At 43.3% G+C, this 113,604-nt stretch overlaps 1 protein-coding gene and 1 long non-coding RNA gene across 2 annotated transcripts; one reads left to right on the top strand and one right to left on the bottom strand.

The window, feature by feature from the left end:
* Window positions 1-19,100: 19,100 nt before the first annotated feature.
* LOC119538776 lies at window positions 19,101-30,818 on the bottom strand. Its single transcript, XR_005217647.1, has 4 exons — window positions 30,643-30,818; window positions 29,024-29,221; window positions 19,631-19,917; window positions 19,101-19,252 (listed from the first exon to the last, which is right to left on the bottom strand). It is a non-coding gene; the product is annotated as an uncharacterized LOC119538776 (long non-coding RNA).
* On the top strand, window positions 28,069-92,794 carry ETS1 (ETS proto-oncogene 1, transcription factor). The gene is made up of 8 exons (XM_037841935.1): window positions 28,069-28,573; window positions 59,393-59,512; window positions 61,119-61,319; window positions 64,094-64,171; window positions 65,071-65,319; window positions 69,619-69,879; window positions 87,932-88,050; window positions 88,998-92,794. Exons 1-8 carry the CDS (start codon window positions 28,492-28,494, stop codon window positions 89,211-89,213), a joined length of 1,326 nt encoding a protein of 441 aa, XP_037697863.1. The 5' UTR covers window positions 28,069-28,491; the 3' UTR covers window positions 89,214-92,794.
* Window positions 92,795-113,604: the final 20,810 nt, after the last annotated feature.

The raw sequence follows: 113,604 nt of genomic DNA, 5'->3' as shown, positions 1-113,604 counted from the left end.
TCAGAGCCAGGTTTGTTCTTTCAACCGACCATCTCAGATGGCTCTGTGGTTTTTAAAAAAACTGGGTTTTAAACTCTATCTGCTCCAAATATCTGTTCTTTCCCTTTTTCAGGAGCTGTTTCAGATTCTTTGCTCTTTGAAACGGTTCTGCTCCTGTGTTGTGTGTGTTTTGCAGATGTTGTCAGATGGACTCCTCACTTCTAGAGAGATTAGGTATTCGGAGTGAGGTGAATCGGGAACCCTGCTGGGATACCCCAATCTCCAGATTTTATTTTATTTCTCAATTTCCCAACTATTGAGTTTCACATTGAGAAATGATTTTAAATTTTCAAAACTGCTTAAAATTTTCAAAAGGTGCCGATATGCAAATACTGTATTATCACAAGACTGGGGGGGGAAAGTACAAACTCTTCTTTTAATAAGTAAAGTCTGGCCATCAAGGGAGGTGGGACCAACTCAACCTTCTCAGATTCTGACTTGATAGTTGTGGTGTTTGGGAAGGGGAAGCTGTAAGCCTGTCTCAGACTGTGACCTTTCACAGGAGGCTATGGACAAGCTGCCTGGAGAAGCTTCTCCCCAGGGACAGCTCTGAGAGATGCTTGATGGATGACCAGCCCTCCCTCCCATCCCATCTCGGAGAGGGCAGAGGTAGCCAGGCCATTGACTCTAAAGGAAAGACAGGGAGGGTCTCCCTTGCCCAAGTAGTATGTTAGGAGGGCAATCCATATCCCAAAAAAGTGGTGCTACCTGCTTGCTGTATCGTTTTATTCTTCTCCCAATGACTGGCAATATTCTCCATAAGTGAAAAGTCTTACTCTGGCCATGAACTGAATTTGCTCATATTTACCAACCTCACACTTCCTCCTCCTCTCTAGTCCCACCTCCCGCCCCCTCGATATCTTTCAAGTCTGTGCTATTTCGTGTTCGGATGGCAACAACTTTCTGTATGTGTTTTTGAGGATGAGCCGAAGGGTGTTGAGCCCAAGGAAAGGCCCAGGCATGGTTGGTGCCAGGAACAAGAACACACCTGGGGGCCCAGCAGCACCGTCAGGTACCAGGTTCTTGGCTCTGGTTAAGGCTCTGAGCTTTGGTCTCCCCGACTTTAGCAGATCAGACACTGGTACTTATTTCATAGAGCGATTGGGCCCATTAAACGAGGGTAATATACCTAATAGGTCTTGGCCTTTAGCAGGCCCTGCCGATAGGTTTGGGCATGAACTTAATGGTGTCAAAGATACCAGATGCCCACCCTTATGTCATCAGTCTTCCTGAGCTCATCTTGTCCAAGACTAATTTTCTGACATCTGCCAATTTTGCCCTTTATCGCACCTCATTTTACCAGTTGTCTTTGTTTCCAGTCTGCTCTAACAAATACCACATACAGGTTGGCTTAAACAACAGGGATTCATTGTCTCATGGTTTTGTAGGCTAGAAGTCCCAAACCACGGAGTTGGTGCTCTTTGCTTTCTACCGGTAATCTTCTCTCCTCACGTCTGCTCCTCTGGTTTCCGCTGACTTCTGGCTTCTGATGGCGTCCAAATTTCCTTTGCTTGGAAGGATTTCAGTCATATAGATTGGACCCACCCGAAATCAATTTGGCCTCATCTAAATAAGATCTTTGAGATCCTATTCACAAGTGGGTTCACACCTTAACTGATAATAACATCTTCCATGGTCCTGTTTACAGAGGGGCTCTCCTTCAGGAAGGCAGTTTAAGACTGGGGCATGCCTTTTGTGGAAATCAGGATTCAATCCCCAACACCAGTGAAAAGAATGGGAAGTCCTGTGAGGACCAGGAAGAGAAGCTGGGCCCGGTTAGGGACTGCAGATTTTCCAGAGTCTTCCCTGGGAGGTAAGGCTTGCAGAGGCCTTCACATACCTAAAGCACCTTGATGATCCCCTGGGAAAGGAGCGAACCTAGAGGAAGAAACTGCGGTCCTAGTGGCCCTGTTACTTAAGATTTGAATGGAAGTATTCTGTTGGCCCGACCTCCGATTGGTTGCTTCTCAAAAAGCCTAGGAGGCAACAGCCTTGCCCTGGAACTCCCAGGGGGCTGCGGAGGAGAGGGGGGCGGGGGGCGGGGGGAGACGTTCCCTTAATTTTTTCAAACCACAAATATTTAGTCCGAGTTGGGAAAAGGTCCCCGGGGCACCGAGTTCTTATTTGATTCAGGCAGTTTGACCCCTCTGGGTAACTCTTCTAAGAGGGGGGCTGGGGGTGGTGGATGCCGTTGCTGGCGTCAGCCCCCGCCTTGGCTCCAACTAGGCAGCCAGCGAGCTGGCAGCCGCCGCGCTCTGTGAATGGAAATCTTCGGGTGGGTGGAGGATGTGAACCGCGGAGTTCAGCGGCGAGAAGGGTGTGTGAGAGAGAGGAGGGGGCGGGGGACGGCTGCGCAGAGACAGCCTGTTTTTCTCAGTGTCTGGTCGCCGAGAGACTCTTTCTCTCTCTCCAGATGTTCACTGTGTTTATAGCTGTTGAAGCAGGAGACCCAACTCCCTCATTAATAAGTTTCTTTCTTGCACTGCTGCCAGGCAGGGGTCTCAGCCCTCAGCCTGCAGCTGGGAAAGGCTTGGTGGAGGCGGGGACGGGTAAGAGGGGTGGGGGGTGGGGGTGGGGGTGGAGGGGAAGGCGGCTCCCTCCCCTCCCCCTAACCTTCTGGGCTCTAACCCCTACCCCGCCTTCCTCCTCTGCAATCCTCCCAAAATACACGAGCACACAAAAAGAAAAACACCAGCAGATTTTTTATTTCAGAGAGTAAACACTTGGGCCACGGGGGTCTGGAGGTTATGGGAAAAGAGGAAACCATCAGGCTAATCAGGCAGGCACACACTTCCCCTGCTGAAATAAAACAGAAATCATTGCTCCGCTGGGCTGGCGGGTTAACCCCGGCGCTGCCAGCAGCCCCGGCGCAGGCAAAGCTCGCCAGGAGCGAAGGTGTCCGAGCACTGCAGAGGTTTCAAATCCAGATTCAGGCAGGGAGCGGAGAGAAGGGAGTTCTGAAACTGTGCCTGGTTGTCCTCTATTCAGCAGTAGGAGATCTGTCCCCAAGCTTGTCTTTACAAACAGACAGTTGGAACATGACAGATTCTGTACATAGATTTAGTTTTGCAAGAGTTTAAGGGGGGAGTTCGAGATAGGTTGGGGAGATGGAGAGATAGGTTAAGGGAGTGTAACTCTCTTCCCACAGCACAAATATGTGTTGTTACCTCTAAGAAATGAATAAGAGTTCAGTGGAAAGGGGACTGATATGGGCCCAAGTTTTAGCTTGGCCTCCCACTAGCTCTGCAGCCATGGACAAGAGACTGAGTCCCTCTGGGCCTCAGTTTCCCCATTTGATAACTCACTGCCTAATTCACAGAATTATGGTGAGGAAAAAAATGGTATTGAATGTGGAAATGGCAAGCCCCAGGCATGGCATAGAGAGGGCTCATAGTCCATGGTTTCACTGGCAAGGGAGGGTGGAGGGGTGGCTTTTTATATGTTGTATAGATTCCTGTAAATGGACCAGCTTCCTATCTTCCTTCTTTCTTCCCTCCCTCCTTTGTCTCCTTCCCTCCCTCCCTTCCTCCTTCCCTCTTTCCCTCCTTTCTTCCCTCTTCCTTCCCTCCTTCCTTCCCTCTTCCTTCCTTCCTTCCTTCCTTCCTTCCCTCCCTCCCTGTTAAGTGCTTTCAGCTTCCATCTTCCCTCATTTTCCCCCTTGCTGCCTGTCCGAAGAGCATAAATATCTCATGAGCCAGAAGTCATAGGTCAAACAGAGACCTAATTGCACTTTAAGAGAAATTACCTTTCCACTGATGTGTGGGGCAGCCTTTGATTCCTTCAGAACCTTCCAGTGTGAGCAGCCCCGGCCAGCTTTCAGCTCTCATCCTGCCCTGCCAGCCTGTTCTAGTCAGCTGACCATGACTTCCACACCATCACTATATATATTGTTAAATAGGGGTATGTTTCCTCCACTCCATTCCTGAACATCCCTGTTAGATTTGCTCATGATCTTTCTTTGAAAAATTGCTTCTTTTGGACTTTCTTGCTATTTAAAAAACCAGAACTTTTAGAATCTTCTGGCTCAGCATTGCAGATGGGATTTTAAAATCAACAAAAAAAGAAACTGCCACTTCCTGAAGTGATTTTACCAGTCTCTTCCATACCTCTCAGACTTGCTAGAGGGGTGATAGAGGACCAGAAACACCAGCTATTTAAATATCTACAGATCCAGGGTTTTAGATGACTTTTCAGTTGTCACTTGATGTCTCCTGTGCTTCATGCAATTTTTATCAACCCCAACAAATTTCTGCCAAGTAGTAGACCTGCAGATACTCATAGATCAGGGGTTCTTAACTGGACTGAGTTTCAGAAATGTGAGATTCTCTGAAATTGTGGGTGAAATTGTATGCATGCAAGAATTTTTCTAATAAAAGGTCTATAGCTTTCCTCTGATTCTCAAAGTGTTCTGACACCCCCAAAGAGCTTAAGAAGTACCACCCCAAGGGAGAAGTTCCCTTTGATCTTCCTGCAGCGCTTGGTATATTGTGTTTAGAAAGTCTGCCATAATTATTGTGTTGAACTGGATTGAATTCTTGGGTGTAAGTTTAAATATGGAATTTGTTTTCATACCATTGTCTTGGAAACAGAAATACTGAAGCCTTGTCCGAAGTGCAGCCACATCTCTCTTTTCCAGCATATCCTTTGATTTCATGTCCTTCAGGTTGATTTCTCCAAGCATCCCAGGGAGCAGTTATGGGCTCTTAGGTCTCTATAAAGTGAGATCGAGGTGGGCGAGGCAGACACTCTGGTCCACAGGAAAATCACACCATGATCTGCTTTTCATGGACTTTCCAGTGACAATAGCTTTTTCCCCAGCATCCCTATCTCACACCGGGGGAAAAAAAATCCTTGGTAGAGATCGTGCCTCTAAAGCAAGGCAGGAATCTATAGCTAATCTGCCATCTCTCCAACAATGAGAAACAACTATGGTGGATAAACCATGGGATCTTGCAGTCTCTCACAGGCAACTGCCTCCAACCCTGGGTTGGAGTCTTGACCCTCATTTAAGAGCTTTCACTTCTTGGAACCATCCACTGTTATAGTCACTGTCACAAACTAACTTAGACAAGTGGAGACCATTTTCAGACATCTCAGTTCTGGAGGGCAGTTACCCCATCCCCAGTCAGCTACTTTGAACAGCACAGTAATGCCTTAGCATTTTCCTCTTTGGTCAGCAAGTTTGGTAGACATTCTTGGCTGAGCAGAGCTTAGGGCTTGCATCCTGGTGAATGCTCATAGGTTGAATATTGGGTTTTGTGATGAACGTGGCTGGTTACTTCTAGAAGCCTAAATGTCTGTGGGCTATTCCTGAAGAACTGAGTAAAGACTAGAAATAATAAAAAGGTTGTCATGTGCATTCAACCTCATCTCAAATAGGCATCGTGCTTTGAAAATTCTGAGTTAAAAAATCCTGAACAATAATAAAAACCAACCTAACTCTCATAATGCAAAGTTTGCTTGACTTTTGGTTCATTCAGTTGTTTCAGTATGGTTTCAATCCCTCTGAATTCCTGGTTAGAGATCTGTGTAATCTCAATTTCTGTGTCACTTTTGTACTAATATAAAAAGCCATTCAGATTAAAAATACTCATATTCCCATTTTAAATAATTTTATTCCAGAAGAGCTCAAGGGAAGGCCTATCCTAGTAGAGCAACTTGTGAGGTTGAATAGTTACCACTAAAGGCTATACATACAATATCCCTATAGGAATGATATTATTCCCATTTTACAGATGAGATCAATAAGGCTCAAAGAGGTAAAGTTACCTCCGCGAAGAAGCCTAGCTGTAATTCTGGGAGGATGGGGAAGGGAGTTGGTAATTAAACTCTTATCTCACTCCAAAGCCCATCTTAACCCTTACACAAACTTTGCCCACCCAAACATTATTTTTAAGTCTTCATTGCTACCTCTGCCTTATGGGCTAATGTCCAGCATCTAGGATAAGGGAATTTAAGCATTCCTAGCTTCCCCCACATACTGGACACCCATGAAAATCTCACACAGAGGGAATAGAGAAAATGTACTACTGTTGCTTAATTTCCATTGGATCTTCTACCCGGTTTCTTTTGGTCCAACATTGGTTATTTAAGGGCAAAAAGGAGCATGCACTCTTGCAAGGCTGCTCCAGAGAATGGGTTTTCCTTTGTCATGCATTCAGTGAGGTTACCTCTTCGCCTAAGTCTTGCCCTCCCTCTGCCCCTTTACACCTCCTCCCCCAGCTAGTTCTGTGAGCGGAGAGTCAGTGAGTGAGAACTTTCTGAAAGGTTGCATCCTTGAAGCTCTCTACAGTGTACGCAGCACGTGCTGAAGTTTACATAGACTCCTCAGGCCTCTGAATAGAGAGACTAATTGTGGGGAAGCTGCTTTTCAGCACACAGGATGGGCTGTTCCCTGTGGGTTTTACTATCAAAAGGCTTTTAAAAGTGCAGTGTAGCCATTGTTGAATATTTCACAATGAATTAAATACCATTTCTCTCCTCGCAGCTGCTCCGTGTGAGCGAGCGTAGAGTACATTTTTTTTTTTTTCCTGGCAGAAGATGTCTGCTGTATAAACCTAAGCACTGGGGTAATGAGATTATTTGTGTGCGAATTCTTTAGGAAACGCTTTTCTTTATTTTAAACTCAATGTGATGCCGGGCTGCTGCTCTGGAGACAGGAAAAGAATGGAACTGAAATGTCTGTGAGCAGCACTGGGAGAAGGCAGGGTGAGGGGTGAGGGAATAAGCTTCCAGCCTCAGTATATTTATCTGCATTTCCCCAGGGCTGACTGCTTCACTCCGCCTTACTGATAGGGCTATGGAGGAGGGAAACTCCGTATTTTTTTAGTAAACAATTAATCACTTTTCCATCTGCCCTTTCCAAATTCCTTCCCGATCTCACAAGTTTTTAATGGAATCGAAAGAACACTTGTTCTGTTCCCCAGGTATTTTTATACTAAAAAAAAAACCTTTTAAAATGTTCAATTGTAAAACCCACTAGGAAAACAGCTTTCGTATCATGTTCAGGTCCACTATTTGGACATACTTGACCTTCACTGTGCTATATCTTTAAGTGCTGTTTCAATTATCCACCATCTTCCTTTGCTTGACTTATTTTTCCTCTTCAGATTTTTCATTGCCTTTCATAGAAACCAAGCTTCAGGTGAGCAGTGATTTGGAGCTAAGTATAAAATCAATTAAGATTATATGCTAGTGTAGACATAACTCTTCTAAAGGCATCATTAAGGATTACCAGCTGTTCTTTAGATCCATTGGAGACTAAGAAAAAGATGGGATTAAATGGGAAAAGAGAGATCTACATTAACTATCAGGAAATTTGGTTCTGAAATGCATCATTTAAGGGGTCCATGAATGACTTCTCCCCTCAAATATCTTTCAGGATATTTCAGAAGTAGTTGAAGGAATTTGTTATTATCCTTCTGGCTATATCACATAAGTCAAAAGTTTCAAGATTTTTAAAGGGAACTTGAAAGGAATGTTTTAGGAAACTCCCAAGTGGGAAAGAGTAGGTCAGATATGAAAGAAAAGCCATTGAGTTAGAGAATAATCTTTTAATTCTGCTTCTGTGAGAGAGAGGCAAAAAGGGGACTCAGGCTGGGCAGGCTGTTATATGAAGTCAACCAATAAGATTTGGGGGCTAAGGTTAAAAAGTAGGTGAAGCAGTTCTGCTCCTATCCCATTGTTGTTGACCACTTTTTATATTTCCCAAATTTCCCAGTTCTATGGCAAAGCGGGCAGCTGGAAATTAATCATTCTTCCCTAAAAGAAGTCTGCTGGAGAGGCAAGGGAGAATCTCTGATCATTTGGTTACTTAAAAATACATAATCTGTTCTTTCTTTCTGGCTGTGAATGAATATTTTGCCATGTGCATATACACTATCTTGGATTTATTTTTTGTATTAATCATTATAAAAATACTGCATCTCTTGAAAGAAAATTTGAAAATTTAACAATAGAAGAGGTAAAGCACATAGGTTCATCACCTAAGGGTTAACACTTTGAGGTGTCTCCATGAATTTTTTTTTTTTTTGAGTAGTTCACCTGGATATTGCACAGATATTGCAAATTCATGACCAAGTTCTGCACGTTCTCCTCTGCCTCTGTAACATAATTTTTGCTCTCTATCCTGGCTATGGGAATACATCATCATCTACCAATCACCAGGCTAGGAAACTGATAGTTAGGATTGACTCCGTCCTTTCTTCCTTAACCCTTGTGTTGATTAAGGCTCAAACTAGATTAAGGTTAAAAGGGAATTTATTGACTTACAGAATGGGAAGTCCAGTAGAAGGGTCTGCCTGTGGGACTTTAGGGATTCAAATTATCCTGTCAAGTCTCTCTTCTTCTCCATCTTCTACTTCACCTCCTCCTCTTTCCCTTCCTATTTCTCTGTACTAGCTCCTGTCCTTGCTTTGGTAGAAGGGAAGTCCATGGTTATAGTCATCACTGAGCAATCCCTCCCTCCTAAAGTTCCTACATAAAATTCCTGGGTTGTTGCCCATCCCCACGGTGACTATGGGTAATAGGGATAGGGCTGTCTAGTTGGCCATGTTGGGCTATTTACTCACCCTGGTAAACTGAAGACTGGGAGATACTGTAATCAGCAGCTCTCCCAGACCCACGTCATATACCAAAGACACAGCTCCCTAAAGAATAGTGTGTGGGGTCCTGTCCTGGAAGAAGAGGGGAAGGACTCCAGAGAGATCAAATCAGCAGGTATCTGCTCTGTCTGCAGAGTTAATTGATCACCAGGTCCTGTCAATTTTCTCTTCTAAATGTCTCTTGAATTCATCTCATCTTTTCTGTTATCATTGTCAATACCCAAGTTCAGTCCCCAAACATTTCTTGGACTGTCATAGCCTTCTGAATTGTCTCCCTGTTTCTATTCTTCACCTTCCAGACCAGTCTATGGAATTATCTTCCATCACGGCCGAGGACAACCTTTCTCTCCCGCCGCACAGAACTGTCTGAACACATAATGCTCCTCAGAAACATGCTACTCTCTTCGCCTAGAAGGCCCATCCTCTCCTTGTCTTCACACTAATCCTTTTAAGGATCAGCTCAAGTGTCTCCTCTGCCTAGGACACGGCTGCCCTCCCTGCCCTGGTTAGGTCGATGCCCTTCCTATGTTATTCCTATAGTGCCAGGGACACATGTCCTCTAGAGATGGTCACACTGCTCACAATCACAGAATTTCGTCTTCCTCATTAGACTATATGCATCTTGAGGGCAGGGCTTTCATCACTGTCCTGTTCCTAGGGTAGCATTGTCATGGGCACTCTTTTAAAAGCTGTTGAACAAACAAGCCAAGGATAGCTCAAAGTCATCTGTCAGGACGATCGTGATCCCTACCCAAGGTTTTAAAATCAGTTAAGAGGTTGCTCAATAAAGACAAAAACAAAACCAACCAACCAACCAAACAAAAACCCATCTTTTCATAATCGATACGGGCTTCAGAATGGAATCCAGAGATTGGTCCAGGAGGCTCTTGTGCTGTCACCTCCCTACTTCTTCAAGCTTGTCTTTCATCAGTTGCCCTTGGGTGTTCCGCCCTTCCACCATACCATACTATCGTCATGCATCTCCTTAAGCTCCTTGGTTTCCCTAACCTACAAATCTTTGTACATTCTGGTTACTTTTCCTCTCAGGCCAAAGCACTGCACCACTTATTTCTGTGTCCCCAGTCCTGGCCCAATACTTGCCACAGAGAAAGGGCCCAATAAATGTTTGTAACCTGGGTGTCCAAACTTATCATGGCTGGTGGAGGAGTGGGTGGTGTCCTCAACTGGATCAGAGGTCACTGGAGGTTTCTGACTGGGTTATGGTCTTGGTTGCATTGGAGCACCTCTATTTTGTCCCTTGTCCATCAGCTCATATTTACTGAACCTGATTTGATGAGATTTGGGGGCTACAAGTTAGAGTGCCACACTGGTCCTTAAGGAACCTCAACATAACCATGGCAAATGGACAGAAACCATGGTGGGCAGGGTGGGCCACACCTCAGGGGAATGGGAATGACAACGGGAGTATTTTTGCTGAGAGCTAGAGGTAAGGAGAGACCAAGTCAATGTGATTCCTCCTGCAGCCTCTTTCCAAATTACATGACAGTCAAGGTTGAGAGTTTTCTCCCAGGAGCCCTAATTTGTCCAAACTTGGTCAGCAAGGCGAGGACAGAGAGCTTGATTTGAAAAGGGGTTGTTTTACTGATGTTTAGAATAGTGGTCAGTCTGGCTCTGCTTTATGTATCTTAGTTCATTGTTATTCTTTCCTCCTCTGCCCGAGGTTGATCTTTGCCCCGATAGCCCTAAACCAGCCCCTCCCTGCCTCCCCTGCCAGTCATCAGAGACTGCCTCAGACTCCACTCGTGCCTCCCAACCTGAATGAAATGTTCCATTCGCTGGGTCTGCTGCGCCTCACTTCATTAGTGATCTTGATGTTTATAGAGCCAAGAGATAATATTTTTAGGTTCCATTTGGAGTTTCCCGGGCAGCCTCTCTTTAAGCCACTTAGGAAGTTTAGAAAAGGAGGTCAGGGAAATGTTAGACGTTTTTCCACTGAACTTTGGTTAAGCAAACGGTCTTGAGATGATTTTCCTAGACCCTACTGGGCACATTTTTCTGGATGATGGGGGATTCTTCCCTGTTTTATTTGTCTGGACTTCACCTCAGGGAAAGAAGAGTTTTCTTTTTTAAAAACAACTTTATTGAGATCGACTTTATTGAGATACAATTCACATATTATACAATCCACCCATTTAAAGTGTACAATTTAATGTTTTTAGTATGTGCACAGCATTGCACAACCATCACCACAATTTAATTTTAGAACATTTTTGCTCTCTCTAATGGAACTTGTACCCATTCATAGTCAGTCTTCATATTCCCCCCTCCCCACCCTTGTGCCATCAATAACCAGTCGTCTAATTTCTATCTCTATAAATTTGCCTCTTCTGGACTTTGCATATAAATGGAGTTAGACAATATGTGGCCCTTGGTGACTGGCATCTTTTACTTAGCAAATGGTTTCAAGGTGCATCCGAGTTGTTATATGTGTCAGCATATCATCCCTTTTGGGAGATGAATAATACACCACCATATGGCTATACCACATTTTATGTATCCATTTATCAGTGGATGGACATTTGGGTTGTTTCCAGTTTGGGGCTATTATGAATAAGGACATTATGAACATTCATGTATGAGGTTTTGTATGAACATGTTTTCATCTCCCCTGGGCAAATGTGTAGGAGTGGAATTGCTGGGTTATATGGTAATTCCGTTTTTAACTGTTTGAGGAACTACCAGACAGTTTCCACAGTGGCTACACCGTTTTACCTGCCAGCGACGTGTGAGGGTTCCAGTGTCCCCACATCCTCACCAATACCCGTTGTGTCTGTGTTTTTGCTTGTAGCCTTGATGGTGAGTGTGAAGTAGTTATCTCTTTGCGGTTTTGATTTGCATTTACTTAATGATTAATGGTGGTCAGCACTTTTTCATGTGCTTATTGGACATTTGTAGCTCTGCTTTGGAGAAATGTCTATTCAAATGCTTTGTCCACTTTTAATTGGATTATTTGTCTTTTTATTATTGAGTTGAAAAAGTTCTTTATATATTCTGGATACAAATCCCTTATCAGGTATATGATTTGCAAATATTTTCTCCCATTCTTTAGGTTGCCTTTTTACTCTATTAATGGTATCATTTGCAGCAAAAAAGTTTTTATTTTGATGTAGTTCAATTTCTTTTCTCTTGTTGCTTGTGCTTTTGTTGTCCTAGCAAGAACCCAGTGTGTAACCCAGTATCACTCCTGTGTTTTCTTGTGAGAGTTTTAGAGCTTTAGTTCTCATGTTTATAAGGCCTGTGATCCAGGTCCGTTCTTTTGTATTGGATATCTGATGGTCCCAACACTATCTGATTAAAAGACTATTACTTTCTCATTGTCTTGGCATCTTTGTGGACAGAGATTTTTAGGTATCTACATAGGGCATCCATATTCATGAACCGCCTTCTTAACTTGTGGCATAAGTAATCGTCTGTAGTAAGTGGTTCTTTAACATTGCTCATTGTGATGAGTGCTTTTTTGTAGTTTAGTGAACCTGTGGGTTGAGAATACCTGAGTTTAAAGACTCATTTCCCATGTGCTTTTTTTGGAATCTGGAAAAAACAAAAACAAAACAACCCTGCCATTTATTGTTTACCTTAAAGCTGGATGCTGCCAAACATTTTACATACATTCTCTTATTTAAATATTACCAAAACCCCATGAGTCATTAATTAACCCCAAACTTTACATAGGTGAGGTAGCTTGCCAAAAGTTACACCATTAGTGAGCGACAGATGCCAAATTTGAGCTCAGGTCACACTGACTCCACAGCCTAGCATTAAATGCTGTGCAGGGTTTGAGCAAATTATATGAAATAAAAGTAAAATAGAAAATAATATCATAAAGCAGCCACTATGTCTGCAATTTGGGAAGAATACAAAATCTGGAGATTTAAACTAAATGATTATCGACTTCCTCATCTCTAAATTAACATTAATACCTACCCCTTACTGCTTGAATTACAGTGGAAACAAAACAAACTTTTATTTTTAAGTTATTGTAACAGATCTGAACTCTGAGAAGAGTGAAAAAACTCAGCTGGCTTTTCTGGGACAATTTAATGAACAATTATATAAATCTCATTTTGTGCAAATTTGTCTGGGACATTAATATTGATATTTCTTTTTCACTTTTCTTGTCTTATCTTTGAGGATTTGTTTCAAAGGAAGTCACTAACAGTTGTCTGGCACACATCCTGAATCTATAGAGTTTTCCATATATGAGACTTCCAATAATATCCATGTATTCAGTTTGGGCATCTTGAGGGAATGAAAACTGTGACTCTAAGGACCACAGAAATTTCTTACTTTGGAGGTGCCAATACACCGGAAATCAACCCTCCAAATCCTCTTCCCATCCATGTCTTTGCTCTTGCCTGTGTCTTTTCTCCCTTCTTGCAGGTGCTGACTTGGCCTTTGGTGAAGAATTTGGGGTATGTGGCTTTAGAACATTGGAACATTGCCCAGAAAGTATTGTTTGTGCATTTGTAATGCCATGTCCTACTTGTCTTGAAGTCCCTATTGGGGCATGTTATTACCAAATCCCAATATAGATGTATAAATAGAAAAAGAAACAATTAAAAATACGTGTTTTGTGGCCAGCTGCTCTGTATTTCTTAATGCTTCCCAATGTTTTCCTGCTGCAGCTGCGAGGGAGATGTAGAACAGACACTGAAGCGTGTGAGTTCAGGAGTTTCCTTATGTCAGTTTCCCTCGCTCCTTAGTTCCCATCGGAATGGAGCTGAGTCCTTCCTCTCATTTTCCCTGATGTTCAACCCTGATTTCATCCCTCCTCTGGTTCATCCTTGAGCCCAGGACTTGGGAGTATTCTGGTTCCCGCCACCCCTCCCAAGGATGGCTCTGCTTATTCCCCTTCTAAGTGGAGATTGGGGAATCGTTCACTGTACCAGGCTGTTTCCTCCCTCTCCTTCAACACACACTTTCTCGGTGGGAAAATAATGACTCAGATGGTTTATGGTACCTAAGTGATAAAAGGTCTAATAAGAAATCAACAAAGGATGACAGAAGTCTTGGCAGGAGAAAACCACACATTTAAAGATCCTCAAGTGGTAGGTGAGAGTGATTTTGGACTCAGGGATAATTTGAAAGAGTTGAGCTAATGCAGCCTCTGGATTTTGCACAGCTGACTTGGATCAGAGTTGTGGAGAGCGACTCTCGACTCCGGACATACGGAGGGGCTGGGATGCTCCTCCCCTCCTCCCAGCCCTTTCTCATCTGCTGAGAGATGATGGTCGAAGTACTTGGTGACCTTCCATACAAGGTATTACTGTTATTTCAATCAGAGGAAACGAGGAATGCGAACTCACATTTATTTTTGAGGTCTAGCACCTAGGAGATTTGAAACAACTCCTGACTTCTATGAAGATAGGGGAAACGGGTGTCTTTTAAATCGCTCTTCCAAAGGATTCCATTTGCAGACTTATGTGGCCAGCTTACCCTGAAGTCATGGCTTAAATACCTGCTAACTGGAATGCATTGACGTGAACTGTCAGCAGTGTTGCTCCCTGTAGGCAATTCCCAACCCTTCTTCCTCCTAATGAGAGGTTTCTTGCGCATCTTGATTCGTCTACATGATGCCTTTTAGTATTGCTCAAAAACTCAACTGGATTTAGAAAGCAGCTATTTACTGTCTCACATAATACATGTCGCTTTATAAGACCAAATAATAAGTATTTTATTTACCTAATGTATTTAAGTCTCATACCCAATTTTTCCACAACATTTACCATACCTGTTTCTCATCTTATGTTCTTATCCTTTGATTACAGCTCATTGATTATGTGCAACTGACTTCTATTTGTGAATACTGACATTCACACTTACATTCATTTCCAATAATTCTTCTCTCCTTATCACGTTCTCTGCTTATCTTTGTTGTAACAGTTTGTTTTTGCCATGCAGTGTATTTGATCTGTCCATGATAAATTAACAGGTGTGGTTCTTTACATGCTCAATGGCTGCTTTGCCTTCATGCCAAGCTGTGTCTTGGGGGGCAAATCTTTATAAACGTGCAGATCTGTGTGTCTATTTATTGTCTCATTTTCTACATATCTTTGAGGTCTTGAATCAGTCTTCTTTAAGGCAAGATCTGACAGTGGAGGTAGACTGTGGTGAAGGAGAGTAATAAAGAGCTTATTGCCAACCAAAGTCTAATTTTAACAGCTTTCAATTCATTATGATCCTTGTAAAGTGGGCATTCCACTTCAGCAACCAGGAGGTTTGCCAGAACCGAGCAACTGCCAATGGAATAACAGCGTGTTATTCCTTAGTTATTTTTTTTTTAATTACAGAAGTTGTGGGTTTATAGAAAAATCATGCATAAAAGACAGAGTTCCCACATATCACCCTATTATTAACACCATGCATTAGTGTCATATGTTCATCACAATTCATGAAAGACCATTTTTATAACTGTACTATTAACTTAGTCCATTGTTTACAATAGTGGTCACTGTTTGGTCCTATGTTGTTGGTTTTTAAACACTTTTTTTTTCTGGTAACATATATATAATCTAAAATTTCCCCCTTTAACCACATTCACATATATAATATCAAGTGCTGATAATTATGTTCACAATGTTGTGTTACCATCACCACCATTCATTACCAAAACTTTACGATCAATCCAAATAGAAACTCTGTACAATTTAAGTATTAACTCCTCATGCCTTCCCTCTGCCTCTTTATGCCTTGATTTCTCTCTCTACATGAAAGATACCCTCAAGTAATAGAAATATACATCTTCAAAATTGAGATTGTGATGGTAAAATAACAATGAGATAACTGACCCCAAATGTCATCATGCACAGTGGTGAAGTTATACAAGAATCATCAGGTAGTGACTTTTGCTACAAGACTTTATGTTTGAGGGATGGGAATCATTCAGTGATGTTGACTGTTCTTAAATATTTGGGGATTTGGCAGACTTTGACATCTATTTTGCCAAGTGATTTAATTTTTCTTTCTCCTTTACTGTTAATTTCAAAGCCCAAGAACATTTCATGAGAAACTTAAATCATGTATGGGATTACTTTCGAATTTAATCATTTACATATTTGTATGCGATGTCCAAGAAGATTGGTGAATCTCTTCAAATACAGTTTGCAGAAAAGTTCTGTGTGGTCTAAAACTTAAATGAACTAGAACCTCAAACACTGGAACCAGTTTGCAAAGTTAAGCTCTAGAACCTTAAACAGATTTTAACAATGCCAGACCTAGTCTTCTTTCATTTTTATTTTTTTTTAAATTGTATCTGAGAAGAGTGTGTGTGTGTATGTGCATGTGTGTATGAGGTCAGATCTAATTTCCAATGGAGAGAACTATGTCATAAAATAATTATGCCCTTTTTTTTAGCACACAAAACCATCTGTAGTGAAAGTAGAAGTTGACCTGAATTTACCATGTCAGATCACAGTTAATATGAAATGGTTTTTTTTTCATTCATTCACCTCTTCATTTTTTTTCATTCACTTATTCAGCTACCTATTCTTTCAACATTTATTCAGCATTTACCATGTCTAACTTATGGCGCCTTAAGCTGGAGTTTCGAATTTGAATAGAATATGATTCCTGACCCTGAGGGGCTGAAATCATTTTCATCCATGTAGTAAGTGCTAGATCAGAAGCCTGCAGGTGCTGGTTTGAAGGCAATTTGTTGTGAGAGCTCAGGAAGTGCCTGATTTTATCTGACAAAGTCCAGGAAACCTTTACAGGGGCCGTGATGCTTGCTGTTGAGTCTTGAGGAATGAATGGGAAAGGTAGACCAGAGCTTTCCAGACAAGGAAAGTCCTGTGAAAGGGCATGCTCAGTTTGAAAGCCAAGGATGTGTTCAAGGCGCATCAATGCGCCAGCTGAGGATCGTTGCAGAGCAGGGTGCGTCTCTGGGAAAGGCGAATTGTGGTTGGAAGCTGAACGGGGGGTTGATCGTGAAGGGCCTTTTGGGCTACCCTAAAGATTGGGATTTTATCTGGTTGGCAATAAGGAGTCTTTGAAAGAATTTAACCTGAGAGGTGACAAGTTATTTCTACAGCATGTTTCAAAAGCTTGGTTGAAAGGTTTTATCTTGTCTCTGCTTTCCTATCTAGTGCCCTTCTGGGAAGCTGTGCCTCATCTTTCTTTCACACAGGTCTGAGTACTTCCACAAAGAGTGGAGAGCTGCCTCCAGCCATATTGGCTGGGATTCTCCAGGCTCAGCATCTTTGGTGACAGTCCTTTCCAAACGCGGCAGCTGCAGCCCTAAAGACGGTGATAGGGTGGGTTCCCACCAGATATTTTGCATTGTGACAGAAACGTTTGCTGTCCCAAATGATTTATTTTTGAAATCACATAGGTTTCTCCTATGCACTTAAGCTGGAGGTGACTAGAGTCTGATTACTGGTGATTGTGGTGCATGATGCTTGAAGGGACTCAGCAATATTGACAAGGATGGCTATTCAAAGGCTAGTGATTGGCTTAGGGGAAGCAGAACATTGGCCTGTCTATCTCTAAGCTCTTTGCAGAGGTTTTGGACACAGAAAAGCTAATCAGGAGACCTGCATGGGGAGAGAGGCGTGTTATTTAATTAGCTTTACAATGGGCTGACTTGAAGGCATGTGGTGGTTTTAATAGAGGGAGATAGATGTCCTTTTTGCAGGGCTAATTGTTGGGAAAAAGCGGGGTCTTTGTTCAGGCCCAGCATGAGGGCTCTGATCTCTTGGAGCCCAGGGCTGCCCCTGCTTATAATTTTAGACAGAGCTATTCAAGGCTGCTCTGGAGAAAAAAGAAGAACAAGAACAGTATTGTGTATGCAGGACCAGTGCCCAAACCTCCCCAAAGTCACTGGGAAAATAAAAAAACGGAGAGGGAGAGGACCCAACTATGTGCTGTTGGAGTATTTCCCCATCATTTATTTGCTACGGTTGTTGGAAAGGGCAAAGCAACACTTTAGTCAACTTGGAGCTGAGGTTGGGGTGACTTAACTAGACACCCCCGGAAAACCAATTAAGTCTGATTTCCCAACGATACGGCATTAATCCTGCTAAAATGAAGCCCGTGTCTAGAGAGGAGACTATGTGTGTTCCATGCTGCCAGCCTTAATGGCCAGGCGCCAGACACTGTTAGTGCCAGAATGCAAATTATGTGGCTTATGCCCCCTAAACAGCAACTGTGTGTTGCCAGAGGACACCATGAAGAGAGACGATGGTTCTGACTGGCAGAAGGGTGGGTGATGTGAGATACCTTTCCCTCGGGTTCTTTTGGGCAACTGGTCAACACAGAGAGTTGACACCAGCAAGGAAAACGCTTCATTTGAACTCCAGGTGGCAGGGAAAGGCTAACTGCAAGTCCAAGCTTGCAGGCACCAGACCTTGCTCCAGAACTCTGTAACTGAAATGTATATGTGGGGCACAATTACAGATTCAGCCTTGTAAAGCACAAGTTAGAAGAATTTTGGCCGTCAGTAAAAGAGATAGCCAAGGAAAGTGTGAGATGGGCTAATATAAGAAGAGAGTACCATGAAGTGATGCAACCGTGTACAGCTGAATGATGGCTGGTTTGGGGAAGGCATTGAGCAGCATGTGTTGGACAGTGTGTGGATTCTGCTAAATTACTGCCTAGCTAAAAAGTCCAATAGTGAGGCTAACTGTTTAAGAAAGCCTTAATTTTCACAGGTTGTGTAAATTCATTGAATTAGTATCAAATCTGAGACCCAGACGGGGAGAAATGCAATACTGAAAGGATCCCTTGAGGATGCATATTCATCTCTTGGCTACTAATTTGTAATGTAGCTGTGAGCATATAAGTAGAAGTTCCATAATCTTATTTCACATATTCCTACTAAGAATTATAATCCCCTTTTTATCCAAGGGGGATGGTGTCAGGATTTGTATGATTTGCATACTCAAACCTAACATTATCTTTATTATTATGACATGATTTTAATGGCATGCACCAAGAGGGGACACCATCTAATTGCTTCGTGAGAACACTGCATACTGCTGCTTTGGTAAGCTTCCATGAAAATTTTAATGCTCACTAAATCTGAAGTCACGATTCTGATTTTTTAAATTAATAATAATAGCTAAGGGGTACTCACACTGTATCAGGTATGGTGCAAAGCACTTTGTACACATTACTTCATCTTATATTTAGTTCAATTCTGAGAACTGGACACTATTATTAGCTCCATTCTATAGATGAAAAATCAAGGCTTTCTGAGGCTGAATGACTGACAGCTGGAGAGTGGCCAAGTGCTCTTAGTTACTTTACTACGTCGCTTTGCCTCCCCAGTTATTTTGGAGTTTAAGTGCATTCTGTAGAGTTAGGTAGGTAACCAAAGTCTGATAGTTGATTTGGCAAGAAATTGTAGGACTTTTTATGGGCTTTTTGGAAGCAGGAACATTTTTTTGGAATTGTCTCTACCCCACACCCCAATCCAATCCAATCCAATCCAAATCCAATCCACTCACTCCAAATCCAACACAAAATATACTCTCCACCAGAGAAGGGGTTAGCTAAGTAAAACAGGGGAGTGTATGTGGATGCTGGCCCTGTTTTTGGATCTGGAATGGTTGTTGCCAGCCATCTGGTCTCTCTCAATGCTGTGGAATTCCCTGAAAGAAAAGACCACAATCTTTTTGATTTTTCAAAAAAAATGCTCAACATTATTTAGAAATTTTAATTCCTGGAAAGGGATCTCTCCTGGGGACCTGCCACCAGAGAGCTGACTGCCGTTTGTTCTTTCCTCCCACAGTCTGTTGCCAACTCCCCACCCAGCTGCACCTCCCACCCTCCCCTTCCCCAGTGAGTCCCTGGTGGCTTTTCCCACCCAAGGCCTTTTTGTGATGAAGCCTTTCAAGATGGTTTCTCAATCTGGAGAAAACACAAGGTTTTTTTTTTTTTTTTTTTTTTTTTTTTAATCATTCTGATGAAATACAATTTCATTAACAAATAACCTCTGTATTCTGTACTTTCTTGACTTCCCATGTTACCTATCATTAACTGTCAGTTGGAGACCTGAAGGCTTGACTGTGTTTCTCTGGCCCGACTGATTAAATGGCGCCTTCTTGCACATCACTCCTCTTCACCAACTCAAAGGAAGAAAGTTTTTTTATGGTGTGGGAGCCACTCCAGATAGATGAGATGTGAACTGGGGTCTGTTCCGCCTCATGCGTCATCACCAGGTCCATCCTGACTCCTTCAGGAGTGATGAGGCAAGATGCGGAGAGAGGACAGCTGGCTTTTTGTAAATTAAAAAAAGCCTTCATCTCTTTTCAGCCTTTAAAAAAAGAGAATGAAATGTGAGCAGGAATCCTAGAGAAGTTGACAGATCCCTTCTTTAGGTCGTTTTTCATCAGAGGCATGTTTGGTGCTCGGTAAATTCAAATATTAGTAATTACACTTGACACCCTAAAGTTGCTTTTATGGATTTATGTCCCTGCATATCTATGAAACTCAGATTCTCTGCAGATTTTGCAGGAGAGTACACACTCCAAAAAAACAGGTTTGAAATAGCACAGGAATTAAAAACAAACAAAAAACACTCTGCTGCTAGATTTAGCATTGACAAAAGTAGGATGGATATTAATTCATTATGACACCCTGATGTTGTGTAGTAAAGAATACTTACATTACGAAAGGAATCAAGTCTTGTCAAAGACGTTTGATTGCTGTGATGTATTCAAAGAATGTTGTATTTACTGGATAGCAGTAGATGGAAAAATGTTCTCACTGTAACACATACACTCTTTTCTTGTAACTATTATATGGAGCCAGTCCTGGAAGAGGCTATGTAAAATAATGTGGGTTTGCGATCCTCATCATAGCTCAATGACAATGATGATCCCTAACCAAACCCATTCTTTCCTTGGTTTCTATGGTTTAAGGTCAGCCAACTTTTTTCAGTTCCCCCAGCTTGGTTGTCCATTAACAGGTACTAATAATTCTTTGTGTATTATTTGCACTTAATTAAGTGCAGAAACCAGTAGTCTACCACAATCCAACCAGCAAGAGAGATTAGGTCTTCTTTATATGTTTCTGTTCCACCTGTCAAGTTATAGTGGCTCTCTGCTTTCCCCATTTCCATCCCTACTTCCATTCCCACTCCCAACCCATCCTCTTCCTCATCGGAGGAGATGCTTGTATGTCAACAGGATGCATTTCAAAGCGTATTGTTTCTGGGGATCTGATCCGTTATAGTAAAACTGAGAAGGTGGAGGGAATTCCTAATGGCATTGGCCTTCCCGTAATGCATTCACCACAGTCTATTCTTTCTTGCAGTGATGGAGAAAGTTGAGTTCGTCCATATATTTCCCATAACTTTTCATGCGTAATGTATCCAGTGATTGTATGTCTAACCTTTATGGTGATCAGTGAAATAAAAGATTAGACTTGAAGTTCAGAAATTCCTGAAGGCTGCTCCTGAGCCAGCAATCTGAGGAATATGAACTATATTTTGCATGAAATGTTCATACTATAAAAAATTGCTCTGCTTTGTGATGAGACAAATACCAGTTCTTTTTTTCCACAAATAATTTTACCCATGTATATGCAGATGAAAAATAAAATGAATATGATGATCTTGGGCAACATTTTCTTTGAAGGGGATGGGAGGTGGGAGATGGGAGGTGCAGGATAAAACTTTATAAAGACCATTTCAGTTGGAAAAGTGTCACTCCATTAGCTCCTTATTCTAAAACTTTGGGCTACTTTGAGTCTCACATTAGACAAAGAACAATTATTGACATCTTAGTTTCATTTTCTTGTAAGATCCACATTTGGGATGTTAGGCAGTTGTTATCTGTTCATTAATTAAATAATTTGACATAATTTATTGAGCTCCTACCATCTCTTGACTATCTTATTTGAATAATATACTAGGTGCATGTTCAGGCTACCAGGAATAAAAGGGATGCCTCCTGGGGATAGGGTTAAAGCTTTCAAAGGGAAAATTCTCTGCATACAAACAAATGTCCATGTGGAGAAGAGACTGAGAAGCATCCTCGGGGTTCTGTATAGATTATTCAGCTTGACCCTTCCTTGCATCTTCTGTGACCTCTTGGGCCCCTTCACCTCTGTTTCATGCTGGATCATTTGCAGCTCTTCCAATATGGAGACCTCCCACTGATTTGTTTTATTGTAGTTCCAGGACTGTTGGCTATGTTGGACAATTAAATTCGCTCCATCAAGGTACACGGGACAAGTTACCAGGCCTTAATTCCATCTTGGGGGTTTAAGTCACCAAAATGACAGAGACAAGAAATCACTGTGACAGCCACACCCCACCCCTTCCCCTCAATTACCCTTTCATTGTTCTCAGATGAGGTTTCTTCTGCTGCTTCCTCCTGTACCATCTTCCCTTTTCCTGTCAGGCTTATTTCTTCTTTTCCTGATGTTATCTGCTTCCTCTGCTTGACTTCCAGCATCAAGAACAGGATGGAGAAATTCTCCACCCCATCTCTGCTCCTTTATCTCTAGGGTGGTACATGTGAGTCCTTGGGGGCAATTGATATGTTATTTCAAAATGAAAGGGGAAAGGATGGTTGGGGGGGGGAGTGGTATAGATTGCACAATGAAATGATCTTAATTTAAGATTCCAACCACAACTGCAGAGAACATCTGTTTCAAAGTCTGGAGTTGTCTTTGTAACCCAAGGGAAAAGCAGGGTAAAATAAGAGGATGGCCATAGCCTTCTACTGGGATGAAACCATATGAGCCTGGGGGGTGTCCCAGGTCATGCTCCCTGGGGACACAGGCGCTCCCTGATGGGAGACTGACTTTCTGCTTCTGCCATCTTCTTCAAAAACACTGCTCCTCCCGCCATCTGTGCTAATGCCTTCACTCCTCTACCTTCTCAAGAGGCCAATTTAGGACAACTTAAATTGGAATCCACATCACAGGATCCCCAGAGACTCTTAGGTTAGCCTGCATTCTGCATTATCCGAAGCCAGAAGGGAAGGACAATCCCAGGAAACTAGCAAACTGACCCTGGGCGTGGAGGAAGCCCGCCCTCACTCTATAACCTTGATTGGCAGCTGCTCGCCTCTTTCTGTCTGAGCTGAGTCTGATATGCTGCAAGGGGAATACGTGATGTCTAAACTGGTGGACTGTAAAATGTCATTTGGTCTGTGGATTAGGCCAATCCATCCCACATTGTTGGGGCTGCAGATGCAGTTGAATGGTTCATAATTATACCCTAAAGAAACTGCAGACAGTAATACAGCCAACTCAGACCCCCTTTCTCCTTACAGCCCATGTGCCAAGCTGTCTACCACAGGGAATGAAATGTACTTGCCCAAAGACAACACATACAGTGCAGCGAATATTGTTAGGTTTTCAGAAATTGATTTTGATCATCTGTCTTTTCATATTCTGTTTCGTGTCTCCAGGGTGTTCGGTAATGGACCAAGCTGAATGAGTGGCAGTGACTTCTGCTTACGTGATACGTATAAATGCCAGGAGATGCCACAGCGAGTCCTCAAGCAGGGGCCTGGTTTTCTGCTTTTCTCTAGCTGCTAGGTCTTGGGCAGAAAGACTTAATCCTCTTGAACTTTGCTTTTTTTTCCCCTCTGGTAAATAGGGAGGGCCGGACTTGATCTTTAATTGAGTTCCATCCGCTCTAACATGCCACAAATCCAAGACCTAAGGTTTGTTTCCAAAGAGGTACCACAAATGTCATCTTCCTTCAGAATTTGAACGTGCAGCTCTTCTGTGAGTCTCACAATGAATACAAACGGGCAGTTTTCTCTTCCCATTGTGGAGTGATTATAGTGCTGGAATTCCTCAAGTGAGGTTCGAAGCTGAGCAGATTCCTGAATAGGGAGCTAAGGAAGGGACCGAGAGAGACTTTTAAAATTAAACGTGACAGTTCTCCCCCTCTCTCCCGGGAGACAGTTCAGATAGAGGGTGCAAAAGGATGCCAAAGGCTGTGATCTAAAGTGATTCCTTGCACATTCCATTGGTGTGCTGGTTCTTAACAGTAACGATGATTGAACATTATTGAGCACTTCCTCTGACCTGACACTGTGTTCAATGCATTATCTCATTTAATCCTCCAAACAGCTTTCAAATGTAGGTGTTATTATGATTATCCCCACTTTATACATTTAAGGTTTAGGAGGGTTTCGTGATTTATCCAAGGTAATTCAGCTGGTTAGATGGTAGAGCTAGAATTTGAAGCCAGACTCCCTCTTATTTCAGAGCTCACCCTCTTCACTGTCACCTTTGCTTTAATATAGAAAGATTTCCAGTTGCAGATGGGCCCCCAAGTCCTGTCCTCTGCCTGCCTGCCCTCTGTCTCTCTTCTCCCACCAACAGTGGTCCTTCTTACTGCCCATTGTTGATTGTCCCTTCTAAACAATAGCTAAATGAGTCTGTACTACATGGTAGGGAGAGCCAGGGGTGATTTTATTCCCTGAAACACATCAGGCTGTGACACAGAAAGGTTAAGTGGCTTTGGTGAGGTCACAGAGACAGCTCAAAGTCAGTGACAGCACAGCTCTGAGCCCCTGACTGGGGTCCTTGAACTGACCCGGAGGTCCCATGCCTTTTGGCAGCCGAGTTTAATTAGGAGAGTTATTTGCATTTTCCCTCCTATCTCTGATTTTCCACTTTATTGCTACTTGATAATGGCAGATATCGAAGCCCCAGGCATTTTTCTTCCCCAGTGTGCTTTATAATGATGAAACTTATCACATAGAAACCACTGGCTTTAGAGTTAAGCTTTCGAAGTCTGTTTCTTTGTGTGACAGAGACTGTTGCCTTTTCTCAGAGAAAGACGACCACAAACGCAGCTCAGCCAGGTTGTTAATTGAGGCCTTTTTTTAATCTTACATTTATACCGGTAAATCGACATCTGTGAGTCATAAGCTCATTCTGGATCAGCCGTTAGTGGTCTGAATGTTTTTGCATCTACCTCCCATAAAGCAGACTTTAGCCTCAAACTCACAGATTCTTTGGTTTGGCGAAGTCAAGATTCAAGAGTAGACAAATAACTTATTCTAGCACGCTTCTGGAGAGGGAGAGAGTCTTCAATGATTGTATTTTTACATTTCTTTTTGACTGAGGTTGGGGTAGAATTGAGGGAAGAGTATAAATAAAGGAGAAAGTTCATGTTGTTTATATATTCCATATGTTTGAGGACATTCTTATATAAAGGTGATTATTTTCTTGGTATCATTGACATCCAACTGCCCCCATTCCCCCACTCCTGCAGCCTTTCCTTGCTATCCCCGCCCCTCTGCTATTTACCTGATGTTCACAGTCTAAAGCATGCTAGCATTTAGCTGAATGTCTAAGGAATGCTAGAGTCTAAGGAATGTTTAAAAATACAATTCTGTTTGTTCCCAAATGCATGAGCAAAGAAGTATTTCCTTGGATGATTTTTCCTGAGGGCCTTAAAAAATCAGATGTAGTCTTGAAACAACTTGTCTGAGTAGATGAAAGTCAAGGCTCATCTGATCCTGTTGTGCTGGTGAGGAAACTAAGGCACAAGTGAAGCTGAGTGGACATAAGTGCTAGGGTATAGAGATTCTGCTGAGCCACAAGGGACAAAAGGCCTACCTAGTGGCAGAGGCACTGACATTTTTGAGTTCATCTTCACAGCCCACAAACTTTGAATTAGAAAGAATTTGTGGCAAAGTAGAAACCCATACTGACCAGAAAGCTGATAGTTCCTCCACTCACAATGTATTTATTGAACATCTTTAATGTGTCAGGCACTGGGCTAAGCACTGTTTCTTAGGATATGGTAAGACAGAAATGTCACGTAAAGTCCACAAAAACATTTTAATAAATCCACTTGTGTCCTAAAGAGAATAAAAATTTCACTTAACAAAATTGATTCGATTAATCAAGTATGGCCTTTATATTCCTGATTGAATTATTAGTATCTCATATGTATATAAATACTTTAATTTGATTTCTAAATCAAAGGTGACAAATTATAAACTCTAATTCTTTAGAGCTTCAACTACTGTACAGGAAGTTACCCCAGTTACTGAGATGAGAGGCTTTATTTTAATCTTTTTTAAGTTTCACATAAATTTCTTAGCACTGCTGATGTCACGTATTCATCCATAGTCATAGTAATATAACATTTAACACCATTACCACATGACTCCTATCACGTACTCTTATTGGTGCTCTTTGTCTTAAGGGAATTTTAAACCAGATCAAAGGTTAGAGGAGAAACTTCTAATAACGTAATATTTATAATTAGTATCATCTAGAAGTAATGTCCCGAAAGTCTGTAACGGCCCATGGCTATCTCAACCTCCTTGTTTTATCCAAATCCATTCCTTGATTTGTACATTTGTACATTTGAGCTTCTGTGCTTCAGAACTGGAATAGAAAAAGGCTACCTGACTAGTTGAGTTAGCATTGGTGAAGAATTAGAAGAAATAAATGCTCTCATTTCTAGAGTGGAAGGTGTTTATGGTTTAATCATAGTGGGCTCTTTAAGTTCTAATTTTGGGGGTGTTAGCATCACTGTTTAAGCTAACCTGGGGAAGAAAACTGAATAGCAGACTGGGAGAGAGAGAAAGGAGCTGCTCCGAGGAAGCTGCATTTGAAAAAAGAGAAATTCTTGCACTTGGAGTAAAAAATACCAGCATTTTCTTAAAACAGCATCAACAAAACAAAATCCCCCAGAGCAACTCTTAATTTGCTTGTGTTTTCTACTGATGTATTCATAGTGAGGAAGGCAGGACTGGCTTAAGAGCCTTTTCCTTGCAGCTCAATTGGATGGAAAAACATACAATTCATTCATCAGCTGTTTCCCTAAGATTTTCCCAGGATCAGAAGGGCCTGTTCTTGTCATCTGGGGGCCAGCATTGTTTTCTCATACCTTTTGGAAATGCAGCTGCATTGCAACAGTCTTTGTTCCTTTAAAAAGTCAGGATTATCACATGCAGATATTTTCCTCTGGTCACCAAAGGAGGGTTGTAATCTGGAGGTTAAACCAGGAACCAGAGATTTATTTTGTAATCCTGGGTCCTTCCCCCATTTGCTATGGTGATCCTGCAAGTTATTAATGCTTCAAGGAGACAAAACTGGGTTTAGATGAAGGTAAGCCAGGTGTGTTAAAGCTTATCGAGCAAAGATTACAGTTACTGTCAAGTGATGGGAGTTCAACATATACTTAGAAATCTGGAAATACTATTAAGTCAGGAAGATTTATGTTTAATCTTTTAGTTTTAGTCAAAGATGGATCTTATTGCCTGGCTCTAGCCATATATGTGTCTATGATGCACCTCTATACCTACTGGATGATTAGTTGATTAGGACAAACTATCTTCATTTACAATAACCAGTGTATCAGTAAAAAATCATGAATTATTCAGGATCATGTTGTTTTACCTCAAGTGTTAGGGTTCTCAAATGAACTGGCCTGTGCATTCTGTTTCCATCATGGAAGCAAATGATGTATCCCATAAATTGAAACCACAGAGCCTCTGCCTCGCTTTTTTGGTGATGGTGGCTGGGAGGACTGTTAGTTTTATCTGGGAGAGGAGAGTATGTGAAGGGAAAGATGAAACTTTGACCAATGATGATGTAATTAGAAGAACAGAATAATTTGAAAGAAAAAAAAAAGAAAGAAAATATGTCCTTCCCCTTCCACCTAATCCCTGCTGTAGGGTAAAGTGGAAGTTTACAGAAGAACACGACTGGGTTCTAGTTTGTGGGCTACCTGTTCCTGATCCCCTCAACAGTATAGGAAACTATGGGCTTTTGCTTTGGGTTCTCCAGTAGGCTGCCTTGGGCTTAGACCTCATCAAGGGCAGCGAAGTAAGGTTTTTGCTGACCGACCCCAATTGCATGATTTCTTAAGGTTTACATGGAGGGGTTCTGAAAACCCAAGGCTCCTCAAGAAACACAGTCTCGATTCTTGACTCACTGACAGGCAGGCGTCCAACATTCATCAAGCCCTCTGAGGACACTGGCTCGCGAATCCTCTGCGCCTTCCCGCACGCACTCCCCTTCATCCACATGCCTCACCTCCTGTGTGTCAGTCTTTGTGAATGAATGATGTACACGCACTGGGAAAACTATGCTGCCACTGGGAGGGGGACAAAAGTGGATGACAAAGACCTCAAGAATGCGTGGAGAATCAGGCGGACTTTCCCGAAAGGGTCGAGGCAGGTTCCACATTCAGCAGTCTTCCACATTCAGCAGTCTTCCACATTCTGGGCCATTCCCTCGCTGCAGTGGTCTCCGCCACACGCCGGCTAGGCGCACGGCTGCTCGGCGGCCCGGCGCCGGCGGGCGCGGGGTGGGGCGGGCACGGAGCTCCGCCCGGCCTTCTTCCTTTCGCTTTGGGTCGCCCACGGCGATTGGCCGCGGGTCCTGGGCTCGGCTCCCGCCCCCGCCGCCACCGCGCTCCGCCCCCTCGCTCACCACCCGGCGGAGATCGCCTCGCTCCGGGCGCGCAGAGCCAGCGGCCGAGAATTCGCCGCCGCGAGAAACGCCCTAAGGAGGAGGGGAGAGCGCGGGAGAGAGAGGGAGGGAAGGAGAGTGAGGCCCTGGGACAGCGAGGACGAGCTAAAGCAGCCTGCCCCGCAGCCGAGGCGGAGAGCAGGGAGCGGGAGAGGGAGCCAGAAGGGGACGGAGCGAGTCGGGGCGGAGGGGCACCGGGAGCGCGCTCACTTCTCCGCCAAGTGACAACTTTCCCCGGAGAGAGTGCAGAGCGCGCACCTCCGGGCGCCGGGAAAGTCAGTGGGAAATTGAGATTTTAGGGGAGAAAGTCTGATTGCCCCCCTGTCCTCTTCCCTCCTTCTAATCCCATTAAAAAGACAAAACAACAACAATAACAAGCAACTTGCTATAATCCCGTCTGTTCCCCACTCCTGGCACCATGAAGGCGGCCGTCGATCTGAAACCGACTCTCACCATCATCAAGACGGAAAAAGTCGATCTGGAGCTTTTCCCCTCCCCGGGTGAGTGGTGATTGCCGAGGCCCCCCACCCCAGCTCTCGTCCAGGGGCTGGGAAACCCCTCCCTCCCCTTCACCCCCTCCGCTGTCCCCTTCTCGCCCGTGCGTTTCTGCAGAGCGGGGATGCCGTTGGCAGCTGGAGAGAGGGAGAGACGAGGAGGACCGTTGGTAGCCCTAAACCCTTGATTCGGGGTAGTTACTTCCACAGCTGTGTTTTTGTGGGCAGTGGGGGAAAGCTTATAGCATTTCCAGCACCCGTATGCCCGCTTTAAAAAAAAAAAAATTCCCGAATGAGCGAGAAGCCTCTTAGGGAGGATGGGCTCTGCCATAGGGGGCGTCATCCCCGGACACTGAGTCCCCCAGAATTGGTGCTGCACTGAGGGCTCTGGGCAGCGAGAGCAGAAACGATGTCCAAGTGGCTGGTCTCGAAGCAAATTTTCAAATGCTGTCTTACCTCTCCCAGCTCTCCTGTCACATGTCTATCAACATGCCGTAGCCTCTCTCTTCTGAATTGAAGGCGAGGCGATGGGTGGAGAACTGAAATTATCCTCTTAACTTCGGAAAGCCTCCCGGTCCTTTTTGGGCAGGTTGCTCACTTTACCCGGGATTCTCATCTGTCCTGAATTTGTCCTCTGGTACCACAGATCTGGGGCTGGGGGTGGAGGGGGGGAACTCAACATCAAACGTGCCTTCGAGTCTTTGGCTCTCGGTGTTGTCCAGCTCTTTGATTTGTAAGGATTTGAAGAGGAGAGGGAGAGGAGAGAAATTTTGTTTTGTCTTAGACGCAAATTTTGGCGCTAGGTAGTTTAATGGAGTTCTGCCCTACAGAGTTCCTGGAACTAATGTTATTTGAGAGGGAAAGATGCTTTCTTTTAGGATAGGAACTGTCAGCTGTCCTGGGGGATTAATGATTTCCGAGGTGAAGGTATATAGAGAGAAAGTGCTGCTTTCTGGAAACTGATTGTATTAACAAGCTGCTCTGCTGTAGTTGATTATCCATAAGTTTAGCTGCTGCTCAGAGTGGTTAACACATCTTTGCCTGGGCCATAATTAGTTGCTTATTTAACCCTTTCTTAATCTGCTTAAACTTTCAACACAACCCAAGCTGATTTTTTTTTTTTTTTTTGTCATTCAGAGATACTTTAAAAATGTTAATTAAGAGACATTGGCCTCAGCCTCCCTTTGGGGACCTGGAACCCCTAACATTCAACCCCAGTATTGCCCAAGGAAGGCTGATTAACCGAACCATGGAGACATTTCAAGCACTTAAAAACGATGTTGCAGTGACGGCTGCGTTTGAGGTGTTCAGGGAAGCCAGAATAAGTTCTGTTTGTCACAGTTGATTCAGAGCTTTTATAGAAGTCACTAGAAGATGGATCCTGGAAAAGATGTAAATTCAACTAGTAGGTCCTTTCCTTAAGAATGACTTGTTTATCTGTGTGTTTAGGGAGAAGAGGCAGATTTGGTCATCTGGGAAATATTGTGTAGATATGTCAGTTCACACACCTACAATGGGTCATAGGTGCTGCAGATGAAAAAGATCCCCTGGCAACATGTTTTAGATCCCAGTAAACATCTGAAGCATTTTTTGGTAATTCAATACTAATATTAATTAAACAAATATTAAATATTAGAAATTTTAAGTATATGGTGCTATCATTTCAGTTATTGATAAAAATAAACCCTGGGCAAGTAACTTTCCTTCACTTTCCCATCTATAAAATGAGGACAGCAAGTCCTGAAGCTACAGACAATTTCCATCATCATAAGTGCCTCTACGACAGCTCTTTTTTCAAAAAATATTTCCTAGCCAGGGATGAGATTTTGTAAGTGACATTGAGAAACAACATTTAAACTGGTCATAGAAACTGGGTAGTGTGGTGCTATTTATTGTAATGAGATTTGATTTCTGGTACTATTTTATGGAAAAATAAAGAGAGAAACTTGAAAATGTAGCATATAATGAGTAATTTTAAGCTATTATCTTTTTCTGGAAGCTTAGTAGTTGAAATGTGATCCTTATACCCATCCTCAAAGAGGGAAATAGAGGTACAGAGAAGATAAGTAACTTACCTAAGAATGTCAAGTAAGCCAGTGGCTGAAAGAAAATTAATCCCTGTTTATAACTTCTCAGTGCGCCTTGCCTTGAGTGATATTGAAAGTTACCTTTGAAAAGCTCAGCAAAGAAACTTCAATTGAGACTTAAGCTTGCAGGTGCAAAGATGGAAGAAACATCCGCTAGCACTGCCTGTTTTTTTTTGTTGGTAGAAGGACAAGATGTTGGCTAAATAGGGATTTGCTTTGCCCATCAGACCATATAGGACACATGTTTAAAGTTTAACTTCTCATAGTGTGGCTTTGTATCCACAGCCATGACTTAACTATTTGTCAGAATGATTTCTTTGGATTTTGTTTCTTATGTGCGGCGACAACGGGTTTGGGATCTTATCTGGCTTAAATGATTAAACCAGGCTTTTCCCCTGCACTATTTGAGAGCCAGAGAGAGGCGATACGGAGGCAGGGTGCTGAAGCTGGAGGAAAGAGCTGAGTTTTGCCTGGCTTTGTGATTAGGACTTGGTCCAGAGCCTTTATTCACCTTTATTCACTTCCCATCTCTGTGGAGACCTTGCAGGATTTTTGACAGCTTTAAGTACCAAATCAACAAATACTTTGAAATAACATTGGAATTGGATTTTCCTTGTCAGCTTGAAATGGGGTATATCATTTTGAGTGCAACAGTGCGATTCTGTGGTTCTCAGACCTTAAATAGGCTAAAAACAAATACAACTATTGAGTGTCCATCAAGTTCCCTCCTGGTGTGGAGCCTGCTGAGAAGGGGCGGAGGCAGCTTGCCAAAGCAAATACATTCCCAAGCCGCTTAATTTTTCCTCTCCTTCCCGGTTCCCCCTTCTTGGTGAGATGAGCATAACACCCAGAGTAGAGCCCGGGTTCTAATTCTGGATGTGTGTGCCTTTTGCAAGAATCAAAGGATCAGCAGTTTTTCCCCCTCCTGTCCCCATCTTCCCCCAACAACAGAGAGTGTCTGCTGGGGACCTGCATTTTCTTTACAGATGGGAAGAAGCTTTGTCCCTTTTCCACCTTGGTCAGTCTTTGTGTCTGTCTTCATCAGTTTGGTCAAGAAAGAAGGACAGAGACAGTCCTGGATTTGATCCTCTTAGAATTTCTAACTGTGCTTCCAGACCCCCTGCTGACCAGGCTCCATTAGCGTGGAGAAGAGCTGAGTGGGTGAGAGCAGGGATTCTGGAGTCGGCCTGTCTGGGTTTGAATCCCAGGTCTGCCACTTACTAGCTGTGTGACTTTGGACAAATTACCCAATATCTCTGTGCACCAGTTCCTGCACCTATAAAATGAGTGTAGTAGTAATTCTCCCTCACAGGGATGGTACGAGGGATTAAATTGATTAATATGTGTGAGTGTCTGTTTAACAGTTAACTAGAAAATAAGCCAACAAGAAAATGACCTTGACCAGGGTAGAATTTTCAGGGGTGCTTGAGACGTTTAGTAGGGGATATGGCTGTATTGTGCATCTCCCCAAATCTCTTATTTGAGAGGGAAAGAAGGATAAAGTTAAAGAGAACATTTTCACCTGCTTAACTGAGATTTCATGCCCCTGATGCTTTGTTCTGGGGCCCCAAGAGTAAACACAGTGAGCCAGGTGACATTAGGGAGCCAGAAAATCTCGGGGTTCTCCTCAAAGGCGCAGTTACTTTGGTGATGAAGGTTGTCAGTGCCACCTCAAAGCAGAAAGACCCACTGGGATGAGGGACAGGGGGGCGTTTGCAGGGTTGATGGAGTAGAGTTTTTCAGTTATGTAGGGTTGAGAAACGCATCATGTCCAGTTATTATAAAGTAGCTCACATTTTATTTATTTATTTGGTTGGCAGAGCTTGCATTCCTGGCATTTTTTGTTGGTTTGTATTGCTGTTTTTTGTCTGTGTAACTTTTTTTTCTCTTAAAGAGGCCAGACCACCCTGTAGGAGCTGAAGCACATCCTTCTAGGAGACAAACCAGCCCATGGTGCACCTGCCAGAACCCAGCTTGCTCTGGCCTCCTTCAAAACCTCTGCAAAACTGAGAGCTGCTTAGTGTAGATCAGGAGTTTTCAGGAAAGAGAGTCTCCCTTGTTTCAAAGAGCGTGGATGATTCTACAGTGGCTAGAGTGAGAGTAGAATCACAGGTACCTCTCTGGTTTGGGGTCTGCCTAACCCATGGGCAGCTCCATGATTCTGGTGACATGCCACCAGCTGGTTTTGAAGGTGGATATAGGGGAAGCACGTATTGAGCCTAAATACTAGGAGCCAGGCACTTTCTCGTATAGCAGCACTTCTGAGCTTCACACTAACTCTGAGAAGGAGGTATTATTTGATCCATTTCTCAGATGGGGAAAATGATGTTCAGAGAGATGCATAATTTGCCTGAGGCTGCTCTGCTAGGAACTTACAAACTGATGAGGCACCGCAGGCATTTTATACCTCAATTAAAAGCACCACATTATTCTCAGCAACTCTGGAAGTAAAAACGTGTGCATGATGGGAGGGCCCCTGGGGCCTCAGGAGATGCAGGGATCCCTGCTTCATTTTTATCCAGGTGTTTGGGATGGCTTGGGGAAAAGACCTGTCCTGTGGGCTGTTCCAGGACTGGCAATCCAACGTGTGCTGCTTTAGAAAGGTGCTTAGAGGTTCAAGCAACGCTTACGAAGCCGAGAACCAGGGTTCTTGTTTTTCCCATGTGTTCCAGATGTGTCGCTCTCCCACAGGTGGGAAGGTCATTATGTTCCTTTCCAAGGTCACAGCCTTCCCTGTGCCTCCCGATTCTTTCGTTTTCCCTCTTTCGTCACTGACACTGCCCTGCACATCACCCCACTCGCAGTCTGGGTGGTGAGAAGCAGACATCAGCAACACGTTCATTTTCTTAATACAGTTGTAGTTTGACTTTTCTCTAAGCATTGGGTTTATTGTATGGTTTTCAGAGAGATCATCAACAGCTACATTTGCTGTCTAGGCACAAATCAGTTTTTTTTTCCCCCTAAAATTTAGGTTTTTTTTTTTTTTTAAAGTCCATTTCATGTTTGGAGTTATCATGATACAAGCTTAGGAAGGAAGCCCTGGAATTCTCCCTGCAGATCTGGCACCACCCACAATCCATGGCAAATAGAAAGAAACAGATTCTCTGGCCACTTATCCATGTTTGAGATTTGTTTCTCTGTCACTGCCTTACGGGGAACATCCTCCCCCCTGCAATTAATATCCTTGGGCCCACACAGTTTTCACAGAGGGATCTGTATATTGCCAACATAGTCGGCATGTTTTTATCTAGCTGCTCAATAAAGAAATGGTCTCATTTCTCTGTTCAGACTGAATCTGGCAGGATTTGTCTCTGGGTTCACAAACAAGTAGGTCTACACTTTGCTTACAGCTGTTAATATTTCATAACTCAAGGTTAGGAATGTCATGTTTACTCCTACATATATCATTTTTACTTGTCATGTGTCTTTAGCTACTTTTTGTTTTTGCAGTTGGGTTGAAGATGTTTTCTAAATTGCATAAAGAGGCTGTTTCTACTGGGCTACTTGGCTGCTCTTCTGAAGCCCTGTGCCTTGCTGCTTTACTTTTTTTTTTTTCCAATTGTGTAGTTTATAATCTCCAAGCAGATGCAGAGAGACTGGTTGGTAGTGTAGGTTGGGGCAGATCCAGTTTCATTGGCAGACAGCCATGCTTCTAGCCACACTCAAAATATTGTTGTTTAAGCAATAAATATTTATTGATTATTTGGCCTCATCGTTCGTATTTCCCAGGTGCTTTCCAGTTTCTGCTGCTTGAGTTTAAGCCTGCCACAGTTTTGTTTCTGAGAATTGTAAAATAGTGACCCAGATAGTGCTTTGGAAATGTTTATGCTATTGGAGTTCAGGTTTTGGTGGTTTATAGATAGGGAGAACCTATAATTTGCCATCCAAACTGGGACACTTTTTTTTTTAAAATTTTTATCTTTTTTAAAAAATTCAGTTTTATTGAGATATATTCACATACCGTACAGTCATCCATGGTGTACAATCAGCTGTTCACAGTACCATCTTACAGTTGTGCATTCATCACCACACTCTATTTTTGAACATTTTCCTTATACCAGAAAGAATCAGAATCAGAATGAAAAATAGAGATAAAAAAAGAACTCCCAAACTGCCCCTCCATCCCACCCTATTTTTCATTTAGGTTTTATCCCCATTTTTCTGCTCATCCATCCATACACTGGATAAAGGGAGTGGGATCTGTAGGGTTTTCACAATCACATTGTCACCCCTTGTAAGCTACATTGTTATTCAATCAAAACTGGGATACTTTTGGGATATTGTACATCAGTACAATACCTGTAAACTGAACAGCAAAAGAGGATCATCTTCTTTAGACCTAAATTAGGAAGAGAACACTTTTTATAATATCTACTCTCAATTGCTAATCTTCAGGGTTTAAATCATCTAAAGTAAGCTAACAGGACCAGACTGAGAATTTGAAGCCATTCAAGTTCAGTGTGGTTTCCCCCAACCTATATTTTTAAATTTGCTTTTGACGCATAATATATTTCTCAGCGCCTGAGAAACAACTCAAAATCAACCTCAAACAAGTTCACTTCAAGCATTTGAAACCTCTTGGTAGCTCTGGTAGCTACGATAAGCTGTTGAATTTTGCTTTGCAAGGTTTTGCGGGAACTGTAAACTTTCTGCATGTAGTATGTGTGCATGTGTGCACATATGTATGAGAAAATGAACTTTTGAATAGGTAAAGGCCATATTTCACAGGTGAAGACAATTCAATTTTTTTGTTTTGTTTTAATGTTTACCCAAGATGAGAAGTTTTACTCTTAGGATCAAAAAGGGCCAAAAAAAAAAAAAAAAAAAAACTTTTGGTACCATTGAAGTGGGTGATAACAAAAACAAAAGTTAAAAAAACAAACCCTCCATTCTTTAGGATATTTAGATATTTAAGGGGATGTAGGGAATGGTGTGCTCAACTACAATATCCCTTTTGACTAAAAAAGGAGAAAGGAAGGAGAAAGATGACAGAAAAATGTAAAAAGTACAAAAGAACTAGTGAAAGAAAGAATAAAAGTAAAGAATGAAAAGAGGAATGAAAGGCTTTAGTGATATTTCATAGATTTTTGGAAAAGTTTTCATATAGACCGAGCATTGCACATGGCTGGGAATTCCAGTCTAAGACAGCCAGGTTTCTATCCATGAACCTGTCGTTCCCAGCCTTTGTGTGTGTGATCATTTCTGAATACACTAAGCCCCTCCTTGGTGTGTGGCTAGTCAGGACGACTCGGATGAAGCCTTCTCTGTGTTCTAGGCACGTGGTTAAAAGTTCAGCAGGACCATTGCTTGAATGTGCGAGAAAAGGTGGGGATCAGTGATCATTTACATTTAAGTGACTGTTGGGCTCTTTTTCCCAACAGTTCTGATTTAGAATGGTTTCATGGGTCAGCTTCATAAAGAACATGGGCTTTTCAGAGGCGTTTGAAGGTGACGTAAGAACAGGGAAAGGATTATTTTAGGTATGGAGAGCAGCATGGGAAGAATGCTACAAGTTTGGAGTGAAAGAAAGGCTCACATAAACACAAAGAGGAAGAGTTTGGTTGCAGAAAGGGAGATGGAAGGAAATGTGAGGCCAGGACCTTTGTGAGAGCATCTTGAATCTCAGGAAGAATTTTGCCTTTAAAAGTGGGGGTATTTTAAGGAAAGAGCTATGTTCTTGAACAGGCTTCTGAAAGGGGTTTTTTTTTCTTTTCTTTAAGCATTACTTTTCCTCCCACTCATATTGTTAGCTGTTAAAAGCTCTGTATCAGTTTATCAGAATAAGCGTTAAACCTCAAAGAAGATGATAAAATCAATCAGGTACATATTTTTAAGGTCCACATGGAAAATAAAGATCCTAGGTCAGGCAACAGAATCTCCTAAACGTAGTGTTTGTAGATGGATGGCTTTTTCTGAAGTATTTGTGTGCCAGGAGCTATACCTGCCCTCAATTAATTACATGTTTTTGTGCGATGATTGTTTTGGGCCAGGACCATTTGTTACTTATCATTCATATTGGAAATAAGAGTGTATTGTTGGGTTTGATTTTAAAATACCTTTCAGATAGTTCTGGAAATTTTCTGTGGAAGAGTTTCCATATGATTTTTATACATCAGGTATTATGCATTTTTCCTATTTAATTTTCTTGCCTAAAATGTAAGTGAATTTCATACATTAGGTACAGGTTGTCTTTCATTTCTTTTTGCTGGCCTTCATCGGTCAAATAAATCCATTGGAGAGGATGATTGGTAAGGTTTCTCCTAACACTGATATCCTATGACTCTAGGTGGCATTTAAAATAAGGAAGGCTTGGAGAGGGTGTAGACTGTCACTCAAGAGGTAGACCAAACGGGGATGTCGTCATCCTCGTCCCCGAATTGTGCTAACACTTATTCAATCATTGAGGAATATTGCATACCTTTGTAAAGGTTCACTTTCAGAGGGAGATGTTAGGAACTGTTCCTGGCCTTGCTGTCTGTTGGGGAAACTGAGGCACATTGCCTTAGGGCTCATCCTGGACCAGGGGTCCTGTCTTCCTCTTGGCTCCCTCCATGCAGCAGCTTCCTTTTTCCATGGGCCTTCATGCAGTTGCAGCGGAAAGCAGCCCCGCTGCGGGGTCTGATGTGGAGGAAGGAGGTGGAGGTTGGGGGTCCGGCAGGTGAAGCACTAGCCCAGCTGCATCCTCGGGGCTGAGCGTGTGGTCTGAGTAGTTTCATCCAGGCTGTGCCTCCTCAGTGCACTGCTTCGTTTGTAAACATTCCCCTCCTGCAACAGGAATGCGTTCTGCTGAAGGCCATCTGGGCTCCTCTTCCTGGTAAACCCGGTGTGCTGGGGCCCTGCCTTCCATTTATACAGAGGGAAGGGCCCGGGCCCCAGGGCCCTGTGCTGCACACAGAATGGTGAATGGGCAGCAGTCAGCTGACCCTCCAGCAGGACACGCTGCCTGGTGGAGTCAGGGGCCGTTGAGGGGCCCCCCTGCTCTGGTTTGCTAGCCATCCAGGAGGCCATTACCAAGTGTTGGGATGTGGTGAAAGCATGGGCCACCTAGCTTTCTAAAGGCTGCTCTTGTGGCAGTGGAAAAACCTACCTAGCCGGCACATAGCTGTTATCTGAAATCTCATTTTGTTGATGCTATTTCTCTGTTTTGAGAAAGGCCCGTCGCATGTATCCTTTTCTTTCCAAAGTGGGGATCTGTGTGTTCAGCAAGCTGATTTGGGGAGAAAACCAGGAAAACTGCCACTGATGATATTAAGGCAGAGTTTATTTCTTGGTGAATGCACTTCTGCAGATGTGCCTCCTCTCCATGCAGCTTTACTTTTTATTTTTTATTTTTAATTATTCGGCACTAGTTTTGTGCCAAGAACCTCGCTATCTTACCCCGATTCCTAAATAGCTAAGCATTATTCCCATTTCCTATAGAATAAGCTGAGACGTTCAGCAGCTCGCTAGGTCTTCTAGCTGGCGCATGGGGCTGGGGTTGGATTCAAACCTAGCTATACCTATCTCTAAAATTCTGTGTCTGCTGGCTTTGGGGTTCTCAGAAATACCTGGGTGTTTGTTGAATTTGGGGAAATACTGAGGCCTATTTCTGAATATTGTTTACCAGTTCACTTCGGTACTTGGTGATAATCCAGTAGCACTTTAAATTTGTTGTGTAATTTCATCTGCATTCTGTCTTTTGAGCCTCACAGTGATCCTCTGAAGGTAGTGACGTTTTACAAATGAGGACACTGCAGGGCAGTGAAGCTAAGTTTCTTTTCTGAGGTTCCGTAGCAATTAAGTGGCAGAGGTGGAATGGGAAGTCGATTTCTACAAATCCTCTGAGATTTTCAGCCAGCCACTCTCATTTTAAATATTTCTTTGATGTAATGAGTTCCTGGTGCAAGCAGTTGAATTAAGAAGAGACAACAACCACCACCCCCAAAACAAAAAGCATTAGCTTGAAACCAGAAGTGTCAGCAAGACACCCTCTTCCCATTTAATGGGACCAACACAGCTGGCTAAGTGTGAGCTCTGAGCAGGTTGCCCAGATCACTCTGGCAGGGGTATCTTGAAAGTTGACACAGATAGCCATGAAGCCAGTCCACTGGCCAGACTTTTAGTAGGTGGTGAGTTTGTTCTGTCTCAAGAAGTGCACAAGTATGAGTTACCCCAGAGGCTACTGGACAGAAATGCAGTTTCCCTTTTGGGTAGACTGATGTTGGACTTTGAGAGATACATTTTCTTTTTGAAACCTAAGTCAGATTTGTAAATAATTCCTGCTCAACCTCTGTTTTCTTCTGCTTTGCTCTTCCATGCCTCAGTTTACCCCATTAGCAAACGAGGTCCATTTTACTGAGTAGCAGAGACTTTAGGGCAGTACAAGAGCATGTCAGGAAAAATAAAACCACCACAAAAAGACAAAAAGTAAAAACCTTTGCAGCTCCTACTGTGTTTTATGGGAGAGAATTTTGCCTTAGATGTAAGAATTAACATCTTGGATAAGTGATTGTTTTTTTCCCTATTAGTTCCCTTTTGGGACAGAGGTTGGTATGATACACTTGGAGTTTAGCAAAGTTTTATTAGATGATCATCCTAATGCAATGTGATGAGCCTTCTTCAGCAACAAAAGTAAAGTCCTTGCCTCCTTGTCTCACCCCCGTCTACACTTTTTTTGGTCATTCTGGAAACGAAAGCATTCCAAGGCCAAATGGCAGGTTGTTACACTGAGAAGTCCTGCTTGGCAGGTTGCTTTTTCCTTGGGAGTGGTGGAAATCCTAAGTAGCCATCAGTATCCTTAGGGGCCTCTGGATTACTGGGGAAGATGATGTGGGAATGGGATATAGAAGGTGGCACATCTGATTTTAGTGAAAATAGAGATAAAGTTTTAGGCATGGCATTTTTGCCTCAGTGCTTGCCAGGAAAATTTCCTCTTATAAAGCAAATCCCTGTATGACTGCAAAGTGGGGTCTCCTCCTCAAATTGGGGTCCAGGCTCTGGCTTAGTGCTCTCCACTTATGAATACTTTGGGGTCAGGCCTAAGGTTCCTTGGCCTTACCTTGAACTATTTTGAACATTTTCGATGGTATAGACTGGGCAAGTTCACCTATAGGTGGTCATCCTAAGACTTGTTTTGTTTTGCCTGGTGTGAGAATCAGGATACCTGGGTCTGTTTTCAGTCTTTGCCAGTTTGTCCTGGCCACATCTCTTTGTCATCTCTATTCTCTTCTTGATGAAGGAATCACCTTTCATTGGAAGAGAGTGGGAGGGCTAATGAGTTAACGTTTAGAAAGTACTCTGGAGTCATGGGTGATGCAAGATACGTTGTTAAATTGGCAAGAGATACGATACGGAGTGGCGATGCTAAGTACATATGGACTCGTCAGGGTGAGTCATGTGTATACAGGAAATGCATCCTTGATTTCACATATGATCAAGAGTTTAGACCCACACCTTCCTTGCCTCCTAATGGAAATCAAACGTTCTTCAAAACTGCTGTGCACCCGTTTTTTGTCTTGATGCATATCTATGCTTTGGTTTGTAGGCGTGGGAGAAGTGAAACTGATATTTTTAGAGTGCCTACTATGTGGCAGGTACCTTGCAAGGTGCTTTACAAAAAAAATAATCTGTGTCCTCAGACAACCCAATGAGGTTGGTCTTTTAATCTGCATTGTACAGATAAGAAATTGAGTCTCAGAAAGAATCAAGTAGTTTTCCCAAGACCGTAGAATTTTCAAGCCTCAAATTTGATCCTTGATCTTTCTGATTTCAAAGGCCTACCTTCTTAGACAGAATCTGTTTGGGGAGAAACTTTGCTAATGTTCTCTTATGAGGCTTTGATTCCTGACATGTTGTTCTGTTTAATAAGCTGTCTTTTAGGCACCTCATTATTAGGGTAAGGAAGACAACATTCAGTTCATCTACCACTGGGTTGTGAAGTAGAGGGAAAGTATGACCAAATATATATATTTCACATAATTTCCACTGTGCATTTTCAAATCCAAAACAGGCAAATGAACAGTGGCTTATGGAATTTACTAAACTTGCATACAGATTGGTGCTTTGGCCCCCCATTTTCCAGATTGGGAAATTGAGGAATGAAGTAAGAGCTCCACCCGTGCTGGGAATTCTCCAGGGAGGGGATATTCAGAGGCACAAGTCTAGGCCTTGAGGCCACTTGATGCAACAAGAATGTTTGTAGAAAAATAAACACGCACATGGAATGAATCAACATCTACGTGGTGGACCTGGAGCTAACCTCTGAGTCAGTAGACATTTTTTTTTTTTTTTAATAAAATATCTATTTCTGGATTTCTGAAGGCCTCTCTTGGGGGAACTTCTTGGGTTTTCTCTGCCCTTACCCCTACTCTTCGGGGAGAAGGTTGACATCACAGGCTGGCTGCATGTCTCCAGAGAATCTTGGGTGCTCAGTGAGGGAAATGGCGACTTGGTTTTTTAGATGTGCTTGGGCCCTGGCAACTTGCCGTTGATTCACAAGGCTTTGCTCGGCATGTGCTGCTTAGTGGCTTGTTGCAGACCGTGAGCCATTCGCAGATATGAGTCAAGTCTCCAGTTGACTCGAACTGCCTTGCTTTGGAAGAAAAGAATGTTTTCATTGTTTTTCTGTGCAAACCAATCCCAAGGAATTAACATTTATATTTCCAGAAGCTAGTGCAAGAGACACCCTAGGCTTGTCCTACACAAGCAAGTCACAAATCTATTTGGGAAGCCTCTCAATGTTTCTGTTCTAATGGACCTTAAAAGCAATTCTCCTTGCTCAGTCATTGTCATTTGGTTCTTATATTTATCAAGGTTTGCTTGTGCATTTACTTAAGCCACAATTTTCTTACCATAATCTTATGATAGAGGTAAATCCTTTCTTTTCCCGTTTGGCAGATGCGACTAATGAGTCAAAAGGAAGGAATGTACATTTAGGTTGATGCAGAGTAAGAAAGCTTTGTCCCTAAATCTCACAGTCTCTCTTTCATTATGTTGGATACAGTGATATTTCTCATTGGGTGCAGCATGGTATACTGGGAAGAGTTTTGGAGTAAGCCAGACCTGGGTTTGAATTCAGACTTACTGCTGATTAACTTGTCTGAGGCAACTCGTTTAACTTCCTTAAGCCTTGGTTTTCTAATCCTTACAATGGAGAGAATATTAATAAAGAACTTTTAGAGCTATTGTGAGGATCGGAAATAATTCCTGTAAAATAATTTTTCTCACCTGTTGGGTCTCAGTAAGTGGTATTTTATCATTTTCTTGTAGGGCACTAAATTCTATACAAAGTTTCAGTGCTGATGACACTGTTATTACTTCAATGGTTGTTGAAACTGTGGTTACTGTTAACCTGGTTTACAGAAAATTTTCCACTTGACACCCCTAGACCGAGTGGGCCACTGGGGCTGGTGCATTATTTTCTTCCTCTCACTTAGCAAACTCAACTTTGGGTCAGGTCAGGCTTCTGAATCTAAAGCAGGATTTTCAAGCGTTATCCTTGCCACGTGGAGAACGCTATTGCTTGGAATGGTTGCTGTCAGGATATAGGATTATTTTAATTGCTGAAGTACTCTCCTCTTTGCCCTGGACCCTTTCCTTTTCTGGCAAGTCACCTAGGCATGGAAGGTTTGCTCTCTGGACAGTGCAGCAAGGCAATGGCAAAATGAGGATTAGAATTTCCCTGCTCCTGGCTGTCACTTCCTGAGCCAGGCTGCCTTCTTAAATGTGCTGTGGAGGTCCGGGTCAAAGACTTCATTTGGCAACCTACTGCAGATGATAAGCCTCAGGTTCCAAGAAGCCCTATGTCCTTCCTTTCTTTTCAGCAGCCCTACCTCTCCACTTCCTCCTGTCCCCCAGCAGATGCCTGTGAGACCATCCCTAGTCCTAGGGGATACTCCCTGAAGTGCTTTGCAACTGAAGATGTCTGAAGGAACCCTGGACTTTTGGCACCCACAAAAGGAGATCCTGTGTCTTTAAACAGCTGTGAGCCAGTGTGCATAAATGTGCTTGCTAATCCAGTGACTAATTCAGTATATTATAAAGCAGCAGTGAGTGTGCTGCCAAGCCAGGGCTGGATCCCAACTGGAGTTGTGGGTGAGGCTCAGAGAACCCTCAAGCCTCGCTTGAAATCTGCCACCCCGCTGTGTCTGGCGGGGACCCTGCCATCTTGTCTGCTCCCGCAGCAGGGTCAGCACTTGCCTTCTTGTTTCCGCTCACCTCCCCTCTTGCCTTCCCTCTCCCTCCCTCTGTTCCTTGCCCAGTTCATTTACTCATCTGAGGGTGGAGCCTTGCTCAACTTGAGTCAGGCTGTGGGACCAATCAGAGCAGCCCTGTGGCATTCCAGGGGACAAAACTCATGATCCATCTTGAAAAAGAATTTTTCCGAAAAGATCCATTTTCATCACAGCGTTGTGACTTCACCTCTGGTGAGCTTGCTCTGGTGATTGTGCGCTTGGAAACCCTGCTCCATCAGTCTTCTTTTGCCACTGCCTCCCTCCAGGGGGTGGGAGAGAATCTTCCAGAACTGGGAAAGGGTTAGATCTGATGGAGATTTCTTTCCCCTGAAAGCCTTATACCTGGAGATATGAAATTGCCAGTGTCACTTTAAGTGAGTGCTTGGGCAGTCTTTTCTGGACCCATCTTTGGGTTTAGGGGAATTTGCCTGAGGGATTTTGCTTTCACTTTTCGGTCTCAAATCGGTGGTCCCTGCAGCAGCACCCAACAGATGTCTGCCTCTGGAAATGGCCCTCACCCCCCTTCCACAGTGTCCCGGTGAGCGCAGTTATCTGTGCATTGCACAAGGATTTCCATGTGTCGGCGTGAGTATGTAGTTATTTGTGCACCGAGGCATGCTTGTTTCTACTGGAAAAAACTCTCTGAGAGAGGGGCCTGCAACTCTTAAGTTATCAAGGTGTTCCCACTGCTTGCCTCCCAGCAGTGCATTAGTAGCTCTTTAAAAAAAAAAAAAAAAAAATTTATTGAAATATAATTCACATGTCATAAAATCCATTCCAAAGTGCATAATTCAGCAGTTTTTAGTACACTTACAGAGGTATGCAACCATCACCACTGTTTTCAGAACATTTTCTTCATACCCATTAGCAGTCAGTAGCTCTTTTTGAATAAATGGCCTGTGGTCCAGCTGTCCAGCAGGATGTGGGGAAGTGGACCCCCTTCTCCCAATGACAGCCCCCACCACTGAGCCATCGGCCGTCTTCCCTGAGTTCAGAACGGCTCCCCGGGGAGCTCTGCACCTTCCCAATCTCTGAAGACCTTTTCTGATCCCTCCTCCATCACCACTCAAGCTCCAGCTTTCTTCCGCAGATTCACCTGGGGAGGCTGCCCTGTTGTAGTGTGACGTGTGTGCATCTGGGTAGACATAATGGGCCCTCTCACCAGCTGCGTGCAAACGATTCGGTCCGGGGAGCTTGGGGCTGTGGTGGCTGCAATTTCCTAATGGCTTCCTGATGAGGCACAGCCATTTATTAGCCCCAGATGAGGGCTGCACGTCCCACAGTCTCTCCCTTCCCCACCTGACACAGGCAGCCACAGCATGGCTTCTGCTCTCTCCCCTTTTTGCATTGATCACTTTCTCTCTGCTCTCCAGCCATTGGCCTGTCATGCCCATTGATCTGGAGATTGGGGCGGCCTGGCGACTTATCAGCCTCCTGGGCTCGCTGCTTGGAGAAGCATCTGATGCTGTAGGCTCTGGGGTAGCGTGGGTGAGACTCTGGGGCAGCTGTGGGATTGTCAGGATGCTGACATTCCCAAGTGTGTGGGCCATTAGGAGAGGCCCATTCTGAAGGGGGAGGGAATACAATCTGTGCCAACTAAAAGACAGCACAGCCAGGTGTATCTGTCCTGGATCTCTGAGCTCCCTGCACTGTAAATGCATTCACATTTAGAAAGCAAGCTGCTGGAATTGCTTCAGGCCATGGCCTTTTTGGGTTAAACAAATGACTTCATTAATTAGAAACATCAAGTTCAATTTACAGACCAATGCCCCCAATTTTATGTTCTGGCTTTGTCAGCGGGATTTGTTGTAGCCCCTCAAAACCGTGTCCCTGGGCCTCAGTTTCCCAAATTGGAACATTCGAAAGACTTGTAAGCGATTTGTTGTCCTTTCAGTGCTTTTTAGATAAAGGTCAATAGGTCCCTAAAATTAACTGCTGCTTCACTGTTTCTGGATCAGTGGAATAGCATCCTCAAATTTCAGAGCGGTTGCACATGGTGGGATCTTGCGATTGACGTTGGGTATTGACAATTGCCAGTATTCAACGGGATTCTCTTCCACAGTCATTGAAAACTAGCAGCCTGGACTGGGAACAGGTAATATCATCACTCCATAAAATCCCCAGTCCCCTTTATTAGGACATTGGATGAGATGTTGCTCTTGAGAACTTGGGGAGGAGCGTCTGCAGAGAATGGTAACCCAGTGCTTCGTGGTGGTGAAGATCTGGGGAAGATTTTCTCCTTCCCAATCCCCTGCTGTAAGTAAGCCGCCATGACATAGAGGGAAAAAAAAAATACTGGGCGGGGCGTCAAGAGATCCAGAATGAGTGATCACGTGACCCAAGGCAAGCTGATGTCATTCCCTGAGCCCCGTTTTCCCACCGGTAAAAAGAAAGGGTCTGAACCAGATGATGATGTCCAAAGTCCCTTTGGATTCCGAGTTCTAGGACATGCGTAGGTAGGACCCTGATCTGTGACAGCTCTTGGCTCCTCCTCTCCACCCGGCAGCTTACTTTTCATTCATTTTGTAATTACGCCAAGTTGCCAGGAAGGAGAACTTGCCTCCAAGGAGCTGTTGCAGTTTTACAGCAAATTCTATGAATTCCTCTGGTTTGCTCTTTGGCCTCGGGTGAGGTTTTATACATTGTGCAGCCCTGGCGAGGGCAGGAGAGAGAACGGGAGACAGGGAAAAGTGTGACTACATAAGCCAAGTGCACGGGGTAATAGTTACTGCTCTGGGCTATAAAAAAAGGCTGAAGCTGAAAGGGGTATAGGATCCAAAATTATAGATTAGGCAGGTGAAAACAAGCCTCAGAGCAGCCTCTGATGATAGGTTTAGCAGTGAAGCTAATGGTTTAGGGAAAGGACCCAAAGCCTCTTTGAAGGTTATCTCTCTGGGTTCGAAGTACCTCCTTAGCAGTTCAGGATTCTTGAGCTGGGACTCTGAAATTATTATAGAAACCCCACAAAGTAACAGGAGGATTTTCTGACTCCTCATTAAGGATATGCACTGGGATTTACTGAACTGAGTGGGGGCTTTATTCCAAGAGTTGCTGAACCTATAGACCCTGATGGTGCAAACTCCAGATGTCCCAAGGTGGGGCCAGGTCCTCGGTTTTGGTGCTTTCGGCTGGTGTGTCAGCATCTTAAAAGACTGATGGACCAAGCGAAAGACCGTCTCATGCGCTTGCCAGACATATTTTGGGTGGGAACTTGTGCATCTTCTCTGATGTCACCCTTGCTTCAGGGTGGTAATATGCCTCTCTGCCTTCTCCCAACTCTTACCATGTGACTCCCATGTGGCTCTCTGGAATTACGCTGGGCTGATTCAGCAGAGCCCTCATAGAAGAAGGGAGTGTTTAGCCTGTTGGGAGCAGGGAAAGTGGGAGGAGAAGTCATGGAAGCTGCATTTGAAGTAGGCACTGGACTGGGTCAGGTGGCCCCTGCAGAGTTGGATGCATTTGAGGTGGTCCATTGATTCATCAGAGTTCCAGTCTCCACCACCCGGTTAGAATGAAGGACGTACAATTTCTGCTAACTCAGGGATGTTGGCTCGGTGGCCTCATGCATGCTATGTCTGATATCCTGGTAATTCAAATTTATTAGTTCACAGGACAGTAACTGGGCTCAGGCACCTCTGAAGTCAATGAAAAGTGAGTGTGTGTGTGGGAGGAAGGGGGAGGAGTCTCAGAGCATCCCTTTTAACTGTTCCTTGGTTGCATCAGCTCCAACAGTGTCCAGCCTTCACTGCCCTGTGCTTATGTTTTAAAATGATAAAACATTTAAATGCTTGCCTCTGGTTTCCTCCCAGCGTAGTCATGTTACCTGGGATATTCTCAATGAACCACCCTAAGCTATTTAAATGAAAAGGAGGACAGTGATCTTATTTAGGTTCCTTTCCACCTACTTAAAGTTAGTTGGTTTGCGGAGGAGCAAGGAAGCCAGTCATCTCTAAGAAAGTGGAATCTTGAAGTTATTCCCTCAGGGGATCTCTGGATGCAGCCCTGGGTTTCTTATCTTCGGGAGTCTCCAGCTTTGCACTGATGATTCTTTGAAGCTTGCAGGTTGGACTGGATCCCCCGGGGTGCTGTCGATCACCCTGTTGGTTGCTGGCCTGGGAATGCTGGCCTGGGAAGCTGCCCGTGGAAGGCTGCGAGGACGGCGGGTGGCCGGGTGAATGAGGGAATGAGGGCGAGGACTGGCTGCGGCTGCCCTGCCTCTTTCCCCGGAGCCCTCCTCCCTGGGCCCGGGCCCTGCTCCTTTTCAGTTTAGTGTCTATCACAGGCTTATCTGAACACTGCTGGCCCTTTTTAGGAAGCCTCCAGGGGACTAAAGAATATGAGTAACACAGAAGGACTAGAATTATCACTCCAAAGTCGTGTTAGAGCAGAAGATGGCATTTTCAGAAAATGGAGAAGCTGTCAAAGGGGCTGATATAAATCGTCCTTGAGACACGAAGCACACATATCTGTGATGCTCAGCTCTTGGTCTCTCCGTGCTAGCTCCAGGGAAGTGAGCGAGGGAACTTTCCCACTGAGAAGCGTTTTTAGAGTGCCCCTGACCATGTGTCATTAATAGACATCCGAGGACTGTGTTTTCGGGAATCATGGAGTGGCTGTCCCTCGTGGGCTTTGCTTTGACCCTGGCAGTCCCACCTTCCTGGGACCTCTATAGGGTTCTGCCCTAATTGCTCTGAGCCAGGTGGAGCAGCAGCTCCATTTCTGATCTGCCCTTTCTCAGTCCTGGCTGTGTTTCAACAGCAGGCAAGCGACCTTCTTCACTTGGCTAAAGAGATTCTTTAGGCTAAGAAGGAACCATGTTTGCAAAAAAGCAGCCTGCTCCTAAGCAGGCAGCGTTCTCGGTGACCTCATCTTCCTCCCAACTTGAGTCCAGTTGGAGCAGTGTGCACAGGGCAGACTTCCAGTTCCTCCCCGTCTGGAACTAACAGTGGCTGATATAAATAGATCACGACTCTGTCTGTAGCCATTGTTCTCTAACTGCCCATTGTTTCTGGAAGCAAAGCACTGCTGTGGCTGTAGCTCGCCACCCCCTCCTCCTGTCTCTTTCTCTTTTTCCCCCTTTCCCGCCCCCCTCACTCTCATTGTGCAGAGCTCTGAATCCCAGCCCAGACGTTTCCATCAGCTGGACTTGCTCTTGTTTAATGCTTAGGTAAAAGCTTGAAGGGAGACCTGGCCCCTCAACAGGTAGATCAACTGAATACCATAGCCTCACATTTTGATGCCAGTGAAACTTTCTTCTGACTCTTTCCATGGTATATTTGTAGTCAGGACGGAGATATGTGGATCCAGTGATCCAGTGATAGTGGAGTCAGGAGGATTTGTAACTGATTGAACAACTGTATGCAAACGTTCTTGATTACGAACCCTTTAACACAGCATCGGAACAGCTTCATGTCACGGGGCTCAGTATTTGGTCTCAGTATTTGGTCGTTGCCTTTTCAACATTTTTATCAGGATCTGGGATTAGAGAAGGATGGAGAAAACCTACTTGGTAAGTTGCAGATTATGCAAAGTTGAGAGGGTTAGTGGATAGATTGAGGGCAGATCATGATATAAAAAAAGATCTCTAACCATGAGAGAAAGCATCAAAACAAGGTGATGTTTGATAGAGATTAATGCCAGGTCCTACAGTGACGTTAATAGAATTCCATCAATAGGTGCAGATGTGGAGAGGACTGCTTCAAAGCCAGACTGGAGGAAGAAGGCCTGGCAGTGTACTCTGGGAGTTTTCGTAGGGGGAGAAATCAGCACCCATGTGTGGAGTAAGATTATAATCTTGCTCACACTTCACTCTGAGAAGTACATGTCCAACCCTGAGGCTCCTGAGGGACCCTGGGACTGGGAGGGAATGCCCAGAAACCAGGCCATCACCAGTGGTTGGAGGAACCAAGGATTTTTAAAACCGAAGCAGAAGTGATGACAAAGGGGAGGGGCGAAGCAGAGCTGAAATAGGAAGAAAGATTAGCATTAAGCTGTGTGGCTGCAACCAGCAGATCTGGGGCCAATGGGGAGAACGCATAAGAAGGCAGATTTTCATTCAGTGTGAAGGACCCTTCTCTAAAAATGATTGCAGTGTATAAGTGAAAGTGAATGACTCGAAAAGCAGGGAGCAACGAACGAGATATCTTAAGAGAGGGGTTGTGCTGACAGGCCTCTGGGGGTCTTTCTGGAGAAGTGTGGTGGGCCGCATCACAGATCCTGCCCTACCTGTGTAGTACTCATTAGCAAATATTCCTTTTGTCGATCTGGACAGCTGGGACAGATTCTGCATATAGCGGATTGCTGCGGTGCCTCTGATTGGCACGTTGAAACTATTTGTCTCTTGTACTGGGAAAGTGGACTTCTAAATTCTTATTTTTCATCATGCTTTTCCCGGGTTGAAAACAGTTGCACTGTGTGAATGTGTACGAGTCTGCTTCTTCCTTCTCTGTCCAGATTTATTTATTAAAAGAAAAACACATCTGCATAAAAAAGCTTTAGAAGGCAGGAAGAATGTCCACTTTGTTTTTCTTTCTGCTGCACCAAGACATGTGGGGTTTCAGCTTCCTCCAAGGGGTTTTTGAAGACTGGCTTTCATCTCAAACAAGGCTTTTTCCCATTGACAAAACGGTCCTTTTTTGGTTTAAAAATGTATTTATATAATGTATAAATAAATAAGAAAGGGGAGAGAAAATTTCCTTTCAAAATTTATGGAAAAATGTTGCTTTCTGAGCATCAATAATTGGGAATAAGCCACTGGCTCTTCCCAGTGCATTTTCACTCTGCCTTCTGTCCTTTATTCTGGTTTTAGATTTTCCAATATTCACACCCTCTGCTTTCTATACTCTTTTCCTCTTTGGCCTCCTCTGCTGCCCATCCTTATCCCATCTTTGCCGTCAGTCTTCCCTTTCTTGTCTGCCAGCTCTTGCCTTCCTCCCTGTCTGCTGCCTGGGTGGGCACTGCCCCCCACCGCCACCCAGACCCCTTTCTTCTCTCTCTCCAGCGCCTCTTCTTTCTGCCTTTTCCAGGCGAGGGCTGAGCCACTGGCGTGCTGGCTGGAAGAGGCCTGTCTCTGTGTTTGTTTCCTGCGTGGGAGGGAGAGGCAAGCCTTGAGAAAACAGTTCAAAAGTGCAGAAAAATGTTACCTCTTCCAGCCTAAATAAACCAGCTTCGCTCCATTTGTTTGCCCAGATTTTTCCTTTGCCCATGGAGAAAACTCCTCACCCTCCACCTTGCCCAGCGCAGTCTTCCTGGTGGTTTTCAGGAGTGCCCCCTGCCCCACGCCTGTCTTGGCCCCAGCCGTGTGCCAAGTGGGCCCCATGCCCTGCGTGTGACGGGGCCACTTCTGGGTAGGACTGGCCACAGGGCCACCAGGTCTGTGTGCCGCCCTCACGCTCCGCCATGTGTCTCAGGGATCGAGGCTCTTCCCTTCTCCAGAACGAACTTTTTCCAGAAGGTAAAAGCTGGTGAAAATGAAAGGAAATATTCCGTACTAACAGGTCCAGGTGGAAACAACCTGAGTTTAGTGTCTGAAGATCTGGGTTGAGTCCTGGTTATACCATTTTACTGGCTCGATCATCTTGATCACATCATTTCCTCACCCGTATGATGGAGTTAATACTGAACTTGGCTGTGTTTAAGATAATATTAGAATAGGTGAGAAAACACTTTGTAAAATGTGAAATTCCATTTGGCTACTGGTGATGACAATTATAGGTGGGAATCAAATGACGTTAAAATAAATTAGTTAACTAATCAATGGGTGTGTCCAGGATCTGGGAGGATGAGATACCAAAGACCTATCTGTAAACCGGAAGTTGTGGACTCTGGACTAGCAAGATGGAAGATGCCAAATGTTTTTCCTTTTCTTCTCTAGTGGGGCTATCCTGTGTCACGTTGGTACCAAGAGTCTTATGACCTCGTCATAAGTATTTCTGCTGCAGGCGGACAAAAGTTTGTTCTCACTTAGAAGTGTAAGAACTGGGACGCACCAGTAGTATGCAGTATGGCGGTCTGCCAAGGCTTGGGATTGAAAGAACCCAATTCATGCCTTTCTTCTAAGTAATATGGAGAACATGGCTCTGTGTTTTCCATGACAAAGAAATCACACTGTTCTGGAACAGTTAAGGACTTGCAAAATATGCCGTGTGGTGGGAGAGTCTGGTGTAATAATCTGTGCAGGAAATGATTTGAAACGTGCGACACACCCTGCGAATGGCTTAAAATGATCCTTAGAGAACTCTGAATTATTCTTTAAAGTACACCATTGAAGTGGTCCCTCTTTGCAGGAATCTGAATCTCAAAGCATTCTTTTGAATTGTGAGAGAGTCATTAATTTAAGAGCACACAAATGACTAGGGTAAAATGCAGTTTGGGTTCTGGCAAATTCCAAACATACAGAAAATAGCTTTGTGCACAAGTTACATTTTCGTTTTGTGCCACGTGGACTCCAAGATAGCACTCCTAGGAAGTTTTTAAAACCAGAAGCCATCTTAGGTCCACTGGATTCATGTAGCTGTGAGGTTTTGACATGCAAAACATATTTTAGATGATTATTGTTACAAAGGAAAAATAAAAGATTTCCTCCTTAGCAGACTGGAGGATGTGAGATAGGTAAGTAATTAAGCTAGTCTGTTCAGTGAAAGCAAAGAACCAGCTTCAGGGGATGTCAGTTTCCATTTGTATCTTGCATCCTGATGTTTGTATTCATTTGTCCCATTTCCTCAGTTTCTTAGTTGCACCTGGGGAAATTGCCAGATTCCTTCTCTCTTCTGTCTCTCTAATATCGGGAAATAAAAAATATATATTATATTTTGCAAGGTGCTCATCAGTTCAATATTTGTCATCAACAGTTTATTGAGCATTTTCACAAATACTTCAGTTAATTTCACTGCAGCGCAGGTAGAGGGTCCTATGGAATGAAAATCTGCTCCATCTCAAGGGTCTTTGAGGCCCCTCTCATGTGTCTTCACTGGCCTGGGCTGCTAGAGAAGATGCACCTTTAGAAGTGATTCCAAGAGGGCACACGCCCATTCAAACGCTTCCTCTTGTAGGCCATTTGCTCCATGCTTACTTACGTGGGAGATTTGAATTTTTCTAAGGAAGGAGCAAGAACATTTAGCTCCAGGACCCAGGGGGGAGTTCTACTTTCTGGCTCAGATCCTAGAACGGAAGAGCCTCTTCTGGGCTTCCCTGAACACCTGGAAGTGATTTGGGTTTTGCTCTGTCTTGGAGACATTGGCTGAGGTGGGGGAGGGGAGAGGGGAGGGGAGTTAGGAAAGAAAGAAATCCAGCGATTAAAAATAGCTTTTGCATGTCAGGTGCCTGAATGAATTTGGGAGCCTGCCTGCAATCCCTTTTGTCTGGCAGGTCTGAACTCAGGCGCTGCCGAATTACAACTGCTTTCATTTGTTTTTCCTGCTCCCCTGCCATGTAATGGTCAAGGGCTCATTGAAACCATGTGTGCGTCTGGTGAGTCACCACGTCCTCAGGACTTCAGGGGTAATAATGTGTTAAAACTCCTTTTGGGGGGGTGGGGCAGGGGTGGATGAAGGGAAGACGGGAGAAGACTGAGGTCACTTCCTACAGATGTTACACGCTCTCAGCCCTCTCTGTAGGCTACCTTCTCCGGCTGGGTGATGGGACCCAAGGTTGGCTTCTCTGTGCAGTTTGGAACCGGCTTTGCTTTGCAGAGGACTGTGTCTTGTCCTAGGGCAGCTGCCCTCTGAGGAGAGGCAGTCACCAAAGCACTGGCACGTTGGAACCAAGCAGTGCACATTCTCTTAGTGGCTGTGTGCATTGGCGGCCGGGCCTCAGTGCTGTAACTTGAGACAGGCTTGCATTTTTGGTCAGCCAGGTCACTGGAGGGTGAACTGGGGATTTTCTGTGCAGCTTCTTTCTGCTTTCTTTGGAGTGGTTTTTATTGGCCGGTGACTTCAAGGGAGGTGGGTATTAAAGGCAGGACAGGAATCCGGTATTCTGTTTCCCTAATCGATAAGGCTTTGTTTTGGGTCTTGTGATGTCCCACTACTGGGGACACTGATGGCCTGGTGGGGTGGCCCAGAAGGGGCCCTGGAGCCATTTCTTGCTTAGCTCCTGCTGGAGCCAGGGCCCCTGGTTGTCTCCCATTGATCGTCAGTCGGTTTTGGGAATTGATCCGAGGGGGTGAGGAAGGGCACTCATGTTTCTCCATGCATTAGCGTAGGCAAGATGCTTTCTGGGTTACACTGAGCCCCCTCTGTGACTCCCCTCTGCTGGAGGTTCTGCCTGCCAGGATTCAGAACCAGGGCTGTGGGAGGAAAAAGTCCCTTACCGGCGTCCTTACCCCAAGCTCCATTTCACCCTTGCATGAACGAGAGCTGGCAGTGGACGTGTCTCGAGAGTCCCTTTCCGCATCCTTCTGAGATCGTTAGCATCTTTTCCTGAGTAAATTCTCTTAGAGGCCTATAATGACTTTCCAGGGACAATCGTTCTAGATTCAGAGTTGTCTGTCACCTGGGCTGTATCGTTTCTTTCTATTTGTGTTGGACTGAAGGAGGAAAAGCATCTTCTCTTCTCTACTGGGACTTGTTCTAGGTGGCTTGGCAAGGGCCTGACGTTTCAGACCACCCTTTTTGTTGCTTGTCAGGAGAATTCGCAGCCTTTTTGTGCACTTTCCTTTTTACAGTTACTAGTTTATGGGGGCACTCATGGTTAGGAAGATTGAACGCGGCAGCCCTCTGCCTGCAGGAAGGGGAGTCAAAGGGATGGCCTCCCACCCTCATTTGAAATGATCTGTCTCCAGTCCAACTTCATCACTTCCCAGGTTACGATAGAATCTTTCACGTCACCTTAAAAAATGTTCTGTGGTTCGAGTGGGTCAATAAATGAAATGTAGACCTGGGTGGGAGTCGACACCATGGGAAGTGATTTCAAGTCCTGTTTTTTTTCTCCTTGAGTTTATCGGCTTTTGTAAGCCTTCATCCTTCTTTACCTCCAAAATGTCCTTCTGATAATAAAATATTTTTGGGTGAAATGACATATGTTGTCTGGGATTAGCTTTATAATGTTTTATTGGAGGAGGGGGAGATGGAAAAATCTGCTAATGTAGAAAAAACATGAATGGAGATTCATTATATTACTCTCTCTACTTTAGTGCATGTTTTGAAATTGCCATCATGAAAAATTAAAAACCTTATAAGGGATAGGGGCATTGCATATTAACTGATCTCTTTTAGAAATGCATCAAGTGACTTACCCAGTGTGATTACATTAACTGCAAATCTGAGTTCAGAACCCTTATATTTTGACCAACAAGCCCAGGAGAGCCTGGTACATTTCCCACTGTCTTTCTTTGTCCCCCTTTTCTTCAGAATCCTATCTTGCCATTGAGGATACTTGTGCTTTTTTCCCCCATATGAATTAGGTTTCTTTTTGATTTCCTTCAGCTTTTAGAAATATGATTTCAGTAAGCCTTTATTGTAATGAATTAACCTTATATTATGTGCACAATTGCCTATCAAGGTGATTTGGAGATGAACACAGACAGGCAAGGATGCTAGGTTGTTATTTAACCTGTGTTGCTAGGAAGGAAGGAAGGAAAGAAGGGAAGGAGGGATGGAGGAAGGAAGGAAGGAAGGCTCATTACCCGTAGTCCCAAGAAAGGAAATGCTTACTATAGATTCCATAAAATGACTTCTAATTATATCTTTCCAGGGCTAGTCATTTAAAACTCTGGGTTTCTTGGATCCAAGAAAGATTTTGTTTAAGTTTTGAGGAAGTTCCTCAAATTTATCTAATTCTCAAGTCAACTGAGACATAAATGTACAATTTCCTGTCTCAGGGCTCCGACAATTTTAGTTTTCTTGGATCTCCTGTTTGGATCTTCTGTTTGCAGCACAGTGGAGCAGAGTAGGGTTAAGAGTTGGAAGATGGGGTTCCAGCCCTGCCTTGGTCTCCAGAGAGCCCTGTCACCCTTGGTCACCCCTTGATGTCTCTGGGTCTTGATTTCCTCATCTGTAAAATGGGCATCATGTCATACCTCTCCAGTTCCCTCAGAAGGTTTGTGTTGTGAGGATATTGTGGAATAGCACATGTGAAAGGTCTGGGCAAACTCTAAAGCAGTTTCCAGATGTAGGGCATATTACTCATTCTCAGTGTTTCTCTCATGACGCTGTTAATTCCATGTCCAACATAACATGGCTAGAATTATCATCATAATCCACCAAGATATGAAGAATGGAACATGCACCTTGGATTTCTTGTCCTTGTCTACATCCATCACCACCTCTCCCTAGGATCCCAGATGCTCCAGTATTTTCCTGGTCATTTATTTGAGAGTGATGAGAGAATAAACTCGTGTCTTGAGCTTCCCCCCAAACAAAAGCCACCTCACGTCATTGATATGAGCTCTTTGGTTTCAAAAAAAGAATGGTGTGAAAAGTCACTTGAAATGCTCATGAAGGGTTCTTGGAAACTGAACAGGCCTAAACTTTGAGTTACGTGTAAATGAATTGAAACCCTTGTTTTATGTTTTCACTTGAAACATCCATGAGGTGGTAGAAGCTTTTGTTCGGAGTTAGGCCACAATGAAAAATGAGCAGATGTTTCCCTGCATTCAAAAGGCACTGGCTCACTAAGCCTCTGCTGATTCAAGGAAAGCTACCTGCTCACTTCCGCCTACATACTGTACTGTGCAGTTTTGGGTAAGATAGAGTTTGAAACAGTAGTTCTTAAAAATATTAACTCAGATTTAGCATGCTGAAGTAATAATCAATGGGTGAGAAATGTGACATAATTGTAATATATTTATGTTTTCAATTTCTGATGCATTTTGCTCAGAACCTCCACTTCATTTGTATAGGATTTCTCTAGGTTAGGTTCTCAGGATTTTCAGACAGATGTGTTATTTGAATTGATACTGTAATTGATTGTCACAAAGGCAATTTCAGTATTTTTCCACAGAAGATTTACAATTAATTAATTTCTGTGATGGTATTGATTAATTTCTAGATCCTGTTCTAAAAATTAGAAATATTTGGTCCTTAATGCCAAAGTATTATGATAGAGAATGAGGCAAAATATAGTAGGAATAATTGAGAGATGTGAGCTTTTGCTAAACCACGGTAGATTCCCCACCTGCATAACGATTTTATGATTGGTACTGAACAGTGTAATTAACAGAACTGCTCCAGTCATAACCAAGAAACACAGAGTAAATTTTTGCATTAGCATTACGCATGATGAAAGTTAAGTGTTTTACACTGATCCATTTTGAAAGTGAGTATTCATCCTCATTTAAGGGCAATGCCCAGGCCTCCTAAAAAGACAATCATGATTGTATAGTCACTCTTGGAGGAGTTTTGATTTTTATTTTTAACTCAGAATTCCACACTTGACAAACATGGGTAAAGCTCTTAACATTCCCATCTGAATCCTTTGGGCTCAAGGGCCTTGATAAAGCCTTCTCCTGAGCTCATTAAGTCCAAATGTGGCTGTCCTACGTGTGCCTGAACAGCTTTTACCAGCTGGGCTGTGAGCTCTTTTTCATGAGACCTAGCACTTCCAGAGTCCAGCAGCCAGAGGTGCACGGTCAGGCATGGCTCATAGGGTCTCTGCGCAGCTGCAGCCGACAGTATGTGGACTGGGCTTTGGAGACGCCATTGAGGTGGACAGGCAAAAGGAATTCCAGCTGCTTTCCTTGCAGAGAACCTGTGAGAGCTGGGAAATGCCACCTCCCCGACAGGAAGCAGACACCTGTGTGTAGACCTGTCTGCCCAATGGCACTAGTCCAGACCATCAAATGAAGTGGAGTTGTAAGCAGCAGACTCAGGGAAGCCTCTCTCGGCCATCTCCCTTGGCCTTCCCATTGCCCTGGCATCAGACTGCCCCGATTTTCATGTTTAGCAGATGCCTGGGGCCTCCTAGCCTGTCTTATCCTTCAGTTCCAGTTTGCAGTAGAACAACTGCTTGCCCATTTGGCCTGGCTCTATTTTCCACGTGTTGTCCTGGCCAATTTCTGCCATCAGTGAAGTTCTTTTCATCGAGTCATAAATCTGATGGAGGAACAAACACACGAAACAAAGCCCACACAGTTCAAGTTCACGAATTTGGGTTGGATGGGAGTGAAGGCAGGAAAGTTGATTCAAATTTGGAAAAATTTAATTCACTGAACGTTGGTTGATTGACTCACGTGTTTAGCCACGTGCTAGGGGCTGGGGATGCTGCAGTGTCCCTTTGCTCAGAAGCACTACTCTCTGGTTAACTCAAGATTCCTTTCTCTATGGCAAAACTGACTTCTCGTCTAAGGGGAGACATTTCTGGAACTGCCACTTGGCTGTTCTTGCACGTAGATGGCAGAGTGGGGAGGAAGGGGGAACCTGGATGTGTTTCTTTGTGACTCATGGGATGATTCCTCCATTGTTTGAAGAGCTGGGTGTTATGCAATCAACAGTCTATCCCCTCCCCCCGTTTTTTTTTTCCCCTAACAATCTGGGATTTTCCATCATTTTGTCAACCTTCCTGGAGGCATGTTGATTTTTCCACTAGGTTTTTTGGCCCTGTCCCAGGGCAACCCCAACTCACCACTCCCTAGAACTTCACATCGCCCATCCAATGTTGGGGCCTGGGAGGGCAACCACAGTGAACCCTCCTGTTTGTCCAGGGCAGAGCCTCCACTCTCATCAGTGTGCTGACAGCTCTGCTGAAAGCAAGCAGGAGGGAAAGGGACTCATGCCCTTCTTTCTTGAAACTTAACTTCCCTTCATTTTGATATTTGAGGCACTATAATTGCTTCTTCCCCCCCCTCCCCCACCAGAGATCCAGTTGTCATCTTTTCCCTTACATGTTTCCATGTTGGTCAGCCAATAACTCATTATGTATGTCTTGGGAATTTTTTAACTAGCCAGGGTTTAGAGATGGCTAGCTGAGGGGCTTCTGCAGTAGCTGCTCCTGAAACGCAGCCACTTTAAAGTTCAATTTCATATGATACACTGAACATTCAGGCTGAGGGGGGTGGCTGCTGGAAAGTGCTATATTAGAGCGTGTCACTGCCAGAAGACAGAAGGGCTGGTAGATTTATCAGGGAACTTCTTTGCTTATTAGTTTTTTTTGGTGGAAAATTGTGCTGAGGTTGAATTCAGATGTTTCAATTCAGCCAGATTTATGTGCCTTCAGTTTGAAGGTGGTATGGAATTTCAGGAGGGACCGACACAGCAGAGATAAAGATGCAAAATGATGACATGTTTGCAAATCTGCAGATTCTTCTTTACCACCTATGCATCCAACCAATCAAGTTTTGTAGATTTTGCCTCCTATACACCCCACAGTTCTGTCCATTTATATTTTCTCCACTGCACCTTCCTACTCAAAAGCCACCATCATCTTTCAACAGGTGTAATGCACTGACTTTCTAATGAATCTTCCCACATCCATTCATACTCACCTCCTAAACCACTTTACGGAAACAGCTAAGGTGATCTTAAAACTAAAGTGCTCGTGTCATTCCTGTGCAGAAAACTCAGTGACTTTCTACATTCACTTAGGATAAGATGAAAAATTGCTTAACATGCCTCCTGCCCACCTCTTCAACTGCATCTCAAGCGCCTGTCCTCCATGATCACTCTGCTCCAGTGCATTGATATTTTTGATTCTAAACTGTATTAATTTTTCTCCCATGCCATGACCTTCATTTATTCCCTTTGTCTAGGATAGTGGTTCTCTAACTTTAGCATACATCAAAATCACCTGGATTCTTTGTTAAAACACACTGCTGGGCCCTGCCCCAAGAGTTATTGATTCAGGAGGTCTGGGATGGGGCCTGAGCATTTGCATTTCTAACAATTTCCAGATGATGCTGGTGGAACTGGTCCATGGACGTCACTTCCAGCACCACTGGTCTAGAGTATTCGTTCCTTCCTAAACTCCTATGCCTCCGTCAGCCCTGGAGCAAACATCGATTTATAGGAGGCCTTTCCTGGCTCTCCCAGACTTGGAGAAATTCCTGTTATATGTTCACATTGCATCTTGTGCTTCTCCTTTGAAGCCCTTCTTAATGTTGTATTTGAACAGTTAAGTGTGTAAATAGTTATTTAATGACTGACTCGCCTCCCAGAGTCAGATATAGTGCCGTGAGGTTAGTATCCTTTCTGTCTTGTTCACTGCTATTGCTCTAATTTCTTGCATGTAGCAAGCGCTAAATATTGGTATTTCATTTGCATAGGTAATTGGAAGTACCTAGTAATGTTAACGCTCTCAGTGAGTGCTAAAGATCAGCAGAGGCTATGGGTAAACCAGCAGAGCTGTGAAGAAAGAATAGACATATTTTGTTTGGCAGGCATGCAGAGGGCCCTTTAGACAAAAGTCAGTTTTTTTTTAAGGGGCCTAGCACACTGTGGAAAGCCCCCCAAATTTTACCGGCCCTGGTGAGGATGTTAGCACAGTTGTTTCTCAGCTTGCCGTCTTCTTCAGTTCTTCTACACCCTGTTGTATTTTATGGGTGATTAATTGCCTATTTAATTTTTGTTAATATTTACTGTTTTTTTTTCTTACAGACATGGAATGTGCAGATGTCCCACTATTAACTCCAAGCAGCAAAGAAATGATGTCTCAAGCGTTGAAAGCTACTTTCAGTGGTTTCACTAAAGAGCAGCAACGACTGGGAATTCCAAAAGGTATACTTCTGTACTGGAAAAAAGAGAGATTGGAACTAGACCCTGGGGGAGGGTCTGTTTTCTCACCTGTGGTGTTAGGTAGACATTATTCCTGGCCATCTGTCAAGATGCAGCTGCAGATGATTGCAGACGTCTGTTAGGACAATCGTAGACACACGTGCTCATACTTCCCCATCTCCTAGGCTTGTCAGTGCCATCTTGACCTTGGGGCAGTGGATCCCAAATTTGTCTGCACATTGGAAGCACCTCTTTTAAAAAATCCCACAGCTCATGCCATATCCCAGACCAATTAAGTCTCAATCTTTGGGGCATCAGTCATTTTTTCGAAACTCTTCACTTGATTCCAAAGTGCAGACAAGTGTGGGAAATACTTTCTTAGCATCTCTCTGGGCCACTGTTGGATGAACTTACTTGGAATTAATTCAGTGACCTGCATATTTTTGGAATTTACTAATGTTCCTTTCTATTCTACATCCCTGGGTGAAATGTGTTTGTACTCAGGTGTTCTTTTCTGAAAGAGTTTAATCAGGAGCCTAAGGGAACTAGAATTGTTAGAAAGGAGAGATTACTGGAGAACACTTAAGCCATTACCAAAGAACATTTCATAAATAATCTGAGAACAGAAAGAGCTCTTTTCTATTGAGTAAGAATCAAATTGCTTTTAGATCAGGCACTCAATTTCGGTGAGAGACTTTCAGCCCAGTCAGACCCAAGCCTTAGAACAAATTTGTGATGTAGGCATGCGTATTTTCCTGCATATTTTACTTCACCACAAACCTTAGCTGGCAGCAATGCCAGACATCCTTGTGAGCTTACAAGGAAGAATAATGTAAATTTTGAACACCAGATTTCCTTACATCTTATAAAGTGGCCTGCTTGTTGGAAGAGGGTAACAGTGGGGGCAAGTGTGGTATGGACAGTCTAACCTGCTGCTATCCCAAGCTCTTTAAATGCCACAGGTTGCTGTAGCCATGTTAAATCTGGAGTCATGTATGGAGATGATATATTGTCAGGTCTACAACGTTACTCAAAGCAGGGTCTGTGATTTGCATATACTTTGTAGGGTGTCTGGTATATTACAGGCACCTAATAATATTATTATTACTAAGTACCATCTGAATGACTTACAGTTACTAATTGCTATGATTATTATTGAACACAATTGTCTGAGATAATGATAATTGAGAATAATGGTCTCAAGTATATTATAATAGCAAGGTGAAGCTGGGTGCAATCTCCAGAACACCCTTTGTTATTATTGCATTAAAGAAGCCATTTGTTCCCTTGTCCAGGGCTAGAATATGCTAGTCTAATGGAAATAAGGTAGTGGGAGTAGAAGTTCATGGGCGTCTTGGCCTGAATGGAGGGTAGAGAAGATTCATATGTCTTTTGGGTTGACTGTAGTGACCTGTTAGCTGGCATGTTAGAGAAGGAGGGGCTGTTGAATGATGGAAGATACCCAATGACAAGCATTTGCAGGGTGCTCCTTATTCCAACATAAGATAGCATCCTCAGTTGAGCTTAGGTCCCTTTAGTGTCTGCCCTGAGCTGCAGGTGAGAGTCAAGAGCTTGACCTGCTGGATCTTCATTTGGCCTCTTCCCTCAGACCCCCGGCAGTGGACGGAAACCCACGTTCGGGACTGGGTGATGTGGGCCGTGAACGAGTTCAGCCTGAAGGGGGTGGACTTCCAGAAGTTCTGTATGAACGGTGGTGCCCTCTGTGCCCTGGGGAAAGACCGCTTTCTTGAGCTGGCCCCGGACTTCGTTGGGGACATCTTATGGGAACATCTAGAGATCCTGCAGAAAGGTAAATGTGTGGAAACTGGGTGGGGTAGGGGCTGTGTGGGCTAGCCATGTGAATGGGTAGGTAGGGCAACATTCCCAGTGGTGGAACAGTGATGCCATTATCTGTGGGTATCCCATCAGGAGAGAAGTGCTGGTACAGTGCCTGGCATACAGCAAGTGCTCAATAAATGTTAGCTTCTTTTTCTTCTTTATGTCAGGCTTACATTAGGATTTTAAATCTTTGACAACACTGGACACCCGAAGCTTGTTGGTATGCAAAGTTCTAATCCTGATATTATGTCAGGCCATACAGTGTCTGAACAAGAAGTGCCCACTGCACATCTTAGGATAGCCTTTTTTTTTTCCTTTCTTTCTTTTAACAAATCTTAATGCATGCCCCTTTCTCTATGGCATCACAATACCTGCCCATATCCACAAGAAGGCTTAGCTGCTTGGAGCTTGTCAAACAGACAGGCTTCTTGGCCCACTAATTGGGTTGGAGCTGCAGTGGGCCAATGCACCTCTCACATCTGGAGTAGCAACTGTGGGGTTATGTCGGGACGCTATGTTGCAACCTTGTAATGACACAGCCGCCCCCTACCACCCTCCTCCAGCTTCTTTGGACCAAGTGACTCATGGACCACAGTCCTGGCCGAGTATAGAAACAGCAGCAGGCGGCAAACTTGGGTGTTTTTGCACTTATTTTTCTGAATTTCTTCTTAAAATAAATTGCAGTTACCAGCAGTCAGCAGTGCCCTCCAGCTGACTGTAAGCCTAGAAGCCAGTTGCCCTCTCTAACCCAGGCCCACCCTTTCCCTGTGGTCACCAGCTCCAACCCTTGGCACAGATGCTGGGGGAAGGGAGCAGAGCTTGGGATTAGCACTTCTGTGCCATATAATGCCTTCCTTTGTTTAAGGATATTTTCCACTCGGCAGTGCGCCAGAGAGATCCGAATTAGATTCCTCTGGGCCCAGAAGTGTTATCTTTATTCCTTCTCTTTTCAGCTTCCGTTGAAAAATGGGTAAATAAATGGAATAAAGAGCTAGGGTGAATCTTTGGGGGACAGCTTGGGCTTCCCTGAAGTGGCAACTTGGTCTCCACGTCACTGCACGGACACCCACTCAAGCGTGTTGACGTGAGCGAGCTGTTTATTGAGGGTAAAGGCAGGGCAGTCTCATGACATATCTGATTGAGCTGTTGGCTTAGCAACACAACACCAGATTCCACCACACTGGGTAACCCAAATACATGCTACTAATGTAATGTTTCCCTCGATTTACCAAATTGGAGCAGCCAGGTGTTCCGGAGTGTTTAATCTGCCTCTGATCATAGTTGTAATTCATATCTAGAAAGCATTTCCTGGTTTCTAGAGTGCTTCAAAATACATTTTCTCGTTTGTTTCTCCAAACAACACTGTGAAATAGGAAGAGGGCAAGTATTATTGTTGTCCTCATCTGTAAAATGAGGCTCTGGGTAGATGATTACCTCAATATCACTCATTTCCTGAAACGATGGCTTCTTTTATTTAGCTTCCTGTCCTGTGTTCTTTGTATAACAGTGTGGCCTCATGGGGAGGCTCTGGGCCTCTAAGACAGGTTTGACCCACCTTACTGCAAAGGGATCATTTGCTCATTGGATTTGGTATGTGTGAGTGTCAAAGTCATTATCATCCCACCCAATCTTCTATTAAGAGAGGCAGCAAGAATCACCCCTCTCTCAATCCTTGAAGAGCTGAGCAAGATGTTTCTACTGAGGCTCCAGCTTTCATTCTTTAATTAAACTAAAACAACTCAGCACCTGAAGCACATAGCTGCTTGGGGTGGGGTGGAAGGCCAAAGGTACAGGGATGTTTCAATCTGATAAGCTGCAAAAGCAAAGTTTAATCATTTTATCTCAAACGGGAACTGTTCTTCTGTGCAGGCATAAACATGTTTTCCCTGCAGTCTCTGCTCTCAACAAGCTATCAGATACCTGAGGAAAAACCCAAACCAACACTCCCTCTTCATGTCTGATTCTTATAGTGAAATATGATCAGAATACACCATGCAAGAGTCAGGAGCCTCACTGTCCGATTCCAGGCTCTTTGGAGAATCCCCAGCTCACCTTAGCTCCGTGGAGAGCTTGTCCCAAGATACCGTCTGTTCACATTCCATTCTCATTCCTGCAGAAGCTGGTGTCTGGGCAGCACCTTGGTTACATTACTCTTCTCTCCCTGCCCATGGGTCCGGTGATGTATCAGATGGAGTCCCCTGACCAGTGTCCTGCTTTTCATCTGAGCCTGAGCTGGAAATCTGAGGGCCATTGAAAAAAAAGCACAAAACAAAACGCAGACATCTGTTAGAAGAAATGGAGAGTATAAAATCTACCTGCCTAAAGACTGCAATCAGTTTCTGATGCATATTGGACTTGATCTGTTTGAGGGCTGGGAGCTGATCTTGGCCAACTCTGGAGACATCTTTAAGCCTTTGGTTCTGAGATGGCACACACATTCTGCAGAGATCCATCTAGAGTCAGGGGCTGAAAGCCTTCCTAGCCCTGAGAGATTACTCACGGGTTCTTTTTCCAAGATATCAAATCCCATTTTGCAGCTTTTGAAACCATAAACTTAGCCACACTTTTGTGATCTCACCCCTTGACCAGGACCTAGTCAGGGTAGACTCAGACTCCAACCTCAAAGAACATGCAGATTTCTAGAAGGGGCTGAGGCCACTGGTGCCCTTGCACCCAGGCTCCTCTCAGGCCGAGTACTGCTGGTGAGTGACCTTTCTGCCTTGTTCTCTGTCCCATCTGTTACAGAGGATGTGAAACCATATCAAGTTAATGGAGTCAACCCTACCTACCCAGAATCCCGTTATACCTCGGATTACTTCATTAGTAAGTTTATCTTCTGCTCCCCTTCCCTCGCCTTACTCATTTTAATGGAAACCTAGGAAGGGGTCCCAATTAAGTTCACCTCGGGCTCCTTCGGGGTAATGCTTAATATATAGACTCTTCTTCATCATTGGTTGGTTGGTTTCCCACAAGGGCACAGATTTCAATCTATTTACACGTTTTATTAACCTGGAAGATTGTCCACATTTGCTTTCTTCCCCATGAAAGTCAACGTGGCACATCTGCAGAGGGATGACTTGCCCCCTAAGCTTTTGACCTTATTTTATCTCTTGCACTGTGATGGCCATCAGAGGGCTGGGTTAGGGATTTGATCTTGGCCCTTGCTCTTTCCTTTTTACTTGTGGAGATGACAGCAATTCCTCTGAGGCATGTAGCTTCCAATTCCGTTACAGAAAACAGAGTCTCCTTTCTAGTGTATGAGATACCACAGGGCTGGCCAGAGGGGGACGATTTGTGTATGGCTGTTCTCACCTGCTTCCAAAGGCAGTCTTAAGAAAAGTTTGTTTTCATTATTCTTTTACTTTATTATGATATTTGATCCACCACTACCACCAATATTAACTACCATGTATCAAGAGCTAATTATGTGCCAGAAATCGTGCTAGGCATTTTTCATATATACCCTCATTTCACCTCTGTCACAACGCCATGAGGAAGTCTGCAATCATCACTGTTGTATAGATGAGAAAATTAAAGCAGAAAAGGGAAGTAACTTGTCATGGGCCACAGCTATTAGGTAGTGGGGCAAGGCTAATCACCCAGGCCCTTCTGAATTAAAATGATTTCCTTTTATTCTCTAAGGTAGCCAGCTTGTTTCCCAAGTGGCTTGTCTGAGGTGCCAATCTCTCCTCCCTCCAATGGCAAACCTTCTCTGTTTCCAGGCTATGGTATTGAGCATGCCCAGTGCGTCCCTCCATCAGAGTTCTCAGAGCCCAGCTTCATCACAGAGTCCTACCAGACCCTCCATCCCATCAGTTCTGAGGAACTCCTCTCTCTCAAGTATGAGAACGACTACCCCTCGGTCATACTCCGGGACCCTCTCCAGACAGACACTTTGCAGACCGACTACTTTGCAATCAAACAAGAAGTTGTAACCCCAGACAACATGTGCATGGGACGGACTAGTCGTGGTAGGTTAGATTTCATCTCTAAAAACTCTTGAGTTTCCAAGAATTACTTAACTTTGGGAGCTTTCCAGATCCCATTTTTTCCTCTCTGATGGGCCCCATAGGTTCCTCAGTTTCAGCTTTCTCATCTTAGAATGTGTAGATCTTAAGAACTTTCCATCATGGAACCCTAGCCAAGTGCATCCTAATGACAAAGACCAAGGCAGAACTGACATCTTCCAGGATAAACAATCAGATATCTTATTTACCTCACTAATAACTCTAGCTGCATGTGCTTATTTTTGTAAGGTATATTCTATTTTCTTGGAGAGGAATTTGCTTGAGGAGGGCACAATTGAATAAAAATGGCTCAGGTAGCCCTCCTGGAAAATCATTAATCTTTGCCTGTCTTCTGGTGTTCCTTCCAGAGTATTCCGGGGTCAAACAGCAGATCCTGGTTTGGTACCTGGAATGACCTCTGCTGCCCGTCTTTGGATCTTTAACCTTCTATGACTTCTTTGGGTTGGGAAGATACAAGATGGTTAACCAACAGTTTATTTGGAACCAGTCATCAGCAGTGTGGTCAAAGTGTGTATTTAGCTAGGGGACCAGGGAAAGAGGTGGCCAGAGGGTTCCAAAAGAAGGTTCTCTTGTTGACATGACTATTATGATCATGATAAAATATTCGCTGACCGTGAAGTAAAAGTTTCGAAATAGAGCTGGCTGATGCAAAGCAAAAAGGTAAACAAAATACACCCGATTTCAGTGATTTGGGCGTAAACACTTGAGATGTGCAGCCTACCTGGTAAAAGTGTCCAAACTGTTTTTGTTTCTGAGCAAACTGCAGCCCATCTTAAGGAGGGATTTGTTCATCCAGGAAGGACTAGCTGATTTCTAAAAAGTTGAACAAAATGTCTTTTCCGATGGGTAAATGGGAAAGAATTAAAGCAGGACAGGAACAGAAGAAAGCTGGTAGAAGTGGTGCTCAGAAGCCTTTAGATACAGAGTGCAGGTCAGCCTTGGGTCTGCCCATTAGTGATTTCTGCTTGGTGGCTGATTGGTGGCGGTACCTATTCTGCAGCTCTCAGAGAAGAGCCCAGAGGTATCTTTACTTTGAACAATCGTGGAACATCCACACTGTCACCTTCTTGAATTGTTTGAGCTCACATCTCTTCCCCACCGGCATGGATGCCAGTAGAGCTCACATAGGGAAAGTCCCTAGTAAAATCAGAACTTGTCATCTTCCCTCTTAGGGCCCAAGGGTGTTTGTGTTCAGCCTGATGGGGATGGGTGGGACCAGTTTTGCCTTCCCCTTTCGGACTCTCTCTTTATTTTTGGATGTACATCTATTTTAATACATACACACATGTGTATGTATGTGTCGGGTCAAGGCATTGCAAAGACTTTTCTTTGTCTGGGGAGTGCCTGTACATACACACCATGAGGCTGAACTCTGGGTTTGGGGCTTAGCCATGTTGTAACTTTGGGTAGATCCACTCGCACGTTGCTTTCAAATTGCGTCTGGCTTTGCATTTGTGTAATTGTCCCTTCTCCCTCTCTTTCTTTTGGCTCTTATTTTTGAACCCCACAGCCCTTCCGTCCCCAACTAAGGTCTATAGACCAAACAGTGAACCTTGCAAAGGGACAATGAGGTACTTCTCCCTGAGTTCACTCCCTCTTCCTCCCTCCAACCTTTAGGCCATACAAACTTGAGGGAAACACCAGTTTGTGTAGGGCTTTCTTCCTGTTGGAAGGGCTGCACATAGTATTGTCCAAGGGCCAATGGACTCTGATTGAGATGGTGTGATTGGTCTAGACTGAAAGCTTTGCTGTTGGCTGATTACTAATAATAATAACTGTAGTATTCATATAGTGCTTTATAGCATACAAAGTGCTTCTGTGCAGCACTCATTTGCATTCTAAGAACGGTCTTTGTGCTAGTCTGCTTGGTGGGTGACTGTGGGGCACCCCATCTACTGCTTTGGAGGGTCCGAGGTCTGATCAGTGGAATCAGAGTGTTTTGGGAAGCTCTTGCTGAGGCATTTCTCAGAAAAGCTGGTCCATGGCCATCTTAGGGAACCCATGCTTCCCTGCATGAGCACAGGAGCATAACTGAGCATCTACTCCAGTTGGCTTCAACCCATTTTTGCAAAAAATACTCATACATGAAGGTTCCCAGCTTCAGGATTACGAAATAAAGCTAACATGAAAGCCGTCTACTGCTATAAACCGCAACTGTCAACAAAGTTGCCTTTGGCTCATGTTTGAGAAATTGCCAGAGAGTAGTTGTGGCTTTATTTAGTGCCCTTGCTTATTGGGAGGCTCCTTGGAAACTCGACTGTCTTTGCTGTGGAAATTCAAGTCTCCACGCCCTCCAAATATAAAAATGGGTTATTGAGAGAGAGAGTTCTTTCAGAGAGACTCAAGTATAAATTCTGCCTAAATATCAGTGACCTGGTGGGGGGTTCTTCATAAAGATATAAATTCTCTTTCTTAGGCTTTGGCATGTTTGTCTCACAGAGAAATTGAATGATCATTAAAACCAGAGGCTGGTGTGAGCAAAGAGCTTTTTATGAGTTGCCACACAATTTCCTCTTTTGTTAAAAAGAGACTACGGTGTTCTGGTTGTGAGCTGTTTTCCTGAGTTATTGAATGTGGATTTCTGGAAGGGACAGTTCCTTCATTTTTAATGGTAATAAAGAGTTACCAGTGTGACAGTGGACTGGAGAGGCAAGGCTGATAACTGATGAAGCTCTTCAGTTTGTCTTCTGGAAAGGACCTTCCTTCGAATGGATTGGGGGAAGGAGAGAGTTGAAGCATATAAACAACCTGCTTTCTGTTATAAGCAGTATTGGAGGGAACAAGAGTTTCAGAAACTTGAAGAGTGGATTATACAAAATTTACGTCCTGAACTTGATGCATTTTTTTCTGGGATTTTTTTTTTTTTCTTATTTTGGAGCAATATATTTTCCTTCCTAGTTACTATAAATTTGTTTTGGTTTAGGCACCTATTCAAGTTTTGACTTTCACTGTTTTAATCAATTCTCACCTGCATGTAGGGGAGAATATACTGGAAGCAGGAGATTGAACAGGCAACCTCGTGCCGGGATTTGAAATTTATACATTGGCAACCCATGAACAGTTGAGACCTGACTTATGGGTATTTCTCCATAAACATCTGTCACTTCCTTTTGCCTTTGCTTTTTGCTGAGTTGAGCTGGACATTGAGTCTTTGTGATTTTTTAATTTAGGTTGTCTTACAAGTATCTGAAAGAAGAACATGGAAAACATTCCCGTGAACCTTTTCAGCTCACAGATGCATTTACTTTCCTCCCAAAATTTTTTTGTTAGTCTCCTTTTTAGTGGGCGGTTTTGCCAATGGAGATTTCTCTAGGAGCTGTTGTGCAATCACAGCAGCTGTTTATAACCTGGTTTGGGAAATTAATGAACTTGCATGATCTTGTGGTCAGTTAAGAATGCCTGAAGCAACTCACAGAGGAGAGGGTTTCTGACATTGCCATGGATATTAGCTCTTAATCAACTACTTTGTTTTTTATTGCCCACTCTTCTCCAAAGAAGTATATTTTCAAGTACACAGTTGTACTTGGAGAGGATAAAGACTATGGATTTCTGTTTAGAAGAGTGATGGAGTTTTTTTATGCCCTGGAAAAAGCATCTCATGACTTCTTTCTCTATTTGAGAAGGCGGACAGGCAGTGCACGCTTCTCATTTTAAAACAGTATTTGGGAAAAATGCTAAAAAATAACACTTTTGTTCCAATGTCAAGGAAGGTCAATCTGCTCTTAGTCTAATGGAATTTTTTTTTCTTATGACCAAAATATTTTGCCAAATCGAGTCTTTGGAAATCATCTCATTGGCTTGAGTTAGAATAGGGAATTCAGTCTGACACTGCTCTGATTTCTTCATCTCTTCATTGGGTCTAATGTATCAGCCAGAAATCCCATAATAGCATATGTGGTTCTTGACTTTTCGTTTCTGGCTCCAGAATTCTTGGGATCCCAAACATTGCTGTCTCTCTCTCCGAGAGACGTGAGCGGCATTTGACTCTGCATTTCTGTATTGAGAGCCATAAAGTAGAGCAGCAGAGTGGACATGGGCTTGCAGACGTTGGCCTGGGAGAGCTGCTTTGCTCTAGAGTGAACCTATACCCTCCAAAGCTTCCAATCTTTCTGGCCCCCTCTCTCCTTCTCTCCTTCCTGTGGTTCTGATTAGCAGCTTGTCCTCGGATAAGAGGGTTTTTACAGCTGTTTTTTCCCAATCCCTCCTCCCCTGTCCTCTTTCCACCTCCTCCTTCACCTCCAGGTAAACTCGGGGGCCAGGACTCTTTTGAGAGCATAGAGAGCTACGATAGTTGCGATCGCCTCACCCAGTCCTGGAGCAGCCAGTCATCTTTCAACAGCCTGCAGCGTGTCCCCTCCTATGACAGCTTCGACTCCGAGGACTATCCGGCTGCCCTGCCCAACCACAAGCCCAAGGGCACCTTCAAGGACTATGTGCGTGACCGCGCTGACCTCAACAAGGACAAGCCTGTCATTCCCGCCGCTGCCCTGGCTGGTTACACAGGTAGGCACCCCGCCACCCCCGCGGCTGCTGCTGTGCATGGGCTCCGCAAGGCACCGTGCACCTACGTCCAGAGGCTGAGCGTCCGACTCTTTCTATTTTTGAGGGGAGGAGTGGGGAGAAGACGACTCCGAGAGTCCTGGCCAGACTCTCAGGCCACTCCACTTGTGAATAGCCATTGATTTTTGGAAGCAAACTGTATCATTCCACCCCAAGGGGTTATTTCCAAGAGCGGTAGGAAAAAACTTACATCGCTGACCTTTTTCCATATCTGGAGGAAGGGAATTATGATGATTCGGTGTTCCTGGAAACTGCCTGTGGCCCAGCATCAAGGGAATTTTCCTGGCCTGCTCTTGGGAGGTCTTTCTAAACACGAAACCAGCAACAGCGTCTCTCAAAGGCATAATTGACTGGCCTGGACGCTAGACTCTTCTGTAGTCCAGTATTCATTAGGTTAGCCATTCAAATGCGGGAAAACTGTCCTTATTTACCCTGAACTCGGTTCAGATTTCCATTGACCTGTGTAGGAAACCTTTCTGTTTTTCCTCTCACTTAGCTTTATTATCCCATTTAGATTTTCTTCCAAGATTGAAACACTAGGGGATGGTGAGTGAAAAAAAAAAAAAATCCTAGAGAAAGGAAGATGTTGGTTAAGAGCTTGGGCTTTGATCGAAATTCTGGAAATTGAGCCAAAAACTTTGTTGTCCAAATGGGTAGTAGCATATACAGATGCCATCTAACCTTGGAAATGCTCAAAGAGTCTGTCTGAGAAATATCCAAGGAGCATTCATGGGTTGATTATTAGATACTTTCTCTAAGGTGGTGGTGTTTTTTGAAAATTGGCAAGTGTGCTGTGAGTGGCACTTATTTTAAGCTCTGATTACTCAGCTGGGGTCTAAGCCTGTATTCTATAATTTCCTATAATTTCCTCCACCCTGAACAGGTTACTGTGTGGGAACTCTGTGTGAATTAGAAATACCCTGGCTAAAGACAAACAGCAAAATCTGTTTCTCTTGATGTATCTGATCTTAATAACGTGCCACAACTTTATTCTTGTGTTTAGGGCAGCCCCAGGTCTTTCAAAAGGAAAATCAGCTGATGTTTGAGAACTTAAAATTAAAAATGCTGAGACAAAGTATTCTCCCCTTAGAGATCAGGCATGCATTTTTTGTACTGAATTCCACAATTCAATATAACAGTGTAGTCTGTAGATAAACAGAGATCCTATTTTCATAGAATCATAGACCTTAAAGGTCCCCTGCTGTATTCATGGGACAATATCCACAGGATCTTTGCTTGCACGTCTCAAGTATGTGGGAACATGCTACTTTTCAAGGAAGTCCTTTCCCATTCTGAACAGCAGATAATTAGAAAGTTTACCCATTCCTGTTAAACACCTCTGGGATGAGGGAAAATATCTTAAGTCTCTCTCAGGACATACAGAGTGCTGGCTCCTGTTTAGTTATAACTTCTAGGTGTTTTAAGAATTAGACCCTGATTAGGTCTACTGATGGAGGAGGGGGGAAGGGCTGTTTAATTCGGAAGAGAAGGGAAAGGCTGAGGTAGCTCTACGATGATCTTGTGAACTTTGAACATGACGGGGTCTCTAAATGGTAGCCCTTACAGAATAAGATCAACCCGTCTGTAAACACTTCCACTGTCACTTCCAGTACTAAGTCCTCAACTTGGTTTCTCCTCGTTAAATGTATTCCTTTCTCCCCCCTGACATAATCGTCCCCATCACCACCACCACAATTGTGGTTGCTCTCCCATGGCAGCTTTCATCATCCTCTCTCTTAGCATATAGGTATTTGATATTGAAAATATTGCTAGTTAGGGCAGTTTTGTGGGTGGTGATATTAAGTGGACTTTAAGTTTTAAAATTTTAGTTACGTTCAAAGAAAGTCATGAAGTTTATGTGTTAGGGTCAACTTTTTCAGATGAAATTCTGGTGACGATCCATGGCCTCCCTGCATGAGGTCTAGAAGTTTCCAGAAATAAATAAGGTTTGGTCCGCACCTCAAATAGAAACTCTTGGAAAGTGTGACATGGGCTAGTTCTTAGGTTTTCTAGATGGGAGAAATGATGAAGACTGAAGAGGTGGCAAGGAGATTATACTGTTATACCCTAACAGTCTGCAAGCGTGACTTATGGAATTTTGACTAAGTTGACCAAAGTGCCTTGACAAGAATTATCGGGGACTTGGGGGATTTTTCCCAGAATGTCCCCATTTTATGGAGTTCTTCCTGTGTAAAGAAAAGAGATGAATTGGAAATTCTAAAAACTAAAAATGAGTGTGATGTACAAATTAGGGACTTGAGTTGTTATCAAGATAACCAACACTAAATGCTGTCCAAGAGGCTTCTCCTACAATACCAACACTGAGACAAATGAATCAGGGCCTCAAAAGCTCTTGTCAGCCCAGAGACAGGTATGAGCTATGTTTGATGTTCTTTTAGAGAGATTGCATAATAGGTGCTTTTACTTCCTCCCTCCCTCCCCTCTCCTTTCCTCCTTCCCTTCCCCCTTCTTCACTCCCTCCCCCTTCTCTCTCTCTTTCTTCCTATTTTTCTTTTTTTCTTCAGACATGGGACAAGGTATAAGACCTTCAGTGAGTGGCTATCAGTTTATGATCTCAAAGTCTGAAGCGCTCATTTGAATGAAAAAAACATCTTACCATTCTGTTGTTTCTCTTTTACAATGGGGGATTTAACTTTTCATACTATCTCAGATGGCAGTGAGAACAATAGCCCAGAAAACAGAAGTCCACTGTGCCCCCTCCCAACTCTAACACACTGTGTGATTTTAGGCAAATTTACCCTGTGCCTTTTTCTACTTTTAGTGCAGTAGAAGTGCTCATCCTTATCTTGGTGATAGGAGAGCTGTGAAAATGTAATTGAACTAAATCAATTAATTAAATAAGTGCGAGACATTGTGGCTGTGCTAAGGGGTGGGGGGCACCTTCAATTGTAGCAAAGCAATTAATTCAGCAAATGTTTTTGAGTACATATTGGGTGCAGATATTTTCTCCCAGCTCTTGAGAGGCTCGCTGTGTACAGTATCTTAAATTCAAGATGCTGTCAGCAGTCTTTAGGCTTGAACTGGGTTCTCTTACTGTGGTTAGACAGTGAAGGTTGGGATCTGTGGGACATATGGGGAGCAGCCCAAATTCTGATTTGTTTTTCCTCTGCTCAATGTCCAGTGGACATCTGCCAGCATTGCAGACTGATCCTCAGTGGTGATTCCCTGGTTCTTGAACTCTCATTTCAGACACAGCCCTAGGGAATGGGGAAGGGGGTAGAGCATATCCATTTGGCCCCCTCACCCCCAAAGAGCAGGCAGTGATCGGAGTGTCTATAAAGGGGTCTCTCGCTTTATGTAGACATTTTAAGATGTGCTCAAGTTTGGAAAAATACTTGGAAAGTGGAAATCATTGTACAAATGTTGGCAATACATTTTATTGCTCGTCAAAGTCACATGTATTCTCTCTCAAGTTCTGCCTTCCTTTTCTATCTTCTCCCTTAAAGTTAGAGTATTCCCGAGCCTGGATGGCATGCAGTAGGAATCCCTGTATCTTTCAATCGCTAGTACTTGGCACGAACTAAAGAGTGTATTCTTAGATTCTCCCAGCTGGGAAGAAAACCCATCTTTCTGCCATTGCACTAGAAGCCTAGGTCTTTGTCCCTAGCACCTTCAAAGGAATGCATCTTACTTCTTCATATGGTGTCTTAGTTACTACACTGTAAGTGTGGAAATCAGTTAGAAACTGAATTTTCACATTCTCTTTCACAGTTACATTCTTCCTCCCAAGATAAGAAAATTGCATCAACCTTCAGTGGGCTCCCATGGCAACTTGTCAAATTAGGTCAAGATGCGGCGGCAGATAACATGGCTGGAGAGCCTGCTTGTTAGCCGAGTTAAGAATACATCAAATGCAATGCTGGCTTCCGCCAAAATGTACCTTCTTACCTTACTGTGAACTGTTTATGATTATCAAACTGATACAATCAGAGAGCTCTGTTTTCTCTTGTTCGAAGATACATTACAAATCTCTCCAATTACAAAACAGTCTAAGAGAAATGGCCCAGTGTTTTCTATATATTTGATAGACCTATGGAAAATGCTTCCCAGATCCTTGAGAAATAAAGGCACCTCTGATTTGTTTTCATTTCAATTTCAATAGGTATAGACTAGTATACTGGATTGGCAAATAGTATTCTCTGTTCTTCTCTGTCCTGCTGCCTGCATTTCATACATGGGGAAACTGAGGCACAAAAAAGTGACTTATGCAAGGTTGCATAATTGCAGTCTGTTCCGAAGGTAGCTCTGTAATTAGATCCTTAGTGCCAGGTGTCTCACCTGAAAATGAAATCTTCTTTTCTCAATGTGAAGGAATAGGAATACTGTTGGTTATCTCAGTTGTGTCCTTACAGTGAATAGGGACCTTGCCTCCCACATGTCACTAATTAACATTTATGTATGTAGGTTAGGGGTATGTGGGAGGGAGTAGAGTTAGCCTTTGGCGCCAGTCCTGAGTTCCTGGCTCGAGTTATTCACCCTTACTGAACTTCAGATTGCCAGTCACAGCCTCCATGAGACTACAATCCCTTCTCTTTCTCCAGCTGTCATAGAGCTGGGCTGATGGCCATGCCCTTGCTTTTAATAGCAGGTGCACCCCTGCCCTTCCAGGTGCAATTAGGAATGGAGTGATGGGGCCTCTTGTTTTTTAACGGAGCCTGCAAAAGACTAAGCCCAACCCATTTGTTAACTGTAACAGAACTATGTTTTATAGTGTAGTACAGACTTGTAAATACACAGGCCCTCAGTTTCCTTAAGGCTAAATTTGGGACTCTCTGGAATTCAACTTCTAAGTTTATGGTGTGAGACAACACATAAAAGGCATCAGCTTTGGAGAAAGGGAAGCCTGTACCTTCCCTTATAGGTCTTCTCAAATTGCATCTGTTCTGGAATAAATCCTCTTCCAGCCATGTCACAGATGGGACATCACCAGTGTAGGGTCACACAACGAGAATGTCCCAGCCAAGCCTGGGCCCTTGGAGTGGCTCCAAATTGAGTTTTAGGGTTCTGCAACCCCAAACTACTGCTAAAATAGGTTTTTGAATACAACTAATTTCTCTGTAAAAGGGAGTTCTTTGAAGCACTCCAATTCAGAAGGGAACTTGAGATTTGGCAGCATTACCTGAAATCTCAGTTTTCTGAAGGAAAGCTGGATTATAGACTGATATCAGTGTAGTCTGGTGTGAACCACTAGTGAGAGAACATATAGTGTGAACCAAAGTTGTGATAAGGAGAGGGGAGAGAGTTCACTGAAGTAAGTTGGTGGTGCAGTGTGAGTTTGTGTAGAAGATTTAAAAAATTCTGAACCCATGTGTTCGGGTGAGACATAAGGGTATGTTATTTAGAAATAGTTGAGGGCTTTTTAGTTTGGGGGGATTAGCTGAGCAAAACTCTAGAGTGAAAAGTCTCTGGATCTCCAAGCAAATGCTGTTGACATAGGACAATGTGATTGGCTAAAACCAAGAAGGACCAACTTGTTGACATGTGCATCTGTCTCATAGACTCTGGTGACCATTTTTCCCAGGAGCTGCCTTTTACAGGAAGGCCCAGGGAAGGTGTGTGACTTCCCTGAGGTTTTGTGACAGGCAAAGCTGGGGCAGCCTCCATATGGAATATCCTTGGGCAGCAGCTGTATGGACAGGAAGAGAGGATCTTGGAAATGAGAAAGACAGCAGAGGAGAGCACCTTTCCTTCTTGCTCAGAGGCCCCTCTGATGAGCAGTTTGTGGGAAGCCTCAGACCCCTCAGCCAGAATGGAGCTTCTTGCCAGCTTGCATCTCGGAAGCTGGGAAGGATTCTCTGTGCTGTGTTTGGGGTGAGCCCTAAGGGGGTGAGTGGAATAGACTTCGGGATCTCATGCACCTCAGTTATGATACTGATGGGAAGATACTCAGGAGCTCTGGGGAGGAAAATTCCCTGAAAGGTTTGAAACTCAATGGAAGGAGAAGCTTGCAGAGCAGTTTCCCTGCTTCTGGCTCCTAACTGATTACCTTTGGGACAGGTTTCTCTTACTCAAATGCTGTCAGTAGAAGACCACATGGTTGGGAGTCATCTTCACTATTAATTCTTTTCTAGGTGTCCTTTAAAAGGTGGAAAGCAGAGTTTCCTTATATCTGTCTGTTGCCTTTGATGCAAAGGCTGGCTGAACCACCCCCATGGCTTGCTTTAGGCCGAGTAGTAACCTGCCAGCTGTCTTGGGGGACAGAATAGGTCCATTTGTGCTTCATAACAAACCTCTAACCCTGGTGCTGTTTACAACTCTTTGAGGCCTAGTGGTTCTTGGATTTGGGAATGAGAAACTGTCCCAAAGTGACCCACCTTTTCTGGGTACAGCCCCCATGGCCAGTTTCTAAGGTGTCTCTGAGTCTCACGTGTTTTGGTCACTGTTTCTTTAACAAAGTCTAACTACCAGTGATGGCACTGGGCAGTAACTACTCTGGAATTCCACTCTGTCTCCAGCCTGGAGCTCCACCTTTTTTGCCTTGGAAGGGAAATGTTTCCACTGAGCAAAATTGAGCCGGGGTGCTGAGAAGGCATCCACTCGAGGCCACGTTGCCTTTAAACAACATGGCTTGGAAACTCCCTACGGCCTCCGCTGGGAAAGGCCCTGCCGTAGTGTCCTGCGTTTGCCCGTTTGGCTGGCTGCCCTCCTTTCCCTGCATGGTCTGCCCTGCTATGGAGAACGAACAGTGGCTCCCTGCCCTGGAGACGCCATTCAAGAGTGTCAAGCTGCACCCCTCCCTGGGCCCCGAAGGTGGATCCCATGCAGCGCCTGTGGGTTGGAGGGTGCACTAGCACCTGCTGGCACTTCGGTGTGCCCTCCAGATCCCAAGTCCAGGTTAAACAGATGAGTGGTGGCCACCCCTCCTGGCAAACCACTGGTTTAACCATTGGCTACGTTTCAGGGTCCCTGTCACATGGAGGCCAAGAGCTTGGACTCTTGAGCTAGCCCACCAGACTGTGTCCCAGCTCTGCTGCTAGACTCCTGTGTGATCTTGGGCAAGCGATTAATGTCTCTCTGCCTTGGTTTTCTCATTTGCACAATTGTAATAATAACAGTTCCTGTCTCGTAGGGTTGTGAGGTTTAAATGAATTTGCTCGTGGAAAGCACTCATGACAGTGTTAGGTAAGTGCCAAGTGCTAGCTGTTACTAGTATTTCCTATTATTCTCTGAAACTTTGTTTTTCCAATACAATTCAGAGTTCCCTGGGGGTAGTGGGAAAGCATTTTACTTACAGAGTTATAGTAATTATCGATAGCATTGCAGATATTTAACACCAGATTAGCTCACTTCAGCTATTCCACTCAACCCACATTAAGTATTAAGCTCCTACTGTGTGCTAGATTCTTTCATGTACATTATTTCTTTTAACCGTCATCAGCAACCATGTGAGGAAGGTTCTCTTATCTCCATTCTACAAATGAAGGACTTGAGGTTCAGAGGGGCAAAGGGATCTTGCCCCAAATCACATGGCAAGTCACACAGAAGATGCATTTCAAAGTTTTTTGCAATGTCAGGCAATCAGTAGGAAAATATCTGATATGAGTATTGTGTTAGTTTGTGTCCACCAAGAAGCAGACACAAAGATGGAATTAGATATGCAAGAAATTTTTTGTGGAAACATCTGTGAAAGACAAAGGTGGAGGGAACAAAAGAAGGTAGTTGGCCAGCCAAGCAGGCCCAACATCTGCAAAAGGAGAGGGGGAAGGAAAGAGATTAGGTAGAAAGAGTCTCCAGCTGCAGCTTAGTTCCAAGAAGGTTGAGCCAGAGTTACCACTGGAGAAGTCGGCATCTCCCGGGAGTGGCCTGCATGTCCCCGCTATGCACGGTCATTGGCAGGGAGCAGCCCTGGGAAAGGTGGCCTCCTGGGGGAGGATCCAGTCCTCTCAGCTCCTGTAGGAGGACCTCTGAGCAGCACGTTCTCAGGGCTACCACAGGTAGGAGGGCTGCCACATGAGAGCTCATGCATAGATGCGGCTTGTCACATGGGCCAGTGCAGCCCGTCCATCGGGCTGGTTGTATAGCAGGACTCAGGATAGCGGTCCCTGTCCTTTCGGTGGCCCACGACAGGCTGCAGCACATGTTGTTGACTAAGTAGCCACACTGCCTTGCCTTGTCTGACTCACCTCTCCCTGAGAGTCGATGAGAGTGAAAGTTCTCCTAAGGTGACTGAATGTGAAAGTTTGAACTCTGAAACTAGGATGGGACCCGGTTTGCCCGACAGATGCTCATAGGGTGCAGCTATGCGGAGGTGTCTGCCACTCAAAGCCGAGGTGGGTGCAGTTACTTTTGAAGGCCTCCCAAGGCTGGGTTCTGTGTCCTCTCTTCTCTAAGGCGTAGGTGGACACTTTCAGCTCATCACATTATGGTGAAATGAAAAGCATCTGGCAGGCCACCACCAATGCTGTTCTTAATATTTCTCTTTGTTATTCAGTGCAATCTGGCTACAATGCCTTATCTTGGATGGGGAGTTTCAGTTCAGAAACTGTTTGCTGGATAAATGCTCAGAAAAATGCAATGCCCAAATGATCACCTAAGATCCCATTTGCCTCCCTGCAAATTCTGATAGGCTTAACTAGTAATTTCTTGATATGCAGGGGAAACTTTCCCCCAGGGATAAAATGATTTCCAGAGATTATGTGTTCAGACTCCTACTGAGAAAAGGGGCAGGCTTCAGACTTCTGAGGTCTCGTTCTCCAAACCTAATCAGTGGATGCAGCTTTCTTTCTGCTTGTTACCTAGGGACTTAGGGAGGCATTTTCTGTAGACACTTACATTGGTTAGAAAAACATTGTTTTGGTTTATAACAAAATTCTCTCTCTCCCTCCTGCAAAATCCAAACCTAACCCATCTCCGGCAACTTCTTAAAAGAGTAGGTTACCTAGAAAACATCAGGAGGAAAAAACTATAAATGAAACCCACTTCCTGACTTGAGCTTCACTGCCTTGCCATCCAGGTCTGCATCTGAGTGTTAGGTTTAACATGGTTATGAAGAATTATTTGTGGGTTTAGAGGAAAGAGGTGGCTACATTTGAATACAGGCTCCCCCTTTAAGAGAGGAACAGTCTGTTTCTCTGGCTGCCACCCCCACGTATGTGTACTTGAATACTTGCAGGTGTGAGGAGCTGGAGCAGAAACGAGTGTCTCTCCTCTGTCCTTTAAATTTGTCTATCTGTCTTGTTCTCAGGCCCAAGACAAGCTCAGCATATGAGCCTCCCTTCAGGCTGTTTCAGATGGGGAGGCGCAGTGGCCAGTAGCTGCCAGGCTTGTTTCTGGGGCTCTCTTAGGCAGAAAACCTGGACCTGACTTTCTGCTTTACCTTCAGTTGATGCAAATGGATCTGCCTCTTTGGGCCCATGCAACCCACATTGGTGGGGAATACCGCCAAACTCTCTCGAGGTCACCCCTGTGTAATTATTTGGGGGGAGGTTGATTGCTGAGCAGCATGGATGATTAGGGGCAAAAAACACATTTGGGGGAAAGAGGATCTAAGTCCATCTGTGGCTGAGATTTCCCCAAACCATAAATGTCTGTGATACTTTCACTTGCAAAGCAGTTCATGTCTGTTCTGTCTTCTGGAGTGCACCTACTTTTAATTAGAGCAGGGATTTCAAGGAGCTTCCCTAACTTGAGAAATTTTTGAATGGTTACTCCCAAACAATTTTTTTTTAATTTCATATTCCTGTATTTTAACCTTTTTTTCAAACCTCAGACTTTCCATTTTTTCAAAATTCCCATATACAAGGCCTATTTAATTGTTGGAAGCATAATTGGATTTTATCTAGGGCTTTATTATCTTTTTATTCAAGCATTTTCCTCTCTTGTCATTCTTTGAGAATTCTGTTTTTAAAAGTACATTTTCTGTTGTTTCATTCTTGTGTTAAATTTCATCCTTGTATTTTATATTGTTCCCAACTGCTCTGCTCTGTAGTCCCTCTGTAGGTCTCCATTTTCTATGTATAACAGGGACTTAATTTACATTTCTATAAAGTAGAGAGGAGCAGAGACTACTATTTCCATTTTAGGAATGGGAAAGCTAAAGCCCAGAGAAGTTAAAGGAATTGCGTAAGGTTGCACAGTGAATCTGGAAAGACGTGAGAACAAAGTCTTGAGTCCCCATTTTGGACTTTCCCATGGGCACATGTATTTTAATTTTATAGGATGGTGTCATCTCTTGGTCCTCTTCTGCCTGACTTGTTTGTTTGTTTCTGCAATGCTTCCTGGTTTCTTTTGGTTTAACATGTCTGAGACATTAGCTTGCCAGTTAAAGGCTGGTTTTAATTGATTTGAGAGCTGTTTTCAGAACTGGTTTCAATTCTTAGACCCCAGCTGTCTCAGCATACAAGCTCATGAAGTTTTGTCCACCATTATGGTCACCAAATGTGTATTTTAGCATGTTCTTTGTTGTTATGAGTTGAATTGTTAGAATTTATGTCCCCAGTCACCACCCTTAAATTAGTTGCCATTGATACAGGAACACATTTGTTGAACATATTTGCTGTACACTAATTCATTAAGCCAAGGCATTGTTGTTCAGGTATAGATCATGTTAGAAATGAGATTGAGTCAAGGTAAGGGGGCAAAGGAAAGGCATAACTCATAAGAACTTGGAGAGAGCAACTATAGGCCTAAAACCAAACCAAAATGCCAAGCAATCCCCTATCTTCCCTTTCCTTTTAAAAATCTTTCCAGTGCCATGATGTTCAAACACTCTGTCAATATGATATGTTGAATTATTCATCCATTAGGCAGAAGACTTTGTGCAGCTTCAGATTGTGTTTGCTCCTGGTAGGAGAGGGCACATACTGTCAGAATATTTTCGGTTTAGTTTGTCATTAAACCTCATTTTATAAGGACTTCATGGAAATAGATTTTTGTGAATGATGATTTAGAAGGGGTTGATAGAAAGGGGGTGATGCTTAGAGCCTGGGGTCACCCTCCCACCTTCAGAGGTGGATAATCCTACAGCAGTATGAAAGGAAGATACATTTGTGAACAGATGGGTCATTTCTGGATTTGAGTGTTCTGTGTTCTGTTTTTGCCACCGTCGTTTGGCTGCGGGTAGTGACACCTGGCTGGAAGGGAGGGGCCCGTCAGTCCTGTTCCTCTGTCTTAGGGCCACCTGCCAGATGTGTGCCACTGGGGCAGTGTCAGCCCTGCTGCAAGGGTGGTCAACCATGAGAGTTTCATAGGTTAAAATAAATGTGGTGTCCTGCCTGCACTGAGGTATTTGATTTGACGTTCAGAGGAGAGCTGAAGAGATTAGCTTCTCAAAGTAGCAAAGTAACCCCCAAAGGACTGCAAGGTGTGGTTGTTTTTATTTTCGGGGGCATGTTGATGAAACGAAACGTAGCCTGGGAGTCACCCATGTTGTTTGGTCCCAAATATAGTTTAATAGAGAGAAGCAGCTTTGGGTAGTTTTTAACTCCTTACACCGTTCTCCAGGGGAGGATTGTTTCAGTAACTCAATTCAGTAACTGTTTATTGAGCACCTGCAAAAGCCAGGCATCAACCATGGCACTGAGAACATAAGGCTCAAGAAGGTAACTGTCCTTGGTCTCAGGGAGCTAACTGCTGGAGTCAGTCAACAATAGATAGTTGGCACAAGGCACCCTTCCTCTAAGTTTTGGGTTACGGCAGTGGAGAAGCAAGTTCCCTGTGCTGGGGGCACATATATTTGAGGGATGAGAGAGATGGACATAAGCAAGCCATCAGGGTTGGACTTGGGGTAAGCAGACCACCAAGGAGACTTCAGGAAAAAAGACCTTAATCTTTATGGAAGTCAAATTTATATTAACCTCTCACTGGGGCCCAGATGCCTGAGTGAGAACTTGTGGTTGAAATGGAAATGAGGAAGGGGTTGAAGGCAAAACTTGAAGTCCAACCCCAAGCGCTCTGTTCACTAGCAGCGAGGAGAACATTGCCCCTGGTAGGCAACCCCCAAACCTGGGCAGTGAGAACAGAGGTAATGATCAATTTCTAAATGGAAAGGGGATTGTCATCAAGACCATTTCACTAACCCGTTGTCCTAACACACAGCTATATATTTATTTATGTTGCTTGCTTCTAAGCCTGAGGGTAAGGGACTCAGAGAGCAAGAGGTTTTTATTAACCAACCCTCATTGAGCTAGATGGTGGGGCTAGGCCAGGAGAAGAGACTTAAAACATGACCAGAATGAGAAGACATTGAACTGAAGCTTTGCCCATTTAAAAAATGAGACAATAACGCTAGACTTGAGGGGCCTCAAGGGTCTGGAGGAAAGCATCTTTAGCCTGATTTGCTCTTCTGGCTTCATTCCTCTCCAGATACCCGCTTGGCATCCTTTGAGGCTGTAGTATCATGTTCTTCCAATCAGAACTGTTAGCGGCATACTGAGAAGTCTCCTCTTACCCAGAAGCTGGGAAGAACAAAGCAGTTGGAGTAACTTCCCCTCTGCTGCTGGCGTGGGAGGGTTTGAAGGGAGCAGACGGCTCACTGAGCTGGGCGTGTGTGAGTGTGTGTGGTACCTCCACCCCTCCGCTCTTGGGAAGCGAGACTTCCTTCTAACAGGGACCCCTCTGTTGTGGCTCAGAGCTTCGACTTGAGAAGCATAGTTTCCCAGTGATGACACTGGATTCCTGAAGGGTGACATTCCGGGGCAGCATGGTGAAGGAGGCCGTTGACTGCCTTGGGGCCCCCAGACAGGGGCACCATTGTGAGTTGCATTTAGCATGTGAAGGCTCCTTGCCATGACTGTCACTATTCTTAGCACCATTCTGTGCTCCCTAGGACAAAGGTCACTGGACCACAGACTGTTGGGTGGGGAGATACAGGGAGAGTGGAGAAAGAGGCTTTGCAATATTAGGCTATGTTGCAGTGAGGGCAAGAGATGGTGGTGGGCAGACCTAAACTGAGCAATGCAGAAATATCTCCTGGGAGAGTTTGAAACTGGGGACATGAGACTCATTCATTGTTTCCATAAGTGTGGGGAGAAAGAACTTTTGATGGGCCTTGTTCTGGTTTGCTAATGCTGCCATTATGTAAAATACCAGAAATGGATTGGCTTTTATAAAGGGGGTTTATTTGGTTACAAAGTTAAAGTCCTAAGGCCATAAAAGTGTCCAAACTAAGGCATCAACAATAGGATACCTTCACTGAAGAACTGTCAATGCGTCTGGAATACCTCTGTCAGCTGAGAAGGCACGTGGCTGGCGTCTGCTGGTTCCGGGTTGCATTTCAAAATGGCTTCCTCCAAAATATCTCTGGGTTTCTCTTGACTCCTCTCCCTCAGCTCCTGTGCATCTAACCATCTGGGGGTCCTCTCTTAGTTTCTCTGGAGCAAACTCCAGGCTAGCATCGCACAGCATCAGCAAGCATCAGTATCAGCTAGTGTCTGGGTCTGTGTCGGCGCTTAGCTTCTCTCTTAAATACTCCAGTGAACTACTCAAGACCTACCCTGAATGGGCAGGGTCAGATCTCCATGGAAATACTCAATCAAGAGGTCACACCCTAATCAAAAAGGTTAATAGCTCTGTCCCCACAAGATTGCATTGAAGTATATGGCTTTCTGGGGGGACATAATATATCCAAACTGGTACAAACCTATACTTGGGTGCTGCTGGCAGAGCTGTGCAACTAGCCTGCATTCCAACTTCAGGGCTGCTTCCAGCCATGGATGGCCCTGACTCTCCCTCCCAGACCTGAGGTGCAGGAAACACTTTGTGGGGACCCAGGCTTCTGTGTGAGATTGCCTGCCCGTCCACCAGGAGAACCAGCTCACCCTGAAGCCAGCAGACTTGCCCTGACCCAGTGTTGCTGGATGGAGGAATAATTCCATGTCCTCTTTCTATGACTGTCCACCACTGAAGGTGTAGGAGTCAATCATAAGGTACTGGAGAGGAATCTTTGGGAGGAGCCATGGATTCTGCTTATTTGATAAAACAATGAGGGCTTTCTGGAGCATGAGCAGTGACTTTTGGAAGGCCCAGGCTGGGGGCCCTGTGTATGCCCATTAGCCCTACGGTTGGCATAGAGGCTCTCCCTACAAGAATTGGGGGCAGGGGCTGGAGCTGACATCAGCACTATTTTGACTTTCCTATTGTGAAGCTTCCCATTCAAGTTTATACACTTTCTTTAGGCAGCTGATTTTCCTGTTTATCCTCCCTCTGAGCCTTTTGGTGCTTATAGGAAAAAGAGTTAGTGAGCACGACACCTAGGAGGTGAGTTCTAAATTCCCGAATTTCCCATTTTTACAGTCCTTTTGTAAAAAAGCAAACTCCTAATGAGAAAAAATACAGCAAAACCCACAGACAGAGATACACCCCACCCCTCAGCCACACACACAGACATCAGGGGTCAAATATACACAGAGGCAGGGCTGGTGCGGGGCACAGACAGCCTGAGACTCTGACATTTCCACATTTCCAGTTGGGAAATGTCACTGGCAGGGAAAACAGCGAGAATCATTGTGTTCAAGGTATCTTCCTCTGTGAGCTGGTGCCAACGACGTGAATTGAAGTCCCCTTCTCTACTCTAGTCTTTGGGGCAGGAAACCGTGACAAGTTCTTTGGGCCTCCTTCTCCAGGACCTGAGGATGTGCTTACTGCCTGCCGATGGCGAGGACCTACCTGGGTAGAAGACCCTGATCTTTTCCACCCCATTCCTCAGCTTCATATAATCAGCCACCTTCTCCCCAAGGGGATTTTAAGGTAAATAGCGTGAGGGAGAAATAATGAAGCACCATAGCCTAACAGCTGCCATGAGAGGACATGACTAGTGGCTGGCAGCATCAGCTGCAGAGATGGCGTGGTCTCTAGCACTGGAAGATCAGGAAAACCTGGGCCTACAGAGAGAGGTGGGGAAGATGAAATTCTTTATTTTAAACCAGGTCCCTTTATCCCATGGAACATTGCAACCAGGCAGTACATTTTGATGTCAGGAGTCTGTCTTGGTCTTGTCATGTTGAGGTGGAGAACCTGGGTACCAGCTGTGGCCATTCCAGTTCTGATCTCAATAGCCTGGGACAAGTTCCATAACCAGACACTGTGTTAGTTTTCTCTGCTCTAAGGTGGTAAAAACATACAGGGCAGTGTTCTGGTTTGCTAATGCTTCCATTATGCAAAATACCAGAAATGGATTGGCTTTTATAAAGGGGGTTTATTTGGTTACAAATTTATAGTCTGAAGGCATGGAAATATCCAAATCAAGGCATCAGTGCGAGTATACCTTCACCAAAGGAAGGCCAATGGCATCCAGAAAACTTCTGTTAGCTGGGAAAGAATGTGGCTGGTACCTGCTGATCCTGTGTTGTGTTCCAGCTCCACTCTCAGCTCCTGTGCATTCTTCAAAATGTTGCTCTTTGGGTGTTTTGTCCTCTCTTAGCTTCCCAAAAAGTCTGCTTTCAATGGCCATCTCCAAAATGTCCCTCTCAGCTGTTCTCTGAGGTCCTTCTGTTTGTGAGCTCTTTTATAGACTCCAGTGATTAAATGAAGACCCACCGTGAGTGGGCTGGGTCCATAGCTCCATGGAAATAATTTACTCAAATGTTTCACCCACAGTTGATTGAGTCACATCTCCATGGAAACAATCAAAAGATTCCAACCTAATCAACACTAATGCATCTTCCCCCACAAGTTGCATCAAAAACATGGCATTTTGGGGGGACATAATACATCCAAACCGGCGCAGTTAGCAATAGCATCCACCCCGTAGAGTTGTTGGAAGGAATAAATAAGATGGTGCCTAGTAGGAGCACAATAAATTATAGCTCTAGCTGTTCTTTTTTTTTTTTCTGCCGGGGGTCTTAAAGCAACCATTCTCTCTTATGTTCAATCTATAGTCTAGACATAGGGGGCTGATAGCTGCGGGGCTCCACACCTCATTTACATAGTTTTGGGGTAGTTGGTTTTTCTTTATATGTCTTTCTTTAGAGGTCCTGTTGATTGTCACTGTGAACTTCTTCAGAAAGCCTCTTTTGCCACAAGGGATCGTGTAACTGCTTTTTGCTTAATTATTTTGCCTCAGGAATGTCACAGAATTTCCTAAGAGAAATTTGCTTTCTTTCCTTCTTCTGCACATTGGGTTGGCTTCTCAGTGGATTCTTCATATAGTGCCATGTCCAGTCTCATGAGCCTGGGCCAGAAGAGGCAGTGTGGTGACTTTACTCAACTTCCAAGAATCCTGCAAATTTGCTCGAGTTGTGCATGAAATGGTTTTGAAACAAGGGTTAGAAACAGAGGAGAGTAAAACTTCATCAGAATACCTTCCAAACGTTCATTTATTTTGTTGGCGTTCGCTGAATCATTTTTTTCTAGAATAGGTGGTTTTTTTTTTTTTAATGCAAGATGGCTTTAAAGGGCTAAAGGTGCATTCTTAGAAAGATGAGGTAGAGATATTGCATTTTCCATTTTTAGCTTGGGGTGTGTGAGGGAGGAGCGCTGGAAACCACCTTTAGGAAGTCGTTTCTGAAGGAAGCTTCCGTTGGCTGTCGGATGACAATGCATGTCAGTAGCTGCTTCCTCATGTCCCATCAGGGAGGTTGTTCTGGTGCCTGGAGTCCGAAGGTCTGGGCACCAACTATAACCATCACCATCATTTGCCAACTGTGCCTTGGTGCAAAGCCACAAAATTTTTCTGAGCACACTTTCCTGTGCCAGTAGGATAGAAACAGTGGGCCACTTGTGCCTACTCTACAGCAGAGTGGCAGGGAGTGGATTTTAGGGGCAAGTAAAATGAGGTATATGAATATGAATCGTATAAGGTATAGCAAACGATTGCTCTTGTAGACCACAGAAGGCATTTTGTTTTTTAGATTGAGAGTGAACTCAGAGCTTGTTTCCTTTTGAATCTCAGTTCCCGTTGGATCAGATAATTTTGAAACTCAGGGTAAAGTTTAGAGCTTAGAGAGTCAAGGTTTTCTGTACCAGCTTGAGTATCCTGTGCTTCATTCATCCCTGTGGACTTGGTCTTTCCCAGCTTGGGAGAGGATAGTCCTACTCTGCCCAGATTATCTCTGAGATGGTGCCATAGGCAGGGCTGACATGCAAAGAGAAACAAAGGCAGTCAGGATCATATGTGTCTCTTCAGCTACCCCGTAAATTAGATAGGAATCACTGGGAACAACATAATTCCTGAATAGAAAATTATCCTAAAAGGAAATCTACGTGACATAAATCCTTTAGCATAAGATAAATTGACTTCCAGGGTGTATTAGGCCTTCCCAGCTAAGATCTTGGCAGTGTTGATGATGGCTTAGACAAGAGCTTGGTGTGCATGTATGTGTGTGCATGCGCATTTTAGTTAGAATATACTGAATCCATGAAGAATTTCTGGCACAGTTTTCATCTGACCTCTGAGGATTTCCTGGGTGGCAACTTAATTCATCACACAGTGATGATACTTTCCTTTCTTAGTTTGAGTATTTACCTGTAAGTGACCTGGGGTGGGGATGGGAAGATGAGTGCAGTAGCTGGAAGGACATCCAACTTCTAGTTCCTTTGAGTTGACCAAAGACAGTGATCCATCTCACTTGCAGATCATGCTCCCCACCATGAAGGAATATTTATTAGCTTTGACTTCTGCTTTGGAATGAGCAGACACTCCTTCGTTAACAATTTTTCTTACTTCTGAAGGCAAAAACGGTAACGTCATTTTTGAAAGCACGAAAGACTATGTTGCCTTAGAGTATCTCAGAGGATAGACCTAGTGTTTTCTCTCTAGATTTTGCTTCACATCAAAATATGACTGACCCATAAGTAAATCAAACCAAGGCAAATGATACATCGTCTTAAATTCTTTTTTGGTTAGAATGTTCTTCATCTTTCCCGTCTGTTCAGTCTTACAGCAACTCCTCCGACATTTGTCCTGTCTGTTGCCTTCATTTTCTCCTGGCCAGATGGACTGAGAGAGGAGGGGCAAGAGGGAATGCTGGACAATGGGATTAGTGGCTGACCTTGATGGGCATCTGGAGTAACGATTCACTATTGCTTGCGTTCCCAGGCAGTGGACCCATCCAGCTGTGGCAGTTTCTTCTAGAATTACTCACTGATAAATCCTGTCAGTCTTTTATCAGCTGGACAGGAGATGGCTGGGAATTCAAGCTTTCTGACCCCGATGAGGTAAGGAAGGAGTGCCTTGAGCGTTCTGTGCTGAGGAAAGATGAAAGAGCCCCCTGGGAAGGGATTAGGTGGGCCGGGATGACATTTTCCAGAATTCAGATCCCAGTTCTGCCAGTTGCTACTTGGATGACCTTGAGCAAGGTACATAACCTGCCTGAGCCTTTGTTTCCTCATATGGAAGATAGGGATAATAGTTATGATACTCATTTGATTTCCAGGATTAAATGATACAATGCACATAAAGTGTCTATCACACAGTAGGCCCTTCCTATATACCAGTTGCTCTGCATTCTCCCTAGACCTATGGCTAGGAATATGAAAGGGGCTAGGCCACTAAGAGCCGTTGGAAGATTGGTACAGATTGTTCCTTAATTCCTTCTTTCATTTGAGAATGGCTCATTGAGTGGTCATTCCATGCCATGCATGATGCCAAGGATAGAACACAATGAATAAGAGGGATGACATCTCTGTTCTGACAGGCATGAGGAAATATTTTGTCCTAGTACAGACAAAACGCTTCCTGTTGATGAGCAACAGGTATGATTGCAACTCAGTTCTGCTCAGCTCCTCCCATGAGATGTCACACTTTGAAAGCAAGAACACTTGACTAATCTTAGCGGAAAGAGGAGAGATTCTAGTGTTCCTTTCCTTTTTCTTCAAAATGAAATATTTTGTCCCTGCTATATAGAAGTTCAAGGTCGCTGCATTTTTATCAACTTTAGGAAACAACTTGGCCGCCATCCTTGCCCGGCCCTTGAAAAACTGAATTCAGAAGTAACAGAGCAGAAAAAATATCTTCTATGTACATGAATCTCTAACTTTAACAAAATCATGGGTGACTACAGATGGGATATGCCTATAAACATATATGTTATGTATTTGAGTTATGCTCTAGATTCTTACTACCTCCTCCTTTTTTTTTTTTTTTTTTTTAATTTTTATTTCAGGTTGCCAGGAGATGGGGAAAGAGGAAAAACAAGCCTAAGATGAATTATGAGAAACTGAGCCGTGGCCTACGCTACTATTATGACAAAAACATCATCCACAAGACAGCAGGGAAACGCTATGTGTATCGCTTCGTGTGTGACCTGCAGAGTCTACTGGGCTACACCCCTGAGGAGCTCCACGCCATGCTGGACGTCAAACCCGATGCTGATGAGTGACGGGCGTGGAAGGAGTCAGGGAAACTTTTGCTAAGACATTTCAACGAACGACCGCATCAGTTGGACTCTTAATTTTTTAATTGTTATTCTATTTTTTATTTTCCAGAACTCATTTTTTTTTTTTTTTTTTTTTTACATTCAGGGGTGGGAGCTAAGTGAGCTGCAGCTATAATCGATTGTGCATGGCTGAAAAAGGAAAGCCGAGACTTTTGGGGTGGGTGGGACCAGACATTCTTGAGCAAATTTTCAGGAGAGGGAGAAGGGTCTTCGTAGAAGCCTGAAGAATCTGACTTGAGGGAGGAAGAGATTAATGTGTCCAATCATTAAAAAAAAAAATCCATGAAATAAACGGGTCTTGAGTTATGGACCCCTTATCAAAAGAAATTGATCCATCAGGAGTCATGAAACTGATGAGAGGCAATTAATTTGCTTTTGTTTTTAGGTCTGGGAGGCCAAAAAGAAAAAAAGGAGGGTGGGATGAAACACTTTATTTGGGGGATGCACTAAGACCCAAGAACTATTTACCTTTCACTCTACTTTGGGAACAAAGATGGACTTCAGTGGGGAGGGACCAAAACTGTTTTTGTGTTAAAGTTTATTTTATTAAATTTTGTGCCAGTATTTTTTTTTCTTAAAAATCGTCTTAAGCTCTAAGGTGGTCTCAGTATTGCGGTATCATGCAAGTCTGTTTTTAGTTGCCGGCTGAGGATTCTGTCACAGTGAAAGAAAACTGTTTATATAGACCCCACTGGAAAAGCAAAGTGCTGTCACTGAGATTGGGGATCCCCATTCCATGTAATATGAAGGAGAAATTAATGCTGATTTGCGTACAAGGGAGCCATGTACAGTTTTAAAAAATTGTTATCACACCCCTTTACTTATTTGTCATTAGTGATTTCTCGGGGTTTGGGCTTAATGTTGCGCTGACAAACGTTAAGTCTTTGAACTGAATGTATTTTGCAGCCCTGATTTTGGACTACAGTTAGCGTAGGAGCACTGAGGAAGCAGTGGGAAGGAAATCTAAGAGGAAGATTGACTTTGTGCTTTGTAGATTCTAGACCTGTAATAATCGACATTACTTGGAAAAAAAAAGAGCTGCGTGCTTGAGCAGTTAGGCCCGGCCTTAAGAAATAAGTCCAGGATGCTTGTCGTTCCAAACGAACACCCCGCACTGTTTCTTTTATATCTTATTTTCCCCAGCGTCCCACATCTGTTGTTTCCCCCTCCCCACCTCTGTGTTGCTCAGTAAGGGAATGTGCAGCCTTCTCATTGGTGAGTGAGAGAGTAACTGCAGATAAGGCATGAGTTGAAGAGTTTCTAATAAAGCCATGCAGACCTGCTGGGTTCTAGAAGAAGCAGTGGAAGTTAAGAGAACAAACACATAAAATGTGACTTGACTGTCTACAGGAGAAATGCAAGGCTTTTCTTTGCCAAACATAAGCCAGTTGAGATTTGGAATGTTTGACTTGACTGTGGTATGCAAAGTGAACAGGGGAGATAATTTCAGGCCCTTGCACTGGATCCATTCTCTTGGCACAGGGGAAGTGAATATTCCTAACTGCAGAGGAGAGGAATGCCTGCAAGGCAAAGGGAACATAAGGAAAGGAGCTTGAGTGAAGAAAATTAACTGGTCCGTGGGATTTGAATGCATCATGATTATTATTGAATAATCAATTCACAGGTTGCGATAGGTGATATGAAATTGGGGCTTGGTGGGGGAAGCCATCCTCTAGTTAGTGAGGAAATGTGTCTTTTCTATGACTCCATCCCACCCTGTAAATGCTCCCCTCCTAGGATGGTGAAAGCAGGAAAGCCTTATGAACTTCACTGAGAGAGGGGAAGAAACAGTGAAGGTGGACTTCTCAGGGCTAGCGCTGCTTGGACATTAGCTGAGAAACTGGAAGTAGGAACTACCTTCTAGCATTACTTCACAAGAAAGTTGGTTGATTACTCCCAGGTCCTCTTGCAGGCCCTGAATGTTCAGGAACATCGCTTCGGGATTCCCCAGTGTCCTCATACGGATAGATTGAGAGTCCACAAAGAAAGCAAAGGCAGAATTTTCCCAGCTGTCTATTTTGATCTTCTTTCTGGTGCAGGTGCCTTAATGAAGCTCTCACAATATTTTAGGAGCTGCTCAGGGAGTGTTAGGTGGAACTGTTTGGACCACATTGCTTTCTCTTAGACTCTGTGATCTTTGTTGGGCACTGGCAAAGGTGTGTGTTGTGTGTGCATGTGTGTGTGTGTGTGTGTGTGTGTGTGTGTGCCTTTGCAGACATGAAAAACTGCAGCTGAGATATTACCCAAGTTTCACATTTCAGTAATGGGTGAGAGTAGAACCATGGCCAGGCGTGGATCCTTGCTTGCTGTTTGCAACCAGACATAAAATCACTTTCTCAACTCATCAACCGTTCCTATTAAATTTATGTGGAAAACTCCCCCTTTGTTAGTATGTCTAACTCCTGCAATTCCATAGCAGGTAAGATGTAAGAAAGTGCCTCCTAGTGCTCCACGTCCAGCTTGTCTGCTAAGATTCCCTTGCTCTCTAGGTCCACCGTTTTCAGTATTTGTAGATAGTGCATTAGTTAAGACCGCTTTGTCGTTCTGGCCGGATGCTTTTTCTCCCTCTGTCTAAAAGGCCAGATACCATCCCAGGAAGAGTGGTGGGTGGTTTATACACTGGAAATGTAGCAGAATTGTTGCATTTATGCTTTTTAAAACACACATGCTAACTTCAGAGGAAGGATGGGCAGATCTGGTGTAGCTGGGTGAAACCCTTATTTTCCTGGAGATGCCTTAACCTATTTCGGTTTTGGCTTTGGGGTTCAGAGTCATTTTGTTCCCTTCTCCATTCAGGGGAGGGACCTCCCTGCACATGGCCCTGGCCTTGTGGCTTTGGGGGCTGGAGGTAGCATTCCAAGATCAGATGTGCTTATCCTGACTTTGGAACTGAACTCTGGGTTTTAAGCATTAACCTGCCTAACCTTCATGGTGAAAGCACACCTTCTCTCTCCCAGTCATGCTGTGCGTGCTGCTTTCTCTGTTGGGGTCTATATAAATTTGTTGAACTCTTATCTACATTCCAAAGAAGTTTCAAGGAACAATAAATATATGTATACATATACATATATAAAATATATATATTAAAATGGAAATTATCTCTATCAGGAATACTGCCTCAGTTATTGAACTTTTTTTAAGGAAACTTTTTTTAAGCCAAGAACTATAGGGGTGAAAAAAAAAGATGTTATATTGTGTTTGACTATTTTCCAACTTGTATTTTCATATAATTTATATTTTTTAAAAGCTGAAAATTTAAAAGCGAGATGAAAAAAAGGAAAAGCAGGTGCTTTTTAAAAATCAGAACTGAGGTAGCTTAGAGATGTAGCGATGTTTAGTGTCTATGTGTTTTGTTTTGTTTTTTTAAATGCAAAAAAAAAATTTCTTATTGGGGAGTTTTTTTGTTTATTTTAGTAGCTGATGCTGGCACATCATTTTGCTGGAGAGTTTTTTATATACTGTAGCCTGATTTCATATTGTATTTTAAACTGTGTGAGATTAAAAACAAAGAAATTCATTCATAATGATGCGGTTTCGGCTTGATTCTTTCCTGTCTGGTTTGTGTAGTAAAGGAGGACAAGTTAACCAAGCAGAGGCAAGCACAAGAAGGAATGCAAATTGCACACTCTGATATCACTAGCTCAGGACCGTTTTAGAGAAGGATTCCCCAGTAACATCAGAACTATAAGAGGAGGACAGGGAAGTCACCCAACATCCCAATTATCGAATATATGGTGCCCTTCTTTGTGGAATGTTTCTGGCCTTGCCATACTCCACTTAGTTCCTGTCTGAAAGGCTAAGACCCCCATGAAGAACATTTTTAATGACTCAGCTGATAAACATTTGATTTTAACTAGGCACAGTTCCTGATATTAACACAGAAGGTTGAATGTCCATCGCTGGATGGACTAGGAACAGTATTCTTGTCCCTCCTGACACTAATTTTGCTCTGTGACACTTTGGGCCCCAATGCTTTCATCTGAAAATTGGAAATGATGATATCTGTCAGAACCCACAGCAACCCATGTCGTAAAATCATATTTATAAGTACTTAGGAGAGGCTGCTTAGGAACACACCCTGCAGAGTGCTTTAGTCCTCTTGTTGAAACTGTAGAAGGTGGATGTTTTTAATTAACACCAACATTTGCAACATGAATCCCAGCTCACAGCTGGAGAGAGAATTTTTGCTGAATTGTTCACAAAGAAAGCTCTGTGTTTGGAAAATCTGTTTCTTCAGGTCTGGAACTTGAGGCTTGCTGAGCCTACGTTAAACATGGACTATGTGGTCTGGTGGTTTGGGAGCTGACTGGCAGTAAGGAAAGCTCTTGGCCCTAAATCCCAATCAAGCCACTGCCACTCACTGGGAGACTTGGGGAAAATTTTTTGAGGTCCTTATATTTTTCAGTTTTCAGCTGCAAACCTGGGCAAACCTACAATTCCTGAGGCCACATCTGAGATCTTCTCTCCCTGACAAAGTAGCACACAAAGAATAGGTTTCTGCCTCAGTCAAGGATTTGGTCAGAGAGCTTTTCTTCCTTGCCAAGTTGCTGTTAACCCTCAAAGTATCTGATTTAATGCTGACCAAGTTAAAAGATACAAGATATGCTTGCGTGAAACCAGCTTAGGCTTGTTTCTCAAACTGGGTGACTTAGATGGGGAACTTTCCGACAATGGGGCTTTGGTTATTTCTCTACAGGATGCTGCTAAGATCACCATCTTGAAGTTGTGGGTGTGGAGGTTGGGGATGAGACAGCTTCTTCTAAGACATTTGCAGGATTTGTGGGGGCTGGGGTAGAGTGAGGCTAAGATGGAGATGCAGGAGAAAGAAGGCTCCCTCAAGAGAAGCTTGTGGGCAACATCTATAAGCTTCAGGTAGGGAATTGGCCAAATCTAGTGCGGCTCTCCTCTGCTATGGATTTGGAGCAAGCCATAGAAAGGAAAAAGAAGAAAAATTAAGCAACCGAGTGCTCCGGTAGAAGGAAGCAGACACTGTAGACTAGAGGTTACACATGGGCAAGCTGTGGACTGATTCCATGCTGTAGAGATGTTTAGTTTGGCCTCGACAGTGTCAGGACCTCTGCATGCAGCTGGAATGCATATTGACATGCGTTAAAGTAGTGGGATGTTCTTTGAATCTCAGTATTCCTTCAGAGCAATTGCACACAGACATGAAGTGGAAGCTGTCCCATCTAGGTAAACACGAATCTCTTTTGTCTACTAGGTCAGCTCCACATTCTTGCATTCCTGCCCCAGACCCTGTACAATTTGAGTTCATGACCCCTGTATAGATGTCTATCACGTAAAGCTCATTTTATTCCAGAGCCCACGGTGGAAGAGGTACAAGAGACCATCAGGTTCATCAGAACTATCTGGCTTCTAAGCCCTTGTTCTTTCCATTACTAGGTTGCCGCTGAAGAGTTCTAAAAGGCCTTTGATGCTGACAGCTTCTGGCTCACCACCCATGGGGCCACAGCAGTGCTTGCTAATAGGTACATATGCATCAAATATTGGACAAGGGCAGCATCTTCTTACAATAAGGAAACTCTATCACCTACACAAACTTGCTCAACCTCTGCTTTTCCCCAGTGGCTGCTTTGGTAGATGGTTCGTGATGTGGTTCCAATTGTACAGAGACCTTTCTTTAGCTCAGATATCAATATACTTGACCCTCCTCATAGCTGGACAAAGGACCCGGCCATTGCCATGTTATGAGAATATTGGTTCCACACGCTGCTTCTTGTTCACTGACTTTGGGGTCCCTCCAGACCATGGGAATCCTCATGTAAGAGCAATGGACAACAGAAGAGAAAACAATTTCTTGTACCCTTTTGGAATAAGGCAGGGACTTCAGGAGTCTAAGAAAGGCAGGGGTTGAGTGATTGGCAAAAAAAAGAAAATATTATTTATTGAGAATTTACCCCAGGCCAGGGGTAAGGTAGTTTTGGTCCCTTTGTCCCTTGATCAAGGGTCATTTCCTGTTTTTCTCAGCATCCTAGTCTCCAGCCCCTTGCCCTTTCACCATTTTCCTGGCAAATATTTCTGTCCTGAGAAAGCCAATTTCATTAGATTGCCTGGTGTATTTCAATGTGCTGATGTCCAAAATAATAATTGTGACAACCACCTTTCCCTGGCAACATTAGGAAATCACCGGTGAGCAGGTTTCGTGACATTCTACACAATTCCCTTTTGGAGTTGAGAGTGCTAGCTCTAATCTCTCATCCCTGTCATTCGGGTGCCAGAGATTTCTCAGCCAGGGCACTTTTACAGGGCTCTGATGTCACGTCAGCTGTAGTCACTCCATGTGATACGACATAGAGGAGCAAGGAGGTTTTCAGCAGCCACTTGTGGGGATTACTGAGGGTCGCGAGAGAGCCACCACCTTCTTTCTCCCTGCACACTCCACACTGTCATTCTGAACCACTGGGCCTGGGCAGTAGCAGGCTGTTTTTAGCCAATTCACGGGAAGACCCTCTGAACTTTGAGCTGTGACTCTTTGTATACTTTTACGGAGGCTGCCCTACAGATTAGCCTAGAAGTAGGAAATGTCCAAAGATACCTGAAGAGGTAGCATCGGCCTTCATGAACCTGTAAAGTTGATGATGACAATTGGCTTTGATCTGTTTTTCCCAACCTTTGAAAGAAGAAATGGGACTAAGAACTTCAAAAGGGCCTTGAGAATTGTGTAGTGTCATTGTCATTGGTCTCAGGGGGAGGCAAGTTCAAAACTCTAAGAGTGACTGAAGTGGAGAGGCTTTCTCCCTGCCAGCCTACTTCTCAGGTGGACCAGTTTTGTCTCATTTGTTTAGGTTTCAATGGGAATAAGAAAGTTTACAAAATACAGTGCATCTAAGCACACCTGTGTTCTGGGGTATGTATACATATTAGAGGAAAGGTAAGAGTGATGACAGGGACCAAGAACAGTGTTTGGGGGTTACATATTTCATTCAGGTTCTGATTTGTCCTCAGAAAATTTCCATAATGATAGTGCAGAACCCCAGGGGATTTAATAGTATTTTTTTCACTAACTGGCCTTCAAATACTGGGAGTGCTGACTCAGTGTGGCTGGAGGCTGTATTAATGTTGGATGCAGGCTTCTTGTTTAGGAGCAGGTAGATGAGCCAGGTGTGTCTCCTGTGTGATGGCAGGGTGTATTGGTTACTCCAGGCCTCCAGGTGTGCAGTCACTTTGAAATTCCAGAACAGAGCCCTGAGCACCTATCTCAAGTAGCCTTTTTGCCAGTGACCACAAGTACTAGTGGAAAACCAAAGCCAAGCCACCAAAGACTGAATTAAAACAAGGGTGACAAACCTCTCAGTTTGCTTGGGACAGTCCCAGTGTCCACCCATTGTCCCAGCACAACTATTCATGGCAGTTCCTTTCATGCCCATGATCTTTTTTTTTTTTTTTTTTTTTTTTGTGAAGGTCAGCATTATTTTTATTTTTATTTTTTATGTATTTATTTTTTTAATTAAATTCAGTTTTATTGAAATACATTCACACACCATACAATCATCCATGGTATACAATCCACTGTCCACAGTATGATAACATAGTTCTGCGTTCATCACCACAATCTATCTCTGAACATTTTCCTTACATCAGAAAGAAACAGAACAAGAATAAAAAATAAAAGTGAAAAAAGAACACCCAAGTCATCCCCCCATCCCACCCCATTTGTCCTTTAGTTTTTATCCCCATTTTTCTACTCATCCATACACTAGATAAGGGGGGTGTGATCCACAAGGTCTTCACAATCACACTGTCACCCCTTGTAATCTACATTATTATATAATTGTCTTCAGGAGTCCAGGCTGCTGGGTTGGAGTTTGGTAGTTTCAGGTATTTAATTCTAGCTATTCCAGTACATTAAAACCTAAGAGGTGTTATCTATATAGTGCATAAGAATGTCCACCAGAGTGACCTCTTGACTCCATTTGAAATCTCTCAGCCACTGAAACTATTTTGTCTCATTTTGCATCCCCCTTTTGGTCAAGAAGATACTCTCAGTCCCACGATGCCGGGTCCACATTCATCCCCGGGAGTCATATTTTGCATTGCCAGGGAGATTTACACCCCTGGGAGTCAGGTCCCATGTAGGCGGAGATGCCCATGATCTTTTAACTCAACCCAATGGTGGTCTACAAGATGAGGAGTACATGAGTCAACTCCGGAATTCTAGAATTCTAAATTTTAGAGTCAAAAGGGACATTGAAGATGATGTAGCCCAACCTTTTCAATTAGACAGTCATGAACTGTGATTGGTGACTTGTCTGAAGTCACCTCATTAGTGCCAGAGTGGGTTGTAGACTATAGATCTAATGTTTCTTGTTTCTATCACCTGTTCTATTCTATATTAAATCTTGCCCAGTTTGGAGGCAACATATCCTAGTTTAAAGCTGACCCTAGCTAATTCAATATCGACCATGGTAAGTATTTCTATTTCTTCTGGTGGACTTCAAGAATCTGCTAATCACTGATGATTTGGTTTGCAATGTGGGTGGTGGCTAGAAAGAGAGGTATCGGCTGAAGGGAGGTCTTCTATCTCTTAGTTTGCAGAAACTGAAAATGCAGGGCTTCTGGGATCCCAGTTCAGGCGTTAGAGGATGTTACACCTAGAAAGATGATTGAATGATCCCACTAAACAAATGCATTCAGATTACATTCATTGTGCACCTGCTATGTGGTTGGCATTGGGTGCCGGGGAACCCACAATGGAGAGAAGGAACACAATCTTGTCCTTTACTCTGCTTTTAGCAAGTCAAGTAAAGGGAGAATGAGCACCCAGTGTAATGACTGAAGGTGAGTAGCAGTTAGCCAGGCAAAGGGAGGGAAAGAGGTCTGGGCAGAGAGAGACCATGTGGGTGAAGGAGTAGTGGTGAGAGATGAGGGAGAGTATGGAGAGGAGGTCGTTCAGGTTTTGCAGGGGACTTGGTAAGAGTAATTCTAGCTGTAGAGCAGAGAGTGGACCAGAGGGGCCAAGGATGGAGGCAAGGAGACCAGTGGGAAAATAGTTTAATTTGTTCAGAAGAGATGACTCCCAGAGATGCAGCAGTGAGAATGAAGAGAAGTGGGAGATGAAGAGAATATTTAAGAGGTGGACTTGAGAGGACTGGGTGGTTGTCTGCTGTAGAGGGTTGGTGGGGCTCTGCTAGGATGAGAGACTTGTGTGGTATGTGAAGAAGACCGAGAGTCCCTGTCCTTGATCACAGTATGATCCAAGTATAGAATGTAGAACTGGAAAGAATATTAAAGTCCAGTCTCCTCAGAGGATAGATAAAACAGGTTTAAGGGTAAGAGGATTTAGGTGACTTGTCTGAGGTAATATTGCTGACTGGTGACAGAGCCACAATTAGGACTCAGGTCCACTGATTCCAGAACTACTGAGGAGGGTGTGGGGCTTGCCCTTCCAAATACCATCAAGAAATAGTCCCTTTTTTCCCTCCCCCGCTCCCTCTCACTCCCTTTCTTCCCCTTCCCCTTCCCTTCCCTTCCCTTCCCTCTCCCTTCCTCCCTTCCTCCCTCCCTTCCTTCCTTCTCTTCCCTTCCTTCCTTCCTTCCTTCTCTTCCCTTCCTTCCTTCCTTCTCTCACTTCCTCCCTTTCTCCCAGTTCTGGGAACAAGAGCTATTTAACTTACAAAAAGATGTGTCAGGCCTCCCAGCACAACCTGACATACTGTCTCCTCTCATCAGGGTGCTAATCTCTCCCTGGATCCCTGGGTACCTGCTTCCACTCCAGACCATAACTGGAAGGCAAAGCGAAGGTGTTCATTTCTCTGCTCCAGCTGCCATGCTCTTCAGCCTCCCCTGAGGGTTGTCCGAACCCCATTTGCTGAGCTATCTCTGAACCTGATTCTTAGGGCCCTATTTTGAGTGTAGGAAAGAGCAGGTATCTACTGGTGCATCTTCCATTCCTGACCTGGCATCTCTTGCCATCTCTGTCTTATTTCTCAGAACTCTTCTCCTGGAATGGCAACCTTCTGCTTTTTTATACAAATCTTTGCAGACTCTTTCTCTTTCTTTTCCCCCTTTTTATTCTCCATTTTGTATTTCCTTTTTGTCTCTCACACCTTTTATTCTTAAGAGAAAAAATTTGATACGCCAAAGAGAAGAGGCAGGAACATTTAAAAGTATGGACTCTTTAAAAAAAGATCCTAAAAATTTGAGACTTTTACATTTATGAGTGTGAACTCTTTAAAACCAAGCTCTTAAAAAAAGCTAAACTGCATGGTTTTAAATTTGGGCCCCACCACTTTCAAACCATGTGAACTTGAACCTCAAGTTCATGCAAGTTATTGAACCTCACTATGCCTCCATTTCTTCATCTGTGAAATGGGGATGATGAGCACCATGTTCACAGGGTTGACAGGGTGATTGTGAATTTGTATGTTAGCCCTGAGACTAACATCATGTGTCAGGCACTAGTCTCAGAGAGCTATTAGTAAATGAGAAACTATGGAAGGAAGCCTTTCTCTCCCTTCATTACGAGCCATTTTCTCCTGGATTCCTCGGACAAGGGAAAGACTTCATTGTCAGGGCAAAGACTCTAGCGGGCCTGTCTTGGGAGAGCCGAGGTCTGTCCCCCGCCCTCCCTGCCCTCTGGATGAGGCATTGGGTGTCGAGGCCGCCCTGCCTGCTGCGGGCCCTGGTTGCTAACGCAGCTGCAGTTGGGCAGAGCGGCTGGCTCTGAGCATGGAAAGGCAGATGCTGCTCCGTCCAGCTCCAGGACTCAGCGCTTTCCACTCTTCCTTGCTCTGTTTGCTTTCCTTTTTGGGCTCCCCCTGCTGAGTGGGGACTTCTGAATGACGTCCAACAGCAACCTTGGGCCTGCCCAAAGTCCTCTCCCACTCCCGAGCTCCGAGCCCTCCTCGCGTCTCCTCCTGTTGGCAGGCGGGAAGAAGTGGGGTCTGGCGGGGCCGGCTGGGGCGCTCTCAGGCAGCGTGCCATTGTATGGGCCAGTCAGGGGGCGGCAAATGAAAGGGATTTCAAAACCAGCGGCTGGTTATTTTTATCCATGGAAGGGCTGAAATGCCTTTATTTTCCAGTTTGGGGGGAAAAAAAAAACTTAAGGGATCATTGTGCTGCAGTGTGTTTCCATTTACTCTGGAATTCATGCATGTGGGGGGGAGGCTTCTGAAAGATGTGGACACAGAAAGGAGGAAATCTAGAAAACCAGGCTGCCACAGTCCATGTGCCCCTGGAGGACCCAGGACAAGGGTCTGTGGCTTGCCTCAGATCTGGTGCTAGTGCACCTTCTTTTGGGCTCAGTGCCCCGAGAGCAGCCCTTCTTCCTCCAGGTCTTAATTGGCATCTCCCCACCCACCCGTTCCTCAAGGTCCTTCTCTTCCCATCCAAACCCTCAGGCCTCGGCCATTTGAATGTAAGCAGAATTGGGATGCTGGGGATCCCACTAAGGAATGTCCTGCCAGCTTTCCTCTGGGGCTGGGGTCCCAGAGGTGGGAATGCACACCCCCGGGGGTGCACATTGGGATATGGGAGGGAACCATTAGAGCTCCTATGCACATTTATTTTTAATCTAAAAATACGAAGTATATATTTTTTTACTAACATTGAACATACAGGTTGACCCTCACCCCGGTGCCCTCTGCCAGGCTTCCTTGGTCATTTGCATCTATGCAAAGCACTGAGGGGGAAAGTGGGAATCACTCAATTGGAGAGGGGTGGTCCCCAGTGGTGCCCTCGTTTTTCCTTCCATTTTCAGCATCTTAGGATTTAAGGCTTATACTCACAGTGATTAGCTTAACAGACCAGATTATCCAGTTTTAGACAAACGGCACTCACAATATGGACAAAAGGCTTACGAGTTTCCTGAAATGAAACTGTGGATTGACAATGATAGGCACAGTTCAGGCCCAAGGCAGCAAGAAGAAAGTTGGATTACTACTTCTATCCTGGGACAAATAATTTGTCAGCCACATGCTGAGGTTAAAACAACAATGATTTAATTCTATGTGAAAAGATTTGGCCAAAAAATGCCAAATTATTTAGCCTATATTAAATACATATTTGTATCACTGTCATTAATGATGATTAGTGCCCTGGGGTGTTATATTATCAGTCAGTGCTAATAGATATGCACCAATGCATCTAATTCATGAATAACATAAATATATGTTGATTGGAGGAGGCACTCAAAGGTATTTACTGATGGGGGTATATGGCCAGAAAACATGTGAGACCACTGCTCTTAAGGAATGTTTACTGAGAGGCAGCAAGATTTTTGCTTGTGTTGGAGAAAGTCTCACGTTTGCAAACAGTCAAAATTGAATTTCAATTCTGACCTCTACTACTTAATAAACTATGTGACTTTAGGGTTCCATGTAATTACTCTGAGTCTTAGCTTCTTCAAAATCAAATCTTTGACCTCACAGGTCTATTTTGAGGATCTATAGAATAATTCATGTAAAGTCACTAGGGCAGTATTTGACATATAGTAAGTGCTCAGTCAGTGTTTTGTTTTTCCTATTCTCACCTTGCTCCTGCTGGAGAAGTAGAGAAGGTCAGGAGGGTCAAGATGGAACTCATTTTTTACAAAATCCTACTATGACACACAGGAGCATTCCCTCATGACTGGGAAGGTGAGCCTGTGTTTTTCAACACATTGCTGATTGGCTATTCTTGGCTTTAAGAGGATGGAAGTTTTGAAAGTTTGTGTGTGTAAGTGTGTGTGTGTGTGTGTTTGAAAGTCACTCAGGGTAGGCTTTCTCAGGTGGTTTCTAATCAAGTGTGCAATAAATGGTTGTCTGTTGTTAGTTCAGTTCTCAGCAGCCAATTTTTCACATTAGAAGATATAACACAACAGAGCCACAATTGGCAGTAATTAGCCCTTCCCACACCCATGCCATGCAACTCAGCCAAAGGACTCAGAAGGGAATGAGCCATGGAAACTGAGGTGCCCTCTGTCCAGCTGGCAGCCCACAGCACTTGGGGCCTGGCCTTTGGCAAAGGATTTGGCACAACCAAGCTATGTTATAAAAAAAGGTGGGGTACTGTTGGAGGAGCCTTGGTTCTTTTGGTTCTTTTCCCTAACTCCTATTTTGCACACAAGGATTCAAGATGAGGGAGAGTGTAGCCTTTGAAGTTTGAGAACCATAATCTTCCTTTCCACCCGACTCGTATTCTTAACTGTTGCTCAAACCAGGATTTCGATTATCTGATAAAAGTCATGCTATCTTGGAGAAAACATAGACCAATTTGCACATATGGAGGCTCTTTACCTATCAGACCCCCCATTCTAAGAAAGCCTCAGGCCAAAGTCCAAATCCCAGATCCCCATCTCTTTCAAAGATTTTCCAAATGGGTCAGAAACTCCATTTGGAGCTTTAAGAAAATGATCAGTGAATGTTTCATCTCCCTCTGAGCTGGAGGTGCAAGGGGCAACAAATGAGGCCTTTAAAGCCCAGCACAAAGGAGTATGTTGTAGATATTGAAAGACACCCTCTTCACAAAGAAAGAGCCTCTGACAAAGGGTGGGATTGGACTGATGTGGCTGCAGGTTTAGATCAGAGCACAGCTGACAGGAAAACTGCACTGGCACATTGCTCCCTGGGTGACCTCACTATTGTGCTCTCTTGCAGGCAATTCCAGACAGGTGACCAACCTGTGAGTCAGGCCTGCCTTGGCAGGAGGCAGATGATGCAGAGAATGTATCCATTCCTATAACCTGACAGTCTTGACCCTTGGCCTCTGACGGGTTTCTCCATTTGGGGACAAAGCCGCTTTTGTCCTATAATCTGCTGACAGGTTATAAGGAATGACCACGTTCCTTCCCTCTCCCACCAGCTGTGATGCAGGGTTACAGGTATTTGGATTTTCTCTGAGCCACCCACTTCTCTCCTTATCTCAGATCAGACTTCCTTGAGTTTCAGATTAAATATACTTAATTCATGACACTACCATCTAATGATTCACTTTGCCTTTGTAAGACGGAACTCCCTGAAACCACTGTGGCAATTTCTAAGCCTGTCAACAGTAATATATTTCTGAGGATCTTCCATCTTTCCAAGTACTCTTTATTCCCTGAATTTCAAAAAGCCATCTTGGGGCTTAGTTCCCCTTTAAGGATAAAACCTTGGACTTTAAAAGCAGGCATACCTAAAATCAAGTTGGGGGTACTTGAACATACAAAAACCCTTGGAACTACCATTTCCTCTTTTGAAAAATGGCATAATACCTACTTCATAGAGTTGTTATACAAGTCAAATGGAATAATATAATGAAGTGCCCTTTTAAGGATCTAATACATAGCAAGGGCATAACAAACATTAATTTCCTTTCCTTCATCCATTCTACAAGGTAGAAAGACTCCTTCAAAATAGTGTTATTCTTTCTTATATAACTTTTATGTATTTTTAAAAGGCCGTATATTTATTGAAAATTTAGATAACCCTGAGAAATATTCATAAGATAGCAAAAATCACCTACTAATCTTCACTATTGAAATTTTGGTATAATCCTTTCAGAATTTATACTTATACACACCTATTTGATACTGAACAGAGAAATTTACATACAATGTCATGCACAAATCTTAACTGTGCAATTTGATAAATTTTAACAAATGTAAACATTTGTCAAACAACACTCCAGAAAAGTTCCAATATCCACCCAAACCTAGTCAAATACTATTCCACTTTCTATTACCATAGGTTAGTTTTGCTTGTTTTTGAACCTCATAATTTGTGGGGCAATTGAGTAGTACTGAGAAAGGTTTTGCAATAGTATTGGAGCAAAATTAGCCGTGACTAAATGCATCTCTGACTCCACCTACTAATGCTTAAAAACAAGACTCAAAATAATCAAACTACTTCCAAGTAATTCAGGTCAAGAATATTTTTTAGGAATATGAAGATATCCAGCAAATCCACAATGTCTGGCATCCAACAAAAAATCACACAGTATACCAAGAAGCAGGAAAATATGACCTATAATGAGGAGAAAATCAATCCATTGCAAATTTCTTGGAAATGACACAGTAGGGAAGGACATGAAAAGGGCATAACAATTCCACACAGTCAAGAAGCTAGAGAAAAGATGAATGTACTAAGTAGAGGTATGGAACATGTGAAAAAGACCACAATCAAATTCTGGAGATGAAAGCTAGAATATATGAGATGAAAAATATACTGGATGGGATTAATGGCTGATTTGACACTGCAGAGGGTAATAATTAATGAATTTAAGTCACAGTAATAGAACCTACCCAAAATGAAGCACAGAAAGATGAAAGATTGAAAAGAAAAATAAGAAGAGCATTAGTGGCCTAATAAACATGCAATTGGAGTCCCCAAAGGGGCAATAGGTAACAGGAAAAAAATGAAGATTTAATTGCTGAGATTGTTGCAAATTTGATTAAAAATTTTAAACTCAAAGATTCTGGAAACAGATGTTCAACAAATCCTAAGCATAAGGAACATGAAGAAAATTATTCCAAGGCGTATTGAAAACAAATTGCTTAAAGTCAGTGATAAAGAAGAAATCTTAAAAAAAATCTCTCTCTCTCTTTTATGAGAAGAAAAAATTAATGAAGAAAACCATGTTATCTACAGAAGAACAAAAGTAAGAATGACAGCAGAGTTCTTGTCAGAATCAATTCCAACCAGAAAATAGAGTTCTATACCTAGCAAAAAAATGTTTCAAAAGCAAAGACGGAGGAACCTAAGATGGCAGCTAGGTGAGACAGAGAAAAAAACACCTCCATGGAAAACACTAGATAAAAAACCAGAAAGTGACCCAGAACACCACTTCCAGAGTAGCACCAGCCGGACAAGTTCTGCTAAAGCCACAGGGAATGTGCATTTGGTGAAACCAGGAGTCTGCATTCTGAAATGAGTGAGTGAGTCGGCTGAGTCCCCTGGCCACACTGTGGTGTGGGGAAATGGTGGGTTGGCATTAAAAAAAAAAAAAAAAAAAAAGAAGCCCAGGAACAGCTGCAGATAAGACGGGAGCGGTCTGGACTAATGCCTCCATGTCTGGGGTGGAGGATATCCCTTCCCACACCCACTGCTGATTGTCTCGGGTCCAGGGGAGCAAAGGGGAGATGCACGACTTGCAGCAGTCTCCCCAGCGGGTGGGGCTACTCCTGCCTGGCTGAACACACAGCACAGAGCCCAGCCGAGAAACCCAGCCTGACAGGGAGTCTTTCCTGCAGCATCACTCACATGACACAATATCGGCTGTGGACAGTGGCCTTGAATACACCCACGGCTGATTGTCCCGGAGCTGGGAGGGCGGAGCTGTGCGGAAAGGGGGAAGTTAACATGTCACATTCAATCATCTTTGAAGCGGGCTGGGAACGCCCCTACACAGCCCGGTGGCCCAGGGCTTCCCTGGAGGCCGGCACTCACTTGTGACATAGCACGGCCCTCTCCACCTCAGCAGAGGTCCTGGAAAAGCACAGCAGGGAGGGGGGAACCACTCAAAAATCCCAGGGAACCTACGCCAGTATCAAGGACTTTCTTGTCAGCGGCAGAGAACAGCCTTAAATCTCCAGGAACACCTGGGAGGTTTGATTATTAAACCTGCCCTTCCTCCCTAACCACTCAGGCACACGCCCTCTCATTGAGGGCAGACAGCACCAACAACACACCCAAATTAAGTGCACCAATTGGACCCCAAAAGAATCAGATCCTCACACACCACATAGTTGGGGAGAACTGACTTGAGGGGAATAAGTGACTCATGGACGCCATCTGCTGGTTAGTTAGAGAAAGTGTATGTCACCAAGCTGCAATTCTAACAAATTAAAGGTCAAGTAAAGCAAATGCCAAGAGGCCAAAAACAACAGAAAATCTTAAAGCATATGATAAAACCAGGCAACATGGAGAACCTGAACCCAAACACTCAAATCAAAAGATCTAAAGACACACAGTTCCTGGCAGAATTAATCAAAGAACTACAGACAGGCAATGAGAGCATGGCATGGGATATAAAAGACTCGAAGAAGGGCATGGCACAGAATATGAAAGACATAAAGAAGACCCTAGAGGAGCATAAAGAAGATATTGCAAGAGTAAAAAAAAAATAGAAGATCTTATGGAAATTAGAGAAACTGAAAGCCAAATTAAACAGACTCTGGATACTCATAATACAAGATTAGAGGAAGTTGAACAACAACTCAGCCTCCTTGAGGACCACAGAACAGAAAATGAAAGAACAAAAGAAAGAATGGGGAAAAAAATTGAAAAAATCAAAATGGATCTCAGGGATATGATAGATAAAATAAAATGTCCAAATTTAAGACCCATTGGTGTCCCAGAAGGGGACGAGAAGGGTAAAGGTCTAGAAAGAGTATTCAAAGAAATTGTTGGGGAAAACTTCCCAAACCTTCTACACAATATAAATACACAAAGCATAAATGCCCAGCAAACTCCAAATAGAATAAATTCAAACAAACCCACTCCAAGACATATTCTGATCAGACTGTCAAATACTGAAGAGAAGGAGCAAGTTCTGAAAGCAGCAAGAGAAAAGCAATTCACCACATACAAAGGAAACAGCATAAGACTAAGTAATGACTACTCAGCGGCCACCATGGAGGCGAGAAGGCAGTGGCATGACATATTTAAAATTCTGAGAGAGAAAAATTTCCAACCAAGAATACTTTATCCAGCAAAACTCTCCTTCAAATTTGAGGGAGAGCTTAAATTTTTCACAGACAAACAAATGCTGAGAGAGTTTGCTAATTAAAGACCTGCCCTACTTCAGATACTAAAGCAAGTCCTACCAACAGAGAAACAAAGAAATGAGAGAGAGATATAGAGACTTTTAACAGACATATATAGAATATTACATCCCAGGTCACTGGGACACACGTTCTTCACTAGTGATCACGGATCTTTCTCCAGAATGGACTGTATGCGGTGACATAAAAACAAGCCTCAATAAAATAAAAAATAAAAAAATGAATTTGTTCAAAGCACATTCTCTGACCACAATGGAATACAAATAGAAGTCAATAACCACCAGAGACTTGGAGAATTCACAAACACCTGAAGGATAAAAATGAGGGGGAGATGAAAACATTCCCGGATAATCAAAAGCTGAGGGACTTCATCACCAGTAGATCAGTCCTAAGCAGGCTGAAAGGAAGGGACACTAAACAATTGACTGAAACCACATGAAGAAATAAAGATTTCCAGTAAAGATCACATGGTAAATATAAAGACCAATACTACTGTATTGTTGGTTTATAACTCCACTATTTACTTCCTACAGGATCTAAAATACATAAACTGTAATGATAAATAGGTGGTTTTGGACTCAATGTAAAATATGTAATTTTTGACAAGAACTATATAAAGGTGGGGGAATGGAGGAGTATAGGAACACAGTTTACGTGTCCTATTGAAGTTAAGTTGGTATCAATGAAAAACAAGATTGTTATAGATTGAAGATGTTAAATTTAAGCCCCATGGTAAACACAAAGAAAGTATCAGAGAATATGACCAAAGAGATAAAAAGTAGAGTAGGGGTTCCAAGAAGTGGGGGAAGGGGCAATGGGGAGTTAAGAAATGAGAGTAGGGTTTTTGTTTGGGGTAAAGGGAAACATCTAGAAATGGATGGTTGGAAGGTGATAGCATTGCAACATTTTAAATGTGATTAATCCCACCAATGGAATGCTAGGGAGGGGTGGAATAGGAAGATTTAGGCTGTATATATCTTTCCACAATGGAAAAAAAAAATAAGACAGTCTAAATAGATGACAATTAAATGCCAAGGATGATCCTGGATGGGATCTGAGGTCAGAGGAGAGGAGGCTCAAAGGGACACAGATGCGACACAAGGAAAAAAAAAAAAAGGAAGTATAGAATGTAAGCTTTATATCAATGTTGAATTTCTTGAACTTCTTAGCTGCGTTTAATGAGATTGCATAAAATAATGTTCTTGTCCATGGGAAAAGTATATGTGAATTATATTGTTTGTTCAAAGATATGTGCAGCTTGCTCTCATATGCTCAGAGGACAGAGAGATAGATGATGGGTGATAGGGAGGGAGGGAGGGAGGGAGAGAGGGAGGGAAAGAAAGAGACAGTGGTGTGACAGGATCTTAAAGGTGATGGATCGGGGTATCGGGGGAGGGGGGTCGGGGTATGATGGAGTTCTATGTATGGGGTTTGTACTGTCTTTGCAACTGTTCCTGTAAGAGTGAACTTATTTCAAAATAAAATTTATTATTAAAAAAAGCAAAGACAAAAATAAACTTTTGATTCATACAAAAATGAAAGATTTTATCACCAGCAAGACTAATAAAGAAGAAACAGACAAATCCACAGCTATAGTGAAAGATTTAAATAATTGAAACAATATATAGACAGAAAATCAATATCTAGAAGGTTTGAACAACTCCATTAACAAAATTGATCTAATTGATAATTGCAAAACATTCTACCAACAAAGCAAAATACATTTCTTTTCAAGTGTACACAAAACATTTACCAAAACAGAACATTTGTTGGATCATAAAACAAGTCTTAATAAATCTAAAAGGAATCAAGTCATAGAAAGTCTGTTCTGTGACCACAATGAAATTAAATTAGAAATCAGTTACAGAAAGATATCTGGAAAATTCCCAAATATTTGGAAGCTAATATCAAAAAACAACTCATAGGTCATAGAGGAAATCAAAACGGAAATTAGGAAGCATTTTGAACTGACTGTAAACAAAATACAGCAGAACAAAATGTACGGGATGTAACTAAAACAGTAATTGGGGAGGGGACATTTATAGCAAAAACAGTCCATATTAGAAAAGAAATAAAAGACCTCAAAACAATGAACTTAGCTTCCACCTTAAGAAAGTAAAAAAAAAAAAAAAAAGTAAAGCAAATGAAACCCAAAGTAAGAAGAATAAAATTCATAATAAAAATCAGAGCCAAAATCCATCAAGTAGAAGGCAGAAATTTTTTAAAAAATATCAGTGAAATTAAGAACAGCTTTTTTGAGAACAACACTACAGTCAATAACTCTGTTATAGACTTCCTAGGTATCAGTTATCTAGACTGATCAGAAAATAGAGAAGACAAAAAATATCAATATCAGGAATAAGAGAGGTGGCATAGTTTTTAAACATAGCAAAGTATAATAAGGGATAAAATAGGACATACTGTATGATTCTATTTGCATAAAAACATAGAAAATGCAAATTATTCAGTAAGGAGAGAAGGCAGGTCAGTGGTCGCTAAGGCTGGGGGTGGAGGGAGAATGGATTACAAAGGGACATAAAACTTTTGGAGTTGATGAAGTTTGTTATCTTGATTTTGGTGACGGTTTCATGAGTGTAAACATATTTCAAAGCTGACTAAATTGTACACTTCAAATACGTTCAGTTTAATATGCTTTGCACCTCAGTAAAGTTTTTTAAAAAGTGTTAACAGTGGCTGATTAGCTCAGTTGGTTGATGTCCAGTGTTAACGAGGTCAAGACTGTGAGCCTGTGTCATTCAGAAGCTAGTTAGCTTCTCTATTTCCCCTAGCAACAAAATGCATCCTTATTTTTTCCAAAAATTTAAGTTCATTGTATAAAAATGTGAATGGCTCAGGGAAATCCATAACTACTATAGGGAAAAAATGATTTCTCAAGTAAATGTTTTACTGGCAATGGATCTTAGCAGAACTTTTGTTTACAATGAACACCTTTACTCTTAGCAGTGCAGAGTAAAATGTTTCTTTGTCTTTTTCTAAAAAATTCAAATTAAATTTGAATTTCACTTTATCCCCTTATTCTAAAGACCTAATTAATTGCTGCATTGACAACTAATACATTGTCATTTGCATAATTAAACTTACAATGTCATGCCATTTCCTTGCGTCTGAATACATGTTCTTCCTTTTCTTTCTTTTAAACAATTTTAAATGCCTTCATTGGGGTATAGTTAACACACAAAAAATCAATTATACTTTGATCTTAATAAACTGTATAAATTAAAATGTACCATATGAGAAGATCTGACAAACTAAATACCCATGAAACCACCACCACACGGTCATCAGCATATCTAATTCCTCTCAAAGTTTCCTCATGCCCTTGTGTCATCTCTCCATGTAATACAATCCCCACACCAGCTATCTTTTAGCAACCACTTAGCTCTTTCCATCACTACTGTTTAGTTTGCATTTTGTAGAATTTTATCCAAATGGAATCATATACTATATGTTCTTTTTTTTTCCTTCTAACTTCTTTCCTACAGCATAAAGATTTCAAGTTCATCCATGTTGCCACATTTATCGATAATGTATCCTTTTATATTGCTGAGTGGTATTCCATTCTATAGATGTGCCACAATATATCTATTCGACTGTTGATGTACATTTGGGTTTTTTCCAATTTTAGGCTATTACAAACAAAGTGGTTATGAACATTTGTGTAAAAGTCTGTGTGTGGACATATGTTTTCTTCTCTTGTATAAAGACACAGGAGTCAAATGACTGGGTAATGTGGTAAATGTATGTTTAACTTTATTTTTTAAATAAACTTTTTATTTTAGAATATATTTCGGTTCACAGAAAAGTTGATTTGTACCCCATATCCAGTTTTCCCTATTATTAATATCTTACATTAGTATGGTACATATGTCACATTCAGTGAACTAATATTGAAACATTATTATTAACCAAAGTTTATATTTTATTTATATATCCTTAGTTTTTATACAATATCTTTTTTCTGTTCCAGGATCCCATCCATGTTACCACATTAAATGTCTCTTTAATTCCTCTTGAGTGTGCCAGTTTCTCAGATTTTTTGACACTGTGTGTGAAGAGATATCATTGTGGTTTTAATTTTTACATTTCCCTAATGACTATTGATGTTGGGCATTGTTGATGTTAATTGCAGATTCATATATTTTCTATTGTAAAGTGTTCAATTTTTTGACATTTTCTCACTGTGCTGCTTGTCTTCTTATTGAGTTGTAAGAGATCTTGATAAATTTTGGTATACTTTCTTCGTCAGATATATGTGCTGAAATTTTTTCTCCTAATCTGTGGCTTGCCTATCATTTTCATAATAGTATCTTTTTGAAGAGCAGCAATTTTTTAATTTGATGAAGTCCAATTTATTAATTTTCTTTTTTATAGTTCAGACTTCTGTTGAATGTGGCAAACATTGCCTAACACAAAGATTTTCTTCTGCTTACTTACAGAAGTTTTATAGTGTAAGATTTTCCATTTATTTTCAATGGTCTATAATCTGTTTTGAGTTAATTTTTGTGTATGGTCAAGTACACAATGCATTAAGATACCCAGTTGTTGTAGTATCATAGTTTGAAAAGATTTATCTATAGAATTACTTTAGCATCTTTTCAAAAATCAACTGAACAAGTACATATGGGTCTATTTCTGAGTAGTCTATTCTATTCCACTGACACATTTCTATTTTTTCACCAATGCCAAACTTTATCATTTTATAGTTGACCTTGAAATTATATAGGTAAGTACTCCAACTTTGTGTTTCTTTATAAAAAATGCTTCTTTTACTTACAGAATTTAGAATCAGCTTGTTGAGTTTTACCAAAGATTCTGCTGGAATTTTGCTTGGGATTTCATTGAATCTACTGATCAGTTTGGGAAGAGTTGTAATATTAATATTTAGTATTCTCATCTGCGCTGGTTTGAATGTATTATGTCCCCCAAAATGCCATTATCTTTGATGTAATTTTGTGTGGGCAGACATATCAGTGTTGACTGGATTGTAATTAAGCATTTCCATGGAGATGTGCCCCACCCAACTGTGGGTGATGATTCTGGTTGGATAATTTCCATGGAGGTGTTGCCCACCCATTCAGAGTGGGTCTGAATTAAATTACTGGAGCACTATATAAGCTCAGACAGAAGGAACAAGCTTGCTACAGCCAAGAGGGACACTTTGAGGAATGCACTGGAACTGAGAGGAGCTTCAGCTTACAAAGACATTTTGGAGATGGTCTTTGAGGGTAGACTTTTTCTCCGGAGAAGCTAAGAGAGGATAAATGCTCCAAAAGCAACTAAGAGTGACATTTTTGAGGAGCTGAAGCCTAGAGAGGAACGTCCTGGGAGAAAACCGTTTTGAAACCAGAACTCTGGAGCAGACGCTGGCCATGTGCCTTCCCAGCTAACAGAGGTTTTCCGGACGCCATTGGCCATCCTCCAGTGAAGGTACCTGACTGTTGATGACTTACCTTGGACACTTTATGGCCTTAAGACTGTAACTGTGTAACCAAATAACCCCCTTTCTATAAAAGCCAATCCATTTCTGGTATTTTGCATTCTGGCAGCATTAGCAAACTAGAACGTCATCCATGAGCATGATATACTTTACAGTTTGTTCTAGTTTGCTAATGCTGCCTTTTCTCAAAACACCAGAAATGGATCTGCCTTTATAAAGGGGGTTTATTTGGTTACAAAATTACAGTCTTAAGGCCATAAAGTGTCCAAGATAAGTAACCAACAATTGGGTACCTTCACTGGAGGATGGCCAGTGGCATCCAGAAAAGCTCTGTTAGCTGGGAAGGCACGTCACTGGCATCTGCTCTGGAGTTCTGGTTTCAAAATGGCTTTCTCCCAGGATGTTCCTCTCTAGGCTGCAGTTCCTCAAAAATGTCACTCAGTTGCTCTTGGGGTATTTGTCCTTTCTTGGCTTCTCCAGAGCAAAAGTCTGCTTTCAACAGCCATCTTCAAACTGTCTATCATCTTCAGCTCCTCTCTTCCCAGCTCCTGTGCTTTCTTCAAAGTGTCCCTCTTGACTGTAGCAAGCTTGCTGCTTCTGTCTGAGCTTTAATAGTGCTCCAGTGAACTAATTAAAGTCCACATTGGATGGGCAGGACCACACCTCCATGGAAATTATCCAATCAGAGTTATCGCCCACAGTGGGTGGGTCACGCCTCCATGGAAACACTCAAAGAATTACAATGTAATCAACACTGATACAACTATCCACACAAAATTACACTAAAGATAATGGCGTTTTGGGGGACATAATACATACAAGCCAGCACACAGTTTATTCCTTAATTTCTCTCAGGAAAGTTGCATTTTTTATTGTTTTCATTTTATAGTTCCTGGTCATCTTTTGTTAGATTTATTATTACGCATTTTATATTTTGTGGCACCATTATAAATGGAGATTTTAAAAAAATTAATTCCATTGTTTGTTGTTAATATGTAAGAATAGTTGATATTTGTATATTTACCTGTTAAATTCAGTCATTAGTTCTAGTAGCTGTTTTGTAGATCTCCTTGGATTTTATTTACTTTAACAATCATATCATCTGCAAGCAGGAACAGTTTTGCTTCCTTTTAAAACTTGCGATTTTGATGATCATTGATGATTTTTGGATGTAG

The sequence above is a fragment of the Choloepus didactylus genome, chromosome 6 (assembly GCF_015220235.1).
Source record: "Choloepus didactylus isolate mChoDid1 chromosome 6, mChoDid1.pri, whole genome shotgun sequence".
Classification (NCBI taxonomy): Eukaryota; Metazoa; Chordata; class Mammalia; order Pilosa; family Megalonychidae; genus Choloepus; species Choloepus didactylus.
The sequence above is the reverse complement of the archived record's forward strand: the minus strand, read 5'-3'. Positions and strand labels throughout refer to the sequence as shown.

What these genes read in the sequence shown, in the direction of transcription:
- ETS1 (XM_037841935.1), top strand. Translation starts at nt 28,492, where the DNA reads ATGAAGGCGGCCGTCGATCTGAAACCGACTCTCACCATCATCAAGACG. An exon ending in TACCTCGGATTACTTCATTA is followed by an intron (nt 64,172 to 65,070) that starts GTAAGTTTATCT and finishes CTCTGTTTCCAG; the next exon opens with GCTATGGTATTGAGCATGCC. An exon ending in AGCTTTCTGACCCCGATGAG is followed by an intron (nt 88,051 to 88,997) that starts GTAAGGAAGGAG and finishes TTTTTATTTCAG; the next exon opens with GTTGCCAGGAGATGGGGAAA.